Here is a 144,179-nt window from a genome sequence, read left to right as displayed (position 1 = left end):
AATCATATTTGTAGAATGCATTTTTTATTTTTTACTGCTGCTCACTTGCTTTAAGTCTAATTATGTATGAAAATTGTTATCAGTTGACATGTTATATGGCTGTCAAGAGATTCATCACCACTTTCCCCCAGAAGCAGCTGGTTTTAGGTTCAAGTGAGGGCTCTGTACAGTATAGATTTTGCCTTTACAAATGTCATAAAAAATGTCTGTGAGGTGTGGAGAAAACTTCTGAGGGTGATCCGCATATTTTTCTTTGCCTTTTTCTAGAGGGCTTTACAGATTGTATAGATCAGACATTCATTTACTGAAAGAGGCCTTGGTTGTGCTAGTTAGATAGTTTACAAGGCACCTTTGAAAATGTTGGCTTCTTTGATCCTCAAAACAACTCTTCTTGGTAGATATCATCACTGACTATTTCACAGATGAGCAAAATGAAAATTGGATAAAGAAGATATGGCACATATATTCAGTGGAATAGTACTCAACCATAAAAATGAAATTGTGCCATTTGTGGAGATGTGAATAGACTTAGAGTCTATCATACAGAGTGAAGTAAATCAGAAAGAGAAAAATAAATACTGTATATTAGCATATATGTATGTAATCTAGAAAAATGGTATAGATGAACTTATCTGCAAAGCAGAAATAGAGATACAGACCTAGAGAACAAAAGTATGGACACTAGGAGGGAAGGAGGGGTGTGATGAACGGGAAATTGGGACTGACATATATACAACACTATGCATAAAGTAAGTAACTAATGAGAACCTACTTATAGCACAGGGAACTCTACTCAGTGCTCTGTGTTGTATAAATAGGAAGGAAATCCAAAAAAGACAGGATATATGTATACATAAAGCTGATTCACTTTGCCGTATAGCAGAAACTGACACAGCATTGTAAAGCAACAATACTACAATAAAATAGAAAAAAAAAAAAGAAGATTGGAGGTGGGGAAGCGACTCACTCAGTGGCAGATGATTCTGGTCTTGTGAGGCTGAGTTGGTGTTCTTTGCTGTTCTTACAAAAATACTCATTCATTTTATCATTTGACAACTTAATGAAAGGAGTTAATAAAATATTACACTGAATCACATCCATGTTCTGCCAACTTAGACTTGCACCTTGCAAACCTGAACTCTGTCAAAATTCTGGACTCATTTCCAACTGTCAACTCAACACCTCCATTGGATATCTGATAGATTTCTCCAACTTCATGAAGTCAAAACAGATCTTTTGAGTTTTACCACAAACTCTGCTACTCCCATAATCTTTCTCTGATCTATAAATTTGTCCCAGCATTTAGCCACTGGTCAAAGCCAAGATCTCATCCATTGGAAATCCCATAGAAAACTATAACAAAATCAGTCCACTTCTTTCTTCTCTGCTGCTACCCTAATTCTGTCTCTCACAGGATTACAACATTAGTCTCTTTTTTACTCATTTTATTACTCTTGTCCTCAAATCTCTTCTCTATTTTCCGTACACAAATCAGATACGCAACTCTTTATTCAAAGTTCTTCAATGGATGTTAGATTAAAATTCAAACTCCTACAAGGTTTCCTTACCTGACTCTCAGTTCACCACAATCTCCCATCACCTATGAAGCTCCAGCTACCCTGGTATCCTCTCTGTTTCTTAAACTCACCTACGGGCTTCTGTGGACTTCCCCGGTGGCTCAGATGGTAAAGAATCTGCCCGCAATGTGGGAGATGCAAGTTTGATCCTTGGGTAAGAAAGAGTCTCTGGAGAAGGGAATGGCTACCCATTTCAGTGTTGTTGTCTGGAGAATTCCATGGACAGAGAAGCCTGGCAGGCTACAGTCCATGGGCTCATAAAGAGCTAGAGCTCTTACAACCAAGATAATTTCATTTTCACTCTTCAAGGGCTCCTATATCTCCCTTTTGCCCCTGATTTTTACATATTTTCCTCCTGCTATGCAGATCTTGACTTAAATGTCACTTCTTCAGAGAGGTCTCACCTGATCACTCAACTTGAAGAGACCACTCATTTTCTATTACATCACTCTTTCTTCATTTTTCTTTATAATATGTTTTACTATATGGTTGTATTCATATATTTATGCTATATGGTTATATTCACATAACTTACATATTTATCTCCCACCATAGAATGTAGATCTGGACTGATCTTTCTTGTTCATCTGACACCCAGAATAGTTGTTCTCAACATCTAGAGTAATGCCTGGCATATAACAGACACATCATAAATATTTGTTGATTGAATGAATGAATGTTTTTGTGAGTAGCATCAAAGGATGGTTTCCACTGGAAGATCTTTCTGTGTGTCGTCTGGGACCCAGACCTCAAAGGGAGAGATGAATAATGTTTTGTGTTATCCATGTCCAGATAAAGAGATGACAATCCCAGAGATCAGTGCTACATCCAAGAACATTAGTCTAGTCAATGCTAGAACTAAAACCAGACCAAAGTTCTCTTTTCACGAGACTACTATCATGTTTCTAATCTCATTCTGACTCTACAGTGTCATAGGCTCGCTTCGTGAATAGTGAAGACTTCTTAACTGTCATCAAATATAGGTATCAATTTATTTATTCTTAATTTATTTACTTTGCTATGCATTCATGAAAAATATATACTTATTACTGAGTCCAAACTTGCTCTGTTTGCCACATGACAGGCCAGTAAAGTTGGAGACAAAGTGTGGAGGCAAGCAATACTACTTTATTTAGAAAGCCAGCTGACCGAGAAGATGGTAGACTATTGTCTCAAAATAGCCATCTTATCTGGGTCTGAATTCCAGGTTCTTTTATAGGACAGAGAAGGAGAGGAGGTGAAGAAGTAGAATCAAAAGGCCATTTATCTTGCAAAGTAGGAGTGGATGTGTTAGTTTCTTCTTTTCTGCAGCCTTTCGCAGGTGGGCTGGGTCAGATTGTCTCTAACAAAGGCAGTTTAGTTTAACAATCAAGCATAGGGACAGGATTCCCTGAGGCAGGCCATTATGTATGATTACAATAACAAAAGCAACAAAAAGCAAAGGTTAAAGTCAAAGAAACAGATCCAATGTGGAGTCAGAATTGGCTCTTCCGGGCAACATACTCAGTGTTCAGTATTTGCAAGCACTTTGCTATGATGGTGGAAGAGGGTCTATATTTATGGTATAAGCTTTCTGAGGGAAAAAAAAGCCATTGGTTGTACCTTCTGGGAGGTTTCTGACCAATCAGAAGGTACACTTGACCAAAGAGGTGAATCAGCCCCAATGAGACTAAGAATTGACCTATGGGAAGGATGCTCCAAGACCCCACTGTCTCACAATATCTCCTTCAGTGTAATTATCCCCAACAGTTATGTGGGTACTACTGCGTGTATATCCCCATGGGACTCAAAGCAAGGGACTCAGCCCCCATGGATCTGAACCTTGACAATCTGGCGTCTAGTTGTGACTCTGCAGTTGTTTACAGATGAAGGCAAATGGAATAGCCCAGGGAAGACCTACAGTGGAGCTGGATTGGACTGATGTGTTTAGTCACCTGTTTAGTACTTTTCCCAAGTGTCCTACCCTCCCCCATGTTATATACCCTAAAACAAATAAACTGAACAATATATTTAGAGTAATGTCACATACGGGAAACCTTTGCTGACTACTGAATTATACTTGTAGCTTGGCTCCCCACTCTGGCACTCCCCATCCTCTATCCCCAATCTGCTTTATTCCATAGCATTTATTATTCTCTGACATAATAGATGATATACTTCTTTCCTTATTGAAGCCTCCCACTAGTAGAATGCAAGCTCCTCCAGAAGAACAGATCATTTTTGTCTGTTTTGCTCACTGCTGTATCCCCAGTACCTTTAAGAGTGTATGGGCCTTATAGCTGCTTGGCAACTATTTGTTGACCGAATGGATGAATCAATTAATCAGACACTTTGACATATGCAGTACTTTTTGACTCAGAAATTATGTCTAGTAATCTATTTTTCACATATTGGCTTGGATGATGGAAAAATGTATCAACCAAGAGGGCTCATTCCCTCATTATTTATAAGCATGAAAAAAAAAAAGGGGAAATAGTCCTTTAGCAATAAGGGATTATTTAAATTGTGGTATATCTATACAATAGAATGCCATGAAACCACTAAATTTCACCTCTTAGAAGAATATTTAATAACATGGGAATATGTTAAGAATGTTGTGTTAAATGAAATGGTATTATATAATTTGATTGTAAATTTAACATGACTATGTTGAAAAAACAGTGGAAAGGTAACAGTATCTGTGGGAGATAGGATTATCTGTGGTTATTGGTGGTAGGAAGGATTAAAGATTATTTGAATTTTCCTTTTATGTGTTTTCTTGTGTCAAAATTTTCTAAGGAGAGAGGGGGAGACTGGTGGTAGTGGTATTGGGATATCTCCATGGAGCTTCAGGGTTTGGAAGAAATGGCCTCTTAATTAATTAAGCCTTCAGATAGATCTCTCCCAACTGACTCTGGGTTAGGTCATGTGACTTGCTTTGGCCACTGGGAGTTTAGACCTCACTTGCCTGTCTCAGTTGGGATGGCTGTAATGGCTGGATGGCCAGAATTTCTCTGCATTGCCTCTCATCCTCCAGGAGACCAGTCCAGATTTGTCTGCGTGATAAAGGAAGAGTTTCTGTCAGCAAGAGAATCTCAGTGCATGAGTGAGGTCATTCTAGGCCTGCACGGTCCTATACAGTGGCTTGAACCCTTGAAATATGGCTGGTATGAATTGAGATGCATTATAAGTGTAAAATGCACACTGGATTTTGAAGATTTGTCCAAAAGAATGTAAACTATTTCTTTAATAGTTTTCATATCAATTACATATTGAAATAATAATATTTTGGTTATACTGGGTTAACTTAAAATATATAGTTAAAGTGAACTTCACCTGTTGAAGTTTTTAAAATGTGGCTACTGGAAAATTTCAAATTACAGACATGGTTAGTATTATATTTCTATTGGACAGCTCTATTCTAGACCATCTAGCCACAGACAAGCGATCCCAGACCAGAAGAACCACCCAGCTGACCCACAGAATTGGAGCAAATAAAATGATTGTTGCTTTAAGTCACTAAATTTTGCCATGTTTTGCTATGAAGCAAAGCCCATTTCTTGCCAGAAGCATACTGTGATTTACAGATCCTACCAACTCAGCTCCTTGACCTTTATAGGAATGAGCCAGAGTCTCAGAGAAGTTTGGAAAAAAAGCAGGATATGACGGAGAACAATGACCAGTGACCTGGTGCTGGGACTGGGGACACTGGTGAGAAGGTTGCAGAGTTTGGAGGGGGAGGGGATGTTGAGAGACCTTCACCTTCTGAGAGTCCCAGCCTGCAAGCCTGGAGGACAGGGGCTTGGGAAACCCTAGACAAGCCCTTCTTTTTCATTCCCCCTTCCTACTGCCACTCTTCTTTCCTGTGTTCTGTGTGTGCTCTGCTGTCCTATCCCACAGAGCTCTGTGGGAAAAACACTACATCAACAACAACAAGATAATAAAGGGCATGTCAATGAGAGAACAGGAGGAGGGAGGGGGGGAAGGGTGATTTTGGCAGCAATACCTCATCATTTCGGGCCTCTGTGCCTCCCTCAACTCCCTCCTCCTTGAGCCAGATGGGATTGGACTCAGAGCTAGAAGCAGCCTTAGAGATTGTCCAGCCTGGTCCCTCTCTGTCACATATGAGGAAACTAAAGCCCACAGATGTTAAGTGACCTGCCTAGGGTCATACTAGAAACTAGTGGTGGTCAATCTAGAATTCAGTTTTCAGATTCTCAGTCTAGTGTTCTTTCTGCAGCTCCCCATGGTACCAGCTCATTGGTATCAGTCATGCTATGCTCGGCCTGGGCTTTTGGAGGCTCATTCACGCCTAAGAGCGGCGTGAGTGCAAGGGCTTCTCTGCCTGAGCACCGTGTCTCCCTGTGAACTCCTCCCTCCTCTGCCTCTAGACTATTTGCTATTGAATGTTTGCTCTCGGACACGAGAGCTTCAGAGGACGTTTACTTGGGGGCCTCTCTCCTCACTGTAGTGCTGTCTTTGGGGGAGTAATGCTCCTGTTCCCACTCACTTTGTGCTGAATGTCAGTTGAACAAAGCTATGGGCTCTGGAATGACTGGCTCTGGTCTTTGTGTAGCTGGCACACAGAGGCAGTCCTGAAGCATAGGGGCGAGGATTGAGAGCTTTGCCAGAATCTCTTGGGTGGCAGGAGACAGGAGTGGGGTGGGTTGGAAATAAAGGGGAAGAAGGTGAGGAAATCCTCCAGGGACCACTTCTCTTCCTATGGATGCCCAGACTATGACATTGGCTAGCATGATCCTCACATCTCCTCTGCTTCTAGGCCACCATTCCACCATCCCCTGAGCCATAGCTCCTCTTTGGAAGCCCAGCTCTCCCATACTACCTCTTTTACTGATTTGATGTTTTCTTCATTTGACATCTTGTGGGTAATTTTGGCTGTTTTCCATGAATTGAGCATAGGTTGGTATGTGATGATTATCCCAGGGACTTTGGCCTCCATGTGAAGGCATCTCTGCCCTCCCAGCTCCGTTCCTTGATGGAATCAGTTCCAATGACCTTTATCTCTGTTCTCTTTAGTTTTATCAACCATATCTTGTGACTGATTGCTACATGGTGGCTGAACTCAGAATTGCTTATCTTTAAGATTTCAAAATCTGTGACCCACTGCCCCCTCCTCTCCCCATCGCCGTCCCCAAACCTGTACATTGTCTCCCTACCTTGCTTCTGTGAAGTATTCTCCTAGGTCTCCTTTGTTCTGACTCACTCCCTTGCCAGGATGAAGGCTCTTCGTTCTTCCTTATAGAAGCTTGCCATCCTTTCTTGGAACAGAAGAATGGTCACCTGGAAGGCTGCTTATTGTTGGCAAAGCAGTATGCAAAGAGACATTGAAACCAACAACCCCAAAGGATTCTGAGTTAAAAAAAAACAACAAAAAACTTTTTTTGTTACATGTCTGGAACCTTGTTGCCATGATGATTTTCTGAAAAGATTTTCTACTTTTCACCCAGATGTCTAAAGTCAGGAGGATGCATACAGTATCATGGTACTACAAAGCTGCTTCCTCTCTCAGGAGGCAAATAATGAGAATGTGGCCAAATCCAGGGAAATTGGCCATGGCAGATAATGGCCATTGGAGGGCTAAGGAGTTGGACTTTGGGTTATTTCTGGTCCACATGACAAGTTTTCAAGGTGAGTGTCAGTCTGTTATGACTGCAATAACAACATACCACTGGGACTGGGAAGCTTGTACACAACAGAAATTTATTTTCACAGTTCTGGATGATGTTAGTCCAAACTTAGGGTGCCAGCATGGGCAAGTACTGGTGAAGGCCCTCTTCCAGATTGCAGACTGCTAACTTCTTGCTGTGCCTTCACATGTTGGGAGGTACAAGTGTTGTCTCTGCGGCCTCTTGACCTAGCCACCTCCCATTCACCTTAGTGATGATGATTTCAATGTATGAAGCTTGGGTGGGGACACAAACATTCAGACCATAGTGGTGAGGATGAGCAGAAAAGCTGCGTGAGGTGATGTGAAAGTTGAAAAGAGAAACATGTGATGCTATCCAGGAAAACCATCTAAGGGAAAAACTCTAGCGAGGCAGATTGAGAATTTTAAAACAACACTCTCCCACCCAACTGCCCCATGACATCTGTTAACACAAGAGGCAGAGCTATTTCCTGGAAAGGCTCCTTGTGTTTACAAGGGTGAGACCCTCTTGATGTTTTTGCAACTTTAATTAAAGAGCTGAGGGATGGATTCATATCCCCAGCGGTTCCCATGAGGGAACACACGGCCTGGTTGTACACAATGCTGCACAGTCAAATGAAAAGAGAAAAAAAGTCAGTCAAGTACCCAGATGTTTTGGAATTTTACATCAATGAAGCCACAGTGTGGGTTTGATTCTTGATAATAAGGTATTATTCTTGCATAATGGTGGAGAAAGTGTTCTTGCAAAGAAGATGAGAGTGTTTTCCTAATACCCTTTTATTCTTTCTTCTTTTTGAGTTTATATTTAACAAAATCGAGCCCAATAGAGAATGGAGACTGAGGACAGAGATTAGAAAAAGAAAAAGAAAAGCAAGCGTAGGATAGGCCTCCCCCTCCAAATTGCAGTGGGTGCACCTGGTTAGGGCAGAATAGCCTTAGGGTGGAGAGTAAGGTGGGGAACAGTACTTTAGCAGCCTGGCTATTCTGGGATGTACAGACTACAGCATAGATGTGTACTCAGAAAACTTTAATGGCATTTAAGATAAGAGTTTCTCAAATTGTCTAAAATTCCACCATTAGAAATCTACTTCTTTGACTTAAGAAAATGGTTTCCAGACATTAGTATGTATATGAACCATCCTAGTAATGAATTAAATTGCAGATTTCTGATCACCACTCTCAGATTCAAATTCAACAGGTCTGGGGTGGTGGCCAGGAATCTGGATTATGAACAAATACCCCCAGTGGTTCTAGTATGTCTCTGCCTTGTGAAACAATTAAGGCATTTCCTATTCCAGCTGTTCTCTTTCAAAAGGAGACACGCAGGCTGAAAATACAACTGTCCAGCCATGCGTGGGAACCAGGTTCTGGAACATTAGGATCTAGTCCCAACTTCCGTCCTTCTTACTCTGTGACTTTGGGCCAGACATTTCAACTCTAAGGATCTCAGTTTCCTCATCCATTAAACAGAGACAAAAGTTTCAGTCCTATGTAACCAATGGGCCAATGTTAGAAACATTATCATATGAAGTGATTTAATGGAAAAGGCTTGAAAACTGTTCAGTGCTGTGAGCAGTATTTTATTCCATACCTATGTAAAGTGTTACTGTTATTTTCCATTATCAACCAGAAACACATCTGTTTAAATTAGTTTGATAAATTAAGAGATGAAGGAAGGGGTGAACTTGCAGCTTAGGCAACTGCAGGAAGTGGGTGACCAGTCCATGGACTGTCCCATGCCCTCGGCTTCCAGGAAGGCCCAGGATGGTACCAGGATGATGAGAGAAGCAAGCAAAGTGTGTGTGCCTGTTGGGGGCAGGAGAAGTGTCGAATGCTGGAGAAAAACTGAACTTACTCTACAATTTTGTTTCCACTTTCTGATTATTGGGCACTAATAACATGCCTGGAGGGACATCTGTGTTTTTTATCCTCAAAAATTTTTAATAAGCCTTGAGAGGCACAAATAGGAGAGTATAGGAGGATAGTTTTTCATGGAAAAATAAAGAAAAGGAACATTACGGAAATCGTATGGGAAAAGAATCAACTTCAATGTAAAACTTAAAGAATGTCTTCAAACCAGCCACAGATGTCCTCTCACCTTCTGGATGTTCTCTCTTTCTTTTTGGACAACAGGAATGGTCAGCTATCTTCATATCCCTCAGGCTGGTTCAAAATAGCCACTTCCCTTGGGAATTCAAACCAAAAAAGAATGCTGCCTTCCAGGGAGGAGAACGGAGCTGTGTGTATATGCATTTGTCTCCCACAAACGTGGCAGGCGACATCTCCATCTCCCTGCTGTTTGTGATTAGCAGATGTGGGAACAGGGGGATAATGCGTGTCCCTTTCTCAGCACAGAACATCAGAGACTCAAAGATATGATTCTTAAGGGGGAGGAGAAAGTACAAGGGTAGAGGTGGGAAGAGAGAGTTGCATGAAGGGCCCCTCTTCCGAGAGGTCAGAACGCATCAACCTCTGAACGTGGTGGAATTGTATCTGGACGGTGAGACAGCACTCCGAGTGGAGACTGTGTTGTCGGCTCAGTATCCCGACTGGAGTTTGTGTAGTCACTTAGCATGGGTCCCTGGGTCCCTGCGGGGAATCCATCCCCGAGGGTGGGCTGTTTAAAAATTAGTGGGGACAGTGAAACAGGACATGAAGAGCAACACATCTCTCACTTAAAACTTGATGGAGCAGGGAAACAGACAGAGATGGGATTATTAGCTTGGAATTGGGCCGGGAACAGTAGAGTCTGGAATGTGGAAGGGATGTGGTCCAAACTGTCTGCAGAACAAAATGCCAGGGAGGCCTTCTGTGGTCAGGGGGCGTCGGCCCGGAGGCCTGGGTTGACGGGCTGGATGGAACCCTGCTTCACTAGAGAGGCCTCAGGGACAAGTCTCTGGTCCATCTGGAGGTCAGAGAACGGAAGGCGCCATGCAGATTGGGAGCCGGCTTCTCATCCCTAACACATCCCAGATTTGTGCTGCTGAGGGTAGGGTCCAGCTATGTGAAATTCCCGCTGCTTTCCCATTTCTAAAAAGAGCCACAGGATGAGATGTCAGACATGTTTCTTTAAACAGGATGATAAAATGTGCCCCAGTGCAGTTGACCCTAGGGGAACAGTAAGGTGGATAATCTCCAGCTCTGGAAAAACCCCAAATCACCTGTAATTAGCTTTGGAATGTGTGTGTGTGTATGTGTGTGTGTGTGTGTGTGTGTGGTGTGTGATGTGTATGTGTAGAGCAAGCAGGGATAGAGGAGGGAAAGAGAATGGCAGGTTTAACTGAGTATTATGCTTGATTTAGCTGATATTAAAATACAGAAACATTCCCTGGATCTTCACAGACTAAGGACAGGTGCTAGGACACAATGCGGCATTTTGGGGCACAGGGGTGGTGTCACATTGTGATGGCAAATGAGGTACAAAATTTGTAAAATAATGAAGTTACCCATGTGTAATGAATGAAGTGCTTACTGCACTTGAGGCTTCTTTTAAAATTGAACCTAAAGTAAACTCATGGTTAAGCTTCTGTTCCTCTGAGTTCTCCAGGTGATCTAGGAAGGGAAGGGGCTTTCTTCTGTATATAAAGAAGAGTCCTCGAGGATAAGCCCTGTCCAGGAGGTGGCTGGTGATTAGCATGATTAATGTATGGATGTATTCCTGGGAAGGGAACCTTCCAGTAGGAGAAGTGCAGATGAACTTCTGAGAACTCTGGCAGAAGTCCCCAAAGGAGCACATATTTTATGAGCCCTGACTTGAGAACAGGGCCGTCATACCCCCGGGACCACATGCTTGCTTCTTGCTACCAGCATCAGCATATATACACTGTCATGTATAAAACTGGAGAAGGAAATGGCAACCCACTCCAGTATTCTTGCCTGGAGAATCCCATGGACAGAGGAGCCTGGCAGGTTACAGTTCATGGGGTCACAAGAGTCAGATACAACTTAGCGACTAAACCATCACCACCAACCAAGATACCCAAGGTGGCGCAGTGATAAAGATCTCATTTGCCAATGCAGAAGATGCAGGCGTGGGTTTGATCCCCGGGTTGGGAAGATCTTCTGGAGGAGGGTATGCAACCCACCCCAGTATTCGCGCCTGGAGAATCCCATAGACAGAGGAGCCTGGCAGGCTAAAGTCTGTAGGGTCACAAAGTGCTGGACATGACTGAGTGACTGGGCATGCATGTATAAAATGGATAGCTGGTGAGGAGTTTCTGTATAACACAGGGAGCCCGGCTTGATGCTCTGTGATGGCCTAGAGGGGTGGGGTGGGGGAGGCGAGGGAGGCTGAAGAAGGAGGGGATATATGTATAATTATGGCTAATTCTTCTATGGCAGAAACCAATACAGTGTTGGGGAAAAAAAAAAAAAAGACATTTTCCAGTACTGCAATTTGGGAGACTCCTGAAGGAGAAAGATCCTCTTCCTCTTACATTGTTTATTTTTTATATTGTTTTAAATAGTAGTAACTGTATCCCAACTTGGTCGACTGTGGGATTGAATTCTCCAGCCTGTTAAAGTGGTCTGTACCTGGCTTACTTAGACTCTTTTTAGTGTAGTTTTGTGCCCTCCAGTTTCTTATTTTACAGTTGGTTTTTTTTTTTTTTTTTTTGGACTATCTGGAATGATAAGCTGGAGTCTCTCCTAAACTCTCCTACAGCCCCATCACTCAACCGATCCACCCACCCACCCACTGGGCTGGTTGTGTTTATGGAGATATCTGCTTTACATTCTCTGTGGACAAGGCAGACGTGAAGCATGCACTATGGGCTCTGCTTACCCAGAGATTATAATCCCATGAAGAGGATGATATATTTTGAAGAAATACAAATAATTGCTTCTCCAAAAATGGCCATAATATGCTGTAGTCCAAGGTGGAAAGTTAATAAATTTTGGATTTCCCCAGAACATGAGTGAGTTTTCTCACTCACATAGGAAGTTTTCATAGTAGACTGATGTAGTTACCATGACTTCTGGATATTCCACAGTCAACAGCATATAGATTTGGGTGAGTTTTAAAGACTTGGCCCTGGTATTAGCAACAGAGTAGAAGTCACTGGGATTCTCGTGATATTGGGAAGGTTATTAGACTTTCCAGAGTCCCCTGATGGAATTCTTTCTCTCCTAATTGTGGAATGGAAGGTGGCACTGCAAAGGTCTGAATCCTTACTCCATTATTTTTATTTAGATGATCCTAGCCTTACTGAGGGTCTTCGCCAATGGATCAGCAGTAAAGAATCTGCCTGCCAATGCAGAAGACATGGGTTCAATCCCTGGGCTGGGAAGATCCCCTGGAGGAGGAAATGGCAACCCACTCCAGTGTTCTTGTCTAAGAAATTCCATGGACAGAGGAGCCTGGTGCGGTACAGTCCATTGGGTTGCAAAGAGTCAGACACAACTGAGCATGCAGAGGAGGAGACTTACTGATTTATAAGATGAGGACAATACCACCTACTTGCAGGGTTGCTGTGAGAATTCGAGTTAGTAATTGTCCAAACACATGGCTCATAGTAGAGCCTCAGTTGATAGCAACTATTACAATAATTATTCAATTTTAGACTCTTGAGACAGGTAAATTCTCTGCAACGTGTCACAGGAATCAGCTAGAAAAGGTAATGGGGAATTGCTGCAGTAGAAATGAATGGTGCAATTTTATCACTTAATAACTCTGGGACTCAGAAAAATATATAACCTCTCCAAATCCAAACCTCTCATCTATATTACCTGATTTATAAGGCTGTTGGAAGGATTGAAACAGCCATCATGAAATTGTTTCCACTTTAAATGTAAAATCTCTGGATACAATTTGACTCAAATGTGCTCTGGTAGGGATGTTCGTTAGTGAAGATGAGGGAATCTGAGGTGTGCCTTCATAGTTCTGAAAGCAGTTCCTAGGCTAGGAAGGAAATGGTTTTTGCAATTCTTTCTTAGATAAATAGAAAAACTGAGACTTAGAGAAGTTGTGACATGCCCAAGGCTGTGACAAAGTCAAATAGTAACTTGGTTCTCCGATCTGGCAGTTTCTGTCAAACAACTTTAAAAGCAGGAGATGGCCCAATGTCACTGCCAGAGCGCTTCCCACCCCCTGACTCCCCAAGTTTCCACGAATGAGGCTAGTGGAGCCTACAACACCACTTTTGCGAGAATTTGTCAAATGGCTCTCCTGTCTCAGAAGGTTTACAGTAAGTAAAATTTCAAGCAATCCCAGGGATTGATTGTAGTCTCAGGTACTGTAAAGAAAATAGTTTTAAGCTTCTTTTAAAAATAAAATTCCTCCAAGGAGATGTTTGGCCTGTGGCTAATGTGTTTGAAACATATTTTCTGTAAAACTCAACCTCATCAATCTACTTGCAAATCCAGAAAGACAGCTTTTATCACACACATCAGGGCTTGTCCCAAACTCTCCCCATTCACAGTGGGGGATAAAGGGAAATGAACCGCAGGCTCAAGGTGTCTCCATCCCATTTTCCCCCAGTAGTTCAGCAACTGAGGATGTGGGTCTAGTGTCACACCCAGCCTCAGCTCTGGGAGCCAGTGCTTGAGACCCAGACACCAATAGAGAGACCATTTTCTTATCCCTTGGTTTAGCATTTCTCACTCCCTATGCCGTAGATGGAGCTTGGAAGGGGCTGAAAGCTGTCACCCTCTTACGCATTAGTAGAGTCCTTCCTCTCCAAGAAAGGCTTTCTCCGCACTCTGAGTCCTGGTTATGTCTATGGCTCCTGAAGAGTCAGCCTGTGATGGTTCAACTATTCATTCATCAGAACTGTCAGACCTTGTGCATCTCTTCTCCCTTCTTCTGGCTGCCTCACTCTAAAACACTCATCCTCCACAAATTTTGAAATCACTGAGGAAAGGAAACAACGTAAAAACTCAATTCCAGCTAACACTTTTTAATTTATTGCTGTATAGCTGGAGGAGTTGCCATTTAATAAATGGAGGTGACTCTCTCAAAAGGGAGTGAAGTAAGTCAGAAAGAGAAAAACAGATTTCGTATATTAACACATGTATATGGAATCTAGAAAAAATGGTACTGATGAACGTATGTGCAGGGCAGGAGAGGAAATGCAGACATAGAGAACAGGCTTTGGCCACAGCGGGAAAAGGAGAGGGTGGAATGAATTGAGAGAGTAGCATTGAAACATTCACGTAAAATAGATAGCTAGTGGGAAGTTGCCGTGTAACACAGGGAGTTCAAGCTGGTGCTCTGTAACAACCTAGAGGGGTGGGATGGGGTGCGGAGGTGGGATAGGGTGTGGGGATGGGAGGGAGGTTCAAGAGGGAGGGGATATATGTATACCAATGGTTGATTCACGTTGTTACATGGCAGAAGGCAACACAATATTGTGAAGTAATAATCCTTCAATTAAAAATAAATTTAAAAAAAAATGAACGAAGTAGTCATGTCCTTAAGGACCATTGCCAGAGTGCTCACCGCCTCCCCCATTTTTTCTTAGTTTACGAGATTGCTGGTCCAGGGATGGAGGGGAGCATTCTCAGGATACAAATGGGTGTTGTGGGCCTCAGCAAAGTCCCGGATGTGTCCTGAGTGAACCAGGGTTGAGTCCCATGTTGGACAGACTTCTTTAGCTTTCATCAGCTTTCCTCAAGACAGTCTCTTTTAATATCGTGCCTTGAACTGATGTAATTTCTTGCAATAAAAGGATTAAGGTCTGTCCTTCTTCATCTGCATATTCCACAGACCTATTCAGAGGGCTGTCTTAGGAGCAGCAGTTTTACATTGGGAAATCTGAGCCTGGATTCTGTGTCAGGGGAGCTTTATGAGGCATTCCACTATGTCTAGATTTTAATTTTGCTTTTATTTCGTTGTGACAAGATGTGTTGGACTGAGATGCCTTTGGGCTCTAGCCCTGGAATTTATGAATAGAGAATGCTGCAGGGTTATGGCATGGGTGAGGCTGGAAGATGTCACCTCCACACACGGGTTCATCACAATAACATATGCTAGAAGAATAAACTAACCTTGTAAAAGTAAACACACACACACACACACTCCTACGCATACACATATGATACACGGCAAGGCCACTGTCAAGGTCTGGGCAGCTCTGTTTGGTTCTCAAGGCTGCCTTTTCCTCTTAGTCTTGTGAAAGCTAGGGAGCAGCTTCATGGATATTCTTTTTGTCTCCCTCTCGGGCACTGGAATGTGAGAGGACAGGAGTCAGAAGTCACATGTCTGGGCCCTTCTCAGCCATTCTTCATGTCCACTTATTCCTGGAAGTAATTCATCCTACTCTGTCCCCTGTCTAATCTCTCTCTGGAGCCTTCCCCTGAGCTGCCTCCAAGGTGGCAGGTGACAGGCTGGCCTGGCCGAGAACAAAGACAGTTATCCTTGGCTGCCACCTGTCTCCTTCTGCATGCCTGCCCTGTCTTGTCGTGCTCCCTCCACGTGTCTAATAGACACCGCAAGGCCTCTGGGCAGGGGCTTTTTTGATTTTTTTTTTCCTTTAAAAAAAATTCTCTGCTTTCTTCTGTGGTTAGATGGCTTATGTTTGATGTTTAACTTCTCTACACCCCCCATTTCTCTTCATTCTTAAAAAAATGCCAACAGAAAAACCTTTAAAATGAACACATTGGTTGCTGTTCTGTAAACCGGGGAAAAAAAAAGGTAAAATGAGGCAAGGAAGGTGCCACGGTCTGAATGTTTGTGTCCCTCAGAAATTCATATGTAGAGATCCTGACACCCACCCCCAAGTGGTGTTAGAAGGTGGAGCCTTTGAGAGGTGGTTAGGTCATGAGAGTAGAGCCCTCCTGAATGGGATTGTGTGAGCTTAGTCACACCTGACTCTTTGCGACCCTTTGGATTTTCACCTGCCAGGCTACTCTGTCTGTGGGATTTTTCAGGCAAGTATACTGGAGTGGGTTGCCATTTGCTTCCCCAGAGGATCTTCTCAAACCCATATTTCCTGTGTCTCCTGCATTGCAGGCAGATTCTTTATTCACTGAGTCATCGGGGAAGCCCCGATGTGAATGAGATTAGTGAATGAGATTAGTGTCCTTATAAAAGTGATTCTACAGACCTCCCTAGCCCCTCCCACCATGTGCGGACACAAGGAGAACACAACTATCTATGAATTAGGAAGAATGTTCTCCCCAGACATGGAGTCTGCTGATGCCTTGACCTTGGATTTCCCAGTCTCAGAATTGTAAGAAATACATTTCTGTTGTTTATAAGCCAGCCAGTCTATGATATTTTGTTATAGCAGCTTGACTAACTAAGACAGGAGGATTTTGATGGCCGCTGACAGGTTCCTGAGAGCAGCTGGGGATTGCCAGGGAGAAGAGAGATTAGTCAAGGAGGGGTCTGCCTGGTCTTACTGAGGGTGGAGACCAGAACACAGACCAGGCTCAGGTCAAGGTCCTCTGGTTGCTATGCTTAGAACAGAATAGAGTTTATGATTTGGACCTTGAGGTTGGCAGTTTCCTATAGTAGAAAAACTGACTGGCCTCATGGCCAGAGAAAGATACCTTTCTTAAGTACTTTTATTAGTACTGTGCTTAAGATTCTTGTAGTAAATATAGGAATTTGGGGTTAGAAAAGGTCCAGAGCTTGGTGGAAATCACTATTTATTTCTCTAACCCACCCACCCACCCACCCATCCATCCATCCATCCATCCATCCATCCATCCATCCATTCTTTCATCTATTTATTCATCTACCCAGACTGATTAAACACAGTGAAATGGAAGAAAGTTTTAGAAGATAAACAGAGATAACATGCCCTAAACTTCATCTACCTGCACTTGAGTCACTGCAATGTGACTAGAAGATTAGAGGGCTAAAGGCGAAAGGAGAAAGACAATGACCTGGGTGAGGAGGGGTCAACTTGGGAAATTCTCCTAGAGGATTAATTGATTGAGATAAAAGAAAAGCCATGTGGAAGAGGAAAAGCATTCTAGATTGGGAGAAAGATGTACAGAATGCTTGAAGATGGGGATGAAGGGACTAGTGGACATGGTCCAGGGCCTGTAATGGGCTTTCCACTGGTTGGGCACTCAGTAATGACAGCAGCAAAGACAGCTGGGGGAGAGCTAGTAGAATAGATAAAGATGGTGGGAACTTCCAGGCTGCTGTTGAGACTCCAATGAAGAAGTCATGTATTGCCGGCTTATTTAGGGAAGTGCAAGAAGCAGAGGGATGGTCTTCAGTACAAGCCAGGATGAGCATTCCATATCAGTCTGTCTGTCCTACAGCTGATCTGTGTCTATGTGGAGGATATGGTCTGGTTGAGATAGTGACAATGTGTGATGTGTTCACGCCCAAAAGGCCAGAGGCCACTTCAGTGGCACCATGAAGGTAATGAGAGTCAACAGTCCCAGTGACTAGGCGCTCTAACTAGATGCCAAGGCCTAGAGAAACAAGAGCTGAGTGCTTGCCATCAAGGTGCAGAGAGCTGTGGTCTCAGCCCTCAGAAACAGCATCAAAAGGAGTTGTTCAGAGCAAAATGCATTCCATGTGTTGGCCCTGCCCATATGTTTCTTGTCAACGAGGCTGATCTTCCTGGATTCGGAAGGATTTCTGTTTGAAATTTTATGAGTCTTGGCTGGGAAGCAGCACTTACCCCCGAGTTGTGGGAGTTAATGGCCTTTTCTGGCGGCATGACTCTAGGGGCCTGGGGGAGTTCCCAAATGCCAGGCAAGGAAAAACCTGTAGCCCATATTTCAACTTAAAATTGTACTTCATAGGTAGCCAGGGACCAAAGACTCTTCAGAGCCCTTCTTCAGCATCACCTCAGAATCTGATGTGGTGTATCTGCCCTCACAGGCGCTTCCTTGGGCTAACACTTGGAGCACAGGCTAGCATTCTTATGAGGAATGTGCCCTAGTGAGGGGCCCCTCACTCCCCTGTGCCAAATAGAGACATCAGCCTACACCCGGGGCAGGAGCTGCATTTGTGCCTTAGTCTTCCTAATATTACGTAAGTAGAGAAGTACTCAAATAGAGAAGTCAACACGAGCCCTCGACACACTGACGCCTGCTTGATTGACTTCAAACAACATTTAGGGGGCAGAGACTGGGAGTCATTCATTCTATTGGGCACCGTGATAAATGCAAAGGGACAAGAATGGGATGGCAATCCAGAGGATCTTAGTTCAAGCCCTGCCCAACCATAATCCATCAAGTTATACCACGATTGCAAATCATCACCCTCTCTGGGCTTCTGTCTTGTCATTTGTAAAACAAGGAGCTTGGACCAGTTAGTGCAAGTGCTGAAGAAATTCAAAGTAATGGAGAGATTCTTAAAATATTAGTCTAAGGAGGGTAAATGAAAGAAGATCTTGGAGTTCATTCAAATAATTGGTGTTTTGTATGAGTGTCACTTAACTTCCTGTTGTCTATGGTAGAGTATCTACTTGGGATAACCTAAGAAAGACTCCTTACTGCTTTTCAGCCTGGTCGTCTGAGACCCCTTGTGAAAGTGTTGGTCACTCTGTCACTCTGACTCTTTGTGACCCAGTAGACTGTAGCCCATCAGACATCTCTGTCCATGGATTTCTCCAGGCAAGAATACTGGACTGGGTAGCCATTCCTTTCTCCAGGGGATCTTCCCAACCCAGGGATCAAACCCAGGTCTCTTGCATTGCAGGCAGATTTTTTATCTTTGCCACCCCATCTATGCCAGCCAGATATCTCATATGCTAGTTCCCTACAGATGAACTGCTATTTACAGCAATGATCCTAGGCCGGGTCCCTGACCTGTTTCCATTCTAGTGTTCTTTCTGCCTGGGCCTGACTCTTGGCCCTGGCTGCTGTTTACTGTCTCCTGTCCTTGGATGTGGGGTTGTTCTTTGTTCTTCTTGGCTTGACTCTTAGTTTCCCGTCAAGGTCTTGGCTGGGACCCACTCATGGACTCAACTCTTTTCAAACTATCTCAGGTAGGATTTGAGTGCCCCATTTGATCCTTCATGACTTAATTCTTGTTGTTGGGCAGAAAAGAATGGAAAGCAAGGGAACTTGAAACTCTTGAATACTCCTAGCTGGGCAATAAATATTGTACTAGAATTTTAGCCAAAGGGAGTATGTGTACAGGACACTGTATAAGATGAGCTAAAATATGGCTCTCTGAGGGCTCCGACCATCAGTCCTAGTTTTCCCTTTTGAGGTCACACATGAACAGGTTTAATTCCTTTCTTATCAGATGACTCTTCACATATTTAATTACAATTATCAAGCTCTCAACCTTCTGTTATCATCTTATACCCCTGCCAAGTCAGCTCTTCCTCAGGCAAAACATGTCAGATTTTCCAACATTCCTCAGATATTATGGTTTTGAATATTTGTGCCAACCCAACTGCTCTTCCTAATCCTGTCCAACTGACTGTATTCCTCTTCCTTTGAGGTGCCCAGCGCTGTACACCACACATTAGATTTGGCTCTGGTCAGCCCAGGGAGCTGGATTCCTTTGCTGTAAGTCATACTTCCCAAAGTGAGTTCCATTCATCCTGGCTCCTGGGACATGCTCTGGGGTCAGGGATGGGAGTTAGTTAGTTTCAGTCAAATATATTTGGGAAATCCTGCAGATTATCCTCCCCTCTTGGAGATTTCAAAATGCACATGAGAGTACTAAAAGATCTAAGTAGTCCTGTTTACCTTTACCTAACCTAGGGTTTCCCAGTTTTATTTGACCACAGAGCTATTTGCAAAAGTATCACACATAAGCCTCCCTGGTGTGCCTGAAGATCTGGGAAGCACTGCTCAACTTCTGTTTTGATATCATTTTTTCCCTCTTCTTTCTCTTCCCCTCTTCTTCCTTTCACACCTACTTCTTTCTTCCTTCGTCTATCCTTCTATAATGCCACGTTAAGTGTGTGCGTGTGTGTGTGTGCACTCAGTGGTGTCCTACTCTTTGCGACCCCTTGGACTGTAGCCCTCCAGGCTCCTCTGTCCATGGTTTTCCAGGCAAGAATAGTGGAGTGGGTTGCCATATCTTCTCCGGGGACCTTCCCAACCCAGGGCAATACCCCACATCTCCTGCATTGGTAGGCAAATTCTTTACCACTAGTGCCACCTGGGAAGCCCTTTGAATATGATGATACAATTAATTGTAATTGTCCTCATTATATTATCCAGCCTATATCCTGGTGTCCAGGCTTTGTTTCTCTATTCTTGTTCATGAGGCTGTCTTGAAATGCTCATCAAATGCTTTGCTGCCATCATATTCATTACCAGGTCAGATTCCCTAATATGCCTGTGTAGAATAATCCTGTCCTAGAAGAAGATGAAATTGATATGACAGGACTTTGCATTTCAGAATCCCATGCAGAAGTTTAGATATAGAGGTGAACCTTGAAGGGCAGGTAGGATATAAATAAGCAGAGAGGATCGGAAAGAGTAGGGGTAAGTGTGAGTAATGTATTTTTCAGAGTTAACTGTTGTAAGGCTCTAGGCAGGGAGCTGCAAGGAAGGGGATTGTGTAAGCTGGATAAATAGCTAATAATTTAGCTTTATATTTACTACTTAAAGGATGAAATGTGATAAGCATTAAATAAAAGGAATGAACAAAGTACCATAGAACTTTTATTACCAGGAGAACTGGGGAAAGCTTCACAGAGGAAGTGGGCCCTGAGCTAGTCTCCAGCAGGTAGGGATGGAGGGCCTCAAATTCAACACTTTGGTGATGAAGCAGATCCCCCTGATCATTAATTCAGTGTAATTAAGGAGAGAAAAGACTTGGTAGGGATGGAGAGTCACGGACATGCATGGCAGCATGGCATGAGAGAAGACCCCATTCTGCAGACAGTGTAGGAGGGAAGACACGGGTGGCAGGAGGGTTGTAAGACAGATGCAGGGGGATGAAGGCCTGGGCTGGGGATGTAGCCACATAGATGAAAATCAACATAAAATCAACATAAACATTCTTCAAAGGAAAAAATAGTAGGATATGATGTTGTTGGGATCAGGAATAAAGAGTAAAAAATGCTTGTGAAGCTTTCCATCTATGAGGCCAGAATGGGGACCATGGGAGGGGATGTCACGAGAAGGGGAAAGAGGGTGACAAATTCAGTCACAAGGAGGGGGCTTCGGCTGGCAAATACCATTGCTACCCACAAGTGGGTGAAAAGCCTGGGATTAAACATTCTGAGTGATTAGAGCTGGTCCAGGGCCAACTCTGATTTTTATTTTGTTTCAAACATTTCTGGATGTGGTGAGGTTAACTCATGTCATTTATATGAGCCAGATTCACAGAACAAAACACATTTTTGTTGGACAGGGGGCGGTGCAGGAAGTAATTCTGGCGTATGTTGCCCTGGAGCCAAATGGCACAACAGGGTCTTTTCATTGGGGGTTTTCCACTGTGGGACTTTTCAAATGTTCAAACACTATGACCTCCTGTTCTGGGACTGCAGTGGGTCTAAGACCAACCCATATAGATCCCTGGAACCTCCACACTGGTTCTCTCTTGCTCTTCTCCTTTGCTGGTTGAAGCAAACCAGCTGGAATAATTTCAATTCATTGATTCGTTGATTGACTGCCTCTTTCATTTCAAAGATGCGTGTGTGTGTTAGTTGCTCAGTCGTGTCTGACTCTTTGCAACCCCACGAACTGTAGCCTTCGAGGCTTCTCTGTCCATGGAATTCTCCAGGCAAGAATACTGGAGTGGATTGCCATTCCCTCCTCCAAAGGATCTTCCACACCCAGGGATCGAACCCTGGTCTCCTGCATTGCAGGCAGATTCTTTACCGTTTAAGCTACAGGTTCTACTTTCCAATTTCTTGGTCCTTGTGGGAAAGAACAGCTCTTACTTCCTCCAGGTCAGTCCTTGCTCTCACCTTGCCCAGAGTCTCGCGTCATATTTTGTGTCTGCTTCCCCGTTTGTTTCCATTTTCTGCATGAGGGCTGTCTAAGCGGAAGCTACAGAGCGGTTATAGACCATCCCCTGTCACCTGTCTTTCCATCCTGTCACGTGCTTATCACCTCTCCACACCGAAGTATGCTTCAGGGTCTTTCAGGACCATCAGGGTGAGAGAGGGCAGTAAGGGAAAAAGAGGTATCTGTGTGGCTCCCTCTATTCCTCATGTCTCATGAGATGTGTCCACAGCAGCGCTTCACTCAGTAGCAGCACCAAGGGGCCAGGGAACCAAGGGACATTGCCCGAGGGCAGCAGACCCCTCAATCGTGGTCACAGTGATTGTTCTTTAGTAGAAAGACACCCTAGTTCAATGCTCTCTGTTCTGGGGCACTGGTCTTTGTATATCCAACCTGTCCCACTTTAGCCCTTCTCCCCTTGGGGTCCCTGCCCCTAGTCCTGCTCCTCGGACAAGGAAGTGCTGTTGAAGTCACTCTCTGAGGACTCAGAGGGATTCTGTGTCATCCATTACTTTTAAACAGTAACAGTGCTTCTCCCATATGCCTACTGCACCCATTTCAAAGAAAGCAAGTTTTCCTCTGGTGGGAAATTGTTTGGTCTCAAGATTTATTTAAGAAAACTTTACATAAACTAAGCTGAATTTATCAAACAAAAAAATATAGGCTTTGCAGCAGGACTCGTCACGTGTCCTCCAAACAATCATAGTTATAATCTAATAGTACTTACTACTTGAAAAGACCTTTGCACTATTTCATTTAATTCTTGCCATTAATTCTTAATTACAAGAATTATGTGACAAGTGATTAGCTCCATTTTACACATCAGAAAAGATCAAAGACACGGGAAGAGATCGAATAGCTTTCCAGTGGTGAATGAAGGAGCTGGTTAGTTAAGGAGCCCAGATGCAAATCACAAATAAGCCAATTCAAAACTGCGTTAGCCTCCACACTGGGAGAGCCCCTGGAAACCTAGAATGTTCATGTCTGTCTTCCCAGGAACCCATTCTTGAGGTGAATCCCTTACTTGGAGAGAACTCCTGTCTCCCCTTTCCCCTAGGGTTCCCTGTGGTGTTGGAGCAGTGAACACCTCCCAGCTCCGTTTCCCACACCCAGGTCTGAGTCGCTGGTGGAGCCTTCCCAGGTGATTACTGGCAGCACTGAGCTGTCTGTCTCTCTCCCCAGACTCCTGACCGTTTGCTACTCCTGGGGGAAGGTTTTGAATTAGTTCAGAGCATCATGGAGAAAACTGGAAGCTACAGTACCTTCTCTGAGGTTCTCAAGGTGAGCGGGGTTCTGCAGGAACTGCTCTCCAGGGAGCCCTGGGCTCTATCTGTGGCCCCTGCTGGCTCACTCTCCCAGGTGGGGTTGGAGTTGGAGAGGAGGTGAGCGAAAGGGCCACACGCAACTCTAGGCCGAACACCAGATGATGCCTTGCTCAGCCCCAGAACATTTAAGGATGTGAGGATTCCTCATGCCTTCAGGGCATGAATTGTTAATAATGGAATCTCAGAGGAAATAAATAGCAATTACTCTGATTTAATGTTACCCTGGGGACGTTATTAAATTCAGCACTGGCCACTTGATTGTTGTTGAATGTACCTCTTAGAGCAGAGGGAGTGGGCATTTCTCCCAGAGCGGATGGAACCTTGTGTGTAGGGTGGGAGAGGAAGGGCAAGCTGAAGAAACGCTCTTGGGAAAAAAGCTGTGCAGATTGATTTGGGAAGTGCTGATGTGGTGGGGAAGGGGTGCCTCATGGATCCAACCTCTGGGCAGCAGTTCTCTGCCTGTGTGCTAGGCCCTGGGCATACACCAGATCACACTCCTAGAATGCAGAGACAACTTGTAGGTGCAGCGAGGCCGGTGTCTCCTTTTATCCATGAGGAGTCTCTGGCCCCTGGAAGTCTTTCCCAAGGTCACCCAGCTAGTAAGCAGCAGAATGATAGCTAGAATCCAGCATTCCAGACTTCCAGATTCATGATCTCTTTCTTGGACCTGGGCCCTGTGGAACCTTAGACAGAAGTGGGTTTTACAGTCACACACACCTGTGGTGAATCAGTCACCAGCACTGTAACCTTGGTCTTTGCACCCCAGTCTTTTTATCTGTAAAATGAAGCTAGTAGTACTACAGTGTGGTGAGGATTGCATAAATATTGTAGGTAAATTTTCTACCTACTGGAGGTGCTTAATGAACCTTCCTCCTCCCCACACCGTTTGGCCTCATCATTGTGTGTGGGCTCTGTGGGAAAGAGCTGGGAGCTGCTAAAGGAAGATTTCCCCTCAGCACTGACCCAGAGCAGAAAGATCCAGGCTCAGAACTCCTTCTCCAGCTTCACCCTGATGAGGTTGCATTCCTGTGTCCGGGCAGGAGGGGCAGCCTCGGGGCCAAGCGCACTGGCACCTCTTCGCCATAGACCACAATATCAATGCCTGCCTTCTGCTCCTGCACCTTCCCCTGGGGGCTGGCCCTGGCTCCACCCCTGCCAAGTCCAGTGATCATTGGGTGCTGGAAGGGAGGCTTTTTCTCATTTTCCTTAAAAAACTGTATATATGTATATATAATATATACATATATGTACATTTGTAAATATAATACACACACGTACATATATAAATATAATACATACATATATGTATATATAAATATAATACGTAATATATATATGTGTGTGTTTGTGAAAGTGTTAGTTGCTCAGCTGTGTCCGACTCTTTGCAATCCCATGAAGTGTATTCTACCAGGCTCCTCTGTCCATGGGATTTCCCAGGCAAGAATACTGGAGTGGGTAGCCATTGCATTCTTTAGGGGATCTTCCCAACCCAGGGATCAAACCAGGGTCTCCTGCATTGTAGGTGGTTTCTTTACTGTCTGAGCTACCTTGGAAGCCCTTGTGTGTGTGAATATTTTTTTTAATGTAAATAAATATATAGCAGAAAAATGAATGCACTTTACTCACTCCCCTACAAAAATCTCTTCCAACCACTCCAATGAAGGAAGGACAGTCAAGGCTCTGATCTATTGACCCAAAGATCCTGGACCCAAACTTCCTTAGATCTTTCACTTCATTCATCTCTGACTGGTTTTTTGGCATATTAAGCCTGTAATAATAGTCGGTAATAGTTGTTACAGCAGTAATAGCAATGGCTAGCAATTTGTGTTTTGTGCAGGGCTCTATGTTGGTGTGAGGTCGGGATTATTACTATCCTCCTGTTACAGAAGAGGAAACAGAGGCTTAAACAAGTTCAGTAATTTTTTCACAATTGCACAACCAGCAAGTGGCTGAGCTTGGATTTGAATTTAGACTTGACTGATTCTGGAGGGAGCCCCTTTTGGTCATGGTGGTTTATACAACACACAATATATAGGGGAAAGTCTACTGTGATCCTGCCACCTTAGATCAGGCCCATCCTTCCCTACCCCAAGCCACTGCCCCCTGCCCCTGCCCGCCCTCCCCACCACCCCCAACAACTAGCCTCTGGACTCAGATCTGAGGCAGTTGAGCAGGCCTGGCAGAGTCAGCTGCCAGGAAGGACTTGTCTTCATTACCTTCACAGAGACTGTGACAGAAGCAAGTAAAACATGAAGAGAAAGCTTCCCCCAAGTGGTTCCTCCAACCACTTGCCCTCCCTGAGTGGTTAGGCTGGCTGTTTTAAATCCTTCGGTCACAGCATGCAGGTCATAAAATGGGAAGGCTGCAATTTCCTCCCTTCCACACCAGCTCTGGCAGCATAAGGAATTGATGGAGGATGGGGATGTTGTAGCAGGTCTTGACTCCTCACTCAGCAGGCCTGGCAGGCTTCATAGGCTGTGCTGTAGTTGGGACTGAAAGGGCATTTCCATCTCTGAGTTCAGAAAGTTGGGAAATGGTGCCTAAAAGAAAATCACCACCATCACTAGCATTTTGTAGAGTTTTGTCATTTCAGAGCATTTATGCTTTTTATCTTGTACCTCTGTCTCCTGTTTATTGTCCAAGTTTCCTGAACCACAGTTTGTGAGTCTGCCTGACCTTAAGTATTGAAGCTTTCAGTAAAGGTTAAAGAGTGTATCAAGAAAGTTGTTAAATTATTTTGACCCTTTTGCCCTTGAAGGAGCACTGGATTTGATTTTGAGCCTTAATTAGGAGTCAGAAGAATTAGACTTTGAGCCTTTATTTTTTTCATCTGTAAAAGGAAGATAACACTGACTTTGCCTGTTGTACATAGATAGTATGAGTATCAAATGAAATGCATGTAAATAGGTACTGGAAATTATGTATTTCCAATACCAAAATCCAATTCCAAAAATAGGTATTGGTATCTGTAAAAGGGAGATAACACTGACTTTGCCTGTTGTACATGGATAGTGTGAGTATCAAATGAAATGCATGTAAATAGGTATTGGAAATTAGGTATTTCCAATACCAAAAATAGGTATTGGTATCCTAAAACTATATAAAATAAATGGAAGTTACCACTACTTATAATGCATGTGTTTAGCTTCATAGTCATGCAATATACATTTCTCACTGTCTGACCCTGAAATCCATCTCTCCTTATTTTTCAATGTATTCAATTAACTTTTATTCATTGTTTAGTACATAAGTCTTTCTTTAAAAACTTATGTATTTAGGGCAATTTTACATTTACAAAAAAATTGAGAGGAATGTCCATGTACTTTTCACCCTGACACATATATTGCTTCTCACATTATCATCACTCATCAGAATGGTATATATATATATATATATATAGTTGTGCCAAGGATTAACCTGTGTTGATACATCATAATAATTTAGAATCCATAGTTTACCTTAGAGTTCACTATTGGTTTTATACATTCAGTGGTTTTGGACAAATGTATGATGACATAAAGCCATCATTATTAATCAAACAGTGTTTTCACTGCCCTAAAAATCCTTTGCTCTGCCTTGCTATCTCTCCTTGCTCTCCTGAACCCCTGCCAACCAATGATATTTTTATTGTCTCCATAGTTTTGCCTTTTCCAGACTGTCATATAGTTAAAATCATACAGTGTGTAACTTTTTCAGGTTGGTTTCTTTCATTTAGCTATATGCATTTAAGCTTCCTCCATGTCTACTTATGGTTTGATAGTTTATATCTTTTTTGCACTGAATGATATTTCATTGACTGGATGTACCACAGTTTGTTTATCCATTCATCTACTGAAGGAATCTTGATTGTTTCCAGGCTTTGGCCATTATGAATTAAGCTGCTGTAAACATCCATGTGAAGCTTTGTTTTGTGTGTGTGTGTGAACATGAGTTTTTAACTCCTTTGTAAACACCAGGAAGTGTGGATTGCTAGATTGTATAGTAAGAGTATGTTTACTTTTGTAAGAAACTGTCCATCATTCTTATAAAGTAGCGGTACCATTTTGCATTCTCACCAGCGATTCCTATTACTCGATATCCTCACCAGCATTTGGTGTTGTCAGTTCTGGATTTTGGCATTCTCATAGGTGCATACTGGTATCTCCTTGTTGTTTTAACTTGCATTTCTTTGATGACGTGAATGTGGAGCATTTTTTCATATGCTTCTTTGCCATCTGTACATCGTCTTTGACAAGGTATCTGTTAAAGGTATTTTGCCCACTTTAAATCAAGTTGTTTTCTTATCATTGAATGATAAGAGTTTTTTGTATATTTTGGATAACAGTCCTTTATCATGTATGTCTTTGGGAAACATTTTCTCCCAGTGTGGGGCTTGTCTTATCATTCTGTTGATACTGTATTTTGCAAAGCGGAAGTTTTTAATTTTAATGAAGTCTAGCTTATTGTTTCTTTCAAGGATTCTGTCTTTTGTGTTATATCTAAGTTGTCGACATATCCAAGGTTATTTAGGTTTTAGCCTATGTTATCTTATAGTAGTTTTAGAGTTTTGTGTTTTACATTAAGGTCTATGATCCATTTAAACTAATTAATTTTGCTGAAAGGTATAAGATCTGTGTCTATATTCAGTTTGTGCATGTGGATGTCCAGTTGTTCCAATATCAGTTGTTGAAGAGACTTATTTTCACTCCTATATTATCTTTGCTCCTTTGTCAAATATCAATTAACTATATTTATGTAGGACTATTTCAGGGCTCTCTATTCTATTTTATTGATCTATTTCTTTATCCTTTCACCACTAACATGCTGTCTTGTTTACTGCAGATTTACAGTAAATTCTGAGGTTGGGGTAGTTGTTGTTCTCAGTATTATATTGGCTAATCTGGGTCTTTTGTCTCTCCATATAAATTTGTTGGTATCCATAAAATAACTTGTTGGGATTATGATTGGGACTTCATTGAATCTATAGATCAACTAGGAATAACTAATATCTCAACTATGTTGTTTTTCTATCCATGAACATGGGATATCTCTCCATTTATTTAATTCTTTTCTTATTTCTTTATTCCATTTCTGATATCCTATAGCAATAATGTCCAGTTAGCAATAAATCATATATTGTTTCATGATATCTTAAATATTATTTTTAGCTCTTATTATTCATCATTTTATGTAACAATAATGTATCCTTTTCAAATTATATTATAAATGTCATCCGGGTAGAAAATTAAAAGGTTCAGTATTCTGTTTAGTGGCACATGTGGCTCACCCACGTAAGAATTATTTAAGAGTGGCAGTTTTGCTGAGCTTTCTTCTCTTGGCACTACTGTCTTCACTGCAAATGTCAGTGGGGTCAATTTCAGATATTTCTTTACTTCATTTTTTAAAAATTTATTTATTTTAATTGGAGGCCAATTACTTTACAATATTGTGGTGGTTTTTGCCATACATTGACATGAAGACAGCAAAAGAGACACAGATGTAGAGAACAGACTTTTGGACTCTGTGGGAGAAGGCAAGGGTGGGATGATTTGAGAGAATAGCATTGAAACATGTATATTACCATATGTGAAACAGATTGCCAGTCCACATTTGATGCATGAAACAGGGTACTCAAAGCTGGTGCACTGGGACAACCCAGAGGGATGGGATGGGGAGGAAGGTGAGACGGGGATTTGGAACAGGGCCCCAGTGTTCATTGTAGCACTATTTACAATAGCTTGGACATGGAAGCAACCTAGATGTCCATTGGCAGATGAATGGATAAGGAAGTTGTGGTACATACATACAATGGAATATTACTTAGCTATAAAAAAAGAATGCATTTGAATCAATTTTAATGAGGTGGATGAAACTGGAGCCTATTATACAGAGTGAAGTAAGTCAGAAAGAAAAACACCAATACAGTATATTAACACGTATATGGAATTTATAAAGATGGTAACAATGACCTTGTATGCAAGACAGCAATTTCAGATATTCCTTAACATCATCTCTTCAAGCTCTTTTATACTGACTTCAAAGTTATAAGAAGATGAGTTGATAGGAGCTGAGCTTGCATTACAGAATGAACCATGTAGAATATATTAAGAAGTAAATTTAAGAACATGGTGAATGTACATGTTGTGTATCCCCAAACACACAATTATTAAATTAAAAAAAAAGAGTGGTATGTTTCTGGTTCTGATATTTACTACAATCCCCCACCCCACCCCCGTGCTCTGTAGAGTACTACTGAAATCCTGAGCCAGGAGTGATTAATAAGTAATTTTCCGGTGGATTCCAGTATGGGGCCTCTATCTCTGTTCTCTTTTGGGTGTCATATTGATCCATGTAACCACAATGGTGTGATCACTCACCTAGAGCCAGACATCTTGGAGTGCAAAGTCAAGTGGGCCTTAGGAAGCATCACTATGAACAAAGCTGGTGGAGGTGATGGAATTCCAGTTGAGCTATTTCAAATCTTAAAAGATGATGGTGTTAAAGTACTGCACTCAGTATGCCAGCAAATTTGGAAAAGTCAGCAGTGGCCACAGGACTGCAAAAGGTCAGTTTTCATTCCAATCCCAAAGAAAGGCAATGACAAAGAATGCTCAAACTACCGCACAATTGTACTCATCTCGCACACTAGCAAAGTACTTCTCAAAATTCTCCAAGCTAGGCTTCAACAGTTTGTGAACTAAGAATTTCCAGATGTGATACATATTCATATATCCACTCTTTTACATTCTCTTCCCGTATAGGTCATTATAGAGTACTGAAGTGTTCTCTGTGCTATACAGTGGGTTCTTCCTAGTTGTCTGCTTTATATATGTGTATATGTCAGTGTGTATATGTCAGTCCCAGTTTCTCAGTTTATTCCCCTCACCCCTTTTCCCCTTGGTAACTGTAAATTTGTTTTCTATGTCTGTGACTCTGTTTCTATATTGTAAATGTGTTTATTTGTAGGACTTTGCTTCTTAAGAAGAGAATGAATTCAGGAATGATGCTACCTTCATTTTCTCCCATTTCTTATGTTTTTTTTTTTCTCTGTGCCATCGTCTCTCCTCTTCACCCACTGAAGTTGGCTGAGTGTTTGTTGTTCAATGACCTCATTTTCACTGTACATTTTGCATATAAAACTTCCTTCATAAATGTTGTCAATGTGGTTCTTAGCTTAATGACTTCTATTTCATGGTGTGTCCGTACAGAACTGACACTGGGAAAACTATAAAGGCCATTACATTGGTCCTTGTGCCCTTCTACCTTCCCTTTCTCTGTCCTTTACCTTGGAAGGCGGGGGGGTGGGAGGCGGGACACACTTCCGGGTGTCCAGTGACCTCCTGCTGCCTTCCCAGGTAATAGTTCGGGATTTAGGACCATTTTCCTTGTAAGTCTGTTCTCAGCTAGCTGTCACAGAGGGGTCATCCTCACTAATGTGGGCTCTATGTAAAACCATGTGACTTGTAGGAGAAAAGGGCAAAGGACCAGAGTAATGCATCATTATGTCCCAACTTACTGAAAAGAAGAAATGACTTCTGTACTCTTACAAGAGATAGGATGGAAGGAACAAAGCAAGATCAAAGTCAGAAGGGAATATATTCTGAGAAGGAAGACAGGGATCAAAATGAGTGTTAAGGATCACACGAATGAGACAGAAGATCCTTCTATCTCCCTCCTCCCTCCCAACATGAGGAGAAGGAGGGAGATAGAAGCAGTTCTTTTGGAGCTATGTATACATGCAACTTTGGACTATATACCCCAAAAGGTGATGCTGAAATATCTGAAAAAGTAGAGACTGATCAATTCCAGTATTACTTTATGAGGTAAAATGAGGTAAAAGGTCATTTTGGACTTCATTTTTTTTTTTAATGTGTTGTTTTATTTTTAGAAAAAGTATGAGAAAACACCAAGAATCATCTAACAAAAATTCTGGCTAACCTCAGAATTAAGAAGTATTACTGTTTTGAGATATTTGCTCTAGACATTTATTGGAGAAGTAAACTTTCCTTAGATCAAGTAAAACTCCTTTTAAATCGCCCACCTCAGTTGTGTCCCCCGCTTTCTCCACAGAGACTACCATGGTTTTGAATTTGGGAGAGTTCTTCCAATCTCTAGACTCCAAGGTGATCAATAAAAAACAGCTGATCTTGAAGACAAGAAAATAACAGAAAACTCTGTGTGTGTTGGCGGGTATAGTCTTAGAAGTAGCCAAGGATGGGAATCCTGGTACCATCCCTAGATCTAGGGAAACAAAGGTCATAGAAAATCAGATGTAAATCCAGGGCTCTGAAGCACTGATTTAAAAAACTGGGAGAATCCAAAAACTATAATTGTGAAGATTCAACTACAAATGAACCCAGTAAGGAAGAAAATGGGAAACAAACTTTAGAAATAATGTGGTTGTCATAGTAGCTCTCTTTGTGTTCAGTTTTCCAAGGGCACATCAAGAGACGTGCAAGGATGTGATCTACCCAATGTTAGCAGACTTGTAACAAGAACGTCACAATTCCAAACTGCTGAAAGAAATGAAGTTTTCAGATAGTGCTGAGAACAAGAAGAAAAAAAACAAACAAACCTGCTTTTAAAACTATGATCAGAAGAAAAGGAAGATCAAATGAGCCACAGGCCCACTTCTTGGGACAGCTGGTGAAATGTTAATAAACTATAGAAGGAACCCAGATTACTCAGTTTCTATTTTTGTTCATTTTCTATGTTAAGGAGGGTTATCTTCTACATAGAAAACATGTAGATCAATCACAGTTACAGCAGAGTCTGAGGTTTATAGGCAGCATCTCCTAATGAATCCCATAGGCAGCTGAAACATGGCCTGGGGATGGATACGATTGCAGATGTAATTGTAGCTTCCTTAGTGCTTCACAACTTGAAATGGGCAGATGTCCTAAGTTTCAAAATGGTGGGAAAAGTATATTTAGGAGACCGGACAACTTGCTTTCTTTCTTAAACAAAGTATTGGTGTGGTGTGGAGAGAAGCCCGTTGGGGCAGAAATTTGCTCAGGTTTTCTCCACTTGAGGCCCATCAATTCCTCATGGCAAGGAAACTAGAACTATCATCCTGAGGGGACAGCCCTCCCTCCAGAGGGGAAAGTTCAGGGTCTGGCTCCGGGAACACAGGGAGTTCACACAGACCTTGGCTGCCCATTCCTTAGGGATTTGTCACCTCTGCACCTCTTTCTGGAAGAGTTTCCAGAAATCTTTTGTCAGCCCCTGAATTTGGCAGACATGGAAGCTTGGATGCCTGGGTTGGTTGGTTTCCAAAAAGAGGAAGCAACCTGTTCAAATTGACACGACTATTAATGGCTGAGCTGGGATGAGAGCCAAGTGAGCTGATTCACCACCTGGGGTTCTGCCCCTTTATGCCACACTTACACTGCCTGGCATGCACTTTTCATTTATTCCTACGTATCTTCTATATTCCCAATAAGACTGCATTCATTTCACACTCATTGAGCATTTATTGCAAGGCAGGAATTATGCTAGCTGCTCTGTGGCTCTAAAGATGATTAAAATATGGTTCTTGGATTTTATGAACTTCTAGTGCAGTGAGGGACATTAGAAGAAATGCATTTTAGTGTGAGACTTGATGGGAAGAGGTCAAGTGCTATTGGTACGATGGTAGAAGGTAGAGAGGGAGGTGGGAGGGGGGATCAGGATGGGGAATACATGTAAATCCATGGCTGATTCATGTCAATGTATGACAAAAACCACTACAATACTGTAAGGTAATTAGCCTCCAACTAATAAAAATAAATGGAAAAAAAAAAAAGAAGGTGATACTGTGATCTGGAGAGTTCGAGAAGGCTCTGCCATGAGGCTCAAGCCTTATGGGCAGGACAACCGCCTTTTACAACTTTGTATTCTTTACAGAGAATGCTGTGTGGTAGGAGCTGGGAGAGCTGCACTGGTACCATCACTGGAGAACTTGCAGAGCTTCTTATTTTAGAATTTAGAGAACTATTGCCACCTGCTCTTGACCTCTACTTTGAAGGATTCTGGAGACCAAGACAGTTCTCTTTCTCCTTCCTCTCTTATTACTACTTTTTGTCTTTCTCATGCCGAAATGTCTTTCTCTGGGCTCTTCTTTAAAGATGTGATGAAGATTAAAAATGTATTTTTGCGCCAGGATGTGTCACTAACTAGGAAATGAGAGGCCAGTGAATCATAGCAAGAGGCCACACGAGTTTCTTGCTTGCCCTGGGTCCTTGGCTGGACTGCTCCCAGGACTGCCTGCAGGAACAAGAGGAAGTTATGGGGCAGGAAGCATTGCATCTTGGAGCCTTCTCTCTGAGGCAGATTGGAAGCATCTACAGCCCAGTCAGGAAGTTCAGAGAAAGGAATGGAATTGACGACATGGACATTAGGAATACATTCTTTCCCATTGAGCCCTGCTCCCTGGGGTGCAGGCCTGTGGAGTGGTTGGAACAGAGACAGCTCACTGGCTGCCTGAACTGGAAAGGACTAAAATTTAGCCTGGGGCTCCATCTGGTTTCAGAGGCCAGTGGTGAATAATACCAGGACACTAGGAGGGTAGTCTCTCAGGGTCTCTGCCCTCAAGGCCAGGCACCCACTAACCTGTACTGGGTGTCCACAGCAGGAACCTGATCTAAACTAGGTGGAAGGGGTTGAGGAGGGCAGAGTGTTAGAATCATTAGGTTTTAAAAGTCAACTCCATTCTTCTCTCAGTGGGTTGACCTTCAGACCAAATGCACGTACTTAATTCCTCAAGGCTAAGGACTTCATGCTGCTGCTGTGTGGTTGGAATCAAGAACCTCTAGAGTTCCTTCCAGCTCAGAAACTTTTTGATTCCATAAAAGGACTTTGAGAAAGCCAACGTATCCTCTTTTCTCTCTTTGTCACTATGTTGTAATCCTCACTTTGTTGTTGTTTAGTTGCTAAGTCATGTCCAAGTCTGTTGTGATCCATGGACTGTAGCCCGCCAGGCTCCTCTGTCCATCGGACTTCCCAGGCAAGAATGTTGGAGTGGGTTGCCATTTTCTTCTCCGGGATTGAATCCTCGTCTCCTGCATTGGCAGGCAGGTTCTTTACCACTGAGCCACCTGGGAAGCCTCACTTACTCGCTGAGTAACCTAGGGCTCTTACTTTATCTAAGTGTCAGTATCTTTATTTGTAAAATGGGTGTAATACTTTCTGTTGTCCTCGGTTGTCACAAGGACTAAACGAAAATAATATATGTGAAGGTGCACGATTACGCTTCATAGGATAAGATTTCCTCCCTTCCTTTGCTTCCTCTCTCCAATCTTGCTAAGATACTGATGCATTCAAGCATGCAAACTGAAGCCAGTCTTATATAATGATGATATTGCCTAGGTAAAAAAGCACTAAGAATACCCTCCTTGCCCTACCCCAGACAAAAATTTTATCTCATTATACCCTGTGATAATGATGGTGATAATGCATGGTGTGGTGTCATTAGTCATTGTTTCTGTCATCTGGTATCATACTATATATATTAGTCATTAAAATCTTAATGGGAAATAATTTTAAAAACATAGCTTCTTAAGACTGGAGGTCATTTAATCCAATGATCACACCCCCCCAATTATTTCGTGGGGTCATCCAGACTCTTCTCAAATAATTCTAACAATAAAAAGCTCACAATTTTATCAAGGTAACCCATTCCATTGTGGTGCATCTGAAATTGATTTTACGTCCTTTTACAAGTTGAAGTAAGTCTAACTCCCCAAAACTTTGTTTCATCGGCCCAAGTTTTGTGAAATAGAACAGACGGAGGTAAATCTGCTCCTTCTTTCATTTGTCAGTACTTTAAATATTGAAAGAGAGAGATCTTCTCTTTTCCAACCATTCCTTTCTCCGGGGGATCTTCCTGACCCAGGGATCCAACCCGGGTCTTTGCGGATTGGATATCGGTGGATTCTTTACTGTCTGAGCCACCAGGGAAACCCTTTCAAACCTCTATGGTTCATCTGATTGTTTCTCCTGTAACAATTTCTTGATCATTCACAACCCAGGTGCTCTTCTCTGAGGATATTCACATTTTCCAGTGTTTTCCAAATGCATCATGTGGATGCTACCCCTGGAAGGTTCTAATAGTGTGGAGGTCAGTCAGAAGGTTAAAATCTCCCTTTGTCTGGATTTAGGCTGATAGCGTTATAGATTTTTTTTAAAAAAAAATCAGATTACATAAGTGATTAATATTTAGTTTCTGAGAAATTAAAACTTTAAGACATTTTCACAGAAACTGCTATCAATTAGGCCTTTCCTGGATTAACTATTATATCAAGCAATTAAATATTTTAGTCTAAATGCAAATCAATTTATTATTAGTTTAAAATCTCTCTCCTCCTTTTGTTTGTTTCGGCCATTGTTCTTGTTTCTTCACTGAGCCATAGTTTGTCAATCCACAAATAAGTGACTCTTTCTAGTTTTGAATCATCTGAAAGTTTGAATAAGCAGGTCCAATGACAGAACCCTTTAGCCCAACACTGAAGACTTTTCTAAAACTGGCATCTATACAGTCATCCCTAACTTAGTTTGCTAAACTAAAATTATTTAGTTTTGTCATTTAGCATACAATCTTGAGAGCGCCCATGCCTGGCTGCTTCCATAGTTATTTATTTAGTAAGGAAAAGTTCATTTGTTAATAATCTGAGTGGGGTACTTAAAATGCATGAGCTTGGCAGACAATCATTATGAGGATTCTGGATGCCTATAATGCTATCTATCTGGGTGGACTGATGCAGGAATCATTGCTCTGGCCTGGAGGCAATACACTCATTCACTGAGCAGTAGAAACATTGTGAGATGCACATGAGAAATCTTGACTTGCCTTGTTGTCTCAGAAAATTGAAGAAGAGCTGACTGGACTTAATTCTGACGGCAAAAGGAAATCTGACCCACCCAAAGGCTATGCTCAGTCTTCAAGGGCTTCTCTGTTTTTGCTCTGTCCCATAGTCCAGCAATTGTATGAGAGATTTCTGAAACTATGAAAAACTGGTAAGAAATTCAAGGACTTCGACAATAGGGGAAGGAGAAGGAATAGTCATTGGGAGGAAACCTAATACAAAGGGAGTTTTGAACACTGGGATCCATGTTGAGGGAAGTGGACCAGGGGTTGAGGGCAGAGGGAGAAGGGGGTTGTTCAGTCAGTTCAGTTCAGTTCAGTTGCTCAGTCGTGTCCAACTCTTTGCAACCCCTTGGACTGCAGCATGACAGGCCTCCTTGTCCATCACCAACTCCCGCAGTTTACTCAAACTCATGTCCACTGAGTCGGTGATGCCATCCAACCATCTCATCCTCTGTCATCCTCTTTTCCTCCTGCCTTTAATCTTTCCCAGCATCAGGGCCTTTTCAAATAGTCAGCTCTTTAGATCAGGTGGCCAAGGTATTGGAGTTTCAGCTTCAACATCAATCCTTCCAATGAACCTTCAAGACTGATTTCCTTTAGGATGGACTGGTTGGATCTCCTTGCTGTCCAAGGGACTCTCAAGAGTCTTCTCCAACACCACAGTTCAAAAGCATCAATTCTTCAGCGTTCAGCTGTCTTTATAGTCCAACTCTCACATCCATACATGACTACTGGAAAAACCATAGCCTTGACTAGACAGACCTTTGTTGACAAAGTAATGTCTCTGTTTTTCAATATGCTGTCTAGGTTGGTCATAACTTTTCTCCCAAAGAGTAAGAGTTTTTTAATTTCATGGCTGCAGTCACCATCTGCAGTGATTTTGGAGCCCCCAAAAATAAAGTCTGACACTGTTTCCACTGTTTCTCCTTCTATTTGCCATGAAGTGATGGGACCGGATGCCATGATCTTTGTTTTCTGAATGTTGAGCTTTAAGCCAACTTTTTCACTCTCCTCTTTCACTTTCATCAAGAGGCTCTTTAGTTCTTCTTCACTTTCTGCCATAAGGGTGGTGTCATCTGCATATCTGAATATTTTCTCAAGACCACAGACTTAGCTTGGACAGTTGAGCTGATTCTTTTCCCCTTCAACTGGTATGCATTATTGCAAGAGACCAGGGCAAAGCAGTTACCACTCTCAAATCTGACTCCAAATATTTGGACTCCTTCAGCGTACTAGGGAAGCCAGTTACAGGGGTCCTAACCTCCTTTGGAAATACTTGCCAACCTACTAGAAGTATGGAAGATGGGAACTTTGAGTGTAAGGATCATATTTTCAGCTAATTTGTAAAAGCCAAGGAAGAGCACTTCTTGTCGAAAATGTGTACATGTCCCAGTACAGCTTTTCAAGGTATGCCAATGACATAAATACCACTGGAACACCAGGAAAAGTACCCCAACTAAACTAAAACTAAAAATGATGGATAACCTGAACCGACTCTAAGAAGAATCCTTAAGTATCAGGGAAATGGAACAAAATTGGAGGAATGAATCCTGTGTAGTTTTCTTTTCACAGCATACAGGTTTCATTTAACTTCATGAAATAGAGCAGCACCTGCAGAAAAAGTCACATTGTAATCCCTTGATCAATCAGAGGCTGAGAGTTTTCATAAATCAGAAAATAGGAAAACATTCTTTTAGTAATATACTTTGAGATTTCCTAAGAAAACTTCTAAATTCAACCATCTTCCTCTATTCATAGAAAGGCAGATATAGTTTCATCAGTTATGAAAATGATATCTGTGAGTATATTGGGGAAAGCTACTAAACCCCTAAAAAAGTTATAATGACAAAAATGTACAAGAAAGGAGGATGAGAATAAAGGGGAGATTTGGGAAAATCGGTGGTAGAATATACATTTAAACAGGTGTTCTCATAAGTAAATTAGGTATACTCAGAAAGGAAAAAACATGTTGAAAACAGTACATGCCAGAAGAAAATGTTGAAAACAGTACATGCCAGAAAAACTATAGATTTTCTTGAACCATATTTGTTTAAAGTATTAGAGCCTTGGACAGTGATTATAGATGAAAATGCCACTGAAGCTGAACTAGATGAAAGTCTGTTAAAAATTGTAGCAACTTGAACTGTGATTATCAACCTCCTCTTCAGCTATAAAACTGATTAGAGGAGTCATCCGTTAGTCTGGGGGTCAGAGTATAGCCAGACAATTCATACAACCTGTTGTTTACAAAGTTTCAGAATATGTATCTCCTGCATTATATAAGAATGAGTGAAGGAGAAGTTGTCCAAGGAGATTTTCTAAAAAAAATACTAGAGAACAGAGAAAATTTAACACAACTGTGGAAATTCAAGATAGAGGACTTCTGTTTCCCATGACATGACAGAGATTGGAGATAATCTCCAAGTTTAGAATGCCTAAAGATGCTGAATAATTTATTTAAATGCTTTGCTGAGTTAGTAGGAAAGTAAAAGAAATAATAAAAACCTAGAAATGACAAGAAAGTTCTGGACAGCATTTTACACAGGCATATGTGTATCCCTAGTTGTCTAAGAGCTGAGACTTTCACTGAACAGAAGACTGAGCCCATTTAAGTTGGGAGGCAAGTCAGATCTGAAACTCCTGTACAAACCAAGCATTGCTGAAGAACAACATTCTGAGTGATAAATTAAGGGAAAAAAACCACCACAGGGGATCCTTTCATGTCTTGGCTTTGATTCTGAGTATATGGCATAAGTCTTCTGCAGGAATTCCTAACCCCAAGCTTACCTTCACATGTATCTGGGACCAAAATTAGCAACAACTGTAAGATGTGAAAACTAATCTCCAGGTTGAAAACCTATTCTAAAGCTGTCTCAAGATTAGTTGTTCAATTAGGTCCCTGAAAGAATCAAATGAAAATCTTCTCTATGGGATTTTATTAAAAATTTCAGAACTCAAAAATTACTGTAGATAAATCCCAAGGAATATGAACTTTTAAACACTTACACACACGCACACAAAGAAACCAGCATGTGCTAGTATCAGAAGACACAAGAACCATAAAACAGAGGTTAAAGCTTGAGTATAATGGCATTGTCAAAAACAGAATGTAAACATTTTTTCAGTAATTGATAGTCAAGCCAACAAAAATTAAGTAAGAATATGAAATATTTGATTAACAATTAGCAGTACACTCTAGAACTACAGAGTGGTTATTTATTTTCAACTTTCGTGACACATTTGAAAGTTTGATGACATACAGCAAGACTCAAAAAGGATAAAAGGATCAACATCCTAGAGAACACAATCTAAGAACAAAATGATTTAGAAATCAATAACTAATATTGTTTATTTGGGGGAAAAGGACCCATGGACCAAAGATAAAGAGGACATTAAAAGTTACTTAGAACTGAATAATATTGAACTAACACACATTAAAATGTGTGGGTCGAGGGGATTTATGGGAATTAGTGGCTGTAGAGTTTTAGGATACTGAACACTCGCATAAAAGAGCAGAGAGAGAAACTGAAGAGTAAAACCAAAAGCCCAAGGATAATGTTTGTAACCAGGCTAAACGATATTTCCCCAAATCCTGAAGTACAATTACAAGTACCGCCACTCCAAACACAAGATGAGGATGGTATCTGTGGCTATCTAAAAAGAAGAAAAAAACTCACGAAGTTTTGCTAAGGTCTGAAAGAGACGGAGCAGAACTTTCAAAATAGACCTGGAAGAATTCCTTTTAAGGCAGGCCCCACGCTCAGGAGGAACTGCTAGGATTGCAATCAAAACTGAGCAGGATAAGGGCAATGGAGATGAAAGAAAGAGAAGGCTCAGACAAGAGCAGGGGAGACAAATGGATCCAGAAAATCTCTCAGAGCAAGTTACCATATTTTTAACCACAACATGAAAATAATAAAAGAGGAAGCTCTTTAAAATTAGAAAATCTGCCCTGAACCATTTCTTCTGAAAGTAAACAACAGAAATGCACTGAGGTTTAATTCCAGAATATAAAAACGAGCAACAGGAAAGTAATGAGCTCAAAATTCACAGAAAGTTATTATATGAAGATATAGAAAATAGAACAGAATAGCAAACCTACAGGCCCTGAATGCACACTAGAGTGATGTGCCCATGAATAAAACCAAAACTATAACCTACTATGAGCTAATGTACTATGAGCTAATGTATCAACTTTAATTTCCTGAGTTTGATGGTTATACTGTGGTTATGTTAAACAAAGTTCTTTTTAAAAGGAAGTAAAATTTAATGAATTAAGGCATGCTGAAGAATCAGGTTGGCAACTTATTACCAAATTGCTTTGGAGAAAAAAATCTTTGTACAGTACACACAACCATTTTGTAAGTTCAGAACTATCTAAAAAAAAGAAAGAAGAGGAAAAGAATTTTGTGACAAATATTGAAGCTGCACAAAGAAGATACAACATATTAATAATAGCAGTCCCTTAAGGAGAAACCCAAATCATGGATGCAAATAAATATTAAAAACTGTAAATCAAGGAAATTTTTCTGAAAAATAAATTGAAAATATATATGAGAAGAGTAAACCATGTTTTGAGAATATTAACCTAGAATAACCAATGCTGCTGCTGCTGCTGCTAAGTCACTTCAGTCGTGTCCGACTCTGTGCGACCCCATAGACGGCAGCCTGCCAGGCTCTCCCATCCCTGGGATTCTCCAGGCAAGAATACTGGAGTGGGTTGCCATTTCCTTCTCCAAAACCAATGCTGAGACATATACAAATACAATCATTGTACTTTAAAGAAAAATCTTTTAGGTATCCAGACAAAAACAGCCTATGATTTATAATGAAAATTAGAGTATCATCAGAATTTTTGACAGCAAATCTTAAGTTGAAAAAAGAATAACATTTAAGATACCATTTAGTTTCATAGGGAGGAAAATACGAAGGAAAGTCTTATATCCAGCAAAACTGACTTTCAAGTAAAAATATCAAAAAAGTGTTATAAACAGATAAGAATTCAGAGAATATTGTTCTTATGAGCTCTTCCTGAAGAGTCTTCTAGAGGAAAATCTAAATGATTAGAGAAACACTGATAGAAGTGCTGCCACGTGGCCTCTATTACATGAAGGTCCTATCATCTTCATTGCCATCATCAAGCTCAGCTCCATAAGAACCTCTTTTACTATCAGTCCTGGCCTCAGAGAAGAGCCTCCAATGAACTTTGTGTCTATGCTGGTGCATTTTTCACAAGTGTATTCCCTATGGCCTTTGTCAAAAATATATAAATTATGTTTCAGTGGAACATAATCATCTAGCAGGCCTTCTAGTTGTTCAAAGTGTATCCATTCCAGCATGCCTGATTCCTTGAGACTTCTAATTTCTTTGTCTGCCATCTGTCATGAGATGTTTTGTCTGCATTTCAGCAGCTCAGCTGGTGAAGAATCCTGCAGGAGACCCTGGTTCAATTCCTGGGTTGGGAAGATCCGCTGGAGAAGGGATAGGCTACCCATTGGTATTCTTGGGCTTCCCTTGTGGCTCAGCTGGTAAAGAATCCGCCTGCAATGTGGGAGACCTGGGTTTGATCCTTGGGTTGGGAAGATCTCCTGGAGAATGGAAAGGCCACACCAGTATTCTGGCCTGGAGAATTCCATGGTCTATATAGCATAGTCCATAGGGTCACAAAGAGAAGGACATGACTGAGCAATTTTCACTTTCATGTGAACTACTGCTTTTTCAGTGCTTCTAGAAGCCCTTCTGGGTTTCCCTCGTGGCTTGGTGGTAAAGAATCCATCTACCAAAGCAGGAGACATGGGTTCAGTCTCTGGGTTAGGAAGAGCACTTGAAGAAGGAAATGGCTACCCACTCTAGTGTTCTTGCCTGGGAGATCCCATGGACAGAGAGGAACCTGGCTGACTACAGGCCATGGGGTTTCAAAAGAGTCAGACATGCCTTGGTGACTAAACAACAACAACAGAAGCCCTCTTAGTAAGGAGTGTGGAACACCTCCCGAGGTCCTTGCCAGTATATTTAAGTCCTGTGTCTCAGTAGAATGCTTCCGAATCATCGAATCATTCCTTATTCAATTTTATATTCTAGACTCCTGAAAATACTCTCAGAATCCAATCCCACGTAAGCTTCTTCTAGAATACTCTGGCTAGATCTTGAAGTTTCCCTTCTTCCCTTACCAGGCCTAGCACATCTAACCCCTCCTGGGTTTTGCTTGGTGGCTTAGGCAGTAAAGAATTCACCTGTAACGCAGGAGACCTGGGTTCAATTCCTGGGTTGGGAAGATCCCCTGGAGAAAGAAATGACAACCCACTCCAGTGTTTCTTGCCTGGGAAATCCTATGGACAAAGGAGCCTGGCGGGCTACAGTCCATGGGATCTCAAAGAGTCGGACAATGACTGAGCAACTAACACTAACAGTCCTAGTTCTAGGCATAGTGAATGGCTAGCAGAGGAGACAGGGCAGCTACTGAGAGGCGTGTGTGTTGCTTCACAGATAAGGGCTCTTTACCCTCTTCCAGCAAGGGGGTGGGGAAGAAGCTAAGGGCACCATGCTGACTTTTAATATGAAGGAGTGGTCTATATTTGCAAGCTCAGAAACTTCAGAGGAGACTTGAGTCAAAATCTTTAGACCCACCCAGTAACTCAGATGTCCCTACCTCATGTTTCAAGCCCCAGATTTTCCTAAATATGGCCTTAATTTTGTCATAATAGATCTTCCTGGTTATGTATTTAACTATCTTTGAAATTCAGCATCTCTGACTGTTAAGTGATAAGAAGAGATGAGAACTTTGTAAGTGTCCAAAGAGGCCTTCTCACTTTTATGATTGATTTTCAAGTGTCTGTTATCCTCAGCTGTTCCTTATTGTCCATGGACCATTAATGCTGTAATCCAATCCTATAATGCTATCCAATCCTGTAATCTTATAGCTACTAATTTCTCCATAGATCTCAAACAACTGATACATTATTAGTCTAGTGCATTCTCTTTCCTCGGTGCATGCGTGTGTGCTAAGTTACTTTTCATGTCTGACTCTTTACAACTGTAAGGACTGTAGCCCGCCAGGCTCCTCTGTTCATGAGATTCTCCAGGCAAGAATCCTGGAGTGAGTTGCCATGCCCTCCTCTACGGATCTTTCCAACCTAGGGATCAAACCTGTGTCTCCTTACTGGCAGGTGGGTTCCTTAAGACTAGGGCACCTGGGAAGCCCCCATTTCCTCAGTACATTTTCCCAATTCATCACAATTGAAAATTCTTAACAAATGGATTATCACCTGTGTCAGGGGCTGTTGGTATAAAACCTACCATCAGTGATGGGATCTTCATTGCCAGATGAACAGTGAGTGATTCAACTTTAGAATATCATTTTCTTGCATGCTTTTTCTGATCACTTCTAATACTAACTTTTGTAGGTTGGGTTCTTCAGAAGCATAAGCAGACACTGAGATAGAGACTGGGGTACTAAGTACTTGTTAGGGATCAACACCTGTGAAAGGAAGTGACAGAAAGCAGAATTGGGCATAGGAAAAAGTCTAAATATGCAAGCCCAGCAAAGTCTTGCTCAACTTGGCAGGAAATTCTGGTGGTAGGAAATTCTGGAGCTAGTCCTGACCATTACAGTGTCTGCCATTAGGTCAAAGAGGCCAGGGCTTTGTATCCAACCTCGTTTAATGCAGGTTGAGCCTGCATTTGTTTTTGTTGTTGTGTTGGCAGGCAGATTCTTTACCACTGAGCCACCAAGGAAGGCCCAAGCCTGCATTAGGAAGGACATAACTTCAGGAAAGCAGCTCTCTGCAGCTGAGGTAGATCCAGCTGTAGGCTGTCTACAATCGAGGTACCTGCAGCTGGGCAGCAAGTCCTTCCTTGAAGGGAATCTGAGTCATAGATCTCTGTGACTATACAACTATGTAATGACTATCAGTTCAGTTCAGTTCAGTCACTCAGTCGTGTCTGACTCTTTGCGACCCCATGAACCGCAGCAGGCCGGGCTTCCCTGTCCATCACCAACTCCTGGGAGTCCACCCAAACCCATGTCCATCGAGTCGATGATGCCATCCAACCATCTCATCCTCTGTTGTCCCCTTCTCCTCCCGCCCTCAATCTCTCCCAGCATCAGGGTCTTTTCCAGTGAGTCAGCTCTTCACATCAGGTGGCCAAAGTATTGGAGTTTCAGCTTCAACATCAGTCTTTCCAATGAACACCCAGGACTGATCTCCTTCAGGATGGACTGGTTGGATCTCCTTGCAGTCCAAGGGACTCTCAAGAGTCTTCTTCAACACCACAGTTCAAAAGCATCAATTCTTCGGCACTCAGTTTTCTTTATAGTCCAACTCTCACATCCATACATGACCACTGGAAAAACCATAGCCTTGACTAGACAGACCTTTGTTGACAGAGTAATGTCTCTGCTTTTTAATATGCTATCTAGGTTGGTCATAATTTTCCTTCCAAGGAGTGTCTTTTAATTTCATTGCAGCAATCACCTTCTGCAATGATTTTGGAGCCCAAAAAATAAAGTCAGCTACTGTTTCCACTGTTTCCCCATCTATCTGCCATGAAGTGATGGGACCAGATGCCATGATCTTAGTTTTCTGAATGTTGAGCTTTAAGCCAACTTTTTCACTCTCCTCTTTCACTTTCATCAAGAGGCTTTTTAGTTCTTCTTCACTTTCTGCCATAAGGGTGGTGTCATCTGCATATCTGAGGTTATTGATATTTCTCCTGGCAATCTTGATTCCAGCTTGTGCTTCCTCCAGCCCAGAGTTTCTCATGATGTACTCTGCATGTAAGTTAAATAAGCAGGGTGACGATATACAGCCTTGATGTACTCCTTTTCCTATTTGGAACCAGTCCGTTGTTCCATGTCCAGTTCTAACTGTTACTTCCTGACCTATTACCTTTGACAATCGATATTTAGGATGACCACAACAATTGTGTTAGAATGATGATAGCATTGTTGTTGTTCAGTCACTCACTTGTGTCCAACCCTTTGGGACCCCATGGACTTCCCTGTCCTTCACTATCTTCTGGAACTTGCTCAAACTCATGTCCATTGAGTTGGTGATGCCATCCAACCATTTCATCCTCTGCTGTCCCCTTCTCCTCCTGCCTTCAATCTTTCCCAGGATCAGGGTCTTTTCTAATGAGTCAGCTTTCCACATCATGTGGTCAAAGTATTGGAACTTCAGCTTCAGCATCAGTCCTTCCAATGAATATTCAGGGTCGATGATAGCATATGAAAATATATTTTAAAATCATAATTGCTGGTGGTAGTAATATTTTTATTCTGAGGCAAGTATGTGTGAAATATGAGATAAATCAAATGAGCAGTAATGGGATGTTGTAATTATATTACTCTCTGTATCCTTTTCAAAAAAAAAGTTATTTATTTTAATTGGAGGCTAATTACTTTACAATATTGTAGTGATTTTTGCCATACATTGACATGAATCAGCCATGGGTGTACATGTGTTCCACATCCTGACCCTCCCTCCCACCTGCCTCCCCATCCCATCCCTCAGGGTCATCCCAGTGCATCAGCCCTAAGTGTCCTGTCTCATGCAACAAACCTGGACTGGTGATCTATTTCACATATGGTAATATACATGTTTCAATGCTGTTCTCTCAAATCATCCCACCCACCCCCCCGCCTTCTTCCACAGAGTCCAAAAGTCTGTTCTTTACATCTGTGTCTCTTTTGTTGTTTTGCATATAGGGTCATCGTTACCATCTTCCTAAATTCCATATATACGCATTAGTATACTGTATTGGTGTTTTTCTTTCTGACTTACTTCACTCTGTATAATAGACTCCAGTTTCATCCACCTCATGAGAACTGATTCAAATGCATTCTTTTTAATAGCTGAGTAATATTCCATTGTGTATATGTACCACAGCTTTCTTACACATTCATCTGCCGATGTACGTCTAGGTTGCTTCCATGTCCTGGCTATTGCAAACAGTGCTGTGATGAACACTGGGGTACACGTGTCTCTTTCAATTCTGGTTTCCTTGGTGTGTATGCCCAGCAGTGGGATTGCTGGGTCATATGGCAGTTCTATTTCCAGTTTTTTAAGGAACTTCCACACTGTTCTCCTTGGTGACTGTACTAGTTTGTATTCCCAGCAACAGTGTAAGAGGGTTCCCTTTTCTCCACACCCTCTCTAGCATTTATTGTTTGTAGACTTTTTGATAGCAGCCATTCTGACCAGTGTGAGATGGTACCTCATTGTGGTTTTGATTTGCATTTCTCTAATAATGAGTGATGTTGAGCATCTTTTCATGTGTTTGTTAGCCATCTGTATGTCTTTTTTGGAGAAATGTCTGTTTAGTTCTTTGGCCCATTTTTTGATTGGGTCATTTATTTTTCTGGAATTGAGCTATTACTCTCTGTATCCTTGAGGAGAAAAACAATTCATAATATATGTATATATTATGATGACTGGAACTGAAATTATTGCAATTAGAAATTAAGAGAGTAAATCAATAAAGCTTAAGCTTAGTCACTGTAAAGAATTATAATATTTAAAAATCTCTGACAAGACTGATCAAGAGAAAAGGAAAGATGATATATCTAAGTAATAACATAAAAAGTGAAAGTACAATGAAAAATGTTTCTAATAAAATCTGAAAACTTATGTGAGTGGGAGAAAGTTCTGGACTCAATGTGAAAACTTACCAAAACTGATCCAAGAAAAAAACAGAAAATATGAATGTTCCTATAACCATTTAAGGAATTAAGGTTAGAGGGTTTTCCTAAAAACACCACATTCAGACTATTTTATAAGCAAGTCCTCTAAAGTTGCCTCTATCATCACTTCTTTTCAATATTTTGCCAATGCCTAGCCTGTAAATGGGCTTCCCAGGTGGCTCAGTGGTAAAGAATCTGCCTGCTAAGCAGGAGATGCAGGTTTGATCCCTGGGTTGGGAAGATCCCCTGGAGGAGGAAATGGCAACCTACTCCAGTATTCTTGGCCTGGGCAATCCCATGCACAGAGGAGTTTGGTGGGCTGCAGTCCATGGGGTTGTGAAGAGTTGGAGACAACTTAGCGACTGAACAGCAGCAGCAGCAGCCAGTAAATAAGACATTAATTATAAATGAAACTTACAAGGTTTAGAAAGGAGCATGTGAAACTACTTTCAGATGATAATATTATCAATATAGAAAACCAAAATATATAATCTACAGGAAAAATATTGAAATTAATAAAAATTTATGAAGTTTGCCTAATATGTAAATGTCTGTTGTGTGTCTATACAATGGCAATGCCATTGCAGGCAGATTCTTTACCAGCTGAGCTACCAGGGAAGCAATATCTAGTTAGGGAATGCATTGAAGTTTGAAGGGAGACCAATTCATTGCACCTTTCTTCCCAACCTAGTTCTGAACCAGGCAAAAAGAGTAGGCAGATAAATGCTGAAACACTATTGTTAAAAATGTTGATTGTGGAAAATATGGTTTATATCTGTGTATATGGAGAGATTCATAACCCTGAATTCCAGAATTAGACAGCCTTATCCAGTTAGTCACTAATAGCATAGCAACTCCAAAGGCCTCTTCTATATGAGAAGAGTTATTTCTGTTAAGCTTTATGCATGGCTTAAGGTAATCAAGACCACATGTTCTCATAGATAGAGCAGCTCCCAGGAGCAAGAGAAGGGACTGGGAAAAACAAGCTAAGTTTATCTTTCCAAATCATTAATCAGATTATGTTGCTTCTTCTCCCTCAGGGCCAGTATGAGTGAGGAGTGGAGACAGGCCAGGATTATTTCACAGGTGAAGTTCCCTTCTCATAGAAATTCTCAGAGCAAGAAAGGAGTTGCTCCTTCCTCCCCACAAAAATGATTTTATATTACCCTTCCTGCATACACCAAAAAAATTTCAGCCCCTAGGAGATTTAGTGAAAGATATGCAAAATCTTTATGCAGAGATATATAAAAATTTGCTGAAAGACATTGAGGAATACTTGAATAATTGTCCATATTTATTTGACATGAGACATATCATGGTCACAGACAAGAAGACTCAACATTATAAAGTTGCTAATTTCCTTAAAAATGAATCCACAGGTTCAATGTAGTTGTAATGAAACTATGAACAGGGGTTTGAGGAATTTGAAAAGATATTTCTAAAATTAATGTGGATAAACTAAAAGTCATAAATAGTGAATACACTTCTGAAAAAAAAAAAGAACTTGTTCTACCAGACCAAGTCTTATTTCAAACTATGAGATGAGCTCCTGAGACAGAATGGTTTGGATAAAGGGATGGGGAAATAGCCCAAATGGAACAGAAAAGAGACTCCAGGAAAGTAAAGTAAAGTAAAAGTCACTCAGTTGTGTCTGACTCTTCGCGACCCCATGGACTATACAGTCCATGGAATTCTCCAGGCCAGGATACTGGAGTGGGTAGACCTTCCCTTCTCCAGAGCATGTTCCCAACCCAGGGATCAAATGCAGGTCTCCTGCATTGCAGGTGGACTCTTTCCCAGTCGAGCTAGGAGGAAAGCCCAGACAAACGTTTACGTATCTGATTAAAAAAATAAACCATTATATGACAAGTCGGCATTGAAGATCAACTGGGAAAAGATTAACCATTTAAGAGATATCACTGAGACAACTGTTATTTATGTGGAAAAACAACTGAAGCTTATCACATATACACAGATGCAAGACTACAAAGGAAAACTAAAATTGTTAGAGAAAAATATATAAAAATGTTTTTTGACTTTGGGAACAGCAAAGTATTTCTTAAAGGAGATTCAGAGAAGCAGACTTTATAAAAATTAGATTGATCAGTTGGACTGCATTATAACAAAAAACTTTTTCTTTCACAAGAAAGTTAAAAAGTTATAAATTGTTAGAAAATAGTTGCAACTTATCAACCAATAAAGAATTAGTATGTAGCTTATATCATAAACCAGAGAAGGGAATGGCAACCCACTCCAGTATTCTTGCCTGGAAAATTGCATGGATGGGGAAGCTTGGTGGGCTGCAGTCCATGGAATTGTGGAGAGTCTGACACGACTGAGTGACTAACACACACACTTATATAATAGTTCAGGTCAATCTCTCAGTTGTGTCCAACTCTTTGCGACCCCATGAATCACAAAACGCCAGGCCTCCCTTTCCATCACAAACTCCCAGAGTTTACTCAAACTCATGCCCATCGAGTCGGTGATGCCATCCAGCCATCTCATCCTCTGTAGTCCCCTTCTCCTCCTACCCCCAATCCCTCCCAGCATCAGGGTCTTTTCCAATGAGTCAACTCTTCGCATGAGATGGCCAAAGTATTGGAGTTTCAGCTTCAGCATCAGTCCTGTCAATGAACACCCAGGACTTATCTCCTTCAGGATGGACTGGTTGGATCTCGTTGCAGTCCGAGGGACTCTCAAGAATCTTCTCCAACACCACAGTTCAAAGGCATCAATTTTTCGGTGCTCAGCTTTCATCACAGTCCAACTCTCACATCCATACATGACCACTGGAAAAACCATAGCCTTGACCAGATGACCTTTGTTGGTAAAGTAATGTCTCTGCTTTTTAATATGCTATCTAGGTTGGTCATAACTTTCCTTCCAAGGAGTAAGCGTCTTTTAATTTCATGGCAGCAGTCACCATCTGCAGTGATTTTGGAGCCCCAAAAAATAAAGTCTGACACTGTTTCCACTGTCTCCCCATCTATTTCCCATGAGGTGATGGGACCAGATGCCATGATCTTAGTTTTCTGAATGTTGTGCTTTAAGCCAACTTTTTCACTCTCCTCTTTCACTTTCATCAAGAGGCTTTTTAGTTCTTCTTCACTTTCTGCCATAAGGGTGGTATCATCTGCATATCTGAGGTCTTTGATATTTCTCCCAGCAATCTTAATTCCAGCTTGTGCTTCTTCCAGCCCAGCATTTCTCATGATGTACTCTGCATAAAAGTTAAATAAGCAGGGTGACAATATACAGCCTTGACGCACTCCTTTTCCTATTTGGATCCAGTCTGTTGTTCCATGTCCAGTTCTAACTGTTGCTTCCTGACCTGCATACAGGTTTCTCAAGAGGCAGGTCAGGTGGTCTGGTATTCCAATCTCCTCAGAATTTTCCACAGTTTATTGTGATCCACATAGTCGAAGGCTTTGGCATAGTCAATAAAGCAGAAATAGATGTTTTTCTGGAACTCTCTTGCTTTTTCGATGATCCAGCGGATATTGGCAATTTGATCTCTGGTTCCTCTGCCTTTTCTAAAACCAGCTTGACATCTGGAAGTTCATGGTTCACGTGTTGCTGAAGCCTGGCTTGGAGAATTTTGAGCATTACTTTCCTAGCGTGTGAGATGAGTGCAATTGTGCAGTAGTTTGAGCATTCTTTGGGATTGCCTTTCTTAGGGATTAGAATGAAAACTGACCTTTTCCAGTCCTGTGGCCACTGCTGAGTTTTCCAAATTTGCTGGCATATTGAGTGCAGCACTTTCACAGCATCATCTTTCAGGATTTGAAATAGCTCAACTGGAATTCCATCACATCCACTAGCTTTGTTCGTAGTGATGCTTTCTAAGTCCCACTTGACTTCACATTCCAGGATGTCTGGCTCTAGGTGAGTGATCACACCATTGTGATGATCTGGGTCATGAAGATCTTTTTTGTACAGTTCTTCTGTGTATTCTTGCCACCTCTTCTTAATATCTTCTGCTTCTGTTAGGTCCATACCATTTCTGTCCTTTATTGAGCCCATTTTTGCCTGAAATGTTCCCTTGGTATCTCTCATTTTCTTGAAGAGATCTCTAGTGTTTCCCATTCTGTTGTTTTCCTCTATTTCTTTGCATTGATTGCTGAGGAAGGCTTTCTTATCTCTTCTGGCTATTCTTTGGAACTCTGCATTCAAATGGGAATCTCTTTCCTTTTCTCCTTTGCTTTTAGCTTCTCTTCGTTTCACAGCTATTTGTAAGGCCTCTTCAGACAACCATTTTGCCTTTTTGCATTTCTTTTCCATGGGGATGGTCTTGATTCCTGTCTCCTGTACAATGTCATGAACCTCTGTCCATAGTTCATCAGGCTCTCTATCAGATCTAGTCCCTTAAATCTATTTCTCACTTCCACTGTATACTCATAAGGGATTTGATTTAGGTCTTACCTGAATGGTCTAGTGGTTATCCTTACTCTCTTCAGTTTAAGTCTGAATTTGGCAATAAGGAGTTCATGATCTGAGCCACAGTCAGCTCCTGGTCTTGTTTTTGCTGACTGTATAGAGCTTCTCCATCTTTGGCTGCAAAGAATATAATCAATCTGATTTTGGTGTTGACCATCTGGTGATGTCCATGTGTAGAGTCTTCTCTTGTGTTGTTGGAAGAGGGTGTTTGCTATGACCAGTGCATTCTCTTGGCAAAACTCTATTAGCCTTTGCCCTGCTTCATTCTGTACTCCAATGCCAAATTTGCCTGTTACTCCAGGTGTTTCTTTACTTCCTACTTTTGCATTCCAGTCCCTTATAATGAAAAAGACATCTTTTTTGGGTGTTAGTTCTAAAAGGTCTTGTAGGTCTTCATAGAACCATTCAGCTTCGGCTTCTTCAGCATTACTGGTTGGGGCATAGGCTTGGATTACCGTGATGCTGAATGGTTTGCGTTGGAAATGAACAGAGATCATTCTGTCGTTTTTGAGATTGCATCCAAGTACTGCATTTCGGACTCTCTTGTTGACTATGATGGCTACTCCTTTTCTTCTAAGGGATTCCTGCCCACAATAGTAGATATAATGGTCATCTGAGTTAAATTCACCCATTCCAGTCCATTTTAGTTCGCTGATTCCTAGAATGTCCACGTTCACTCTTGCCATCTCCTGTTTGACCACTTCCAATTTGCCTTGATTCATGGAACTAACATTCCAGGTTCCTATGCAATATTGCTCTTTACAGCATCAGACCTTGCTTCTCTCACCAGTCCCATCCACAACTGAGTATTGTTTTTGCTTTGGCTCCATCCCTTCATTCTTATTTCTCCACTGATCAGTTATTTCTCCACTGATCTCCAGTAGCATATTGGGTACCTACTGACCTGGGGAGTTTCTCTTTCAGTATCCTATCATTTTGCCTTCTCATACTGTTCATTGGGTTCTCAAGGCAAGAATATTGAAGTGGTTTGCCATTCCCTTCTCCAGTGGACCACATTCTGTCAGACCTCTCCACCGTGACCTGTCCATCTTGGGTGGCCCCACACGGCATGGCTTAGTTTCACTGAATTAGACAAGACTGTGGTCCTGTGATCAATTTGTCTCGTTTTCTGTGATTATGGTTTTAGTGTGTCTGCCCTCTGATGCCCTCTCGCAACACCTACCGTCTTACTTGGGTTTCTCATACCTTGGACTTGGGGTATCTCTTCACAGCTGCTCCAGCAAGGCGCAGCTGCTGCTCCTTACCTTGGACGAGGGGTATCTTCTCACCGCCGCCCCTCCTGACCTTGAAGGTGGAGTAGCTCCTCTAGGCCCTCCTGCGCCACGCAGCAGCCGCTCCTTGGAGGTGGGGTAGCTCCTCTCTGGCGGGGCTCCTGACCTCCAGGGTGGGGTACTTCCTCTCAGCCGCTGCCCCTGACCTCGGGCTTGGGGAAGCTCCTCTTGGCCGCCGCTCCTGCGCTGTCGCAGCCTGGCGCTCTCGGTCGCTACCCCTGACCTTGGGCGAGGGGTAGCTCCTCACTGCCGCGCTTCTGCGCGGTCCGTCGCAGCCAGCGCGCTTCTAAACACCTGTGAATTAATAAAAAAGGTAAATATCACATTAGAAAAAATGCATGGAGGACATGAACAAGCATTTCATGTTACAGAAATAACACTAGTCAACTAGCTCAACTTCATAAGAAATGTCACAATTAGGAAGCACTATCACCCAGATTGATAAAATTAATAAATATTCCAGTACTAAGTACTATCAAGGATATGGAAGATTGGAAACATTCAGACACTGCTAGTTCTAGTATAAATTGATGCAACTTCCTTGGAAAACTCTTTGGCATTCCTTGGTATGACGACATGAATATGTTGTGATGTAAGAATTTCACATCAGTATATATTTCCTCTAGAACTTGCACAAGTGCACCAGAAACCATGAGAAAGATTATAGCCTTATTTGTAACAGTAAAGACCAGAAACAATGCAAAGTCCCTCAACACTAGAATGGATGAATAAATTGTTATACATTCGTGTACTGAAATACTATACCAAAGTAAAAATGAGTGAACCAAAACTATATGCACTACATAAATTTCATGTTGAGTTAAAATTAAAAGTCATCAGTTCAGTTCAGTTCAATCACTCAGTTGTGTCTGCCTCTTTGCAACCCCATGGCCTGCAGCACGCTAGGCTTCTCTGCCCATCACCAATGCCCTGAGCTTGCTCAAACTCATGTCCACTGAGTCAAGGATGCCATCCAACCGTCTCATCCTCTGTCATCCTCTTTTCCTCCTGCCTTCAATCTTTCCCAGCATCAGGGTCTTTTCCAGTGAGTCAGTTCTTCGCATCAGGTGGCCAAAGTATTGGAGTTTCAGCTTCAGTGTCAGTCCTTCCAATGAATATATTCAGGACTGAAACCAGGATTGACTGGTTTGATCTCTTTGCAGTCCAAGGGACTCTGAAGAGTCATTTTCAACACCACAGTTCAAAAGTATCAATTCTTCAGCACTCACCTGTCTTTATATTCCAACTCTCATATCCATATATGACTACTGGAAAAGTCATAAAAGTCATGAAAGAGTACAAATACTTTGATTTAGTCTTCATAAAGATAAAAAGACCCAAGACTCTAGGTTGCCTTTAGTCCTGGTAAAAAAATTCCATGTACCAATTGGATAAGCTGGGGTTCCACATTGGGGTTTGAGGCCAAAGCTTCAGAGAAGAAATGCACATTCCTTCCTTCATTTATTACTGAGTTCCTACTCTGGGTCAGGCACTGGGGGGAAAAGTGACAAAGTAGATTAGATGTTTGTCCTATGGATCAATAGGAAAGACAAAATTAAATGATTATACAAACACATATATAACGACAAAATGTGCTTAGTGCTGTGAAAGGAAAGGAAAACAAACAATGGGAGTGTAATGAGAGCCCTTCATGGACGTTTCATATAAACTACTTCAGTTGAATGTTACTAACACAGTGCCTGCCACATGGAAAGCACCTAATGTAAGTTTTTCTACTACTTCTGCCTTCTCTGTTCATTCAACAATATGTATCAAGGATATTCTCTGTGCTAGGTATTATTACAGGTCCTAGAGACACAGCAGCATCTCCTTGTAGAGATATGGCCATAAAACAAAGCAAGTAAGTAACTTACATACTACATTGAAAGGCATTGAGATCTACTGAGAATGGTAATGCAGGAAAGGAGGAGTAGAGAGTATTGGGAGGTGTTGGAATTTAGAACAAGGGATTCAACAAAAGTTTTGTCTCCTTAAGAATGTGACATTTGAATGAGGTTCAAAGGTGGTATGAAAGTGAAAAGTGAAGTGAAAGTGCAAGTTGCCCAGTCGTATCTGACTCTTTGTGACCCCATGAACTATACAGTCCATGGAATTCTCTAGGCCAGAATACTGGAGTCAGTAACCTTTCCCTTCTTCGGGGGATCTTCCCAACCCAGGGATCAAACCCAGGTCTCCCACATTGCAGGCAGATTCTTTACAGCTGAGCCATGAGGGAAGCCCAAGAATACTGGAGGGGGTAACCTATCTCTTCTCCAGCAGATCTTCCTGACCCAGGAATTGAACCAGGGTCCCCTGCACTGAGGAGGATTCTTTACCAACTGAGCTATCAGGGAAGCTCAAAGGTGGTATAGGAGCCACAAAAAAAAAAAAAAAAAAAAAAATAAGATGTATCAGTCTACAAAGGAAAGTGCAGATACAGTTAAGGGGAAATTGAGCCCAATTTAGTTAAGAAGAAGTAGTTACTTTCAGTTCAAATTTCCAAGCCTAGAGAACATTCATCCTAGAATGTATATAGAATCACTCACACTGAAACAGAAACATATAAATATCTGTCTCTTAAAAAATAGGAAATAGATTCTGGCTTTGACCAACTGTTGAAATTTCTCTGTGTCCTTGGTGGAATTTTAGAATGCATAACAAACAGGTCAATGAGGTGGAAGTATATGTTTTTCTGGAATTCTGTTGCTTTTTCTATGATCCAACAGATATTGGCAATTTGATCTCTGGTTCCTCTGTCTTTTCTAAATCCAGTTTGAACATCTAGAAGTTCTCAGTTCACATACTTTTGAAACCTTGCTTGGAGAAGTTTCAGCATTACTTTGCTAGCGTGTAAGATGAGTGCAAGTGTGTGGTAGTTTGAACATTATTTGCATTAGGCAATTTCTTTGCAATTAGAATGAAAACTGACCTTTTCCAGTCCTGTGGCCACTGCTGAGTTTTCCAAATTTGCTGACATATTGAGTGCAGCACTTTAATAGCATCATCTTTTAGGATTTGAAATTGCTCAGCTGGAATTCCATCACCTCCATGAGCTTTGTTCATAGTGATGCTTCCTAAGGCCCACTTGACTTCTCATTTCAGTATGTCTGGCTCCAGGTGAGTGATCACACCATCATGGTTATCTGGGTCATGAAGATCCTTTTTGTACAGTTCTTCTGTGTATTCTTGCCACCTCTTCTTAATATCATCTGCTTCAGGTAGGTCCATACAGTTTTTGTCCTTTATTGTGCCCATCTTTGCATGAAATGTTCCCTTGGTATCTCTCATTTTCTTGAAGAGATCTCTAATCTTTCCCATTCTATTGTTCTCCTCTATTTCTTTGCATTGATCACTTAGGAAAAGGTCAGTTTTCATTCCAATCCCAAAGAAAGTCAATGCCAAAGAAAGGTCAAACTACCACATAATTGCACTTATTTCACACCCTACCAAATTAATGCTCAAAATTCTCCAAGCCAGGCTTCAACATTACAAGAACTGAGAACTTCCAAATGTTCAAGCTTGATTTAGAAAAGGCAGAGGAACCAGAGATTAAATGACCAATATCCATTGGATCATAGAAAAAGTAACAGAATTGCAGAAAAACATCTACTTCTGCTTCATTGACTATGCTAAAGCCTTTGACTGTGTGGATCCCAAAAAACTGGAAAATTCTTAAAGAGATGGGAGTATCAGACCACCTTAACTGTCTCCTGAGAAATCTGTATGCAGGTCAAGAAGCAACAGTTAAAACCAGACATGGAACAATGAACTGGTTCAAAACTGGGGAAGGAGTTCATCAAGGCTGTATATTGTCACACTGCTTATTTAACTTATATGCAGAGTACATCATGTGAACTGCCAGGCTAGATGAAGCACAAGCTGGAATCCAGATAGATGGGAAGAATATCAATAATCTCAGATATGTTGATGATGCCATCCTTATGGCAGAAAGCGAAGAGGACCCAAAGAGCCTTTTGATGAAGTGGAAAGAGGAGAGTGAAAAAGCTGGCTTAAAGCTCAACATTTGAAAAATTAAAATCATCACCTCACACCAGTCAGAATGGCCATCATCAAAAACCCTACAAACTATAAATGCTGGAGAGGGTGTGGAGCAAAGGGAACCCTGTTGATGGGACTGTAAATTGATACAGTTACTGTGGAATACAGTATGGAGATTCCTTTAAAAACTAGCAATAAAATCACCATATGACCCAGCAATCCCACTCCTAGGCATATACCCTGAGGGAACAAAAACTGAAAAAACACACATGAACCCCAATGTTCATTGCAGTACTATTTACAATAGCTAGAACATGGAAGCAACCTAGATGACAGATGAATGGATAAAGAAGTTGCGGTGTATACACACAATGGAATATTACTCAGCCATGGAAAGGAATGCATCTGAGTCAGTTCTAATGAGGTGCATGAACCTAGAGCCATTATACAGAGTGAAGTAAGTCAGAAAGAGAAAGATAAATATCATATACTAATGGATATATATGGAATCTAGAAAGATGGTACTGAAGAATTTATTTGCAGGGCAGCAGTGAAGAAACCGACATAGAGAACAGACTCATGGACGTGGGGAGAGGGGAGGAGAGGGTGAGACGTATGGAGATAGTAACGTGGAAATTTACATTACCATATGTAAAATAGATAGCCAATGGGAATTTGCTATCTGCCTCAGGGAACTCAAACAGGGACTCTATATCAACCTAGAAGTGTGGGATGGGGAGGGTTATGGGAGGGAGGCTCAAGAGGGAGGGGACATAAAGTATACCTATGGCTGATTCATGTTGAAGTTTGACAGAAAACAACAAAATTCTGTAATGCAATTATTCTTCAATTAAAAAAAAATAAATAAAAAGAAAATAAAGATCGTGGCATCTGCTCCCCTCACTTCATGTCAAATAGATGGGGAAACAATGGAAGCAGTGGAAACAGAGACAGACTTTATTTTCTTGGGCTCCAAAATCACTACATATGATGACTGCAGCCATGAAATGCCTGCTCCTTGGAAGAAAAGCTATGATAAATCTTGACAGAATATTAAAAAGCAGAGACATTACTATGCCAACAAAGGTCCATCTAGTCAAAGCTATGGTTTTTCCAGTAATCATGTGTGGATGTGAGAGTGGGACTATAAAGAAAGCTGAGCGCTGAAGAATTGATGCTTTTGAATTATGGTGTTGGAGAAGACTCCTGAGAGTCCATTGGACTGCAAGGAGACCAAACCAGTCAATCCTAAAGGAAATCAATCCTGAATATTCATTGGAAGAACTGATGCTGAAGCTGAAACTCCAATACTCTGGCCATCTGATGCAATGAGTCGAATCATTGGAAAAGACCCTGATGCTGGCCAAGATTGAAGACAAAAGAAGGGGGTGAGAGGATGAGTTGGTTGGATAGCACCACCGAATTGAGTGAGTGACTGCTCACTCAGTTGTGTCTGACTCTGTGTGAGCCCATGGACTGCAGTCCACCAGGTTCCTCTGTCTATGGGATTCTTCAGGCAAGCAAACTGGAGTGGGTTTCAATACCCTCCTCCAGGGGATCTTCCTGACCCAGGGATTGAACCTGCTACCTGTCCTCTGCCATTTGTTAATTGAGTGACCTTGGGCAAGTTGCTTAACCTCTCTATGCCTCAGTTTTCTCATCAATAAAGTGGGAATGCTAATCTTGCTTGTATATTAGATAGATGTGAAGCTTATATATATTAACTCATGGATAGTGTTTTGAACAGAGCCTGGCACATGCTAAACACTCAATAAACATTGTTAACTGTTGTATATTCTATCCTGGACTGTATGTATATATACATTTTAATCTGGGGCTCTGATTAATATGCAGAAGTCACTTTCCTCATAAAGCCTGGAGAAACAGATGATATGTTAAAGGACAAAGTCAAGATTCAAAAAGATTTCAATAGGTTAAATGAAGTCTTGAAACTGTGAAGATAAAAATTTCAGAGGTAAATGTCTAGATCAGGTCTATGCTTCAAAGAATCATTAAAGTCCAGGATGAGGTAAAGTGACTTAGAAGCCAATTAGTGTACACACACACACACACACACAAAGATTATACCATAAAATTCTATGATTGTCCCATTTTTTAAGGAACAAAGGATACAAGAGGTAATGATTCCAGTGTCCTCTGTACTCCACAGATCACATCCAGAGGATTTTATTCCTATCTGAGAACTCCCTGCCTGCCTGCAAGACATCTTCAAGCAGAAGCATGTCCACTGGGGCTGCTTGAATGGGGAAGAGCTTCCCAATTCCACTGGGTATGGGCCAGGTTCAGGAAACTGGGACTGTTTAGCCCAAAGAAAGGCCTGACAACTGTCTGAACATATTTCATTGTCTGCCGTGGAAAAGAGAGATTTGGTTTATCCTTTAAGGCTTCACAGGTCTGATGGTTTGAGTTACAGGGAAGCAGTTTGGGGGTAGTATGTGAGAGAGAATTAATAAATAAGAGGTGGCAAGTGCCTGTCATTGAAAGACCCCCCCACCCCCACCCCACCCTCCCACACGCACACATAGAGGAGAGAGAGTTCCTCCCCCCACCCCCACCCCCAACCTAGAGGGCCTGGTGATGGAGGAAATTCCTACACGAGGAGGAATATCTTGCTAGGTGGCCTCTAAGGTCCCTGCTGACTCTGAGATTTGCCATTCTGGAAATAGGGTCTGGTGGGTTTGGGAGAATTTTCTATGAAGAAAAACATCTTATAAGTTTCTGTCTGGAGGGAAAAGCATGGGGACATGGGAAAAGCTTGTCTGTTGGTTCCTGGAAAGATGGCCATAAAAGAAGCCACTGCCTGCCTTTACATCCCAGCCTGCTCACTGGGAGTCCATCTCTTTTCACATCGGGGGGAATGCCTTGGAGACAAAGCCATTTTTGGAAATAATAAAATAAAAAAGAAGTGAGGCTAGTGTGTGTGCTGTAGAAAGGGATCGCTTGTTGGAAAGTTTGTTTTATTCTTCTCCTGTGGTTGTTTTCTGAATAGCCTGCCAGCAGACCTACTGGAGACGGCTTCTATGCTCTCAATTGAAAGTTTCCTAGCGCTATAGGCACAGATGTTTTGGAAATCTAAACAGGCTGTCTGAAGCTGCTTTTTAAAGTGAAGAACTGTTTTTAAGTAATGTGGCAATCCATTTGAATGGAATATTTTAAAACAGTCCATGTTTGTATAAAGAACAGTTCTAGCTCTGTGGCCTGAACATGATGTCTTTGTGAAGATGATCAGAGCTTCTGCACCATTGAAATTTGGGGCCACAGAGAACTGATTTTACAACAAAGCAGGACTGGCTCACAGCAACCCTTTGTTTCCACTCTGGAGGATTTTTCTCCTGCCTTCTCTTGTTTCTGGGTGGATTTAATTAGGCGTCTACATTCCTGATCCTGAGTGATAATATAGTTAAACCAAAAAAAAAATGGGGCCTAGGTCTTCACCAAGCTTAAAATTCAAATTGGGAAATAGTTTTAACCCACCTGAAGTGGCTTGAGAATAATTGTAAAGCAATTAACGGATGAGCAGGGACTTCCCTGGTGGTTCAGTGGTTAAGAATCTGCCTTGCAATGCAGGAGAAACTGGTTTGATCCCTGGTTGGGGAACTAAAATCCCACATGCCACGGGGCAACTAAGCCTGTGTGCAACAAATTAGTGCGGTATGGAAAGATCTGCATGATGCAGCTGAGACCTGAGGCAGTCAAATAAATAAATTTAAAAAAACCAAACAGATGAGCAGTTCTTACTATGGCCAGGATAGAGGTAAGCCATCTGCACACGCCAGTGCAATGCAATTTTTTTTTGGTAAGGCAACTAATATTATGGCAGCTTCTTAGGAAACACAGTTACAGAGAGGGGTGGTTCCAAAGTCTGTTACTTAAATCTCGAAATGCCATAGCTAACACAACTGCTCTACTTGGCCTCTGTCCTTCAAGAGGCAAATTAGAAGGGAATATCAAGGAGGAACTTGGTATGAACTTGCTGGCAGGAGATTGTGTGTATCTTCTACTTGGCTTTGAGCAGAGATGGAAAGTAAGAATAGTTCAGACAACTGCATTCAATAATCCTGGTTTATTCATGCTCTTCAGATGAGTTGATACACAGTCATTCAAGATTTAATTTTTTGAATCTCTATCATTTATAGACCTACCATCTGCTAAGTGTGTTCTACCTGATTGCAAAAGGGATCTTATTCCTGTGGAGGAGACAGATTTTTGAACCAAAATTCCAATATGCTAGATGTATGGAATTAACCAAGGCATCCTATTTTCCAAAGGACAAAAGGAATTCTCCAGGACTGCTTTGCTTGTCAGGTGTTCCAAATGGAATCTTAAAAATGCCTTTATTTTTTCTGGTACATGGTGATTTTTTTTTAAAGGACAAAAAGAGGGAAAAAATGATAGGAAGTGATGGACACTTTTTAGAAAGAAAATATCTCTTCTTTTTCCAGTAATAATTACCCATACGAAGGGACTATGTCATTATTTGCCCAATCGTTAGAAACCTTGCTACTGACAATGCTTTCAACACAGTGAAAATTATGTAATGGTGTGTGTATTGGGGGAAATTGGATATTAAGACTCACCCCCTTAACTCTATAAAGGCTTCCCTGCTGTGTCCACTGCTTAAAAGACAGGGTTTGCAGAAAGGAGGTTGGGTTTGCATGTGTAACCGTTTTATTTTGTTATTAAAGATCGCAACATTGTGCTGCTTGCTGCTATTGTTCCTTCTCTGTCAGGATTTTACCCCCATGACTTTCATTCTTCAGAAGGTGTTGGGACCATAGTCCCTGGTTTCAGGCTGGCCCCACATCCTTCTCTCAGAGCCTGCTGATTTCGAGGCGGCTGAGCTTGCATAATATCAACAACATTCAACATTTACAGATCTTTCATTCTCTGGGTTTGACTCTTGGCTGTGATGTTTACCAACTGGGTGATCTTGGAGAACATGCATAGTTTTTAACCCTCAGGTTTCTCGTCCAGTGTTGTAAGGAATACAGGCAATAACATGCCTGACTGATCCATTTTGTTGGTCTTCTGTAAATGTTGGATGTTGTTGTTATTATGCCAGCTCAGCCACCTCCTGAAATTCCTTCATTATAAACAGCTAATACAGGAAAGGAGCCAGTGGCTCCATCTGTGGCAGACAGGAGGACTGTGTCTGAGAAAGAAGGTGGACTACCCACTGGCGATGTCATGACATAACTGAGAAGAATCTGGTGGGCAATACCAGTTCATTCCTGCATTGGGTCCTATTGTGGCTGGTATGCCTGGGGAAGCACAAATATACTTCAGGGTATGGCCATTCTCTGAATCACCTGAGGATATCGGGCCACCTGTCTCCCTTTCTTCCCTTGCCACCTCCACCTCCACTTACAGTGTATTTCCCACCTTTACATTTTGTCCTTCTGTTTCTGCTGTGAAACAGCAGATTCTGCCTGTATTACAGTATAACTTTTACTTTCTAAAATTTTGTTAGTTCCTAGAAGACAGGGAATGTTTAACTAGTATTTATGCCTCCTGCAATATTACAGGAGTAAGTGATCCAAAAGTCTGTCATATATACTTAAACTGAACATCAGTGAGTCCCCATTGACTGTCTTTTCAAATTTAATTCCAAACTCAGCTCATAGTCAAATCCTCCATGAAGATCATCTTTCACTATTCTCCAGGGCTGCTTTAGACAATTTTTCTTCCCTTCCCATTTTTCTTTGTTCTTCTCATCTCTTCTGAAGATGCTGTTTTCCTCTCTTTACTGCATACTTACTCACTTACTTCACTTTTAACGCTGTGTTCATGTCCTACTTGTGACACCAAATCTTTTCTTATTATCCAACTCACTTAGATTTTTCATTCATTTGCTCATTAATAGGTCATTTAGCACTTTGCTCATTTAGTCTTTATTGTGATACATACTGTCTTATATTGTTGTCTGGTTGTTGCATGCATTTGTGACATGATGGACATCAGTCCTGCTCAGCAGTATTTCTGGTTCTCTTCCTCCTGGGCCCTACAGTAGGATTGCACTTCCCTACCTCTTGTTAGTCACACCATGTGACTTGCTTTAGCCAATCCGGTCAAGCAGAAATGGCGTGTGTCATGTACAGACAGAAGCTAAAGAGTCAGTGCATGACTCCCTCTCTTTCTCTTCCTGCTGTTGTAGTGACCCTGACACTCCACACAGTCGACCTTCTGTCAGCCTGGATCCCTGAGGAAGACATGGAGCAGAGTCCCACCTCCATGACTTATGAAAGACATGTACCATATAGGAGAAGGTAAGCATTGATCACTTCAAGTTTCTGGAATTAGTGTAACTAGGTGATCCTAACTGACACCAGCGTCTTGTCTCCTGAGCACAAGGCTAGGCACAAGGACTGGGTTTTCACTTGTTTCTGTATGTCTCGTGAGACCTTAAAGAGCATGCCTACCAGCCTCTAAGTGTTAACAGTGAACATGTTTTAATCCCACCACAACACCTTTCACTGGAAAGGGATAATTAATGTCTTCTAATACATTCATTTGTTTGAATCTCTTCTATAACTTTTCTGCCTGGTGTTTAGTCTGTTTAAACAATTCCAGGGACAGTAGACTTACTCCATCCAAGGCCATTTAATTTTTTTGGAAAATTATGCCAGAAAGCTCAGCCTTATAATGATTCAAAATTGATCTCAGCGTAGCATCCTGACCTGGTCTGAACTACCTCTCAAGATGTAAGGAAAACATTGGCCTGAGTCCTGCTCCTTACTGTGTTGGTGCAGATCTTACCTGGGAGAATTCACAGCAGTGAATTCTGTTTCCCAGACTGAATTTTCCTCCCTATTCAAGAAAAGCCTCAAAAGCCCCCAGGTCACTTGCAGAACAGCTTTTAAACATATTCCATCATATGAAGGAAGATCTTTTCTTTGGCCACCCTCAAGTTGCACAACACATTGGCGGGGGTTGGAGGAAAATTAGGAGCGCTCTGTGATCATGAATTGTGAGGACAAGTAGTCACTATGTGGGATTCCACTGATATTTCCCTCAGACATGATAAAGCAACCCCAACTGTTGACCACAAAACCATTCAGAGACGTTCATCTCACCGACCCTGACCTCAGCTGCGTTGTGTCTGGCCACAGACCCTATGCTTTCTTTCGGGAAAGTTCCATGATTAAAGAGTCATAGAAGGGTCCACTTGCAAGGATGCCACTGGAAGGATCTGAATATAAACCTGGGGGATAGTGGTTTATTTACCTGAGATGCACATCCAGGCTCTGCAGCCATTGGTGGGCTATGCAGAGGAGCGAGGGGTTACTGGTCCCCTCGGCCCCCAACAAGAGCACTCCCAGCCCTGGAGCTATTCCAGCCTCAGAGGGGTTTAGAAAGTTGAAAGCTCAGCAGAGGAAATAATATCACAAATGAAATAGTTTTGAACCATAACAAAATGAGTTTTCCTTGGAAACGGTTCTGTTTCTTTAAATAAAAAACAAAACCTCTCAGACTGCAGAAAAACATCACCCAGAGACTGAGGCAATTTGGAGAGCTTACGCACGCCTTCCCACCCGGCCCTGGGCTGTTCTCTCCGTGTGTGGACATTTGTGAGAAGCAACTTACTTGACAACCAGACCATTCCCAGAAGAGCCTGTGAATTTCTAAGGCCAAGAGATTGAGTTTTCTTCAAGAGGATAGAAAGAAAGGACTAGAAACATGTGATAAATGCATTCAGTTCCTCCTCCAAACAACTTTTCAGCCAGTCTGCTTTCCAGGCACTGGAGTTGTGAGGAGGAATAAAACTCAGTCCCTATCTTCCAGGTGGGGGAAATACCCATTCAATAAATAATTGTAAATTTTGAAATTGTATATTGCACTGCCCATTCAATAAATATAAAATGTGAGATTGCATATTACACACACATAAAAAATATAAACAACCTAATATGTATAAAACAGCTTTCTAAGGAATAATTAACATTTGTTGAGTGCTGCTGTATGGGAAGATTTCAGTATTTTTTCACTAAAATCCGATGGAGGTAGAGGTGCCATCACTGTTCTCTCTTTATAGATGGAGGAATTGAGGCATATAGTGTATAAGTAACACGTTCAAGGTCACACAACAAGTAAGAGGTGACACCATGGTCGGTACCAGATATGTTTCTATCACCTGTGGCTTTATCCTTAGAGTTATGTACACACGCTTTATGTCATTTACCCCTCTCCACAGACCTGGTAGGTATGAATAAACATCCTTGCTTTACTAAATGAAGACATGGAGACAGAGAGATTAAGTAATATCTTGCCTGTGGTTTCACCCTGTGTAATCACAGACATTCTTGTGAGTGGCACAGCCAGGGCTTGACCCTGGTTTCTTTCCAGCTGTGAGCTCCGGAGGACAGTCTTAGGGAGCTGGTTAAGACAGACCCAGAGCCAGTTGTAGAAAAGGCTTTCCATATCAACTAACACCCAGCATGGTGGATGGCACTTACTGTCTGTAGGGGTGTGTTGAATAAAATTTAACTTAAGCTCTACACCAACACTCTCATAAATGAAGAAACTGAGGCTCAGAGGGGTAAGTGATTTGGTTGAATTTGCATAGCTAGTAAATGCAATGAACAAACCTGGAATATAAGAAGGCTTTTCCAAGAAGACAAGAGCCTGGTTTTATAACTGAAGCATGGCAGTATATCGTATCTATCAAGACAGGCTAAGTTATATTGTGTGTGTGTTTCTATGTATCACCAAATCTCAGTGGCTGAAAGTTTTCATAAAACAAAGGTTTATTTCTTGTTTATCCTTCAACCCTGAAGGTTGATGGGGGACTCACTGAAGCAACTTAGCATGCATGCATGCAACTCTACCTGGCCACTCAGGATCTAGGCAGACAAGAGTTTTGTCCTCCTACGATTTCACCATCTCAACAGAAAGCTTTGAAGTTCACTGTTGCATGGGAGGAGAGCATGGATAACTGCACACTGGTGCTTAAATGTTTCCACCAGAACATGAGCCCCATCACTTCCACTCACTCTGAAGCAAGTTAGGTGACCTCTCTTAACTTTAAAAGGGGTGAGCAGAGAATTGGGGGGAGCAAAGGACTGGGGATTTTTGTGAGTATTAATGATGTCTTCTTCAGTAGCAAATGGTTAGGTGCTTAGGCTCTGGAGTAGGACGGTTAGATCTTTGAACTCCATCTAAGACACTTACTGGCTATGTGATCTTGACTTAGCCTCCCTCGACTGCGGATATCTCTTCTGTTAAGTGGGAATGGTAATAGTAACGTGGTAAGCACCTAGCCTAGGGTCTGGCACCATGTAAGCCCTCAGTAAGTCTCAGCTACATCTCTGCGGTCACAACCACTTGGGACGTATTAGAGCAAAGTTTGTTTTAAATAGTACAGGCTGAACCTATTTGCAGGGCAGCAATGGAGACGCAGACATAGAGAACAGGCTTGTGGACACCGTCGGGAAAGGAGTTCAGTTCAGTTCAGTCAGGGTGGGGCAAATTGAGAGAGTAGCATTGGAACATGTACATTACCATATGTAAAACAGATAGCTGGTGGGATTTTGATATATGATGAGGGGAGCTCAACCTGGTACTCTGTGACAACCTAGAGGGGTGAGGTGGGGTGGGAGGGGGTTTCAAGAGGGCGGGGATATATGTATACCTATGGTTGATTCATGTTGATGTATGGCAGAGACCAATGCAATATGGAAAGCAATTATCCTCCAATTAAAAATAAATTTATTTTAAAAATTAAAAATGAATTCTACAAGAGAAAAATAGTATAGGCTGGGAGGGAGAGGAAAGCAGGTATGAGGGCCACGAGACTGGACACCGATACATGAGTGAGGAATTGACTGCAGTATTCCAGGCAGGAAATGATTATGGTCTACAACAGGGCTGTGGTTTCAGGGAGAAAGAGGACAGATCTGAGAAAACCAGGAGCTAAAACTGGCAGAATGAACAGTGACTCTGAGCTGTATCTTAAGGCTGCTTATATTCTTCCCATGGTCATGAGAAGGAGCAAGCATCATGGCCAAGGCCTAAATGGGGAGAGACTCATAGGAGATGAGCAATGATGGGAGCCTGAGGCCACTCCCTGTCCATTCCCACCTTCACCTGGGATACAGGGGGAATGGGAGAAGGAGAAACCTGGAGAAGGTTGGGGGTGGAGATGGTGCCTCAGGAAGTGTCAGACTTCAGCTTAGGCCAGCAGGGCAGAGTACAAAGGAACGAGGTTTCTGAGGATGCAAAGGGATAAGAGAAAGGCACCGTGCTGGTAGGAACCCAGGATGAATAAGACAATGGCACTAATATTTGCCAGTGGATTGGCTTGGAGCCTGTGCCCTCTAGGAGAGGCTCTAGACTCCTCCTAGGAGAGCCAGAGCCTGCGGGCCTGAGGGCTGAGTGCTGGCAGTGCTGTGACCGCAGGATCTTACCTGATTTCTCCTAGTGCTCCCAGAATCTTACACACACACACACACAGAGTCCCTGGTTAGTGTTTGTTAAGTTGGAAGGGAGACCACCTTTACAGAAGAGAGAGGGCCTGAAGAGCCCTCTTCCTAGCCAGACCGGAGATTGTCCTGTCACTAATGTTAGACCAAGGAGTACTTGCAAGTCTATTCTTGTGAAATCCTCTTCAGACATTAAGTACCATTACTTCCGTCACTATCTTTGAGCAGGACAAGGAGTGTCCCTGAGCTGAGGATTCTTTGCACAGTCTCCCTGACACGGAACTGATAGAGTTTCTGTGGATAAAACCTTGCATGTGAGCATATGGAAGGCTCTGCCGTTCACTGGGCTCCAGGACACCTCTATTCAGACCCTGCCCACATGCATGGGTCAGGGGAGGAGAGAGACAGCAAAAATGAGTGTCAGTCAGCCTTGGAGGCAGTGCAAAGACAGCCCAGGCTTTCCACCCATTGGTGGCCCGATTCTGGTCCATTGGCTCTGCAGATCACGTGTGGCCAGTGGTTACCCATAGCCCTCTCTGAGTTCCGAGTACTGAGTACTGAGTGCTGAGTACACCTTGCAGCACTCCTTCTCTTGTGTTGAATGGATAAGGTAAACATAAGGTAAACCACAAAACCGTGCATCTCATAAGATGCTCTGAGCTACCCATCTCCGTGCATGGAGAAAGGCCTAGAGCTTTCTGTTTCATTCATTTCTTGATCCCAACTTTCTACACTGTCTCTGTATTTTCTTGGGACCTCATCTCTTCTTGGATCTTCTCTTCAGGCCTAGGCTTGATGTCAAACTCAGATTCTTTATCTTGATACTCAAGCGTTCTTCTGTGGTCATTGTTTCATACTCATATCCTAGATCTCTGCTCATTTTTGACTCTGGCCATGCCTTTTTATGATTTAGGCTGGCTCCTTGAACCTCCTCCTTATCTTGATCAGCCTGGCTGGTACCACTTACCTCACCTGACTCCTTTTCCAGGGGAAAGTTACATAGCATCACAGTCCAGTTCTTGAATTACAAATTAATTTCTCCCTGCTGCCTGGCTGAAACTGCATTCATCCTCCTACTAGCAGCTGAGTGCTCAGAGAGTACCACTGTCAGCCCATTTTAGCACAAGTCCAAAGGAAACATCACAAAAAGAGAAGCAAGTGATTATGTCTGTGTCTGTACCTACCTGTTATTTATTTTCTTTGATGTTTCTTGAAGAAACGCAGAAGCACTTTCTTTGCTTTATCTCATTTGGGTTACCTATAAGGTAACTCTACTCCCTACGAGTAGTATCCTAAATATAATTGGCAGATATTTCCCCCTCTACTTAACACCTACTAACACCCCATTGGACTAGTGTTCTATAGAAAACATTTTGGGAGAAACAGCTCACTCCAGCTGTCTTTCCAGAGATCTTGTGATTGTCAGTAAGGTTTAGATTTTTCTGCCAAAGAAATCAAGATAACATCATCTGTAAATCACCAAATGTATATGGACCAACTAGTCATTGATGTCAGATATGTTAAAATTTTCTTGGACTCTTCATGATTCCAAATTATCCTTCATGTGACTGTCCCAGTGATCTTTCTGAAAGTGAAAATTGGAGCTTTACAGGCTTACCATTGCCTGTGCAACAATATCTAAATTCTGGAGAACAACGTTCAAAGCTCATCATGAATGACTCCTACCTGCTTTTCCAGTCTTCTCTCTCTCCTGACTCCTATGGACATCATGGACTCTGTCCAAACCACTTTCTTATGGTTACACACTATTCCATTCTTTCCTTTACCACTGTGCCTTTGCAAATGCTGTTTTTCTCTGCTTGGAATTTCCATTTGTCCTTGAATGGTTCTCCAAGCCTCAGCTCAATGCTCCTCCTGCAAAAGTGCCGCCCACCCTGCCTGCAACTTGCCTCTGTAGGCAGAGCTAAGAGCTTTGTCTCACCTCACATTATCATTTATCATATTCATATCTATTCCATTACTTATTCAATAATTGGATCATGCCTGGTTTTTCCACTTGACTGTGAGCAAATACTCTTGTCTTATTCATATTTTTTTGTCTTCAGTGTCTAGCACATAGTAAAAAGTTAGTATGTGTCTATTGAAAGAATGATGATTAGATGAAAGAACAATAAAAGTAAAGGATGTTACCACTTGGTTACAGATTTGTAGCCAGTGTTAAATAGTACTGGAATGAAAGGGAAATGGGCTTAAAATTGCATGGTCACCAGTTGATTTCTTACCAGTAAGGAAAAACATTGAACAAATGAAAAGCATTGCTGAATGATGTGATCCTTAGGGAATGGTGAAACTCATGTAGAGAAAGATGTCAGGGAGGTACCTAGTGTTTTCTCACAAAGGACTTTTGTTTTTCATCCACATCGAATCTTCTCTAGCACCCACAGTTTCTTCTTCTTGCTTCCTTATGCTTTTCAGTAGATTCAAAACCTCCATGTTAAACAAGAAAATCAAACAAAAACCATCTATTAGGCTTGAAGTTCTATCTCGAAGATCCATGATAGACCCAATCAGAGTCATTGCACATGATGCATTTTGATTTCCTCAAGACATTGACAGTGTACCTCATGAAAGCCTTGCAGGCAGGATGGGGAGAGGTGGATTAAGAGTTATCTGACAAGCAAGTTTAAAGAAAACTGGCTGTAGACTGGACTTAATCTGGAGGCAGGTCTTGGTGAGAGGCCAAGAGACTCTATCCCATTACCTCACCTTCCTCCCAGCTCCCTCTCCTGGGTTCTATTCTAGCCACACTGGCCTCTTGTCAACTACCAGGACCTTCTGGGCTCTCCTCCACCAGACCTTTCTCATAAGGCCATTGTCTCTGCCTGGAAGTTTCCTCACTTTTACCCTCACCTGGTTGATCCCACTCATCCCTCACCTCACAGGTGACTTTCTTCTCCCCAGCTAGATCAAATCCCTCTGTGGGGGTGCTCATGGTCCCACAAACTTCTATTTGTAACTGTCATCATGAATGCAGTTTCATTTATATGTGGGCTATCTTGCTTCTTCACTAGACCATAATGTAGTTTTTCTTTTTCCATATCTGATGTTTTTCCCCACTGTATTCACAGCTTCTATGCAGCTGTTGGCTTAGGTGAACAACTTTATGAATAACAAAGTTAAGGTCCAAGTTAAGCAAATGCAGGTATTTGCATTTGCTTAACTTGCAAGTCTGTGGAAGTCTGCCTGGGGTCCAAAGCTAACAGGAGCCAGCAAATAAACCAGGTGAGGGAATCAGTGCTCAGACCAAGAGAGTTTGCAATTACTTCTTTGGACTAAGGTCTCATTTGTTGGTGTTTCTTTAAAAGTTCCAGATTGGCCTTATCCTTCCTCATAGATAAGAGGATCAGTATGTTGCATTATGAAATTAAGATTCATAAAGAACACAAATGATCAGTGATCAGCCGAGTTATTGAGCGTCTCTTATTAGTCTTATGCTCTAACCTCTAGGGGGAGCTCAAGGCTTCCCCCTCCTCTCACAAAATGGAAGGGGTGGGGCTCTTAGTGAGAGGAATAATGCAATTATAAGTGGAACTAGACTGAGCAATTGCTGTTTTATTCACCCCTTTCCAGTTTGCGCTCATGTTCTTTTCTTTTTTGTCCCTGCTCTGCTTGTCATCATATGTGCTTGTTTCAATGAGTTCATAAAAGTTCTACAAAGATCAGAGGTGCTCCTATTCAGGTTGCTGGAGTGGGAGACATTATACGGATTTGGGAGCCAATGTATAACTAGAAGTAGAGATCAAGCTTATGCCTGGTGCATTCTTGGTGCCTTTATTCCTTGGGCTGTCATCATAGTGGGAAGCAGCTGGCAGAAGGTATAGCTAACACATCACTGAGCCAGGCACTGTGATAGGCTCTGAAATTCCATCATGAGTTAGACACAGCTCCTGCCCACAAAGACTTTAAGTCTCACCATTCAGTAAACCACATGTCTGTGTTTAAGCTAAATAATCACTGGCAAAAATGGGAGATGGAGAAGTCCTGGTTTAATAATAGTAAGAAAACAACAAAACAAAACAAAAAAAACCCCAAGCAGTTGTAATTTACCATAAACTCAAAAGGAAAATTTAGAGTGATGTGGCAACTGAAAAAGGTTATGTAATTTTAGACGCCATTAATAGACATATGCCATGTGGATCAAAGGAGTTAATAGTCCCATTGTAATTAGTGCTGGTCAGTCCACATCTGGAGTATTGTGTTTCCTTCTGGACACCACATTTGAAGAGGAACATGGATAAATTAGAGTGTGTCCAGAGAGGGCTGGCCAGGATGGTAAAGGGGCTGAAAACCCTTTCATACAGAGTTGATTGAAGGACCTGGGAATGTTTAGCCTGGGAAATAAAAGACTTAGGTGGGGGGACATAATAGCTATTTTCAAAGATTTGTCATATGGAAAAGAGCATGTGCCAATTCTATGTGTTGTTCCAGAGAACACTTCCTAGGGACAATACTTGGGTGAATGGGTATAAATGTTGGGGAAATATTTTTAGTTCAATATGAGGAGAAACTTTCTAACATCTAGGCTGTCCAACAGTGGAATGAGAATCCTCTTTTCTTAGCACTTGACTTTCTTGACTCCTTTTCTGCCTCTCCTTCTCAAGGTCAGAACTGGTTTACAGGTTCCTGTTTCTTCTCTAAGAGTCTCAAATCTCTGATCCTTTTTGGTCACTCTAATGGAATGAAGTCCCAGAATTCACTTCTATGTGAGTGAAACTAGCTCTTGACAACTGACAGTATGCTAAGCACTCTACAGAGGTGATAATGCTTACTGAAAAGGCACGAGGTAGATAAAATTATCAATTATATATAATTGTCTATTTTAAAAGCAGAGAAATAGCTTAAACGGATGAATGGTGTGCCCACAGGGCTACCCTGGGGGTTCAGTCAGTAAAGAATCTGCCTGCAATGCAGGAAGCCTGGGTTTAATCCCTGGGTTGGGAAGATTCCCTGGAGAAGAAAATGGCAACCCACTCCAGTATTCTTGCCTGGGGAATCCCGTGGACAGAAAAGCCTGGTGGGCTACAGTCCATGGGGTCAAAAGAGTAGGACATGACTTAGCAACCAAACCACTGCCAACAACAATCAAAATTTAGATGTTCAAGCCCTAACCCACAATGTGACTGTATTCAGAAATGGGGTCTTCAAGGAAGCAATTAAAATTAAATGAGGTCATAAGGGTGGGGCCCTTACCCAACAGGATTAGTGTCCTTATGAGAGCTCTTCCTCACTGTCTTTCTCTTTCCCACCATGTGAGGACACAGTGAGAAGGCAGTCATATATAAGCCAGTAAGAGAGCCTTTGGCTGGAACTTTGATCTTGGACTTCCTGGCCTACAGAACTGTGAGAAAATACCTTTCTGTTGTTAAAGCCAATCTATGGTTATTTTGTTTAGCAGTCTGAATTGGCTAATACAGCCAGTCAGTGGGAAAGTCAGTATTTGAGCCCAGTAATTCTACTTCCATAGCCTACTCTAACTACCCTGCTATGCCTGCCTCTTCCCTACCAAAAAATAAATTCTTAAAAAATATAAATAAAAGAATTTTGGTGGATTAGGAGTTTAGACCAATGTGGACTATTGGAGCAAGGTTGTTGTTTTTGTGTGGTTTTTTATGGTGGATAAGGGGCAAAGATAAGCATGTAACTTGAATGGTTGCGACAAGAGCAGAGATGTTCAGTGTGTTCCCCTGGACTTATCATTATTTGCTGCTTGAGCTATGCACAGTGTCTTTGTTAAAAGGAAGTAGTACTTAGATCCACTCCATCGCCCAGATGGTCTGCACATGTCACCAGGCTGAGAGCCCTCTTCATTCAGTGGCACAGTCAGGATTCTGATTTAAACATTGCTGTTCTTTTTTTGACACTCTCCCCTCATTCCACTGAGATCTGGGTATTCCATTTTCATTGCATATTTATTGCTTCACATAAGACAAAGCCTTTTGTAATGAATAAGAAAATTGAAATGCCTTTTTTCCTCCTAAAAGCCTCTATGACTCACCCAATACACACAAACCACAACCCAATAAAGCCATGATTAAAGTCTGTGTAGAATAAATCTCTGAATGAGTAGAGTTTCGAGTTGTTACCACAAGTCATCCAAACCCTTTGATGTATGTTGGGCCCTCTTGCTCATAGACCTCTGTCCCTATCATCACTTTCCCCAGCCATGAATCTTAAGCCCGTGTGATTTCTCAGTGGATAAGAGTCTTGTTTAACAGGAGGCACATAGGGAGGGCTTCCTGGAACACATGGAGAAAAGTCAGGAAAATGCCCCAAGTGAAAGGTAAATCCAGAAGAAAAGAATCAGCAGCAAACAGATAGCTTTCCCAGCTGTAATCCTTGCCTGTACTGAATCCAGAGGCTGCCAGAATAAGTGAGCAAGACTGATTTAGAGAAAATATTGCCCACATTTTCATCTTCTGGCTCTTGTTCTGTGTAGAAAATTTTTGTTTAAAAAAAACACAACAACACAGCTCAAACAATCTCTGAAACAAAATATTTTCCAGATTAATTTATATTTATCACCTAGAGCTACAAATCTCTGGCACTGAATGATGCCAACCAAAGAACTTCCTTGAGTTATATAAATATATGATTTCTGATATATGAACACAACATTCATTTGGTTTTATTGCTTCCATCAAATATTAATTCAGAGACAACTAGGTGGCCATCTGTTCTGATAAACTTTAAGTAGTTTAAATTCTTCACAATTGCTTCCAGCAAAGAATCTCTTAGGGCAACTGAAAGCCACACTCTTTTGTGTGTGTCCATGATATTTTGCTCAAAATAGCGATATTTTTACTTAATGGATAAAAGAGAGATTATAATGGCAGCAGCAACTGTTGTAGATATAGAAGGGAGCTGACTAAATAGAGAAGAAATTGAACTGGTTGTTATTTTTAAATGACATTCTTCAAATATAATAAACCGTAAATAAACTATATATCACCCTTTAAGGATGAGAGCCAGACGTGGAAACCCTACATATGGCCACCAAGGGATCTAGTTTGAGATTTTCAAGTGCTTCAGTGACTCCTGATGTGGTTTGGCTATGCAATTCATCTACTTGAAGCTGATGGGTGACAAACTCTGAGATGGAAAAGGGCTACTTGTTTTACACATTTAATTATGACATTTTTCATTTTTACAGCCATTGCCAATAGTTATATCAAGTGTTATGTAAACTGTCCTGGGTGCAGTAAGAAACAACCCCTCTGGGAAGTTTTAGGACAGTTCAGTGTCTAAGGCTGATGAAAATGATTTTTCATCCCTCTGTTATCCAGACAAGGAAACTACAGGTCAGAGAGGAAAGGGAGCTATGGTGTTTGCTTGTCACTAACTTTTTTACAACTAGGATGAGCCTGGTGTTGTGTGACTGGTGCCTTTCTTTCTTTCTGTCTCAACAGCAAATATACCTTCGAGGCCTGACACTTGCAACCCTGCCTCTGCCCCGGGTTTCTCTTTGCACTAAGTTTCTGCCTCCTCGAGACTTGGTTGTAGCTCCCATTGCATTCTTCCCAGCATGATGTAAATTGGGTCTGCCCTTTCTGACTTCTCCCTTCTCAAGGGAGGATAGCAGCACTGATCTTGTGGGACAGCAACTCAGGAGCGTAAGACAGAGGTTGAATTCCCAGTGACTGGAGCAGGATCAGCACTGTTGTACCCAAAGCCAATTTGGACTCTGAGAACTAGAGATGAGTCTGATTAGAGTTCCCAAGGGAGAACTGAGGTCTAGACCAAGGGGAGGCCATGTGTAGTCTATGACCTTGCTACTCAAGTGTGTGGTCCCCAGAGTAGCCTCATGGACAACATCTAGGCACTTGTTAGAAATTCAGGATCTCAGCCTCCTACCCACTACATGTTGAATCAGATCCCCAGGTGACTCAGGTGAACATTGAAGTTTGAGAAACACTTCCCTGAAAAACTCAGGTCAGGATCAGGGTCAAGGGCACGAGGTCAAGGGTTTAGAACTCAGTGAGGATGAGATAGGAGTGAGAGGAAGTCAGGAACAAGCAAGTGGAGGCCAAGGTGAGGGGGAGGGGTGATTGCTGCCAATACCAGGGGGTATTTGATGTGCTATGGGTGTGTGGCTGTAGATATGTTTGGACTAAAAGTTGAAAGAAAGATCAAACTTCTGTGTCTAGCCTCCAATTCAGACATAGAGTCCTGGAGGACAGGGAACCCCACTTATCCTCTGTCGGCTTAGGGCCCAGCATGGCTCCTCATGTCCTTGTGCAGTTGGTCTCTGCTCATCCGATTAAGTCCCCTCAGCCTCTCCTGGCAGTTTTACAGCTTGGGTGATTAAATGGAGAGTTACCACAGGGGTTGGAGATACAGAGATTCTGTATCTGGCAGGAGTTTTCTGATAAGATTAAGACATTTTGGTATATTTTGTAGCAAAAATCACCCTGATAAATCAGAAAGGAAGCAGCATCATATCCCTTGAGAATCCAGGCAGTGCCCCCAGAAGACCCAGGCTCCCACTGGGGTGTTGGCCCATCAATGTGCCATTTCTGCAAAGAGGAGAATGGGGCTGCCGGTTCTTGCTATTACTGTTGAAAAGTTCCTGCCTAGATGCCAAATCTGGAGCCTCGTTGCATACCTGGGAATTGTTATTGCCAGCCTCTGCAGAGCCTTTGGAATGAGCTCGGCTTGCAGCAGCCTTCTCCTGGCAAGAGTTAACGCTAAGGTGCAGCTGAAGGAATGTGAAGGCTGGAAAGCCAGCTTGGGGGATTGCTATTGCAATCAGAAGACGGCCCAAGTCCGAGTTCCAAAGTCCTTTGAAGGGATGCCAGCTCGGACACATGTTTCCAATTATCATATGCAATCTCGAGACAGTGTGCAAGTTGCACTTTCATTATGTCAAAGTGAAAGGAATGGTGAGGGTGAGATAAAGGGGGAGAGGCCGCCAGGCTGGAGACTGCACTTAGCCCTGGCACCGAGTGTCAGCCAGGGCGTCGAAGCTGGCCTCCCACCCAAGTCCACCCCTGGAGCCAGGGGACCACGGTGCCCACTCTGAGGGCCGCTCTTCTTCCTATTTACTTTGAGCATCAAGGAAACCAGCTGATAAGGCTGGAGGAAGTCCCATATTCAGAAGCTATTAGACTAGACCTTCGGCATTTGATTGACTACAAAGACTGGGTGGACCGCATACAGGGACCTTGGTTCACCAGTAGGATTTCACACTCTTATTATCTGAGTTTGCTCATGGTCTGTGTTTACAGGTGAAGCTGGTTCCTTTACCAGTTTGTACTGGGTTGGCCAATAAGTTCGAGTTTTTCCATAAGATGAGATGGAAAACCCAAACGAATTTATTGGCTGATCCAATCATTCAGACCGAGGTGAGAGAACAGGGGCAGCTGTTCTCTCTGTCATCTAGAGCTGGGCAACTTCGTATTTGGGTTTTACCTTGTTTCTGAATCTGGAAGAAGTTCCAGCACAGGCGATAATTTTACTCAACTTTTTCTAAACACAGTTCATAAACTGTTTCCTTCAGGAAGTCTTCCTGGGTTTACTATTTCCATCTGATTGCTTCTTATCACTGTGGCCATCATTCAGAATCACTGTGGCATCATTGCAGTGATTTGTCTGTTGTTCTGTGATTTTAAGTCAGTGTGTGGGTGCGTATAAGCGTCAATGTACACTTCCTGGCTGCTTCATAGCTCGCAGAGACTCTCTCTGTGAGTGTATCTGTGTGTGCTCCTTCACGTCTGATGCTTTGCAGCCTCATGGACTGTAGCCCACCAGGTTCCTCTGTCCATGGAATTTTCCAGGCAAGAATATTGGAGCAGGTTGCCATTTCCTACTCTTGGGGATCTTCCCAACCCCAGGATCAAACCTTGGACTCTTACATCTCCTGCACTGGCAGGTGGATTCTTTACCACTAGCGCCATCCGGGATGCCCCCAGTGTATCTGTATATTGTGTCTTTAAATGGGCATCTAGGAATATATAGATGTGTGTGTCTTTACATATGGTTTATACATAATAATTTACTATGTGCCAAGCACTGGACTAAGTGCCTTTCAACTCAACAAAGTAGGTGCTATTGTCATCATCCATATTTTCCATATAAGAAAACTGATGTGCAGAGAATAAAGGTAACTTGTCTGATATCACTCGGCCCAGCTAGTGGTGAGGCCAGGGTTTAACAGTGGTGGTCTGATCGTGCTCTTCATTAGATACCAACCTCGGAAAGCTGCTTGGATGATTCCCAGGCAGTGGCTTCTGGAATGACCTTCAGTGCAGACCATTAACCCATTTCCTGCTGATACGGTGCAGACACAGAGGGGGTGGAGATGGTGGTGGTGGTGATGGTGTTGGAGAAAAAGATGGGCATTAACGTCTGTCTTAATTACCTTAAGACACTGGTGGAGTGCCTGCCACATGCGAGGTTGGGCCAGGTGCTGAGAGGACACAGATGGAGCACTTCCTTCATTTTAAGAAACAGCCCTGGGTTGGAGGGATTCTCCTCAGGCAGCTGCTGCAGGAGGACCTTCCCAACTTCATCTTGGACCCAAGGCCCCTGAATCATTTCCACAAACCCAGGTGAACTTTGAGAAGGTCAGAGCTTTCCAGTTGCAGACCCAAGTGAATTGGAACAAAACAGAGCCCACGTGCTTGACACGTGGAAACTCTCAAAGCCAGTGGTTTATAAACTTGCCAAGGGATGGGGAAGTAAACACATCCCAGATAGCCAAGGAGCAGTTCTCTGGCAGGAATGCATAAAACAGAAAGCACAGCCTTCTGGTGTTCTCCTTAAGGTGGCCTTGGTTTTACAGCCCATAGACTTGCTCGGAGCTGACTGGAATGAACTACTAAATGCTGTGCGCATGTAGAACGAGCTCTTAGTAAATGCTGATGGTCACTATCAGCATTGCTTGTCACAAAAGGGACCTGTGATACATCCTGCAGAGCTGTCTGTTCATGAACCTCCTTTGCCTTCTTGAAAGTGGTCCACTCCATTCTGACAAACTTTTAAAGTTTCTCTACCAATTCTACTTTTCAACACTAAAATTTATTATACACTTCTTAGGCACACACACACACACACACACACACACACACACATACACACACATGCTCAGTTGTGTCCAATTCTTTGCAACCATATGGACAGTAGCCCGACAGGCTCCTCTGTCCATGGGATTTTTCCGGCAAGAATACTGGAGTGGTTTGCCATTTCCTCCTCCATGGGATCTTCCCGACCCAGGGATCTAGTCCATGTGTCCTGCATTGCAGGTAGATTCTTTACCGCTGAGCCACCAGAGAAGTATTGTTATCCCCATTTCACAGATGAAAAGTTGAAACTCAGAGAAGTGAAACAACCTGCCTAGGGTCACATAGCCTATGCAAAAGCAACTTGCTTGTCTGATTCCAAAGCCCATGCTCTTAACTGTGACACTAGAATCTCCAGAATCTAGGTGGCCTCTCTGAGCCCAGATTCAAGAAGAATCTGAGCTGAAGAACTGCTGTTTTTGCTCTTACCCTTTGGAGCCTGGCTGTGCCGCACCTGTATTCCACGATGTCCACTAGCCAGATTCCCTTCACCCGATCTATGTATCTGACAACAAACAGATATCTACTGAGTGCCAGCGTTATTGTCACTCTCCTACAATTAACACAGAAGTTATTACGTTCAGAACAAATTACTTTGCCTTGCACTTGTATAGAACATGACTGTTTACTTTCAAATACTTGGTTTGGCTTCATGCTCACAACTTTGGGATATAGGAATGATTATTTTCATTTCACAGCTGCAGGAACTGAGGTCAAAAAGGAGCTTGCCAAAGTTGCACAGATAGGAATGGGGGAGCTGGGCCTAGAAGCTAGCTCTGCCGACACCAAGCCCAGTGTTATGACCGTCACACTGGCTGCTTCCTCAGCACCAGGGCACCGGGGCGCCCACAGCTCCAGTCAGGCCTGTGAAAGAAAGACCGAGCTTACCACTGAGGGGGACCCTGTGGTCTCGATCGCCCACACTTCTACTCAGGTCTGCTGAACATCTGTGTCCCTGTTGTAGGTTTTCTGTTAGGAGGGAATGCAGATCCAGGGGAGGCTGGTGCTGTGCTTGAGGGAGGGGGAAGTCACGGGGACAGACTTGAAATATAAACTAGAATCGGGTACCACGTGGCTGTTGTCTCCCAGAACTGGGAATTTTGCCTCAAGCTGAGGAGAGCACGAGCCTCACCAGCAGGGCTGGGCCGTGTCAGCCTGTGGGCAAGCCAGGCTCTGCACTCATTTTGGGGGCAGGTGTGCTGGAGGGGAGAGGGATCTGGGCTTTTGTGGACCCCACTTAAGAAGACCTCAGTGAGGCAAATGAAGGGGAAGTTTGCAGGATTTGCAGATGCTGCGCTTGGGCAGAATGTAATGGAAAGTTTTGAGCTGTTTTTTCAACATATTCAAGTGTCTGGGGCTCTGGTGACCCAGCAAGCCCCTGGGGGTCAGCCTGGGTGGGTCTGGAAGCCAGAGCTCCCCGCTGTGTAGTTGTTGAGGGTGGGGGGCGGGTACAAACTATAGAAGCCACCAGGCTCTGGGTTGTTTTTGGACCTTTCTGAGTCTTTTCAGCCAAACTCATATCCCCTCTTATTGTGTGAAAACTTTGGCTCCCACGCTGGGACTCCAGAACTCAGCCTAGAGCAAATGTTGCCTTTGGGGGAGGCCGTAGTGTTAGTGGAGAGGGGGCACCTTCTCTTACCTGGCTGTCAGCCTCTGTCTTTCCTCAGGGTTAGAGGCTGCCTTCCTTCCAGGCAGGCAGTGGGGTCCCAGTCACCCCCAGGGTCCTGCAGGGCTGGTGGTGGCTCTCCAGACTTTCCACAAGGTGCGGCTGCTCACAAACATAGCCTTGCTTCCCTGTGGAAGCTTCCTGAATGCCTCCCTCTCTCCCCACATTCAGGACCCAGGAGGCCTGTCTGGCCCTCAGAGGAAGGGTGCCCCCCCCCCCCGAACTGTTTGTAGGAGGGGCCAGGAAGGCCAAGGCCACTGGCTTTGGAGCCCAGGAAAAAGCCACAGTCATAGGTCAGCGGGAGGGCTGCCTCCCTGCAGCCTTTATCTGAGCAAGTATCTCAGCACAGAATGTTCTGGTTGGTGTTTCTTGTACATAAATCTTTATTCCAATTGCAGTAGCTTTGATAGGAAAAATAGGGCCCATTTCATTATGCTTTCACCCTAATCAAATGTCTCTCATGCCAAAGCTCCCTATGTTTCTAATTTGCCCTGTTTGGATTGGGTTGAGGATGGTGGGCGGGCAGGGAACAGGGAGAGTTACAGATAAATGGATACCACCATTTACTTTCTTTTTTTTTTTCAATCAGAGGGGCAGTTTGGGCCTGTTACAAAAACTAGATCGGCATTTTACCCTGGGGGAAAGGGGAAGGGTAGAAAAGCAAAATTTTCAACCCTATGTAAGTGTCTAAGCCAAAAAATTTTGTGCCTTTGGGGAAAAAACAAAACACATAACAGACAAAAATGTTGCAGGGGAAAGTGGCACCTTGAGGATGGACAGAGCCCTGCTGTAGACTATACCTGGAGTCCCTGTCATCTCCAACTATCTCTAAGACTCTCCTGATACAGCCAGTGTGTATGAGCACACCCCCAGCTTAAACACACACACACACACACATACAAAAAACCAAAACAACCCAGGAAACTACCCAGGATGTTGGATTTCTTAGAGGCCCAGGGGTCCTGATGCTGGTAAAGGTGACACACCTTCCTCCTTTGCTTGTGCTTCCCATCATCAGACCCCTTGATCCCCTGTCTTTCTCTTGTCTAGTGTCCTCTGTCAGGGAGGAGCAGAGTCCTTGCTCCTTCTGGCTTGGCCCACCCCTCCTCTGCCCCTTACCCCGTGGTTTGTATTGGTTTTCACTCATCTTTGTCATCTTCTATGTAGGTCCCATGACCTCATCCACCTTTGGTCACTTGTGGAAGTCACCCAGGTAGGAATTAAAAAGTTCTTTTTGGTCTGGTCTCTGGCTCCTGTGATTCTGGACTGATGCTGGGGCCACTGGAACTTGCTGTGGGGCCGTGAATGGGTGGCAGGAGTGTTAGAGGTTATCATATTTTCTGGGGGAATGGAGTCTTTCTGCAGGAAGCCACCGGGGGATAAATTGAGGGCCAGCCATTAGAACTAAAGCAATCTTAACATGTAATCAGATCTACCGTGACAGGCCTCCTGAGATTATTTTGTTACAACTCTTCGAGAGAGTTTTTCAGCAAAAAAAAAAAAAAGATCTTCCTCTCAAAAAAAGGAGCCTGCCTCATTAGTCTTTGGTGCAAATCTCCTCCTATCAATCTAGTGAGTCCTTCCAGGACCCAGCCTGGGCCCCTCTGAGGTGGGAGGTAGCTCTGTGCCCGGCAGAGATCTGCCTTCTGATGAGGCTCCATGAATTTCCCCAAATGAAGCAATCAAGGCTCAAGAATCTGGGCTGTGGGGCAGGTAATCCAAGGATTAGGTATCTCTGGCTCTGGAATGCAGAACAAAGTTGCAATCCAACAGACGTCCCTTCCTAATCATGCTCGGCTTAGGCTAATATCTGAACCCAGTTAGCTTTCACTGAAGTGGCATGGCTGGCTGGGAGTGACGGGTGGGTGAGGGTTACAGATGTGTCTGAGAGAAAGAGGATGGTGTCCCAGGTGGCGCAGTGGTAAAGATCTGCCTGCGATGGAGGCAATACAGGAGACGGGGTTTCAATTCCTGGGTGGGGAAGATCCCCTCGAGGAGGGCATAGCCACTCACTCCAGTATTCCTGCCTGGGAAATCCCATGGACAGAGGATCCTGGTGGGCTACAGTCCATGGGGTCACAAAGAGTCAGACACGACTGAGCACACACACTGAGAGAAAGCCAGGGGGTACTGCGGACCCTCTTTCCTGCAGCCTCTGAACCACGACTTGCGGGTGATCACCCTGGGCAGAATGACTGGAGGGCCAGCACACAAGCTGCTTCCAAAAATTTAATAAATAATGATTTTTTAAAACTGTATAAACTATAAATTACCATGCAGTCCTTATAATTTAAAATAATTTACAGGTTGAGGTAGGGCGGGGCGCAGGAGAGTGTAGAGGGGAGCAGGGAGGGGTTGGGGGCTGCTGCAGATCAGGCTCTCCGCCCAGTCTTCCTGCTGAGCACGCACACGCAGGCCGTGTCGATCCGGATGAACCGCCAGGCGGCCTGCTTGTCGTCCATGGTCAGCGCCTTGACGAAGGTGTGGGTCGTGGTACAGTACGAGTTCCAGTGCTTCGCGTCGATGCCTCGGCACCCGCCGTCCACGGGGTTGGGGTCCCGGCACTTGGTCTCAAAAAAGTACTGTTTGAACACACTGTTGTTGATGTTCACCTCTCCCAGCACCATCACCTCCTTGCCCTTGATGTCCGTGGCGGTTGTCTTGTCCCCCACCCACACGCTGACGCTGTCGCACACCGAGAACTCCCCCCGGTGAAAGACGGGGTGGGATGACGACCGCTTGCTCCTGTGAGTCCTGTTGAAGGAGGCGGCCCCGCCCGCTTCCAAGTCCAGATCCTGAGTGTCTGCGGCCACAGGTGGGGGGTGCGCGCTGAACAGTACGCGAGGTGAACGCAGTCGCCGCTTCTTAAAAAGCTTGGGGTCCACAGTGATGTTGTGGGTCTGCCCTGCCACCCTGGCGGCTATCGGCCCAGCCGGGGCGCTGTGGGCTCTGCGGAGGACTGTGTCAAGGGAATGCTGAAGTTTAATCCAGTGGGCTTGAGGGATGGCGTGTCCAGCTGGGACATTGCTCTCCGTGTGCGGTGCTGCCTGTATGCCGATCAAAAGAGCTGTGATCAGAGTGTAGAACAACATGGACATTACGCTATGCACCTGGAATGAAACAGAAATGAGGATTATTCCATGGGGTGCTGAGTGTTGGATGAGGGTGGTTTCTGGATCCTTCAGGGTTGACCTCCCAAGAGGATGACAAGGAGGCTTCCCCTGGTAGCAAAGCGCAAGGTGACCCTGGCATTTCAAACTGGGACCCTTCTGAGAGTGAAAGGTGATGCTATAACTAGGATCCTGTTCCACTATGATGACAGGCTTAAACAGGGCTGGCTCAGACAACCTGGGTTTCTGGGTACCTCATCTAAAAGGGGTGGGCTTTTCCAGGAAGGGATGGACAGAGTCCCAGAAATTCTGCCTAGTGGTGTGGTATGAACTTGGTAGCGCTGCTTAAAGAATCGTTTGAGTTCTCCATCTGCCAGTGAGGCAGTCACCATGGGCAGGTGGTGTGTGTGTAGCAGAATGGCTTGGGGAGGGTGAGTCTGACACCTCTCCCAGCGCTGTGCCCTGCCCAATGGTTTGAATCCCCTGGGAAGGCAGTGGGAAGGGCTGCTGGGGATTTGTTTTGAAGCCTCAGCCTTGAACCCACCCTCTGCAGGCAGGAGCACCAGGTCAGCTCTGAGATTTGATGATTGAAAATCCACAAACATGCCAATCCATGTCTGGCAAAAAAAAAAAAAAAAGTATACAGCTCTGGGATGTCTGAGCCAGCCTGGTTATTCAGCCAGCGGTGCATGCCTGTAGACATGATATTGATAATGTTTTCTCTTTTCATGAGTGATGTTTTTCAGCTTTTCAAATGCATTCACTTCACGTTTCTTGTTAGCTTGTGACTTATGTTAGGATTTATCATCTCCCTTTCATATGCAAGGAAAGTGATCCACAGAAATGAACTAACAGGCTGACAGTTACAAAAACTGGACCAGAAATAGAATCCAAACCTGACCTCTTACTAAGCCAGTCTACCGTTCCATCCTTCCTTCCTCCTCTACTTTCTCTTTCATTCTTAAGTGTGTCTTTTCAAAAATTATTTAATTAAGTGAGAATAGACCAAATAGTGTAAATCATCTGTCCCCACTAGCGGTACAGGCCCCTCTTGAGCTCATGCCAGATGGGACCCTGCACTTAACTGTACAGACTTGCCTACCACTAACCACCCTCAGGGCAACCTGCTGTGAAACTAGCTCCGTTCTTGAGCTCACATTTGATGAGCTCCTACACACACTTGCAGATGTGTATCAGATGTCACCTCCTCTGGGAAGCTTCCCCAGATCTTCCTGGTAGGGTTAGAGGCACCCCCTAGACAGGGTATTAAACTTCCAATGCAGTCCCTCCCCATCTCTCTCCCCCAGGTCATTCTGCTCTCTGCCCACTCTTCTAGCCTGGTATGAATACCATCTCTTCCTTGAGACCTTCTCAGATCACCCAACCAATAGCCATCTCTCCCCATTCTCAACTTCAGAAGTGTGTGTCTTCTTTTCTACTAAATCAGTGTAATGAAAAGAACTCTGCACTGGATCTAGGGTTAGGAAAACTCATTTGGATTCCTAGTCCTGCTACTTGTTAGCAGAAGAAAGCCACTTAATCTTTTCTGAGCTCTGATTTCCTCAGTGATAAAAAGCAGGCAATAAACACTATTTCAGGGCTTTTCTAGTGGCTCAGCAGTAAAGAATCCACCCGCAGTGCAGGAAACATGGGTCCACGGGTTTGATATCTGGGTCAAGAAGATCCCCAGGAGGAGGAAATGGCAACCCACTCCAGTATTCTTGCCTGGAAAAATTCCACGGACAGAGGAGCCTGACGGGCTTACAGTCCATGGGGTCGCAAAGAGTTGGACACGATTTACCAACTAAACCACTACAAACACTATTTCACAGGGCTGTTGTTAGGATTAAATAGGTGCTCATAAACCTATTTAATTCTGAGTCATTCCAATGTTCTGTGATCAAGACTTTGTTTTCCTCAATTATATTGCTGCTAATTCATTCTTGGAGCACACTTCATCCACATCTTTTCATAGCACATAGTCTTACTTCTGTCAGGCTTCTTTTCAAGCCTAATGATTTGAGACTATCTCCCCATTAGCTGTGTGCAAGGTCCTGGAGGGCAGAGCCTGTCTCATCCACCTGCATGGCTAGTGGATGAGGTTTAATAGATATACTTTTTTGATGTCATGAGAGGCACTGAAAATGAGAAAAATACAATCACAGGGTGTTCTTGCTGGGGGGCTCCTCATCTGTTCTCTGTAATTGATTATTGTTAAACTAATTTTCAACTGTGTAAGTCTTAGAAAAATGATATAAATGTATGTGATTGTCTGGGGTGGGGGTGGGGGCGGTTATTGTCTGTTCATGATCGTCTCTGGCTGCTGACCAATTTTGTAGCATTTCAGCAAATTCATTTCAATGTTCTTAAGTGTTTACATTTACATGTCTGTTCTTTGAATTCTCCTTGGAATTGGTCATAACATCTTACTGGTTCTCTCACCAGTTAATTTAATTGAATAAAAGTTGATACTTGTTCATGAAAAAATAAACAAAAACGTTTTTTCTACCCCTTTTTGCTCTAGTGGTTTATGCTTAACCCTATTACCTCTCTTTGTGTTGTGAATCATGGTTTACTTGTCTGTTTCCCTCAGAGCACTTTGGAAGTGGTGCCATCTGAGTTTACTGGGGCCATGCGCAGTGCCTGGCATGTAGAAGGTCCTCAAACTCTACAAGGAGAGTGGGTGAGAGAGTGAATGGGGATGTCCGCAGCAGCTCACCATCTGCCTTCTTTCCACCATGACGCCTGTTTTCTTTTGGATGCTGTGCATATGACCACATGTTGCATTCCTAATCTGTTTTAAAGCAATGCATTCTTCTTCTCGGTAATGTGCTTCTCTTCAGCTGCTAGACAGCTCTTTGGTGAGATACCAAGAATAAAACCACCAAATTCTTTTCTCTTTGGTTACTTCAAAAAATGTTTGTGTTTTCTCCAGTTCTCCAGCCAGCCATGCAGAGGAGGTAGTGACACATCTGGCTTTTTGACCGTCACTGGTTCTGCAGGCTAATGGTCTTACAGACAAATATCCAGCTGATTAGTCAGTTAGCTGCTAATTCAAGGCTTTGGCTTTTGCTCCCTTTCTTGTTTCATTTCTTTCTGCTTCTCAGAAACATTATCTCTCATCAAGTAGATGAAGGGAGAAGAAATGAAATGGAAATTTATCCCTTTATATCCATATTAGTAACACTTAAGAGATAGGGAAATGAAAAGACTACAATATAGTCATCAAATGTATTTGATGTAATAAGGGACATACCGCTCCCTATTTCCCATTACCAGAGGCTCCCACCTCATTCTACAGTCTCCCCTTTGCTGAGCTCATCCTCTTCTACAGTCAACTGAGATATCTGTGCAGTTGATGCCCATGCCAGGATCTCTGGTCTAATTCCTCCCTTGAAAGCCAGTTCTGAACTTCCAGTTTCATGATAGGCAACTCCCCACAGGTGTCAACATTTTAAAAAACCAAGCTGTCCAAAACAAGAACCTTCATTCTCATAGTCCCCACTAGGACCACCATCCTCTCCTTTCTCCTCTTTATTCAGAAGCAGCTGCCCCATTTTGGGCCACTTGATGATTTATGAAAGTAGTTTCACAGATACTATCTCTTGTGAGCCTCTCTTCCCGTCCTCCTAAACACGTTTCTCTGCATCTCTATTTTCTATTCCTGGAACCACCATTTGCTTTGTTTGCCAGCTCCAAGCCTCAGCTCCTCACTGGACTCTGCTTTTTCCTCTCTGCCTTTCATGCAGCCCTTTTTGTCTGTTTTAGCGTCACCTTTTGAAACTGTGCTTTTTGTCCTCACCTCTATGTTTCTGGTTCAGGTCATGCAACAGTCTCCCAACTTATGTCCTGGTTGCCTACCATGCCTGGTTGCTCCATTTAACTTCCTAAAGCACTACTCTGATCACATCACCATGCTCAGAAGATCCAGAGGTGAGCAGTTGTCTAGGGAGCCACTAGGACTGCTCAGCCTGGCAGATAGACCCTGCCTTCCATCTACTCCCTCCACATAGTTAGCATTCCTGGCAAACAGATCTCCTCACAGGATGTGCTGGCTCGGTGCTTCCCCACCGCTGCCCTCAGTTCAGACTCTTCTGTGCCAGGCATGCTCCCCTTTACCCCTCCCCGCCACCAACCAGTGCCTTTTCTGCTCCCCACCTCTGCTGGTCAGAGTCCTTCCTGCTGGCTATAACAGTCAACTTAAATGCCACGTCCATTGAGGAGATTTTCCAGTTTTCAGAGGGATCAACTTTCTTCCTTCTCCATAAAGGAGAAGCCTTTCCTTAAAATTCTCTTACAGCATTGTATTCTACTCTTATCCTCCCTCCCAAAGGGCAAAATCCCTGGAGGCAGAAATGCGTCCTGTTCGTGTTTTCCTATGCAGGTGACCTAACCCTCACAAGGAGCTCCACCTCTTAAGAGTCTGAGTGTGAACAAGTCTCTTCCTTCTGTGTCCCTTAATTTCTCCATCTGTTTATGGTATCTTTCAACTCTGACCCTCTGAGTGTAAGCAATTATAAAGTTTTCTGCTCTGCCTAGAACGCTGCTGGTTCTACTCAACTGACTACACAGTTCTTAAAGTCTAACGCTGCTCCTCAATACACTGTCAAGGTAACCCATGGCTGTGGTGGTTTGTATCTGGTAAGTCATGTCCGACTCTTCTGCGACCCCATGGACTGTATCCTGCCGGGCTCCTGTGTCCATAAGATTTCCCAGGCAAGAATACTGGAGTGGGCTGGCCATTTCCTTCTATAGGGGATCTTCCCCACCCAGGGATCGAACTGCACCTTCTGCATTGGAAGGCGGATTCTTGACCATTCGGCCACCTGGGAAGCCCCTAACCTGTCTTCACTGAGGGTATTTGAACACAATGAAGATTTGCATCTTGAAGAGACTGCGTCATTGTTTCATTAAGATTTTAAAATGTCGCAAATATATCTCTCATTTGGGCCTTAGAGCAAAAGGATTTTTTTTTCCAAATTGACTTACTCCTAATAGTATGCCCCAATAATCTTCTTTAAAAAAAATGTTTTGTTTAAAAAATAATGAGTAGATAAGAAAGAAAAGAAAAAATCAGTACGTATTTTGTTCTAGTGATTTGAAGTACAAGGCGCAGTTCACAAAAGAATATTCTCTCCTTGGTTGATGTGAACCAGGGAGGAGTTTTATTTATTTACTTTTAAAAACAACCTTTGAAGCCTTACTTCTGAAGCAGTGACAGTCCTCACTGGGGTTTCACTAAGCAGAGACCTGTGAGTAGAATGATTACCTGGGGAAGATGCAATTAGGGGCTTGCAGGATGGAACATGTTCTGTTTAATGTGTGAATTTCTGTGTTTGTCCTGCTCCCATGAGAATGGAAGATAAATGACTAAGAGTGCAGGGACCTGCCGGGGGCCTTCTTCCATCTATTCAAGGGCCACCCAGCTTCCTTGCCCTCTCCTGGACTGGAGGTACATTCTGTGGTTTTCCAGTCATTCACATACTCCAGTAATAAGAGAAATTTCCTGCACCAGGTGAATGATTTCACATAGGTGTTCTCACCTGAGTAGTTGGTGAAGCGGCTGGGCAGAGCTAAGTAACTGGTCCATCTCTGTGGCCGGGACGACCAATGGCACTGGAAAGCCTGGTGAGCGTGCCTTTGGACATGCCTTGTAAGGGAGTGAGGGAATCCCTGTCTTGGCTGGAGGAGTGCTGAGAGGGAGCTGTTAGTGATTCTCAGACTAGCGATTATATTGGTGAACCAGGGTCACGGAATGCTAGCTGGAGAGGAAATCCCTGTGGCTGAGAAAATCGAGCCTCCTTCTCCATCTCATTCGCCACATTAGAGTGTGGGTCAGGAGTCATTTTGTGTTTTACACTTGGCCTCCACTCCAAATGTAAACTGACTGCTGTCTTCAGCTCTAAAGACTGGGACACAGTCGGTTGTTGGGGCCTGCGTGGAGTGAGAGAGGAATTCTAGGGCCCCTCAGCTTCCCAGGGAGAAATCCCTGAGGCTGCCGCAGTGAAAGGCACTGACAGTATAAAATCCAGCTCCTCTGCTAGCGTCTCCCAGGCTGAATTTATTATGGGGAAGCATGAACTGGAAGGCACGTCAGAGCTGATCAAGTCCAGAGGTTCAGTGCATTAGAATCTGTGTTGATTTTAGCCCCTGGAAGGCTTATTAAACTACAGACTGGAGGGCCCATCCCCAGAGTCTCTGATTCAGTAGGTTTGGTGTGGGGCCCCAAAACTTGCATTTCCCACAGTTTTTCTTGGAAGAAAAGCTATGACAAACCTAAACAGAATATTAAAAAGCAGAGGTATCACTTTGCTGACAGAGGTCCATATAGTCAAAGCTATGGTTTTTCCAGTATTCATGCATGGAGGTGAGAACTGGACCATAAAGAAGGCTGAGTACTGAATAATTGATGCTTATGAATTGTGGTGCTGGAGAAGAATCTTGAGAGTCCCTTGGACACAAAGAGATCAAACCAGTCAATTCTAAAGGAAATCGACCCTGAATATTTATTGGAAGGACTGTTGCTAAAGCTAAAACTCCAATACTTTGGCCACCTGATGCAAAGAGCTGACTCATTGGAAAAGACTCTGATGCTGGGGAAGATTGAGGGGAAGAGGAGAAGGGATGGCAGAGGATGAGATGGTTAAATGGTATCAATGATTCAACGGACATGAGTTTGAGCAAACTCCTGGAGATAGTGAAGGACAAGGAAGCCTGGCATGCTACAGTTCATGGGGTTGCAAAGAGTTGGACACGACTTAGTGACTTAACAACAACATCCTGTCCAATCCTTGAATCTTAGGGAGGAGAGAAATGGACCTCGGAGAGGCACGGTGACCTGGGGTTATGCAGCTAGTGAGTGGCAGGCTCTGCATGTGGGCACTTGGCACTGCTCTGCCTCAGCTGTTCTGGAGGTGAGAGGGCTGAGGCTGCACACACACTAACTGATGGGTCCTGGGCTGCATTTATTCAGCCTCCAAAATAAAAATGAAAATTCCGTTCAGCAGGTTGTAAGTTTTACCTTCCTGAAGCCATAAATCCAGATACCAGGGAGGAATTAGATGCTTAGTTATTTTATCTGGTTTATCAGGTTTTCTCAACATCATGCAGGCTTCATCCAAAAGCACTTAAAATGCCCATAACAGAAGTTTGCAGTCAGAAGCCACTAGCAGGTACGGGCACCTGTGGATTTGTCGTCTACTTCAGGGCAGAATGGAAACAGAATCTACTTGTCTGAATGCTTAAAGACATCTTAAAATGAATGAGAACAGATCATAATTACATCTTATCAGGTTATTGGGCATAATTGTCTCATTACCCAGCACGACAAATCTGGCAAGTGGGTCTTATTCTTCCCATTTTATAGAGAAGGAAGCTGAGACACAGTAAGAGTAAATAACTTGACCACAGGCAGAAGCCTGGTGGAAGTGGACCTTACCCTTGTTTCCAGACTTGGAGCTCTCCCTACCCTCCACTCCACAGGCAAGGGCATGAAGAGTGATCAGGGACCTTCAGTCTCTTAAGATCACTTGTTCAGACAGATCAAGAGCTGTGTGGAGGGTCTGACTGGTGCTGTCTGTCTACTGGAGGTCCTCTGTTCTGATTCTGTAGACAAGGGTGGCTCACTCTCTAATCATATCCCTGAAAACTGTGGGACCAGCCTGAAAGCAAGAGTGACATCCTCTCCAGACAAGCTAGGAGGGCCACATGTGGGGCATCACTAGGAGCCACCCGGGCTCCTTCTGATTGACAGCTGGCACCAAAGTCCCATCCTCAGCCACAGGCCTTTTTCCAGCTAGCCCGGCATTTCTAGAACTAGCAACCTTGGTGAGGCAGATGCCCTGCGGGTACTTACCTTAGTGTGGCCAGGACAGAAAGCTGCTCCCTTGGAAAAGCCGTTATTGGGCCCAGACGCTGAGCTGAGCTTGGGTCCAGCATGCCATCCAGCCCCTTGGACTGCACGACCCCGGGCCAGGACTCTGTGGGAGGAGAGAGCTGGCATTAGATGGGTGCTTCAGTGCATTGTCTAGCAGATGGGTAGCTGTGCCTCAAGCAAGAGGAGAAACCTCATTTTCCTGAGTGCTGGGACTCTGCCAGCATCAGAGCCAAAGAAGCCAGAGCTCAGCTACTGAAATTACCAGGGGCCTGACCTTGCCCAGACTTGGGGCAGCACCCACGTCTCAGTCTGGTGCCAGAGCTCTTGGTATCTCCCTGGACACAGTCTATGGTTGATCTTATGCCCCATGTAGGTGCTTCTAGTCCCACATCAGAGTCCGGCTCTACCAGGTCCCTAACCCAGCATCAAAATGGAATCCTTCTGTACATTATACACACAGATATAGCATACCCAACTCTGGACCAGTATACCTAAGGTAAATTATTCAGAAGATAAAGGCCTGACAATGAAGAACAAACTGGTGCCTTGATGAAACTCCAGACCAAGTCATGGTGGAAAGCAAGACAACCTGACCACTTGACAGATAACAGAGAGCTCTTACAGAACAAGGAGGACAATCTCAGAGATCAAACTTTAGCAAAGACACATTTTAGGAATCAGGAGCTAGGGAGTTGCTACAATGAGAGAAAAAGTTCTACTCAGTTTTAGGTTGTAGTTCGTAGAAGCAATGGTAGGTTTCTATTCCCCCTTTACCTTTATAAACCTTGTATAAGTAGGCACTGCATTCATTCATTCAACACTATTTCCTGAGCACATACTTCTGCTATGTACAAAATACTGTCCTAGGTGCTAGGGACCCAGCAGTGAATAAGATCAACAAGGTCTATACTCCATGGAGTTTACAGTCTTATATAAATAAACATAACATCTTATATTCTCTACATGCCCTGCAGGTAAGCAGGATATGATGATAGAGGGTGATGGCAGGGTGTAGTGAGGGGCCACTGAAGACACGATGCTCAGTGGAAGTGGTCTCCCATCTCTGAAGAAATGATCTTCAAGTTGAGATCTGAAAGATGAGAAGGAATGGGGGAGACAGCATTTCAGGCAGAATGAATAGTAAGTGCAAAGGTCCTGGGGGGTAGAAACAAGTCAAAGATGCTAAGCATGTAGAAAGAGACCTAAGAAATGAATGGAGAGAGAGAAGAATGTAGTGAGCAACTGTGTGTGCAGGCGTGTAGTGAACAACTACAGTTTCACCCTATAGGCAATGGGAAGGGAGCAGAAGGCTTTGAGCTGGAGGGTGACATGAGAGTTTTTACAAATGAGTGAGTCAACTGTTAATGTCTACTGTAGAATTTTATTGTAGGTGGGGATACCTCCCCCCCAAAGAAGGTCCGAAATGACACCTATATCTTTCCTATCTAGATTATCTTTTCAAGTCCTCAACCCCTCTTTCCCAGCATGCCTTTTCCCAGTGTGGATCCCCTCCTCAGTCTTCCTGCAACACCCACTCTCAGCTTGTACTACCGAAGCAAAGGTCAGTGAAACCACCATGGCCCCCAAATCCCTGATCATGCAGAGGAGCTGGATGACAAGGTGGTAGAAAGGGCCTGGAGTGATTTTCCTGCTGCTGGAAATTGTGAAATTAAGGACTGGGATATTATCTTTTCTCTTTCTTACCCACTCTACTTAAAATATCCTTTTTCTTCAGAAGTACCAGAAATAGCTTCCAAACCTCAATTGGGGTTCAGGCCTAGAGATAAGCACTTACTCAAACACTAAAAAAAAGTTAGATTTTGTAGTAAAGACCTTGTTTACCCTGAATCAGGGTTGAACTGAGCACAGGACGGGGAGGACAGCAGGTCCTCCAGGAAGGAGGTGCGCATTCCGGGATCTGGTTCCATCGCTCATGGGAACAGGATCTGATGGATCAGGTCCACAAACCCTTCAACTGGGTGTTTGGCCAAATCTCACTCATCGCCAGACTGGAAACTGCAGAACTTTGTCCTGGCCCAAGTCGCCAAGTATCTTTAGGCATCTCTGATCTTTCTCCACAGATGAGGAACCAATAGGGATGCTAGCTAAGGTCCCTTCCAGCTCTGATCACCCATGATTCTATGGGCACTAATATTTCCAGCCTGCATCCATACTGAGCATCTAAGGAATGCTTTCCTTCCTGTCCATACACTGGGACTCATTTATTTCATTGATTAGACACTAAACTTGCAGGCACGGCACCAGCCACTGTGCTAGGTACTAGGGACACAAAGAAGAATGAGACATAAGCACAACGTCCAAGAGCAAAGAAGCTAGAGGTGAGGAAAGCAAATACCTGAACAGCATTTAAACACAATGTGCTAAGTATGATAGATAATTCTGACATGATGTGGGAAACATAGCAGAAGGAAGAATTAGTTTTATCTGGCCAGGTCATAGGGGAAGTAACATCTGAGCAGGGTTCTTAAGGATAAATAGGGGTGCAAAGGGAAGAAAGGAAGGAAAGCTATCGCAGAGCCCCAGAAGTTCCACATGGCTTAGGCGGGGGTGTTGGGGAGGGTGAGAAGAGTATGTGGTGGTCTTATGCAGCAATAGCAGGAACTTATGAGCTTGCAGAACTCACTGCTGTGGCCTATCTGCTGACTGTACCTTCCAATGTGACACAGCCCCTACTTTAATCTAGGGAACCATCCGGGAAGTAACAGTGACTCTCTCTGAAAACATTCTATGTATTCCACTATATGCCAGGGTGGCCTCCAATCAGGCTGATTTGAAGGGGAGGGATGGTCGATCTAAATCAAACATTCCACAGCTCCTAGGCAGAACCACCTTCTTGGGGCATGGGCTGTAGATCAACCACAATAGCCCCCTTTGCATGCCAGGGTTCCCTGCCAACCACATCTAGATGTCTGATTGCTATATTTGAGACCCTGTCTTGTATCTCCTTTGGTCTTGTCTTGTTCAGTGTAGGTACAGGTAGCTTGCTACTGGAGACAACAATTTCCTGCCCAGAATACTGAAATACTAAGTGATTGTCATAGATATTATTGTCATTGTTCTTAGTCTCATGCTAGTGAAGGTTGGGGCTCTAAAATTAAATCTGATTTAAATATTACCAATTTCTAATGCAATGATATTAGGAACAAACAGCCCCAAATGCGTATCTATTTTTAAAACCTTGTCTTTTCTCCTGCAGTAATCACTTAATCAGAGAGATTTTTCACTTTTATAAATGCATGGAAATAAATCCCAGCTCATCTCAGGACCAAGTTCTATTCCTTCTTCAGGGCATGAAGGAATACTACTGTAATCTGGTATTCCTTCTAGACCAGGACAATGCTGGGTCTCAGATATTTCTTCTAGACCAGGATAAGGCTGGGTCTCAGGCTTTAAAGCAGTGTTTCTCAAAGTGAGGTCTACCATAATACTAGCAATATCTCAGAATTTCTTAGAAATGTATATGCTTAGGCTCTACTATAGGCCTAGCCATGCTTAGTGAAACCCAGCAAATCTGAATTTTAACCCCTACTGCTGATACTGATGCATACCTAAGTTTGAGAAGCACTGTTTTGGAGGGTTCCACTCTGGACCCCCTCCAACTGCAACCTCCCCCTGGGGTGAGAGAGCCAGGGCTGAGAGTGACAACTCAGAATCAGAGTACTTCTGCAGGCTGCCTGCTTGACCATAACTTTCCACATCACAGTTCACATTATGTCTAGATCATGCCTCAGAACCCAAGATCAACCAGCCTTGAGTCAGCTGGAGCTAAGGGTTCTTCTGAAGACCCCCTGAAGTTGAGCATGTTTGTATGGCCCTCTCTGTTTACACTTGTCTCAGCCTCCCTTTCACTCTCATTAGGTCTCAATGACATTTTGGTCAGTTTTGAAATACAAGCTATATTTTGTAAAGCTTCCGTGGTGACCCCAAGGAAAAGTCAGGGCTGAGAATCATGGCTGCACAGGATGAATGGGAAACTTGACACTGGCTTTGATGAGCTAGCAATGAAGGAAAATGATCAAGAAATGAATATGTCTCAGAAAATATGAAGTGCAGGTATGGTCACACCATTGGCAACAAGAATGTGTGAGCATATAGCTCGCAGACTCTTGAGGGGATGTTGTCCCTGTCTCCCCTTCCCACACTCCATCCCCAGAATTATCTAGGTATAATTGACATTTGTGAATTTTGAAAGTTTTTTTTTTTTTAACTCTTTGCACACCACTTAAAATGTTCTTTGGTTTTGGAGCTATGATTAGCTTATTATCAAGTCCAAGGACTATTTGCTGACATTTTTAATTCCAAGCACTGGGGGATGCTTGACCGAAAAAACTTCTTAGACCATTCATCCCTCACAGGTGCTGGGACCCAATGGCTAGTCCTAAAACCAGCTTATATCACATCAAAATGCTAGAGTAGCTGGCGCGAGCTGCAGTCCCCCTCCCTCCTGGATTCCACCTGCTGGAGTTCTGTGAGCTGGGAAAACTCACCAGGGAGGCTGAGCAGCAAGAACATGTTGCTGAGGGCATAATAATAACTGTTGGTGCTCCTGCTGTGGTTTTCATTGCTGTAACTGTTCCCCCTAATGCTTCCCTCTCTCTATTAGTTCTCACTCTGAGTCTACACACAAAGAAAATCTGAAATCTTTTACATTGAAAGTCTCTTTTCCTAATTTTTAGCCTAATCAGACATTTTTTAGTATGGAATATGACTGTGAGGTTTGCTGACTGGGAGCTCTTTCTTTGGGGAAAAAAATTCAGTTTTGGCCGTTTTGAAATGATTTGACGTGTTTTAACTATTTAGTGGTTTTGGCACAACCAATAGGAAAATAGTGCATCTGGCAACAGGACTTAGGAAGATATTCAGGTTCAGCAAAACCGCTATTCTTTTTTTTGACTGAAAGTTTCAGTGCTGACAATTCTGAAGCGTCTTGCCACATTTCTCTAAAAGAGAAATAGTCCTATGGCTCTTTTGGAGATTCTCAGATAAATTATGAACTCTTCCTAGCAATTCCCCAGAGAGGCAGCTCAAGGAAGAAATCATCATGGTGCTGACCTTGGCGTTCAGAATCAATTAGCATTTGCTACAAATGTGTGTGGCCTTCTGGGGTGAGTGGTGGGACACAGTCATTGTATTTGGCCAACTGGATCTGTGAGCTGTGGATTCACAAACTATGCAATGTCAGTGCCATAGAGAGGTTTTCATAACCTGGGTAATCACAATGACACAAATGTGGTAGAAGGTAAGACATCTAAACACACAGCAGCCTTCCATAACAGGGCTGAAGCCAATACATTTTTGCAAGAATGTGCTACTAAATAACAGTCCTTGTAGTGGAGCCCATCAGCTTAGTAATACTAATGATATATCTATGATCTACATTTGAGTGCCAAAAACAATCCAATAGTTTTTCAGACTTTTCTGCAACCCTAAGAAAATATCTCCTCAATCCCAACTGGCTGATTCTTAAACCACACGAAAAAGATCCATTTCAGTTCTGTGCTGGGCTTTTCCTGGCTATTGTTTGCATACTTGGGACTAAGAGCAGACAGAAGTATTGGGGAAAAGGGGGAGCTCTAGGGTTGGTTGGAAACAAGGTTTACATCCAATAATATCAGTGCCTACCAAGGCCTCCAGCCTACTGTAGATCGAGATGACCTTCTGGGATGGAATACATGAATGAAAACAAAATGCTGCCAATGAGAGCTAACTGGGATCCAAGCGCTTTATTCCATTTGCTTTATCAGATTAAATATCCTCAGCTCTTCTTGAGCTGGCCTTTTCCTCTCAGTGTGTGGTACGTTTTCCAAGCAACAGGTCAAGCAATGGTACAATACGTAAGTGTATAATGCAGTTCAGATGTAACTTCAGAAATTAAGACCAGCTAAGCATCCACAGCCCTGAAAAAGACCTGGGAAAAATCTTGACTAAACAGACACACAGTGTTCCAGGGCTTTAAAAAAGGCAGACAATTCATCCTTCCCTGAACGAGGGATAAGGGACAAGCTGTGGGACTTGAATGTAAAAATCCCTGTAGAAGGCCACCCTTACTCGTTAGAGTCAATGAGATGTTGCTGTTGTTTAGTCGCTAAGTCATGTCTGACTCTTTTGTGACTCTATGGACTGTAGGCTGCCAGGCTCCTCTGTTCATGGGATTTCCCAGGCAAGAATACTTGAGTGGGTTTCCATTTCTTTATCCAGGGGATCTTTCTGACCCAGAAATTGAACCTGCATCTCCTGCGTTGGCAGAAGGGTTCTTTGCCATTGAGCCATCTGGCTATTTCTATTTGAGCAGCTGGACTTCAATTTCACTGCAAAAACTGTTGTGCCCCAAACACCCTGCTTCCAGGAAAACATGGATCACAGGCAGCCAGCACATTCTGGGGATACCGAGTCCCAGGGGCACATCAGATGCCATCCCACCCCATGCCCCCTCGAGGGAGTGAGTGACAGCTCCCTCGCTCTTCTGTGCTGACATTTCCTGGCTTGTCTGCTGACTTCACACTCAGAAAATCTGACTCAAGGCATGAAAGAGATAACGCAGCCCAGCTTTGCCCAGGCATGCAGCACATGCGAATCCTAGGTAACCTGAGGCTAAGATAAGAGCTGGAAATGAAAAATTTATTTCCATGTATGTGTTTGCCAGGAGGCTCTGGGCTGTTTTAGCTACTTCCTGTGTATGTCTTTAACAATCCCAGCCCCAACTGGGCACTTATTATACAGATCATATATGCTTGATGGGGACTGTCGGAATGTCAATGGGCTGGTTAACTATTGCTTGGTGGCTCAGCAGTGTTCAACTCTTTGCAACCCCGTGGGCTGTAGCCTGTGAGGCTCCTCTGTCCTTGAAATTTTCCAGGCAAGAATACTGGAGTGGGTTGCCATTTCTTTCTCCGAGGGATTTTCCCAACCCATGGATCAAACCCGTGTCTCCTGCACTGGTAAGATTCTTTACCATTAAGCCACCAGCGAATTCCTGGCTAACTGTAATAAGGGGCTGACAGGTATTAAAGCTCTCTTTAAGGAGTTTCATCTAGCTCCTTCATTTCCTCAGGAGGAAAGATCAGGGGAGATGAAAACTGCTGTCCCCCTAAAGTCACTTGATTCTAATACAATTATATTTCACAACACTCAGTCTTCTAGTGTTTTTTCTTTTAGGCCTTATTTGACCATGACATCATGAACAAAAGCAAAACCCTGCACTGAGGAAATTTACTCCAGAGCTAACAAGGGACCCACAGAGCGCATCGTCTCCAGGGCCCGGGGCACTGTGGGTAATTAGGAATTCCAAAGATGAAGGCAGACGGTTTTCCCTGTTCTATCACTGTGCACACACACACACACACACACACACACAGACCAGGCACTCAGTCACTCAAGAGACAAGTTTAGATGTTTAAGGTTCAGAGAAATAGAAACTATTTACTTTAGAATCTCAATTGTTATTTTACAGAATTATAAGCTGTTAGAGCTATAAAGGGGCTTCCCTGGTGGCTCAGAGGGTAAAGTGGCTGCCTGCAATGCGGGAGACCTGGGTTCAATCCCCGGGTCAGGAAGATCCTCTGGAGAAGGACATGGCAACCCACTCCGGTACTCTTGCGTGGAAAATCCCATGGATGGAGAAACCTGGTACATTCCACGGGGTCACAAAGAGTCGGACACGATTGAGCGACTTCACTTCAGAGCTGTAAAGAGAGTGACTCTGCACGCCCCTTGATGGCCGAATTAACCAAGGCCCTGAGTCCTCATCGCTTATCAGCTGTATGACCTTTAGCAAGTGACTTAACCTCTCTTTGCCTCAGTGTCTCCTCTCAAAGGTCAGAATTGAGTTATTGAGAGGCTTAAAAGAAATAAGCACTTAGCCCAGGACCTGGCACCTAGCTGGTGCTGCATAAATGCTAGCTCTTCTTATTAATACCATTAAAGACTTTCAGCTGTAATCTGGCAGGCTGGGTGCAGAATAGAAAGTGATGCCCCTCGTCCATCCCATGCCCTTGTCTGGCTGTCTCCAGCAGGAAGAAACCCTGTTTATGTTACAGTCGTTGTTTACATCCCAATCTTTTTGGAATGGCTGGCCAGGCACATGCTCAGTGGCCCCGTCTGAGCAAGTGCGGGAACACTGTCTGCAGCTGCAGGATGATTATCTGCAATCATTTGCTGACAAAGATGCTGAGTAACGAACTAAGACATTTGTTTTCGAAATGATCCATCTTCTTCAGCCTTGTCAAGTCAGAGGAAGGAAGCTACTCCAGCTATGACTAAAACTTGCCAGGCCCTGTAGAGTTCAGAGCGTCTTTGCCTATGGTGATTGCTGCCTTACAGGAAAAGTAGATCATAAGAAGAATATCAACGCAAAGGTATCTTCACGGTCAAATTTATGCTCACTTATCTAGGAACTGGGGATAGATTTTGGCATCGGCTGGATCATTAACTTCTTGAGGTCTTAGGTGTTTTTCTCTCCATGGGGCTGTCTCAGAGTAGGCCCTTGTATGTGTGTTAGTTGCTTAGTCGTGTCTGACTCTCTCTGACCCCATGGACTGTAGCCTGCCAGGCTCCTCTGTCCATGTGATTTTCCAGGCAAGAATAGTAGGGTGAGTAGCCATTCCCTTCTCCAGGGGATCTTCCCGATCCAGGGATCGAACCCAATGTCTCCTTCATTGCAGGCAAATTCTTTACCATCTGAGCCACCAGGGAAGCCCCAGGCCCTGAAAGAATGTTTATGGAACAGAATTGAAAATTCTTCCCACAGCTGCACCAGACTATTCAAAGTAAATCTTTTTAAAAATATTATATTGATTAATAACAAGAGGTCCCAATTTATATTCCTGGATTACTGGGTGAGCCCCCCGTCATGTTGACAATGTGATGTTTTATTTAGGAAGGAGAATGCCCCATGGCTGGGCTGACAGGTGCACTGCTAAGGAACCAACTGTCTTAGCTCTGAGCAAAGCCTCATTCCACCTTCATTACCAGCACTAAAAAGCACACAGGTGTCAGGCAAAACAAACTCATTTCCGGCTTGCTTATTTTTCTTGTCCAGAATTTCTTTGGAGAAAGCTATGCTCCAGTCCAGCCATTGGTCCTCTTGTGCAATCCACTGGGATAGCAATCACCTCATTGTTTAGTTACAACCCTTGAAAAGATGAAAAAAAGAAGAAAGAAAAAAGCAGAGCACCCACATACAGGATGAGGGTGGAGACCGCATGATGATAATGAAAACCATTTGTTAGTATTTCACTCCTTTCTTTGTGAATCAGCTGAGTTCCTGGCACCACGCCTCTGTCTGTGAAAGGCAGCTGCACCTCCAAGGCCTTCCAGGGACTCCTGCCACCACGTCTGGCCTAGAGTGTCACCCTTTATCCCCAACAGGTGCTTGACTGGTGGCCCCAGCTCCCTCTGGGCCACAGCCATCAAGCCTGGCGCTGGTCCTCACCTTCTATCCTGGGGCACCTCCCCATCCAGCGTGACTGTGCACGGCCTTGGTGACCTCTAAGCTCTGCCTGAACCAGATGTGGTCCACTTTGAGTACGAAGGGCTCTCCTCTTTACCTGCAGTATCCACCCATCTGTGTCCAGGATTGCAGCCTCTACTTTCTAATTATTTCTACTTTTCTTTCTCTCCACAGACCTGATTTCCCTATTCCTAAAATAAAGATTAAAACATTTTTAAGGATAAAAACCAAAAATAAATAAAAATGAAAAAAAAAATAAAACAAACAGAAAGCTTTCAATAAGCAAAACTTCCCAAAATTTACAGCCAGTAGAACAGAATATGTGCTTCCCTGGTGGCTCAGTGGTAAAGAATCCACCTGCCAATGCAGGAGACAGGAGTTCCATCCCTGGGCCAGGAAGAGCCCCTGAAGAAGGAAACTGCAAGCCACTCCAGTACTCTTGCCTGGGAAATCCTGTGGACAGAGGAGACTGGCGGGCTACAGTCCGTGGGGTACAAAGAGTCAGACATGACTTATTGACTAAACAACAACAACAGAACAGTGGTCTGCTTAAACATCTTTGTTTTCCTTGCATTGTCCCCAAGAAAGGAAGCATCTTGAACTACATACCTTGTAGTTACAGGCAGAACCCAGTACCAAATTCTCTGTGCATTTGTGCTCATGAAGGCCTAGTACCTAAGTGTCCCATGGCTCTCTGCCCACCTTTCAAATAGATCACAGCATTCATACAAGTCAGGTCTCTTATTCAGATCCACAGAGCACAGCAGCATCATTTCCAACCATTACCGCCACCTCCACCGCCATTACTGTCACTTCCACCACCATCGCCACCTGCATCACCATCACCACCAGGATCTTCTTCATCTCCATGACCACCACCATCCAGCCATCACTACCATCATTCCCTTAATGCTTCCTCACCACCACCAGCCTATCATTCACCCATCACCACCACCAGCACCACCACTGCCATCGTTTTACCATCACCATTATCACCCCCACGATCAATACCACCGTCACCATTACCACCACCATCACTAAAGGATTAAATAACTTTCTGGAGTCAGGCAGGGAAGTCTGACCAATGTTTCTCAAGGCTTCCTCTTGCTGAGCCAGAAGAGGGCCAAGCTGGGGGTCATTTAGTCCCTTGCAAGCAGTTAAGTGAGCTATTTATGTTCCATATAACTCCCAACTAAGTGAGCAGAGCTGGGTCTAGAAATCAATATTCCTGCTTTCCATCTATGTATTCCATCAGACTATTTCCCAGCACCCATTCTGGAAGTTGTTTTTTTTCTCTCCTGAGTTTTGTTATTGTTGTTAACTTTGTATTTCTAATAATGTTGATGACATTAGTTTAGACCTTGATAAAATTCTCTCAAAATAGGAGTATCTACAACTATCAAGGACGTTGTAAATAAACACATGTACACTTCCAAAGGTAAAGAAGGAATTATGTGCCTTGTCTTCCAGAATGAGGCCGGTTCTTCCATTTGCCTGTGCAGTGTTTGAGGATCAGTACACTACTGTTAGGAGAAGGAAATGGTAACCCACTCCAGGGTTCTTGCTTGGAGAATCCCAGGGATGGAGGAGCCTGGTGGACTGCCGTCTATGGGGTCGCACAGAGTTGGACACGACCGAAGTGACTTAGCAGCAGCAGCAGCAACAGTCTGAAGGCGAGTGGGCTTTGTGGTTAGGTCCCTGCAGGAGGGAGAGCTCTCCCTGACCCCTCCCCTCAGCCTCCAGGAGGTACTCCTCAGGCTAGTGTGACTCTATGCAGTGACTGGCTCCCACTTAAAAGATGGGGGGAGTTCCCTAGGGGTTAAAGGCCGGCCTGAGGTGGCTCTCTCGTGGCCCCTCTGCACCAGCCGGAGAAGGGCCACCAGTGTTCCAGAAGAGGACGGCTCCCTGGCACTCTTTTCCCTCCAGACATTTGTTTAGACTCCAGAAGTTTGAGTTTAGGCTTATGGGGAAAAGAGTGTCTGGTAGGATAGAACCCCTACCCCCCGCCAAAATCCCTAGGCATCTCCCTTAGGCTGCCTGAGAGGCACCGAAAAGGATGGAATTACCAATATTTTAGATGCAAGATTAAATGTAATGTAATATGATGCATTAAAATATAAGTCCTTCAGACTTCCCTGATGATCCAGTGGCTAAGACTCTACACTCCCAATGCAGGAGGCCTGGGTTCGATCCCTATTCAGGGAACTAGATCCTCCATGCCACAACTAAGAGTTTTCATGCTGCAACTGAAGATGCTGCAGGCCACAGCTAAACCCAGCAAAACCATAGATATATGTACGTTCCCAGCATAAACCTTGGGCTAAAAGTGAATACAACTACTACCACTAATAATAAGTAACATTTATTGTGCGTTATGTGCCAGACATTCTACTAACGGCTTTCTAGAGATTACCTTTTAAAGTACTTATTAACAATCTTCTGAGATCAATATTATCCCCGGTTTACAGATAACGAAACTTCCACTTGAAGTGGGGAAGTGCAGGTGCTTAGTGGGCGGCAGGAAGGATGAGAGCACAGGGCTCCCACTCTGTGGTCACTGCTCATCACCCTTCTCCAGATGCTCACAAACCGGGTGGTTCAGAGGAGCAACAGCTTCGCCCTCTGGGCTTTGTACTGAGAGCTGGTTTCTGTTTCTGTGATATGGATAATGTATAGGCGGGATCCTGCATATTCTCTGTTCTTGAATTTACCTAATCACTTTTAAAAATCGAATGGGGTGCACGTGTCTCTTTCAGATCTGGTTTCCCCAGTGTGTATGCCCAGACAAGTGGTATTGCTGGGTCATATGGCAGTTCTGACACGTGCACCCCAATGTTCATCGCAGTACTGTTTATAATAGCCAGGACATGGAAGCAACCTAGATGCCCATCAGCAGACGAATGGATAAGGAAGCTGTGGTACATATACACCATGGAATATTACTCAGCCATTAAAAAGAATTCATTTGAATCAGTTCTAATGAGATGGATGAAACTGGAGCCCATTATACAGAGTGAAGTAAGCCAGAAAGATAAAGAACATTACAGCATACTAACACATATATATGGAATTTAAAAAGATGGTAATGATAACCCTATATGCAAAACAGAAAAAGAGACACAGAAGTACAGAACAGACTTTTGGACTCTGTGGGAGAAGGTGAGGGTGGGATGTTTTGAAAGAACAGCATGTATATTATCTATAGTGAAACAGATCACCAGCCCAGGAGGGATGCATGAGACAAGTGCTCGGGCCTGGTGCACTGGGAAGACCCAGAGGAATCGGGTGGAGAGGGAGGTGGGAGGGGGGATAGGGAGGGGGAATACATGTAACTCCATGGCTGATTCATATCAATGTATGACAAAACCCACTGAAATGTTGTGAAGTAATTAGCCTCCAACTAATAAAAAAAAAAATTTAAAAAAAATAAATAAAAATAAATAAATAAATAAAAATCGAATGGGGACCTCCTGATTTATGGAGTGCCTTGACTTTGCCACTTCTCTGTCATGAGACTCTCCTTGTTTACTACCTTGAGGGAGACCAGAGACACTGAAATACCCTCCTCACTTAAATACTACCACCAAGAAATAGAGTCTGGATGGACCCGTTATTCTGACAGGAATGTAGGCATAGAAGACAGATGCTTAGTATGCTCAGGTGTTACTTACTGAGCAATTTATAGACAAGGGAATGTGTCTATTCCATGTACTCTCATATTTTGTGAATAAGACTTACTCTTAATTGTGAAACTGTGAAAAAAGCTGAAAAACCACAGCAAGACAGAAACTACTCACTCTGGGCTGGGATGTGATTCTCTGTTGGTTGGCTTTTTGGGTGTGAAGACCAAGCCAGAGCCTGATGGAGCCAAGTGGAGTCTGTTAATATTTCCATTCATGGACATGCAATAGAAAACCATCTCATACATTTACAGGAAAACATCACATATAATATCTTTGTTGTGCTTAATCAGAACCAGAGTAAAATTCCAGTCACCAAGAATAGAAACTTACACTAATGATTTCATTTTTACTCCAAGATATACAGTGTTTTCTCTGCCTGTTCTCTTTGTCACTTTCTAAAACAAGAAATTACCAAGCTATGACTTTGGTTTGAGGGATGGGTGAAAGCGGTTAACACTGAACAGAAAGTCAGAGAGATCGAATGTCAACGGTCCTTGGTGAATGAGCATCCAGAAGTGGATTCAGTTTGTGTATTGTTGACTTTATTTCCCAGAACCGTGTAAATTACTCAATCAGGGTTCAATTGTCCAGGATTCATGCTCTCAGCAGGGAGTACTTCATGTATATAATAGGAGGGAAGCAAAGGCAAAGAAGAGGGTGAGTCACCATCAGTGATTTTTTTTTTTTTAAAGAAGACTTGGTTGTTTTCATTATTAGCAAATTAAATGGTCTTTTCCAAGAAGAATGAGCATCTCATGCTATGAAAAACAGACAGGACACCTAGACAGAAGAGAAGCATTTCCTTCTGATTTGCCACATTGAATTATACTGAGTTGAGTAAATGGCTTGCCATTAGGGGTCAGGCTGCTATGTTGCAGCAGATTAATGGTTTTAATTTTAAGTTCTGGAGTGAAAATCTGGCAATTTCTTTGGCCCACCAGTCTACAGCCTTCAGAAACTCCCATTGAAGGAGACGGGCTTGCTGTCTTCTAACTTCTCAAGAATAGTGTGAGCAGGAAGAGTGCAAATCACAAGAAGGCTTTTCACCGGTGAGCAATAGCTGTCACCTACAGGCTGACAGTGACATTTTGGCAGACACAGCAGAAGCACACACACTGGCCACGAATTATGTGGCTTGGCCCCATCCCCACTGGGCACCATGGGGCATCTGAGTAATGCTGGCACTGACGATGGCTCTGGTGCTCAATCTGCTGCTTCCAATTAGGGGCCAGCCTGGGGCCGGGGCCAGGTCAGGGACAGAGGGAGAAACGCCTCTCTCATTTCCCATCAGCTTGGAGCTAGAAGAGTGTTTGTGGCATGAATGAATGAGTTCTGAACAGATGGAATCAGACCAGCCTAACACCTGCAGGCACTGGGACAAACTCAGTGAGCTGGGGTTCGCCCTGCCCTTAGGAAATCTGATGTCATCATAGAGGGAAACTGAAGACACGGAATGAGAACGACGGGACTATTATAAGAAGCACTTGAGAGAGGAGGAGAGTGGGAGGAAGTGCAAGAGCAGAAAAAGAGAGCAGAGAGAGAGAGGGCAGGAGAATGACCCGGGTGGGGGTTGGGGGGCAGTGGCCAAAGTGGAAAGAGGGGAAGGGGGACCCAGAGGGCAAAGAAGCAGTAGCAAGCAGAGGGGAACCAGAGGGAGAAAGAAATGAGAGAAAGACACACAGACTGAGAGGACTTTGAAGATGGCCTTGGCCGCAGCGCCAGTGAGGCGAAAGAAGCACTTGCACAAATCATAAACAGACATGCTCTTCATCCTGTGCTGACGAGATGTGATTCCTGGATTTCCCTGGAGAAACAGTCCAAGCAAAGGTAATCAGAGCCACTTATAATTAGCAGCTCCTTCCATCAAGAACCCAGATTTCACTGAATTGGCTTCTGGTGACCGTACAAAATAATCCTGATGATGTTTCAATTAACAGTCTATGAGAATACAATTTCTGCTGGAAAAATTCCAAATCTGAGCCCAAACCCAATGATAGCATTGCCTTGGCAGCCTGACAGAATGATTTCATTTCACAGGTTAGGGTAAGGCCATATCCCAGGGTACACCATGCCTTGAACACAAAAGTTCCTCATCACAGAGCCACCGTGCTGGGTGTGCCAGACTGACCCCTTAAAATAAATATGATCATGACCTCACCATTATCAGATGCAGAGAAAATGCCTTGGAAGAGAAATTGTGAGTAGAAAGGACAAGAGGACAACAGCAGGGGATTTGGGGCTTCCCCTTGATGGGTAGATCCAGCTGGAGTCAGTTAGAGTATAAACTTTGTTTAATCAAATCCTCATTAATCAACCCCCTAACCAAATCCAAACACAGATAAATGATGATGCACTTGGAATTCACATTGAGCTTGCATCACTGCTTCACCAGGTGCCATGCATAAATCTGGGGTGCAGGCTTCTGGGGCTGGAACTGCAGAGAGGTGGTCTTGGGGGTGCGCTCCCACTAGACTTGTGCCACTGCCATTTTCCGGTTACTGCGGCCCAGCCAGCCAGTGAAGGGGCTGAGGGCAACCACAGGCTCTGTGCAAGACCCACCATGCTTCTGTTCCCAGGGAGGCAAATGATAAAGGCAAACCAGGAAGGTAGGGCATCTGGAAACCATCCCATAATAAAAATGACTGGATGAATTAGAGGTGTCACAAATTTAGGAACACTTTCACAGGGAGGGGAGAAGAGCTGCTCTCCATTGTTCCAGGAGACACAACTAGGGGAAAAGCACAGAACTGGAAGAGAAGTGGGCCCTACCTCGACACGAGGTTGCCAATGATACCAAGCAAAGGGGAACTACTACCTGCTGCGGTAGAATTCCCTGTCATGAGTCATATTCAATTCAGGCTGAATAAAGATAACGGCCTCTCAGTACTTTCCTGGTGGTCCATGGCTGGGAGTCCGCCTTCCAATATAGGGGACACAGGTTTGATCCCTGGTCTGGGAACGAAGATCCCATATGTCTCAGAGCAACTTTGGAGCCCAAGTACCACAACGAGAGAAGCCTGCACCCCGAAGCAAAGAGCCCACATCCTGCAACTAAGACCTGATGCAGCCAAAGAGAAAATAAAATTAAAAATATTTAAAATATAATAGTCTCTCATTCTGGGGCTTCCTTGGTAGCTCAGACAGTAAAGAATCTATCTGCAATTCAATAGACCTAGGTTCAGTCCCTGGGCCAGAAGATCCCCTGGAGAAGTTTCTCATTCTAAGAGTATTAATCTTGTGTAAATTATCAACAATTAGAACAAATAAAAGGAGGGAGAGAGAGAGAAAAGGAAGGAGAGTAGGAAGGACGGCATGATAGAAGGAAAGGGGAGTAACGATGTAAATAGTGAGGGTGATTCTTCTTGTAGTCCTACCAAGCTAGCACAGGAGGTGGAGATACAATTCTTCCATCAGTGTCCCTTTCCATCGACCTCTCCTTCTGTGAGCCGGTGTGGATTTAGTATGTTTTAAACAATATGGCCCCTTTGAAGCCAACAACACCCAGTGCTCCACCCAAGAAAGAGCAATCTGTTCCCACACTGAAGGAAAATCCAGCTGGTTAAACTTATTGGGAGGCATTGTTATTCTTCAGCATGGGGCCTTCCTAAGGGGCTTTTGAAGGTAAAGTTGGCTTCACTTCACTGCTGTCTTGTACACTGACTTTAGAACACAGACCTGCTGAAGGGCAGATAGATGGTCTTAAACAGAAGGTGGATGATGTGGAGGTAGCTGCAGGTGTCCTATTGAGCTCATGGTAGCCGCTTCTTTGCACGTTCACAAGACCCCTTGCTATGCCGACTAGAATTACTCATCTGTCTTAGTTGAGGCTAACAAAGCATGGCCTAGGGACTGAATTTGAATTTCCTGCATTGGCAGGCAGATTCTTTACCAATGAGCCATCAGGGAAGCCCTTTATTCTTTACACTTTTTGGGTGGGTTTCCCTGGTGGCTCAGTTGTAAAGAATCCACTTGCAATGCAGGAGATGCAGTTTGGTTCCTGAGTCAGAAAGATCCCTCAAGTAGGAAATGGCAACCCGATCCAGTATTCTTGCTTGGGAAATCCCATGGACAGAGGAGCTACAGCCCATGGGGTTGCAAGAGTCAGACATGACTTAGCGACTAAATCACCACCATTTTCTAAACAGTTTTCAGTGAGACATGAAGAATTTCTTATAATCAGAATAATGTATTTTAAAACAATTTGACAGCTGTATACTTAAAACTGTGGAAATGTGCATAGGGTTCACCCACTAATCCCACTTTTGAGACTTTATCCCACAAAAATAATTCTGAGGAAAAATCTATACTTACGACTTTTTCCCCTAAATTATTTATAATTGTACAATCAAAAGCCAAGTGTCCTCAATAATGGGATAGGTCATATCTCATATCTCATATCATCATCCCATATCTCAATAATGGGATGGGTCATTAGTTACTTGGTGGAAATCTTTTTCTAGAACTTCTGTGAGTCATTAAATATGAAAATGGTAGAGACAGTAAGAACCTGGAGGAATGCCTATACTGTAGTGTGGGATGAGGGGTGGGGTGAGGTGGTGGCAGAAACAAATTAGGAAGGCTATGTATGACCTCTTTGCAGCCAAGGGAACTCACATGTGCATGGGGGCCAGGCCAGGAAGTAAATATCTAAAATAAAAACAGTTGTATTCAGTGTTAGAACTTAGGGTGATCTCTTTCCCTTCTTGCCCATTTTCCAAATGAATCATCATGTCACTGTAATTCCTTTATAATAAAAATAAGGTCCATAAACCTTCCCATGTGTTCTTTCTGGGATCTTGTCAGGTTTCAGGTGATACCAGTTTTGTTCCAGGTTTCATGCGATGCTAGTTTTTGTCTCTTTTAGTGTTCCCGTCAAGGAGCCTGGCCTGGGCTTCTGCACTCTGCAATGGAGCAGCTGATGTTACCAAGCCACCAGGTTTACCCTATGGCTTTGGGTGGCTGCAGATAGGGGACATGCTTAGTCTGTGAGCAGCCTCGCTATTTGCTCAAGTTACAGTTTTATTGCTTTGAACAGAGAATGAGAAACTGATGAATGGTTCCAGGGCCTATGGACACACTTTCCATACTTGGAAGTTCTTGGGCATGTAATGAGACTTGGATTCTCCTTCATCTATTGTTGACTTAGGCGATTCTGTTCCCCCAAAGCTCACATAAGGTTTGGATATAATGGCAGCTCCTGATTATCTGTCCTATGGAAGGAAAATATTGGAAACAAACCACCAAGCTATTTGTAGCACATATCTTTTGTTTGTGTTCACCCCAGGCTTTGGGGAAGGGTGTGGAGAGAAAGAGGGATAGGAGGAGTGGGAGGAGGAGAAGGAGGGCGGAACCACTGACATTTGAAACATGCCTGACCCTCTCCAGGAATAATTCTAGGGGCTTGCTAGTGTGTGGTTCACTTACACGTCCCAGACAGACAAGGGAATGGAGACTCAGAAGTTAGGTAACTTGTCCCAGACCACACAGGCTAGAAAAAAGGAATTATTTAGTTCCGAAGCACAGTAGGCCTTGATTTCTATGCTCTGTGCACACACAGATAATCCACAAAATGAAAAAAAAAAAAAGGCTAGAACTGACTTTAATCACCATAGGTTCTATTATAGTAAATGGCTCTCAAGCAAGGGTGATTTTGACCCCCAGCCCCACCCCAGGGGATATTAGGCAACATCTGGAGACATTTTTGGTGTCATAATGGGGTGGGGAGTGGCTACTTGCATCTCAAAGGTAAAGGCCATGAATGCTGCTAAATATCCTATGGTGTGTAGGTCCACCTACCACAATTAAGAATCATCTGGGCCAAAATATTAATAGTGTTGAGGCTGAGAAAACTTGCCATATCATAATAGAACCCAAAGTAACTTAACCCCCCTACATTCACTTCCTTGTTCACTTTTGAAATGAAGTTTCTCTGCTTCTGAACACTTCTCAAATATATAAAGCATCTTGAGATGCTGTCTGCTTACTGATCATATGATTAGGAACCACTCAGCATACATAAATCAAATAAACGTGCATAAAATCTAGATGACAATGCCAAGTTCAAACCTGAAATTTATTAAGGGAGTTTACAGTGAAATTGCTAGCAAGAAATTAACAGCTCCCCAAGTGTTACCAATTGTGGCTAACCTAATCTGTATTAAATTCTATAATGAACAGCTAAACGTTCTCTTGGGTCTCAGGATTCCCATAAGGAAAATCAAAGATTTGGCTGTTCTCTGACAGCAAGGTCAAATCACTAAGTTTTAACACTTAAGCTGTATCTATAAGCAGAGAAAATTACTTTGGTTTGCTATGGCTTGCCCATTTGGAGGGGCAGCATACATTAATTTTGTTACTTCAATAGCATTAATATAGCCCCTGGATAACTAGAGCTAATGAATTATTTAATGCTTTTGTGGTTCACCATAATTTTGCAGGTATTTGAGAAAAACTCTTAGAAACTCTGCAAAACTAAAAAGGACTCAGAGATCATCTAGCTTAGTCTTGAACTGATCAACTAGTTTTCTCTGGATGACCTACTATTTGTCCAATTCCATGCTCAGTATCAGAGAGAATACTAGACAAGCATAAAGCACAAGCTTAGCACCAAGTAATAAACAGTATCGGGGAGGAGATGAGACCAGTTTGCAGGAAATATTTAGTGAATAACAGGTTCTAAATTGTGTCATGCAGACTGTTAGCAATGAACAGGGTTCACATGAAATTGTTGATATTTGTCCACATGTTTACCTCTCCTGTTACACTGACAGTTACTTAGAGTACAGGGACCTTGACACTTTCTTTTTGAGTTTATCTTGATGTCTAGACAGAGCCTGGTCTACAGAAGCCAACAAATTAATGTCGATTTAATAAATGAATGAATGATCTCAATAGGAAGTGGGCCTTGAAATCACAGAAATGTCTAAATCAGTGTTTCCTACCCCTTGGGGTGTCAAAAGAGATATGGTAAAACAAGGGTTCCATGGTAAGATACATTTGGGAATTGTTGGCTTAAGAACAGTTTTCTTTAATCAGAGCTTTCTATATGCCTGTATGCATTGGGAATCTCTAGAAGGACTCACTTTTTCGAGGTCAAAGTTATTTGACCATGGAAACATTTTTTTTACTGAAGATTTGGTAACATAAATTTGAATCAATACACTTAGAAATTTGAGAATAAATTATCCAAAGAAAATGGTTTCTTGAATTGATCAATGCTTCAAAAACTATATAATGGAGCCATAAAATTATGATTTGGGGAATCTTGAGAGAGAGGAGAAAAGAAGTCCTGTCCTTCTAAACCATGCTGTGTGAAGGGAAGACCAGAATAATTTTTATGCTGCCCTTGAGGAACTCTCATAAGTGGCCTCTCTGCATCTCTGGTTTACAGAGTTCAGTTTTGGCCTACTATGATGGCTTAAGCCTTGGATGGACATTCTTTAAAAATTTGGATGAGTCTTTTCTTAATATTCCCAGTGGGCTTGTACTTTTATTTTTTTTAATGTCTTTTGCCCTGAACTGCTCAACTGGGCTTGATAAATTCTCAGCAGACTGCTGGCCCCAGAGCCCTAGAAGATCTGGGACAGCTGCTGTTTGTTTTCCTGTAAATCTGTACTTGCTTTGATTTTGGTGGGTTTCCTTACATAGTTTCCAATTATAAGGATCACTTATGGGCACCAGTCTACAAAAAGGTAAAAGCAAAAATACCTATTAAATTTATTTACCTTATTAAAAGCTTCTTTTATCTAACTTTAATATAGCTTTCAAATGTAGAATTGTTTTCCCTTTTCTAATTAACTTTTGAAACAAGTCTTCCAGATCCCAAAGGGTTTTTTATTAAAAGACAGAGCAGTTTCAAAATAATTGATGGTGAACTGGGGAGTTGAGTAACATTCTATTGCCATTGGGAGAAAACACAAGCAGACAAGTGACACATTCTGTGAATTATTTCTATTTAAACATTTGAGCCTGAGGATACAGTTGAAGGCAGTGCTAAATCCATTTCTGCAAGTAGCTTTGCATTTAAGACAAATTTGTAAAATGATTCTTAGTGCATTGTGTCATGTGCTAGCCCAACATATAGCCCGGAATTTTGTACTTGGACTTTGTAAAGGAGTGAGTTATTGGGAATGGGCCTTGTTATAGCTCATCCTCATCTATACCAGGGCCTGGGGGCACAGGTCCTGCGGATGACACCGCAGAAAGACCCCCAAGCCACGTGTGGTTTCCAGGTGGCACAGTGGTAAAGAATCTGCCTGCCAATGCAGGAGGTGCAGGAGACTCGGGTTCAATCTCTGGGCTGGGAAGATCCCCTGGTGGAGGAAATGGCAGCCCACTCCAGTATTTTTGCTTGGTGAATCCCACGGACAGAGGAGCCTGGCAGTCTACAGTCCTTGGGGCTGCAGAATTGGACATGACTTAGTGACTGAGCATACTGCAAACAAATGGATGCAGCGCCTAAGTTGAGGGACAAAGTTGTCAGGTCCTATAGCAGTGTAGCAGAATGGGACAGGAGCAAAAATCCTGGCATGTCCAACTCACCAAGGTTTGACTGCATGGTGCTGTGGAGGACGTATGGTACACCCTTCCCCCCAAGACAAACCCTTGACCCTGGTGGCCCACGGCCAGTCAGCCCTCTGGTCACACTTGCTTCTGCTGCTTCCCTCAGAGCTTGGCTCGGGATGCTGGCTCTGCTGTGACTGCACCTCTGTTTTCTCCAGCACACAAAGCTCCGTTTGTGCTACTCCTTCTCCCCAGAATGGCTGCCTAAGTTCTAATAAAATACTGGGACCATCTCTCAGAAACATGAACAAACCGTCTGGGCACAGTGCCCCTTATAGATGATATGAACTGAATTTGAGTCACACAATTTGTGGCTAGCACTGAGCAACTGTTCAATTTAATTCAACATCCATGTGATGAGCACCTGTTCCGTGCAGGTGCACCATGCTAGGAATTGTAGGAATTACAAAGAGGAACAGGACTGGTCTAGTTGGGGTAATAAGTACACAAACAGCTAATCTGAAACGCAGAATGAAAGCATATTGTTAATTCAGTCATTTAGCAAATATACGTTGAGTACCTACTACCTGCCAAGGCATGATTCACGATATAGGGAATCAGTAGTGGACAGGGTGCAAAAGTTCCCTGCATTAAAGGATCTTAAATTGAAGGGATATGGACAGAAAATAAAGGACAAATAGGGACTTCCCTGGCGGTCCAGTGTTTATAAGAATCCACCTTCCAATGCAGGGGACATGGTTTAGATCCCTGGTTGGTAACTAAGATCCCGCGTGTTGTGGGGCAACTAAGCCTGCAAACCCCAACTACAGAAGCCCATGCACTGCGGCAAAGAGCCCCTGTGCCACAGTGAGACCCAGGGCAGCCAAATTAAAAAATTTTAATAAAAAAATAAAAAGTTAGAAGTTTAAAGAAAGAAAAAGAAAGGACAAATAACCAACAAAATGTCAATTGATGATGACTGCTGGATAAAACAAAGATGGGAAGGATTTGGGAATCACAAATTGGGGAAGTGCTACTTTGTAACAGGAAAGTCCCATGAGGTGATGTTTACAGAGATCTGATGAAGTGTGGCAGAGAGTTATGCAGAAATGTGGGAGAAACATTCTAGGCAGAGAGGATGGCCAGTGTGAAGGTCCTGAGGCAGGAATGTGTTTGGCTGAAAAGAGTAAACATTCCCCTGCAGCTGGGGCAGACAGATCCCTGCGGAGGGCAGCAGAAGAGGAGATGTCAGAGGCAATGGAGACAGTCCTTGCAGGACATTCTGAACCATAGTGAGGGCTTCAGACTTTATTTTTAAGGACAGGGGGAGCCATGACAAAGCTTTGAACAGGAAAGTGATCTGATGTGATATATTCTGAAAGGAGCACTCTGACTGAACCTGCACAAGGCGGACCAAGAATAGAAGCAGGAAGATCGGTGAGGCAGCTCCTGTGATGACCTGGCAAGGGGCAGTGATGATCAAGACTAGCATGGCAGTGGGAGGACACTGTAAGAGGGAGGTGCTGAAAGAACAGGGTGAACAGGATTCTCTCATGGACTCTGATGTGGGAAAAGTGAGGAAGAGGAGAATCAAGAATGATTCCGAGGTCTTAGCATCCAGCAGGTGCTGCTGCTAAGTCATGTCAGTTGTGTCCAACTCTGTGCAACCCCATAGACAGCAGCCCACCAGGCTCCTCTGTCCCTAGGATTCTCCAGGCAAGAACACTGGAGTGGGTTGCCATTTCCTTCTCCAATGCATGAAAGTGAAAAGTGAAAGTGAAGTCGCTCAGTCATGTCCGACTCTTAGCGACCCCATGGACTATAGCCTACTAGGCTCCTCTGTCCATGGGATTCTCCAGGCAAGAATACTGGAGTGGGGTGCCATTGCCTTCTCCAGCATCCAGCACGAGGGAGCTATAACTCACTGAGGTGGGAGAACACCAGGGAAGGAGCAGGTTTCAAGGGCAGAATCAAGAGTTTAGGTATGGACATGGTAAATTGTGATCCCTATTGGATGAGAGTTGGAGTAGGCAGTTGATTCCAAAATTTGGAGTTAAGGGGCGAGGTCAAGAACTGTAAGTATGAATTTTGGAAATATTGGGATTTGAAAATGTCTAAGATAAGGAGTCTGGTGAGCTAACTCACTGAGGTTTATTATGTGATTCAATTTCTGACCTTCATTCTTCTGTAGATGAAATTAAGTCTTCCTGCTCTGAGACTCCTTTGTCCCCTTTCTGTGCCTTCCCTGGTCAATCTCTGGAAGCTTCTTGAAATCAGAGACTGCCTTATTTAGCTTCCTATTCCGTATGCTGCCCAGCATGCGCCTGGCATGTCAGAGGCTGCAAACCCTTGTTGAGTTGGGCTGAGCAAACCATTTATCAAATACCTGCATACACCCAGGGCTGTGCTGTGTGATATTGTGAGTAGTATAGGACACCAGTTGGGAGTCAGTATCATTATATATCAACCGGGAAAGAAACCAAGAGGCCATCTGTAAGACTGAAAGGAGATGCACAAATAGTCGGAAAGTGGTCAGGAACCTAAAGTCTGGTTTGGTCTTTGTTACTCTCTGACATTGGCTAAGTCATCACACACTAAATATTGCATTTGTAAAATGATCTGGACTGATTACCTCTAAGAGTCCTTCTAGTCCTAAATTTCTGCCTCACCAAATTATGCACTATTTATAGGAGTAACTAGGAAGAGATCTAAGACCTGATGGTTGTTGCTTAGTTGCTAAGTTATGTCCGACTCTTTGGACAGTAGCCTGCCAGGTTCCTCTGTCCATGGGATTTCCCAGGCAAGAATATTGAAGTGGGTTATCATTTCCTTCTCCAGAGGATCTTCCTGACCCAGGGATCTCCTTCATTGGCAGATCAGTCTTTACCACTCAGCCACCAGGGGAGCCCTCCAAGACATGAAGAAGGTTAGAAAATTCAAGTTGGGCTCTAGATGTTTTTTCACACTCATGTATCTCAGGTAAGTTCAAAAAAGAAGACACTTGATATATTCTCATTGCCTACATATTGTTTTTGCAGAGCTTGGGTGTCATCTTAAAAGAAAATTAAATATATGTATATAATGATAGCTGTGTTTTATCAAATATCTCATATGTGCCAGGTATTATTGAAAATATTTTATTTATTTATTTGGCTGCACCAGGTCTTAATTGCAGCACATGAGTCTTTAGTTGTGGCGTGTGGGATCTAGTTCCCCTACATTGGGAGAATAGAGTGTTAGCCAGTGGATCACCAGGGAAGACCTTGCTGGAAATACTCTACATGGATTATCTCACTTAATGCTCAGAATAGGTCTATGAGTAGAGTTGTTTTGTACAGAGGAGGAAACCAGAGCCACATACACACACACACACAGATAAATCTCAAAAACCAATCAACCAACTCACTCTAACCATGTTTTACTCAGATTATAGAATTTTAACCTAAAAACCTCAAAGAGAGTCAATATAAGTTTGATTTAACTTGTAAATCTTAGAGCAATTGAAAGAGTTTATTAACTAACTAGCCTTTTAAGACATATTTTCCCCAAATGATACTGCATATTAAAAACAAAGATTTCCCCATAACCTCAAGAATTGTTTACAAGTGGAATATTATGTGTAGATTGAGTCTAATTTTCTTGAACAGGCATACACAATTCCAGATAGGCCTCCGTGCTTTCTATTGCAATCCCACTACTCAGAGATAACTAATGTCAACATTGTGCGTACACCATGTTGACATCATGTGGACAAGGAATTGTCTTTGGTATTCAAATTTTCATACCAATTTCATTTCTAGAAGTACTGAATTGTGACACAGGCCTGGCCCCTTGGAGTGTGTGGAGAAAGGAGGGGTTTCGTCTTGCCCGGTTGGTAAAAATGGAGCCTTGCACAGGGGTGAGGCAAAGGAGTCATGGGTTCTGTAATTTTCCAACGTGATGGCACTTGCATGGAGCCACCATCTGTTAGCAGGGCAGCTCTGATGACTGGGCATCTGATTTCAATAAGCCCAGAGAGTGGCTCCATCCCACAGCGCATTAGCAGGCACATCTGCTCTGTCTCCACACTCCACAAGCCAGTGGAAAGTTGGTCTTGTGGAGCCTGTGGTCCTGCTTGACAACAGAAGACAGTAGTTGCTGTTGGAGCCTGTCCAATCGTTATGGAGGTCAAGTTTTGACCCAGAGCCTTTCAGGGCTTAGAAGCCCGGCTGGTATTGTTCTTTATCATTAGTTGTGTTGTCTCAATTAGAAAAAAAAAAATCTATGAAGTCTGGATGCAGAAATCTCAAGTCTGGAATTCCTCCCACATATGGAAAGTAAGACTCACTCAAACAATGCCACTGTGTTTGTCACCCACATACTTTGGGATCTGACCACAGAGAATAATTTGCACTTTATCCAAGCTCTCTTCACCTGGGGCTGATAAAGAGCTTCCACCAAGCAGAGCCACAGTCTGGGGACTGCAGTCAGGGGACCCCCGTCAAGTGACTCATGTGGCAGCAAAGTAAGTACTGGGTGCTCGCTCTTACTGGTAAGCCACCCCTGCACGGGCAAGAGTCCTGTGTCACTGAAATGTTTGGGTCATTATTGGCATTAAGCCATTTTATTTAACAATATTTAGACAATGCACGTAATAACATAAACTAGTTAATTGTTTCGATGTTAATAAGGAAAACACCCCTTGATCTTCAGATCATGTGGGTTTCAGTAGAGCAGATAGTCTGTGCTTCTCCAGGAGATGCTAAGTGGACAACATGAGTCTTCACCCTCTCAAAGGCTGCCTCTCCCCTGGCCCCTGTACACAACTTTCCCCTTCTCTGGGTTTCCCATCCTCTCTCTGGCCTCTCTTCTAGGACCCAAGGGGGCTTCCCAGGAGCAGGTTGCACCCTGTTCATGTGGAGCCTTTGTGTGAATTAGTGACTACAAGGAGATCCAACCAGTCCACCCTAAAGGAGATCAGCCCTGGGTGTTCATTGGAAGGACTGATGTGGAAGCTGAGACTCTAATACTTTGGCCACCTGATGGGAAGAGCTGACTCATTTGAAAAGACCCTGATGCTGGGAAAGATTGAGGGCAGGAGGAGAAGGGGACGACAGAGGATGAGATGGCTGGGTGGCATCACCGACTCAGTGGACGTGGGTTTGGGTAAACTCCGGGAGTTGGTGATGGACAGGGAGGCCTGGCATGCTGCGGTTCATGAGGTCGCAAAGAGTCAGACATGACTGAGTGACTGAACTGAACTGAACTAAACTGAGTCCCCACTCATCACCTCAGCTGGATGCCCGATACAGCAGGGGTCCCCAACCTCCAGGATCTAATGCCTGATGATCTGAGGTGGAGCTGATGTAATAATAATAGAAATACAGTACACAATAAATTCAATGCACTTGAATCATCCCAAAACCATCCACTCTCACTAAGTCCATGGGAAAACTGTCTTCCACGAAACCACTTCCTGGTGCCCCAAGGGTTGGGGACCGCTGTGATATAGGACGCAACCTGCATGCCTGCAGCCCCTCTACTGATGGGTGGACAGGACTTCCCTCTGGACCTCCTCACTGACTCACAAGATCTGGGCCAGGACCCTGGAATTACTGCACATTGCCAGAAGGGTCAGTAGGCACCCTTGGCCTCCAGGGCAGTGGCAGGAGAGGGACGGGGAGGGGATGTAGCTCCTTTGCATGGCAGCCAAGAGCTGTCTTCACATCCACCTGCCTCTTGTCTGCATCACTGTGGGCAGCTCACCCTGTGCCAACCTCCTTTGGCACATCTTCTTTGACCTCTAGCCACCCTCTCTCCTTCATCCTCTCCTCCCTGCTCTAAATACAGAGCACCTACAGACAGGCACCGCTCCAGCATCACCATGTCTCTGCCACCCTGGTGGTTCACCTGCTGGTCTGCCAGCCTCATCCCTTCTGGGGAGCCTCCATCCCTCAGCACAGCCCCTGCCATCCTGTGTGTACAGTTTGCTAATCAGATAATCAAATTCAACACTGGGTGTCAGTAATGCTGCCCTGATCACTTTGGGTTTTGCTTTTAAGGGAAGCCTGCTGGAGACTCACAGTCCACTAAGTGCTGAAACCCACAATGGGCTATGGGAAGTTAATGTTGAATGGCTTCACAGGACCCCATAAGTTGGTCCTTGCACATTCATGCCTGGCTCTGGGTAGAATCCTGGCCAGACTCGCTGGTTGGTGTCACCCAGCTTTTACATCTGACTAGAGATTAAGCTAGTACAATGTTTGAGTTTCCACAACACAGAGGGTGCCTTCTCCAGCATAAGCCAAGTGTGATCATCACGGGCTCCCATCCAGGAGCTGGGAGATGATCAGAGGGACTCAAGTAGAGTGTCCAGCTTCTTTTCCCAACCAGACCCTATGGCCAGTATTTTCCTTCAAGATTCTCCATCTCACAGCCCTGCTCAACCTCCTCCTTTGCACCTGCACCACCATCCACAGCCACTGTTTGTTCCCCTGTATTCTGTATGCACAGCAGACACCACACACACACACACACACACACACACACACACACACACAGGTGCACACATGCCTTGGGAACAAAGGTACTTCCACTGCAAAACATCCCCTCTGTGATGTCCCACCTGCCTTGCTTCCTGCCAGTCTTTGTTAAGAACTCAAAGCTCACTTTTTCTTTTGGCAAATCCCTTTAGAAAACTGGGAGGACATTGGAGGGTACAAGGATGGGAGAATAGATTGACTCTTTAAAACTTCACCAAATCATATATACTGCGAACTCTGACCTGCACTCACTTGGTGTTTCCTGCACCTACAAGCAGACTGGGGAAAACAGTAGTGGTGCCATCTCGTAACCTTGTGCCCTCAGCTGGGCTTTCAGCCCCGGGTTCTTGTGCCCCCAGCAGCCCAAGTTATATTAAGGAAGAACAATGTCAGCCTAGCAGCCTTAGCCAGGCTCCGAATTCCTGAGGGGTCACAGCCTGATAGAGATCTGCCTGCCAAGTGTCTCATACAGCACTAGGCAGGCGTGGGTGGTTGATAAATATCATTAGATGGCAAGGGGGTGACGAAGACCACAAGAACGGGCTCTTTCTTGGAAGCCAGATGGCCCAGGGTCTGATATAAACAGCCCCAAGGCCTAAGTCACTTGTTGACAGTGCCTTTCTGGGAACAGGCTCTTGGTAGAGACTCTGCAGGCAGGGGACAGGCATTTGGCTTAAAGGGCAGGGTTTGTGCTGCCCACAGCAGGAGGCAGGTGGAACGTAGAACCATCTTGGTAAAGACGGTTCTCCAAAGGAAAGGGACCTTGATTTGTAGCATCTCCTGCTTTCTGGGATGTAAATCCTCCCACCACAGCAAATAGCAAGATACTAGCGTGACTTCACTGAGCATGAGGTCGGGAAGAGAAGTTTGCGGTGGAGCAGGTACGAGCCTGCTTGAGCCCAACTCCAGCATACCACTTTCAAAAATATGCTTCCCGGATGAGGTAGGAAGACTTCCCTTCATCTTGGGAACATCTCTCCTTCTCTTTCTCCTGCCTGCCTTTCAGATCTCAAATGAATCATGTCTTTCTCCAGGAACCTCCCCTGCCTTCCTAGGACCTCCCTCTATGATGGCACATGGATCTTTCACATAAGAACTCAGAGTGGACACTGCTCATTCCTTTCTGCTTCTTGCCGCTGTCTTCCTGTCTGGTCTGTAGCCCTAGGAGGGAGGAACTTCGTACAGTTTTCGTCCACTTTGTATCACAGGTGCCTCGCACAAAGTTGGTGCTTATGAAATAGCTGATGAAAGAGTGAGAAAAAGAAATGCGCTAAGACCTGAGCTGGACTTGCCTACTAACCTTGATTTTGGACAAGGCAATTCACCTGCTAGCTTTCTGGCTTTTTTTCCCCCTCCTTAAGAAAATTTGTATCTATATATAAAGACTGCATGATTTTGCATGATTCTTCAATGCTAGGAGTTTATGGATATTTGAGTCAGAAACAGTGCAGTTTTTGAATGTTTGCGGCTGCTTCAGCAATGTCTCCACTTTTGTGTGTGTGTGTGTGTGTGTGGCGGGGAGTGGTTACAAGTGCCTGTGTATGTGTGTCTATGTGTGTGTATGTGTGGTGTGGAGGGTAGACAGGGGCAGACAACGGAAGCCTGAGAAAAGGGAGAAGAAAATCTCATAATAAAATGTTTCCATTTCCTTTTCATGTCCAAGGCCACTGGGTCATAGAAGAATCCATATGATAGCCAGCCCTGTGGTATTAGACTTATCCCAGTGATTCTTTCTCCCAAAGGCTGAAGGCTTCCTTGGAATTAAAATGAAGTAAGAACTTCCAATCAGTTCCTAAGTCCTTTGTAGGCAGGTCCAAGTCTTAAACATGCTTATATCCCGCTAAAGCCCTGAACAGTGCAGAGAGAACCCAGTGACACCTGCTGAATAGTTAGCTTTAAGCAGACCTCACCTTGGCAGTTAAGAGTTAGTCCTAATCACCAAGTTTGTTGGGACCAAAATGTTCCTCCATTTTTATAGGTTTGCTCAGGAACACACGGGCAGAAACATCCTCAGGACATTTTATAAATTTTGGTAGCTTTGATCATGAATAGAGGCAGCTTAAAATTTACTTCCCCTCGAGTCCAAGAAAGCTAAAGGACCCTCGTCTTTGGGATTTCTTTTCTGTCCCAGTCTAGCACTTTCTGGCAAGAAGAAAGACAAAAGCTAAATTCTGGGCCCTGGGCTTCCCTGGTGGTTCAGCAATAAAGAATCCTCCTGCCAACGCAGGAGACACGGATTCGATCCCTCATCCGGGAAGATCCCACATGCTGTGGAGCAGCTAAGCTCGTGTGCCACAACTACCGAGTCTGTGCCCTAGAGCCTGGGAGCTGCAACTCCTGAGCCCACATGCCACAACGACTGCAGCCCCCACACCTAAAGCCCGTGCTCCACAAGGAGAGAAGCCACCTCAATGAGAACCCTGCATACCACAACTAGAGAGGCGCCCCCACTTGCCCAAAGTAGAGAAAAGCCTGTGCAGCAGCAAAGACCCAGCACGGTCATAAATAAATAAATAGATAAATAAATTAAAATTATTTAAAAAAAAAACTCTGGGCCCTTTTCCTGATTGTTGCAGAAATTCATTTCAAGGGCCACAGGCCCCTCGCTTTTGTGACCATCCCAGAGATGAACGGTGAGAGCCAGGTGGCACCACCTCCAAAGTCCTGTAAGAAGGGAAAGGAGCTGCCCCCTGTCTATGCAGAGCATGGCATCACCTTTCCTAATGATGAAGCCAGATGGTGGCAGGGAGGAGAAGATCCCAGAAATCTGTGGAAGTGACTTTCAGCTGGCTGTAAATGCCCTGTGACAGGGACAGATCCTTGCACATGGGGGAAAGCTGCTCCAGCCTAAATCCTGGGATAGTGCTTTGGTTGCACGTGTCTATATATAAGCTTGACCTGAGTAAAGAGTTGAGAGAGGACCTGGCATGTAAAAGACAGGCTGTGATAACAAAAACCATGACAACAAGAAGGGTAAACCTTTTGAGCCTCAAGTGCATGGTGCTATGTTAACCATCTATAAGCATTATTGCATTTAATCATCACCACAACTTTATTACTCCCATTTGACAGATGGCTTAACTGAGGCTTACCTCCACAACTGAACAGTAGCCACAGTGACACCACGATGTTGAACTTCTGCCTTATTTTCTCCCAGTGTTTTAAACTCCATTCCTTCTCCCCTCACTTCACAAAGACCTTAAGCTTCAAAATATTTCCATGAGTCATTGACTGAAGTCTGAAATTTTACTTTCCAAGATTTTAATAACATAATGTGAGTAGTTGCCATTTGTTGAACAGCTTTTAGGTGCCAAGTACTGTGCTAACTGTTACCTATAACGCTCTCATTTAGCTACTGCTTTATAAAGGAGATATTGTTATTATTCCAATTTTACAGTTCTGCCAGGCTCCTCTGTCCATGGAATTCTCCAGGCAAGAATACTGGAGTGGGTTGCCATTCCCTTCTCCAGGGGATCTTCCTGACCCAGATATTGAAGCCGGGGCTCCAGATTCCCTACCGCGTGAACCACCAGGGAAGACCTTACAAAGGAAGTATTGTCATTATTCCAATTTTACAGTTCAGGAAGCCGAGAATCAAAGAGTTTCTGTAATGTATGTGAAGTCACACAATCAGCAGGAAAGAAGGGCCAGGGCTCTCCTTTTGCTTGCTCTGCTGTCTGTGAGTGGTTCACTGCCTTCTGACCAAGGGAATCTGATGGCCGCTGAGAGCATCTGCCCCTGGGATAAGCATCCGTCTGAGTCTTTGTCAGCTCTGTATCTCTAGTGTGAGTGAAGGGTCAGAGACCACCTTTTGATGGAGTAGAAGTTTGAGAGCATCAAACTTCTGTATACCAAGGAGACCTAATGATGGAAGGGAGCTCCAGTGACAAGCTGACAGAAAGATTGTGTGACCAAAAAGTCAAAGTTGAGTGTCAGCGGCTCTCTGAAGAAGCAGGGGAGAGACGGTCAGCTCAGGGGTATTTTATGACTTCTGAGGCTGTGTGACAGACAAGCTCATCACCTTAGCTCCACGAGGCACATGGGACCCAGGAGGCTATGAGACTACGTCTGCGGGAAATCCGTATTTCTATGGACTGAGTCAGGGCTAAATTCGTTAGGGCAATGCAACACATCTGAATTTCATCACCATTAAATCACTCTTTAGACCTTGTAAATGTTCCTAATGATATTTTTGGTAGGTTGGAGTAAGCTGTCTACATCTGAGGTGTGTTACTTTAAACCTACATTAACAGACTCATAAAATAAGGTGTTGGCTGGCTAATCCCCTGTAGTCATACCCTCAGAAGTATCCAGGAAGCAGAATGAACCAGAGTTATGAGTAAGTGTCCTGAGGTAGCCCCGAGGGCACAGACCCTGACCATACAGGTCACTTGGATTCCCCTCCTCAAAGGCTCTATAAATCTATAAACCCTGGAATCCTGAGACCCTGGAAAACCAATCCACGATCTGAACCCACCCCTCTCAAGAACTGGACATGAACATCCTTATTGTGAGGCATCATGGGGAGGCCAACCTGGGGCAAGGGGCACCCACTCATCACCTGAATGTGCTGCACACAGATTGTACATCATCTCGTGTGGCCTTGTGGGATTTGCTGTTTTTAACTGAAGCACAAGAACAATGTTTGGCAATGGGTCAGAATGTTGGAAACTAAGACTGTCCTGGAGCCACGATTTTCATAATTATCTCATGTAGTATCAGCTGGATACTACATTGGGCAGTACAATGTTTATTCAGGGCACAGTCTCTGCCTGCGAAATCTGATTCTACCCTTTACTGGCCTTTCTAGCTTCTCAGGCCCAACTCAACAGTTGCCTCACTTGGCTCCTGGAAAACTGATAGCAGAAGAACTTCCAGTTTCTTCTCCAGAAACTATTAATACAATCAGCCCTTCGGGATGAGTTACTTAGAGACTTTCCCCTGAAGATGACCTTTCTTCCCCTTTCCCCCACCCCCACCCCCTCCCTCCCTCTATACTGACCTCTGTTCCTGATCTGAACCAACTTGAGCCTAGATTTCTCCTCCCTGCTCCTGCCTTCCTCCCATTTGCCTCTCTTTTCTAGTTCCTCTCTTCAATCGTTCATCTAAGACCCCTGAGCTCTCCAACTTTGCTCTCTATCCTATTGAATATTAAAGTCCATAGCTGGCTCTAATCTATAAGAGGTGCTCCCAGGTATATTCATGCTTCAGAGGAGGCCAAGCTTCCAATGCCCTGCTCCATTTTGGGCCAGCTTAGCTGAACAGGTGGGGACTCCACAAACTTGCAAAACAGCCCTTCAGGAAGCCATCCCCCACAAGCCGATTCCCACTGATGGTCTCCTTTCCTAACCTTCTGCAGTAATCGCTGTCTGTGACATACGCATCAACCATTCATTCATTCATTCAATGAATACTTCTTGAGCTTCTATATGTGATGAAGCCCTTGATGAACACAACAAAGTCCCTGTCCCCATTCTTACATTCCTGTGGAGGAGTCAAATAATAAACAAACAAACAAAAAACAAATAATAAAACTAAGTAGTATGACACAAATAGGGCGGGGCAAGGGGGGAGAGTCTAACATGGCAGGGTTTGGTTGAGTGGGGATAGATGTATTAAGTTATAGTGCTCAAGAGGTGTAACACCCAAGCAGACCTAAATGATGATCAAAAGCTAACTATGTGAAGAAGATCTGGGCTAAGAACCACTGAAATAAGGCCATGGCAAGAGTATGGATTTTATTCTATGTTTAATTGGAGGGTTAAGAGCTAGGACATAATGTGACATGATTTACATCTTTCAAAGGGCTCTCTGCTGTTAGGTTAAAAGGTTGTAGGGGAACACGCGTGGAGGCAGGGCATCCGGGAGGAAGTCTCTGCAGTAATCTGGCTAAGAGATGGTAATTTGGACTGAGAGGCAGTAGTGGGATGCGAGAAGTGCCCAGGTTGGGTATTTAGTTGGGAAACCAAGAAGACTTGCTGGTGGATTGAATAGAAAAGGTGATGAGCTACTACGTGTAAAATAGATAATTAAGGAGAACCTACTATGCGGCACAGGGAACTCTACTTGGTGCTCTGTGGTGATCTAAATGGGAAGGAAATCCAAAAAAGAGGGATAAATGTGTCCGTGTGGATGATTCACTTTGCTGTGCAGAGGAAACTGACACGGCAGTGTAAAGCAACTAAACTCCAGTTTGAAAAAGCACTAGGTTGTTTGGATGGGCTTCCCTGGTGGCTCAGGCAGTAAAGAATCTGCCTGCAACGTGGGAGACCTGAGTTTGATCCCTGGATTGGGAAGATCCCCTGGAGAAGGGAACAGCTACCCACTATAGTATCCCGGCCTGGAGAATTTCACGGACAGAAGAACTTGGCAGGCTACAGTCCATAGGGTTGCGAAGAGTCAGACAAAACTGAGACTTTCACTTTCAGGTTGTTTGGCTAAATAGGCCAAGAACTATAGAGAATATAATATTAGTAGGCTTAAGAGTAAGCTTATCCAAGGGAGAAACCATACACTGTTTCTAGTTGTGTCCCTACAAACTAGCAGAAAGAACATTGGAGAATGTTTGTTGAATTAATAAACATGAATAAGAGAGTGAGAAAAATTAAAGGTGATGAGGAAGGTCTAATCAAGGATAATTTCCTGATTTGGGGTCTGAGCAACTGGGAATAATGACATCATTGTCTAAAATAGGGAAGACTAAAATTAGACTTGGAGAAGAGTAGTTCAGGGGTCAACAACTCTAAATCTGAGATGTCCATTAGATGTCCAAGTAGACATGACAGTAGAACCTGAGAGCCTGGAGCCCGGGGGAGAGGACCAGCTTGGAAATAGACATCCAGAAGTTGTAGAACCTATTTAATGCCTGGAGAGGCTGAGATAGACCATCTAGGAAGAGAGGAGTACAAAGAAGAAAGGACCCTGGGCTGAGCTCCAGGCACTCTATATTTAGAGGTCAGGAGAAGGAAAAGCTGGCAGAGGAGACAGAGGGGACATTAGGAGGGCTTCACGTCTTGGAAGCATCCTGTAACCACATCTGCCTTGGACTGTCCTCAGCCAGGTCACCAGCTAAGCAGAGAGCCCCTCAAGTACTCATCCATGATTAGTGCCAAGGACCACTACAAAGCCAAATTTTGGACAAGCCAAGGACTTGGCAGGAGTCATGTTGTCTAATCTTTACACTAAGAAGTAAGTGCTACTAGCCCCATTTCACAGCTGAGGAAACCAGAAATTGGAAAGCTGCTGGAACTTGCCCTGGTCACATGTGTTTTCAGCCCCACTCCTAGGCCTGCAGCTTTGGAGAGTCTGATTCTACATTCACGCTTTTTCCACTGTGCCCTTGGCCTCCGCCTCGCAGGGGCCCGCTCAGTGCCTGGCACAGGCCTCTGTTCCCACCACGGCAGGAGCAGCTCGTTTCTTCCCAGGATCATGTGAAGTGCTTTCACATCTGCTCCTGCGTTTGAGACGGGCAGGTGGGAACTGGGATGGCATACACCGAGCAAGTGATGGTCAAAGTCCCTCACCTAACTCAGGGCAGAGACAACACTGGTGCCTGGAGTCTCCAAGTTCTTTTCCAGGGTTCTCACATCTCACCTCTTATACCTACAGTCAAGGTGTCTCCCCAGCTGGCAACCGTATTCAAGGCAGAAGGTCGTTCCAGTATCCAGGGGCAAACTTATTATTCTCATTTTACAGATTAAGAAGCAGAGGCTCAGAGAGGCTCTGTGATTTGTCCAAGTCACACAGCTAAGAAGAAGCTGACCCAGAAATAAATCCCCATTCTCCTAGCTCTCAGTATGACAGAGCTGAAATAAATTATCTATATCTGATAACCATTTTTCTTTCTTACATAATAACTTTCCCAATCCATAAAAGAAATAAGCTTCAGACAGGTTTCTGGAATTTTCACGAGTATGAGTGTTGCCAGTCATAATTCTGGTTCATAATCATTAAAGAAGTGAAAATGAGTAGAATGTGGATATTCTGTGTACTGTGCCAACTTAAAGTTACTTTTGTTATGCTTAATCATAAAGGTGATTTAAAAATAGCCTACAACAAATAATATTTGTTGCTTTATTAAGCCCTCTAGTTTTTGACACATCCCACTCTTTTTTAAGAAAAATTCAAAACAATACTTAAAAGTTCCACTCCCAGAATATTTTCTTTCATTTCCAAGATACAGAGGTGCTGACACATGGGTGTGAAATCTGGAGTCAGGTTTTGGTGTCTGATCTCCTCGAAAAAGAAAATGAAAACATTTCTAAATGTTCACACTTTCCCCGCAAAAGGACAGATGCAATACCCTTGAACCCAGATGAAAAGAAAGGTAATTCATTTCATGCATAGAAACATTCTTGGTGGTGTGTCATGTTCTGGGACAGTTGATTCCATTTGTCATTGCAAGTTTCAGAAAGGGTGGAAATATGCTTTTTTTCCTCCCCTTTTGGGCACAGAAAATGTAAGTCAGCATCTGCTTTTTCCTAAAACAACAACAAAAAAAACAAAACAACAACTCAGGTGCAAAAGTGATGGATTTAAACAGCCTCTTAGCTGCTTTGTTTATGATCCAGTCAAGATCCCGATGCTTCGGTCAATATAACCCACCTGCTTAAGGAGGAAGGGGCTGTATATGATGTGACAAATGTCTCTCTTCTGCTATAAATGTTATTATTTTTTTAAAGATTTTTTGATGTGGACCATTTTTAAAGTCTTTATTGAATTTGCTACCATATTGTTTCTGTTTTCTCTTTTGGTTCTTTGGCCACGAGGCATGTGGGATCTCAGCTTCCCAACCATTTTCCCATGGAAAATGCAGCCCCTGCATTAGAAGGCGAAGTCTTAACCACTGGACCGCCAGGGAAATCCCTATAAATGTTCTTTAACATGTGCAACTGGCTTGATGGCATGAATTTTACAGGGAATGGTGGGATGAGTTGTGGTAAAGAAGACTCTTACAGAGATGAAAATTATAACATGCCCACTTTCTCCCCATAAGCCCCCCTGCCCTGCAACCTCAAATAGAGATGTCTTAACTGCCTAGAAACAACTGCCTTGGAAGGAGCATTAAATCTTTGGTCTGGACAGGAATTCAGCATTTGGGATGTCACTAATAATCCTCTTTGAATCTGAGTGGTGAAAATGGGGCCCTGGTGGGGGTGGGGAGTTGCATTTTACAGAGAGAGCACTGGAATGAGCCCCAGGGGAGCACTGGGAACACAAGAGGGAGAAGGTGAAGCTTCCGCCTGAACAAAGAGGCAGCAGTTTGTCATCGCTGATCTGTCCTCAGGGGACTGCATTAGCCAGGCTCTCAAGAAAATTGGGACATGTCACCTTTGTGGCCCCTGGTATGGGTCATTCTTCCATGTACCCTCAGCTGGAGAGGGGAGGTCTAGGGTCAGTGACAGACAGTGGGCCAGGCTGAGGGCTGCAGTCAGGATTAGGGTTTGGCTTACCTGAAGCCGTCAGCTCCAAGGCCAACACTAGGAGCCTGTAAGCTGTTTATAGCAGGAGAGAAATTGAAATCCTCCGCACTGGGGCAGCCTGGAGCCTCACTCACAAGAAAATGTTAGGCTCCCTGCTCTGGGCAGGGACTTCTTAAGAATTTGACAATGTCAACATTTTAATAGTATCTTAGCCCTGTTGTCCTTATAAAAATATACTGAGAAGAAAAGGATGTGATTTGTGGGAACAGAAGCTCCTTCCAGAGTCACTGTACCACCACATTAAGACCAAAGAATTTGTCCCGGTCACAAGGCTGGGGAAGGCTGTGATGCTGTGATACCCCGCTGATGCTTCTCAGTGACAGGGAGGGGGATGTCTTGGGCCCTTGGGACAATTACTGTCATGATGATGTCCAGGGAACAATATCACAGAAAGATGCCTCTGCCAACATGAAATAGAAGAAAGAGGGTAGAAAGGTAGGGATACAGACAACATACCATGCTATTGTTTCTTTGCTAGGCTGGCCAGAGATCTCAGGGACAAAAACATTTAGGGAGGTCGTCATTCTAACGAGGTTGAGTAGTCTCAACGAAGAAGATAAAGAAGATAAAGTAGGCAGAAGAGGAAAGGAGAAGACCACTGATGACAGTGGCTCTTGCTTACTGAGATCTCCTTAACGGCAGACCCAGTACCAAGCACTTCATACATCTTTGTCATTTAATCTACACAATAGCCTTAAGAGGAGGCAATTAGCCTGACCTTGCAAATGAGGAAACCGATGCTTAGAGAACTTAAATCCCCTAAGATCACACAGCTAGGAATCACAGAACTGGGACTTAACCCCAAGCTTGTCTGGCTTCAGAGCAATGCCCTTTTCTAAACCATGCTGTTGTCTGTGCCAAGAGCTTTTCAACTTTTTTAACCATGACTCATAGTGAAAAAATACATTTTCCTTCATGATCCAGTTTGCACACATATTGTGTAAACTTATATACAATTAAAACAAAGTTTTCACACATATTTCCCCTTGTTCCATGCAACACATGTTGATTTTTAAAAAATTTACTCTACTTCTTTCTTTAAAAAAAAAAGTTGTACTACTTAATTGATTTCTCATCTCTCTAATAGGTCCCAACCTGTAGTTAAAAAACCATTTTCCCTTACTTTATTCTATGACAGTGGGTTTGAAATTTTTTCAACTTCTTGCTTGATCCCTTTGGATGCTAGGCTGTATCTCTGCTTCTGAAGCAAGCTGCTAATCATGTACCCTGGACCATCCCTCTGGTGAGGGGACATCATTAATCAAATATTTCAGAAATTACAAATATCCGACAAAGCCGTTTGCTTGGAAAAGAGTCAGTCCAGGAAACCATCCAGAAAACATAATCGCTGATCTCAGGCACCAACTAGTAATATTTTAAGCAATTGATGCATGCTTTTGCAAAAGAAACTATTTTCTCTGCTTTCAGAACTTACAAGACACATTTGCTCTGACGGGGCCATGCACAGTCACCATCTAACAATAAGTGCCCAAGGAAAAGAACAATGCAAGGGTCTGTGAAGACTGTCAGTCCATCATCAAGAGTAGTGTTGTCTTTCTCAGTTTTGGGTGAGTACACCCAGGATCTGAAATTTGATTGCTTTGCAGTGGAGTGCATATGTCTCCACCCTGGTTTAGAATTTAGGGTGATTTTATTTCAGCAGCTAGGGGCAGGGACAGGGTTGATCAAATCAGATTTCGATCATGGAAAGTAAGGTCCTGATCAGGTGGCTTCAGCACAAGTCAGCCCTGAGGAGCCACAGACTCAGTGACTTCACTCCAAACAATGTGCATGCTAATTGAGAAAACATGTTCCTGTGATGGCCTCGTGCAAAAATCCAGATTTACAATTTTTTTTTTTAAATTCCTAAGAATTCCTTGAATATTTGCCATGCGTGTCTATACAGCCTCCAGGAGTACTTTTCCTTCTTATGGAGTAGAGTTCTGTTTTTCTGCTGTTGGCCCAGGTCAGGTTTTCAAAGTGTGGGATTCTGATAGACCAAGTGGGAACGCAGTCTCAGGCCTTGGGGAAAAGCAGGAAGAGGGCAGGAGGGGAGAAAAACAGCCTACAAACGCTGTTCTTTTCTGGGGACAGGAAAAGCAATTGAATCTCAATCCTCGGAAAGCCACTGTTCACAAAGCTCAGTGAACGGCCCTTCTTGGTGTTTCTGGTCCTTCGTGCCCTCTGGACTGGCTAAACCCCACCTGCCCAGCATTAGGACAGAACTCAGGCTCACTGGGCACTGACAATGCTCCAGGCTCTGGGCTAAGTAAGGGCTCTCCAGCCCTCCTTTCTTTCACCCTCACAACTGTCCCCGGAGATGCGCATTATAAGTCCTTTTTACAGATGAGGAAACTGAGGCTTCGAGTCATTATGTGGTTATAGAGCCAATAAGAGACAGAGACTGGGTCTGAAGCTGGTTCTGTTTTATGCCAGGGCTGTTTTTATACAATCCTACCTGCCTGCAAGGCATTCCCTTCCTCTAGGAATCCTTCCTAGAGGACACTGGTCATCCAGGCCTCTCTGAGAGTTGATGGGAACTTCTTCAATTAGTTTCCATTTCGATACTGCTCTCAATTTCTCCAAGTGTGTCCATCTGGATAATAAGATGAAACTGCAGGCAGGTTTTGTTGATCTGCATGGATGTTTTGAAGAGTGAAGGATCTGTACACTCAAACACAAAGTTTGGATTCTTGGAAAAGTTGGAAGATCTGGCCACATTGGGTCTACAAACCTGCAAAGCAACATGATTGCCTGTCTTCTTCCAATGGGGCATACCCTCTCTAGTTCTCTGCAGCCCCCACCAGCCTAAGTCTTACCTCATTTACATTATCTGATGAACCTCTGAAGCCATTTAAATTTTGACTTGAGAGCAAGCTCCTTGGGCAGGATTTATATTTATTATGACTCTCCACAGGGCCCAGGCCCCTGGTTAGCATATTAATCAAGATGCTCACTGGGAGAAGGCAGATCCATCCATGGCCTGATGTTGCCTTCCCAGGGTGGGGACTGTTCCCTCTTTAACCACAGATTATGTGCTATTTAGCAACAGCTGCCCAGCCACTGACCCTTGGGGTGGGAGAGCAGGAATGCCCGGCTGACATAAAAAATTTCACTTCCTCTTCTTCCTTCTCTTGTGAACTTGATAAGACACATAAAATCCTAAGGAAACCAGTTGTTGGAGGGAGGAGAAGTTGTTACGTGGGGTAAGGAACTGAAACATTCTTAAAGCTGCCAGTACAAATGGCCATTCTCAAGAAATGCCTTATTTAAAGAGCATTACATAACATCTCTGAGATACAAGTCTGAGAAGTTTGCCTCTGAAAGAAAATCACAGAAGAATATCTCTGAGTTTCCTTTCCCTCTGATATTATGAGGCCAAGGTAGTTCAGAAGATGAAATGTTTGGTTACAATTCTATCCCAATGAGAATGTTAATTACAGAAAGTCAAAATGAAGGTGGGTAAATTCCTAGGGAAGATTCGATGCTTCCAGAAAGATTTCTTCTCCCAGGGCAGCAAAGCTTTACACATACAGAGGCATAAGAAAATGCAAAGATGATGTTGCTCAATCTGAAGCGAAAAGCGTACCCCAGATCAGTACCACGGAAAGAGAGGATGGCAGAAAAGAACTCGTGTCTGTTGAGTGCCTGCTCAGCTGTGTGCCAGGCCTGTGCTGGTGGCCCACCAATATCACCCTGCTTGAGGTGCCCGGCCCAGCAGAGCAGGTCCTACTGTTACCTCTGTTTCACAGAAGAGGAGCACCAGGTACAAGAGACGCCCTCTTGCATTTCTGCTTTCCTGGTGCTCATCTCCCTCCTCCCTGCTTACTTAGTCCAGCAGCCTTCAGGAGCATGACTGCTCTTCCCTTTGAAATCACAGTCCAAAGGGAGTCTGCCTCTCTGAGCATCTCCCACTCAGCACGGGCGCTCAGAACCTGGTTGTTGACAAGGATGAGACGGCACCTCCAAGCCAAGCCTGTGCTGTGCTTAGTCGCTCAGTCATGTCTGACTCTTTGAGACCCCGAGGACTGTAGCCTGCCAGGCTCCTCTGCCCATGGGGATTCTCCAGGCACGAATACTAGAATGGGTTGCCCTGCGCTTCTCCAGGGGATCTTCCCAAGTCAGGTCTGCTCGGGTCCAAACACGGGATGGCGTTTGGACAAGTGAGAAATGCAAGTCACTTTAACCCCGCCTCAGATCCACAGTGACTAGGGGCTTGGACAGTACCTCCTTCTCTGGACCCGGGCTGAGCCCTCATGGTTTCCAGCAGGCAGCCCTCCCTGGGCTCACTTGGGAATGTGTGTGGTGTTCAGACAGATGATATATTCCACCAACCTGGCTACTGAGCGGACAGCCAAAGGAAATGGGAAAATCGGCCCATCTGTGTACCAAGTAGCACATACTTTGTGGTTACTGGGAGCCTGTTCTGCGGCAGTGGATTTAAACTGCCCTGAGTGTGGGACAGCTTCTGGGGGAAGCGTGGGCCGCTCATCCTCACCGACTTCAGAGCCAGATCATTCCACTTGCAGAGCTCTCCACCTGCAGAGGCCACCGCAGGCAGTGCCAAAACCTCTCCATCTGCTTACCCCAGTGGGGAATTTTCAGGGAAACCCTGACTGTCTGACTGACTAATACTACTACTAATAAAAAGATTTTCCGCATGTGAAAGAGGTTGGCCAAACTTGGGCAATTCAAAAAGCATTGTTGCTAGTCCTACTTGACAGATTGCATCACCAGACCCATCTCAGTCTCATCTGGGAATCTCCTTCCATCTCTGATGTCCATTTTTTTTTTTTTTTTGGCCTCATTAGGAATCAACTACAAACCCTGCCAGTCCTACTCCTTTGATAGTTTTCTCTCTTCTGCAACTTGGGGGTGTTGTTGTTCTTTACTCACAAAGTTGTGTCCAATTCTTTTGCAACCCTATGGACCGTAGCCTACCAGGTTCCTCTGTCCATGGGATTTCCCAGGACAAGAATACTGGAATGGGTTGCCATTCCCTACTCCAGGGGTTTGGGAGTGGGTAGCAAGCAATAAACTCCTCCAAAGAAATTATTCATTTTAGCCCTTTACACTATGAATAACCCAAATGGCTCTATTTCTGGTCATCCAGTGAGACCTTGTGGCAGAGGTAAGGATAAGTGAGAATAAACCCAGTGCTATATGCACCATCCCTCCAGTGTACATTGCTAGCCTATTTTTTCAATTAAATGTCACATTATTGATTCCCATTTACTCTCACAGCTTGGGCACGGCTGTATTAATTCGATGTCAACATGTGCCCATGTTGTATTAAGTGTTGTCAGTGCTGGGGAGGGCTCTGCTTCCTCGTTCGCTCATTCAGAGAAGGGGCCTCCTGGTGCTACAGTGTGATCCATTTAGTAAAGGAGAGCAGGATTTCCTCCCAGTGCTGTGGACACCCGGGGCAGGCAGTCTGCCGGTATTTTTAATAGCATATGGCAGAGAAGGAAGCCGCCATGCTCTGATACCTCTGGTCCCTTCCCCCCAACTCTTTCTGGTTTTCTTTTCATGTGGGCTATTTGTAGTCACACTCCACTGACAAAAGCAAAGGATGATGCCCAGCAGGACCACAGCACTGAGTTTCCTGAAGCCTGATACACTGGCTTTTGGAGGATGAAGCCCAGGGCTGGATCTCTGAAGCCCCAATTCAGTGATTAAGTAGAAGATGGCCCGACCATAAGGCCTGAAAGAAAGGTCCTTATTGGAAATTGCCAAGGGAATTCTCAACTGGGAGCCGTATTACCCTTTAAATAAGCATTTGGCCTTCCATGGGGGGGAGGGGATTTTGGGTTGTCACCATTTCTGTCATTTTGGTAGATAAGGCAAGAATACTCAACTTCCAGCATTACAGAAATAAGGCACCCTTAACCAAGAATCTTCCACAAATGCCAAGAGCCCCATTGAGAAACACTATTAATACACTACCGTTCTCCCATAGATTGGGAAAGTGAAGGCTGCGAAGTTTAGTGCCTCGCTCAAGATCACAAAGCTATTTTACCTTCTGTCTTACAACTCATAAACTACCACAAGAAGTTTACTCAAAATACAGGAGAGAAATATTAAGAGATCATTTCAGTGTAATTCCTCTTGAGGCAAACAACCTCTAGGAATTCCTGCAAAACATGTAAGACATTAACCCATAGAAGAGTAATAAAAAAAATCATGAAGCATAAGATCTTTTTTTATTATGTGATTTCACTGTTCTGGTCTTGGTTAAATTTCGTGGCTCAAGGTCTATCATCTCTGCTTAAATAGGACAATTCCATCCCTATGCATAACCAGCCTAAAGGTCAATGACCACAAAGCCTCAGCTTCTCCAGCTGTGTTTCTGCCTCAGGGCCATCTCGATTTTGCTACTATTTGGAGACTGGATGTTAACCGTCTCCCCACTATCAGAAAGCAAGGTCCCTGGCAATGGGTTGGGCAAGGGTCTTTTCCTCTTCCTTTATTTGCTAGAGGCCACCGAATGCTGTTCTGTGAAACTGGCCCATCACAGAGTTGATTTCTCAGGACTGGCTGAGCCTAGGAGCTGACAGTTTAGTTGATGGTTTGCAAGTTCAGAGGTGCCAGTCAAAGAAAGAAACCCTCTGGGAACATGGGTTGTTTGCTCAGAGATATCCAGACTTTATATGAGTCCTCAGCAAGCCTTCCACCGCCTGTTGAGGGCAGAGTGTCATTTTTCTGTGGCTCCAGTGCAACTGCCACTGAAATAAGGCACTCCATGAATGTGCAGCCGAAGTGCTCAGCACTCATTTAAAAGGAAAGTTGTGTGATTTTCTCATCAGTTTAATCTCAGCAATGATGAGAAACTTCCCTCGGGCTCCAGCCCTGCCCTGCCATGCCCTACCCTCCCTGCTGATGTCGGCAGCTGGGGCCCCCTTCCTGGCCACTGCACAGATTTTTCTCTGGAAGAGGAGAGTGTGAAGCCTCATTCTCTGCGCCTTCTGCCCCTCCAGGTTGAGGAGATCTGCGGTGGGAGGTAGGAGAAGGTGAGAACCCCACCCGTGGACAAAGGTTAAGGATATGGAAAGTCCCTAGTACTAGGATGGCTGCCCCAAGTGGAGACATTTTTCCAATTCTCTAGTGGGCCTGGGGAGCTTGAGGGTGAGATGGCTGTCCAGGGATGGCGTGGCACCAGCGGCTGCCAGAAAATCCTCTGAGATACTCCTACAGTCCTATCAATACATGTGTCCCCAGTCCCCAAGACCTTGGTCCCCCATTTCCCTTGGTACCTCCTAACATTTTTCCCTTCAAAGTTGCCCTTTTCCCCACTGCACAAAAACGTTGGCAAAAGCCTGGGGGAGGATTTTGGTGGCATGTGATGTTAATCCCAACCCCCTTCAAGGACCAGAGTCTGAGGAACATTCATTTCCTCTCTGAGTCAACACCAGCAGGGCCAGCCTGAGACCCCAGACCACTGTCACTCACCCCCCAACCCCAGTCCTCTATTACCTCAAGGTCCGGGAACACTGACCATGGTGGATTGACAGTCGGGTTGCCCAGGCTGACCTATGACTTCTCCACAAAAGAGACCCTTCCAGATCTAATGGAGTCTTTCTTCAGTGGGTCTTCAGAAGGGGAAAGTTTCAGACATTGGATAGGAAATTGTAAACACCACGCAAGAAGAGCTGGCAGGGCCCAACGGCTGTTGTCCTTCTGCATCACGTTGAGAAGGAGAGACAGTCCCCTTCAGAAGACTTAAGTGACAGCTTCAAGAGTCTGAAGACCCTGGAGAGAAGATGCTGGTGGGCCTGCCACTGCCCTTTCTGAATTTAAGAATGCAGCTGGCCATGCATGTGTGGGGAAGGAGGGGGTTGGCACTGCAGTGGGTGTACCCAGAGGATGGAGCCAGGACAATTAATCAAGTGCCTTTTCTCCAGGATTTTCATTGGCCTCAGATGACAGAGGGGGCAGAGATACCCAGGAGAGTCCTATTTTGGTTTCCAGCTGGGAACGTGCACTAAGTTTTCCTTAATACCCATAGCACCCAAAGGCTTTGCAGTAATACACTTTAATGCATGAAACACCCATAAATTATCCGACAAACTGTTACAACTTCCAACCTGGAACAACTTGGAAAAACCAGCCTAGCAAGCACGCTCTTTTTTAATCTCTCAAGTCACTAGAGAAGAGAAAGTTCAAGCAGAAAACACCTTCCATGAGAATCTCTGATTTTTTTTTTTTTTTCGGTAAAGCAAAAGGAGAGTTGTGATCAGAGTGAAGCCGCTTGTTTATGACTGCTCAAAGATGCCGCTCCTTGACCCCAAGTCCTGTCTCTCCCTCCTCTGGGTCTCTGCCGCCCGGACCTAAGGCGCTGCCCGCCCCACCCCTTCATGCCAGCTTCTCCTACACCTGGAAGCAGACAGCTGGAGGTGAGGCGTGTGACCCATGTAGCAGGACCTTCTATGGAGTCCCTTGACCAGCAGGCTTCCTCTATCAACCCCTGGGGCCATTACTCTGGACTCCCAGCCCTCCAGCGACCCGCAGAGGAGCCCAGAGACCCTGGCTCCACTCGCTGCACCAGGTCCAGACCCCCCTGCCCGGCTCGTCCCCAAACCTGGGAGCAGCGTCCCGGGGGCAGCGTAGCACACGCGAGACTGGGCGCACACCGCGCATTCGCCCTCCGCGGTGCAGACCACCACTCTTGCTGCCCCGCGCGCTCACAGCCCGCGCATCCCTCTCGCCCGGCTCCTGTACTCTCCCTCACTTGCGCGCTGTCCCCCTTCTAACCCTCGAGCTAGTCTTTGGCACCGCGGTGCCGCGACTGCAGGCGCCAGGGTTGCCTCCCGGACTTCCGACCGTCCATCGGGAGATCGGGAACTCCACGACCTGATAGAGCGCTGCTCCCCACGACTCGCCCGCCAGCAGAGGCTCCCGCGCTCCCGCATCCACTCGGGACGCTCCTCTCACCGCCGCACTTCAGCCCGCGGGACCTCGGGGACCGTGGTGCCCGGAGATCTCTCCAGACCGCGATCCCTGCATACTCTCCCCCCGGGAGCCTTAGCCACGCCGGCCCGCGCCCGTGTCCGCGCTGCACCCCTCTCGGGCTGAGCTCGGGGCAGCCTGACTCACCGCGGCGCTCCCCTCCGGCTCCCAGCGCTCTCTGCTGTGCCCGAGCGCCGAGCTGCTCCACACAGGCTGCTTGAATTCTTAGCCCCTCCTCCCTGAGTCACCCACTCCAGATCCTTTCCCCCGCTCCAACCCTCCCCGGCCCCAGCCCCGCACCTGCGCTGGCCAGGCGGAGGTGCCCGCCAGCGGGGGCTCCTGGGGACGGGAGAGGTTGGTCGATCTTGCCCCGGGAAGGCTGACTGGACCCGGCCTGGGAGGGGTTCAACCCTCCAGAGGTCAAAAGGAAGCGCACGCGGTTGGAGGGGCCGCGCGCAGAACCCGGTTGGCTCGGGATTTTCTGAGACACCAGGCCGGGATACTGGTTGCCGACGCCCACGGGCCGACAGGCTCGGGGTGGGCGGATTTGCTCGGCTGACCACGCACCCCCCACCTCCCCCACGCTTTCCTCCGGCATTGCCTGCAGCCAGCGCCTGGAGCCCGGCGGGAGTGTCCGCCGGACGTCACCTTCCCTGCCCTAGACTTCTGCTCCTCCTGCTTCTGGCAGCCAAAAGACACAAGTCCAGAGACCCCTTTCTCCTGGGACGCCTCCTGTCACCCTGGGAGAAAAAGAGCAGCCAGGGGAGCTCTGCAAGATGAAGGGGCAGAGGCTTCTCTGACACAAGGCCCTGAGAACCGTGGTCCTGAGAACCGTATCCCCCTAGAAAACCCTAGGGGCAAGGGCAAGTCCTCTGTAGAGAAAAGGCGCAGAGCACTTCGGCATGAGGACCTAGAATCAGAGCCTTCACTTAAGGCCCTGACTCAGGAAGCTTCCTTCCTGGAGTCCCTGATCCTTCTGGAGTTGTAGGCATGTTTGTCTGTGTGTGATGCCTGCGTTTTTCTGGATAGAGGGTGTGCAGCTTTCATCAATGTTGCAAGAGTTCTGTGACTCTAAACAGACCTAGGAAGACCGCCTTCCACCCCAGCCCAAGCCTTACCCAAATTCTTCTTTTCCTCCACCATCTGTGCTTTCTGTTGGATGGGATCTCCTGGATTACCCTCCAAGATTTCTTGGGTTCTGTGGAGTCAGAGCTTGACGGGGGAAGCGTGTCTGACCCATGGCCCATACTAGCAAGGCAGAAATACCCCCAAAGTCAGATTTCCACTAAATGTGCATCATTAATTGTAATAGTGTTCTGGGGGACTCATATGTCTTTGGAAATTCATTCCACCAACCCCTCTGGTGTTGAGCTTATAGACGTGTTTCTTCAGTTCTTGCTTGAGCAAATTGAATGCTGAATCCCTACTCTGTGCCTGATACCACAAGGGAGGAAGGCATGTGAGGAGAGAGACAGAGAGAGGGAGAGACAGAGTCTCCCTTTATGGCTGAAGCCATGCCACCCCAATCAATGTGAAGGTCACCCACAGGTGCCAGACTTAGTGAGGCATGGGGATTCCTGCTCTCAGACCAGAGGTGGCCCTTGTTCCCCAGTGGAGGGCACTTGAACAAGGTGAGGCTCTGCTTTGGCCCTTGACATAGACTGATGCTGAGGTTACCACGTCTCTCTGTTTTTGTCTTTGCCAAATACCTAGGTTTACCCGTTTACCTGAGAAGCATGATGTAGGAAGAAAGCCTCAGACTTGGAAGGGAGCTTCAGCTTTGATATGACCTCGTTATTTCCCAGCAAAGGCTTATCTGCTTGAGTTGTTCAGATACAAACTGCTGGAGGAACACACCTAGGAGGTGAGTGTAAATGACCAGAGCCACCGTGAATGGCCCTTTATATAGACGTGGCATTGGAGTAGGGCGATCCATTAGGTAATGTATCAGTCAGTCACACAAAGGAATTTCCAGACAATAGGACAAATTCATTCATCAATCATGTCAGGTATAAACTTGTTTGAAAGCGCCAGCCCTAAGCCTTACATAATCGCTGCCCAAGAATTCAGGGATGAAGTTGAAATTTTTAGAATAACAGAGTATTTGGTTGTTGAATGCAGACCTTTTGTATGTGTCCTTGTGTTATCACCCAGAAGGATAAAAGGTTTGGGGGCACTTGTGGTTCTTTTTTATGTAGAATGTAAGAGGGAGATTTAAAAGTGGTGTAAACAGGATACAAGCCTGGATACCCCATTCCCCAAATTGTTGATCTTATTCTGATGGCACATGTTGGTTTAATAAGCACTCCTTTCCATTCCTGAATGTCCATGAGTTTTAAGGGTCTTGAGTAAATTATAACATGTAAATAACAAACACACATTCCAGAGATTGATTATTGAGCACCTACCATGTGCCAGGGGCTTCCCAGGTAGCTCAGTAGTAAAAAATTTGCCTGCCAAGTAGGAGATTCAGGTTCGATCCCTGAGTCAGGAAGATCCCCTGGAGGAGGAAATGGCAACCCACTCTGGTATTCTTGCCTGGGAAGTCCCATGGACAGAGGAGACTGGCAGACTACAGGCCATGGGGGTCACAAAAGAGTCAGACACAATTTAGCGGCTGAACAACAACTGTGTGTGAGTCTGTGAGATGACCATGGTACCTGATCAAAGAGCTCGTGTGTCGGGAGCCTCCAGGACGTGCCTGGGCCGTGACAAGGTCACAGGACGAGAAAGGAACCTGCAAGGCAGCTCTCCCCCTCGAGGTTGTCTCAGGGGCCCAGTATGTCCCTCTCCTCCTTTTGTCTTACTCTCGTTGGGCTTTCTATTACTTTTTGGAAATATAATATATAGTAATAAGGCCTCCCTGGAAAAGTCTAAGCCTTTTTGGAGATGCTCATGATTGCTCTGGCTCAGGACATGACCATAAACATCAAGTCAGAAAAGAAAAGGCCACAGGTATAGTTTGGCTGCTTGCTTAAAAGATTATAATGTTCTAGAAAAGAGTAGAGGCATTTAGATTTAGAAGTAGATGTACTGCTTCAGATTACTTACTCCTTGGTTGAGAGGATTTTCATTATTGCTATTTCCTTGCTGCTATTTGTTCATTGTTTTTCTTTAAACAACAGGAGATTATGGGTATTTTTGTAGAGTTAGGAAATGGGGTACATAGGATTTCATTAGAAGATTTCTATTAACCAGCTTCACTGCCAATATCTCACTATTAATAGAGGTGTTTTGCTGCTTTAGAGGTGTTTTTGCTGTTTAATAGTTAATCATTGTAAATTGAGATTTTGTGGTTTCAGGTAAAGAAAAATATCAGGGTTTTCTCATGGTACTATTCTCAGGAATGTCAAACATGTTACTGTGACCCTTCCCATGTATTGTTTTATTACCCAAAGAATTTATACTATATCTGGAATCTATGGAACATTGTTTTTGTTCGAGTGAAAATGTTAGGCCATTGAGGCAAGAAGACTATGTACATTTAAGAAAAAACTCTGTTATCGGGAACGTTCTAGATGAATGCATAGGGGAAAAACATGGGGAAAAAAGTATTGACGGAAGCACAAACCAATATCTGATGTAATATGTGGTGACTTAAGTGGGGGGGGGGGCGGGTAACGTTCATTCTATAAAATCTGAGCTATCCTTAAAAAAAAAAAAAAAGCTACCTCTTCTACACAACCTTCTGTGTGTGTGTGTGTGTGTCTGTCTTCTTCCTCGCCGACGCCACTCATCTCTTGGGTATTCCTGGTCTCGCCGGGGCTGGACCGCGACACTCGTGTTCTTGTGGGGGCTGGTTATTAGATCCTGGCTGTGTTCATCACCATCTCTCCTGGTCCTGGCACCAGGCCTGGCACACAGTAGGTGTTCAGTGAATGCTTTTTGAAGCCTGCAATGCTCATAGCCATTTGCGGCTGTCAGTGCATCCATACTGCATTGGTTCCCAGCAGATTCCAGGTCAGACTGGCCTTGGCACCCAGACACATAACCAGATGTCTCTTCTCTTGCTTCTTCCACTTTCATGAGGATCCAAACAGAAACAACTTCCTCCTGGCCACTGAGACGAGGACCTTGAAGCCTGGACCAGCTACATTTATAGGAATGCAAACAGCTGAGAGGGCAGCAGGCAGAAGGAATGGTGCAGACAAGCAGAGGATAAGAATGTTTTCTGTACTAGATTTTCTCGAAAGCTTTTTATCCAGGGTATCAAAATAACCAGCAGCTGATGCATTTGCTGCCTCGGAGGACAGATTGTGGCGTGCGCAGTAATTGTTGTTATTTCTGAGGATGCAGAAGCCTGCAGCCATTGAGTGCCTTGTCAACAGCAACACTCAGCCTAGCACAAAGCTCCTGTCTCTCCCTTGCTTCATTCCAGAAGGCCAGGACCAAGTGCCTATGCTATTTAAAACACCAGGAGGCTCAGAAGTGATCTACAGCACTGATGGAATCACTGGATCTGCTCACAATACGTGTGAAACAGAAATATTATCCCAACTGCTGGAGGAAGTGATAGCTTCAGTTCAAAGATTTTTTTTCTCCCCCTTCCTGCTGATCAGAGTGGAGAAACACTTCAGAAGAGGAAACATCTTATAATGCTGAGTGAGATGACACAGTTACAGAATCACGGAGATGATCGCTCCAGCCACCTCGTTTATGCAGGAGGAGGACACGTTTCAGAAGAACAAGGGTGTAGACCAAGTACAGACAACCAGGGGCAGGATCAGAACTCAGGTCTTTTGACTTCTAGGCAAGTCTTCTTGATTTCACACTTTCTGGCTGAGGAAAAGACCTCCCGACCCTGCGTGGAGTGGGGAGGCTGATAAAGGAGCAGAGAACACTGCAGCTGGGGGGGGGGGGGGGGCTCCCTTATCTCCTCTGGAGGACTATGTCTACCTCTTCTTTGATATCTCCTTTCTTCCTCTCTGATCTCTTCACTTTCTCCATCTCCAAGGTCTCTTCACTTTTGCTTGTGAGCACTCACTTGCCTTTTCTCTTTTAAAGAAACAACTGGCCCTTCTGCAGCAGAATCACTGGATTTCTCAACTTTCTTTTACTACCAAATTCCTCAGTGACGTCATCGACACTCACCATTTCCTTGGCTCCCCTTAACTGCCTGCAGTCTGGTTCCCGTCTTCTTCCCTTTCCCTTCCCCCTACTGAACTGATATTGTCTTCTTCAAGGTCACAGTTGCAATAACCACCCCACCACCAATATCATGATGGCAGCATTGATTGAGCGCATCTGTGTTTCAGGCCTGAACCCAGGCGGGATCAGTAACCATCTTCCATTTGTAGATAAGGAAGCTGAAGACCTAGGAGGTACTTCTTTTGCTCGGCCTAAGTCAATAGCTGAGCAGAGATGTGACCCAAGCCTGTGGTGCTCTTGCTGGTAAACACCATGCCTCTTCCACCTTTTGGCCAGGTTCAGCAGACTATGCCAGTCCTTAGCTTCTTCTCCAATGACCTCCGGCATCTAACATTTTCTTTTCCAGGCTCTTGTGACTACATCCTGGCTTGCCATCTAGCTCTCTGATTTCTCTGTCTGCCGGCAAAATGCAACTTGCCTCCCAAGGCTTAGTCCATGACTTTACTTTCTTTCCCACACTCATTCTTGCAGGTGTCCCCTCCTCGTTTAATGATTCTACCCCCTTCTTCAACTCTGACCTCTCACGCACGCCCTTCAGTCACTGACATTGAGTGTCCCTATGTGCCAGGTGCTCCCCGGGTTCTTGTTTTAGACCATATATACTGACACTGGCAAGGGCTCTGCTGCCATCCCACCGTCCCCCTCAGCACGTCCATCCAAAGTCTTTGTTCTTAACTCAAGCTGCAGCAACCCCATGGATCTCATCCTTGGAACCAGTCAGAGAGCCTAGCTGGGCTCAGAGCAGTTCAGCTCTTCTCCATTGGGGGCACCGCAGCCCAGGAAAGCCACCAGCTTGCAACTAGGAAGGTTTCATTTCTCTAAGGTGGCGTGACCTTGGGAGAAAGATCTATCCTCTTTGAGCCATAAGTATAATAACTTGTAGTTATAGAGTTAAACATATTAAATAAGTAATTTCTGAACACCTACAATGGGCCAGTCTTGTTTTAGGGGCCAGAGATTAAACAAGTAAACAAAATAGCCTCTAATTGTGTGGAACTTAAATGCTAATAAGTTGCTTCACCCACTTTTGTTGTTGTTGTTTAGTCATGTCTAAGTCCTGTCTGACTCTTTGAGACACCACGGACTGCAGCCCCGCCCCCAGGCTCCTCTGTCCATGAAATTTCCCAGGCAAGAATGCTTGAGTGGGTTGCCATTTCCTTCTCTAGGGGATCTTCTCAATCCAGGGATCAAATCCACATCTCCTACATTGGCAGGCGGATTCTTTACCCCTGAGCCACTAGGGAAGCCCTTATTAAATAGTTATTTAATATATATTATATTCCAGGCTCATAAAAATAAAATTGTGACTTGGTTGAGCCTGATTTGGAAAGGAGCGTGAGACAGACACAGAAATCAGCCACGATGAAACAGGCAGTGACCTCTTTAGGTGCAGGTCGAGTGAGTCTCCTAGGGAACTGGAGTCTCCCTTCTGCTCTTCTGATGCAAACAGCTGTGAGACTCCAACTTCCCAGAATGGTCCAGCTCTGTCCCCAGAAGGGCTTTCAATGACCTGATGGCCGCCACGCAGACCACCCAGATCTCATCCTCGTGGGTGTTGTGTTCAGAGCCCTCTGAGGCTCTCCTGCTCCCCACCCACCGGGGTGAGTCCTCAGTGCCCCTCAGGAGCCCCCACACGTCTACTG

At 44.0% G+C, this 144,179-nt stretch overlaps 1 protein-coding gene across 5 annotated transcripts; it reads right to left on the bottom strand.

The window, feature by feature from the left end:
• Positions 1 to 82,015: 82,015 nt before the first annotated feature.
• NGF (nerve growth factor) lies at positions 82,016 to 137,973 on the bottom strand. 5 transcript variants are annotated; one of them, XM_043459928.1, is made up of 3 exons: positions 137,689 to 137,973; positions 90,765 to 90,888; positions 82,016 to 82,909 (listed from the first exon to the last, which is right to left on the bottom strand). In XM_043459928.1, exon 3 carries the CDS (start codon positions 82,895 to 82,897, stop codon positions 82,172 to 82,174), a length of 726 nt encoding a protein of 241 aa, XP_043315863.1. In that variant the 5' UTR covers positions 82,898 to 82,909; positions 90,765 to 90,888; positions 137,689 to 137,973; the 3' UTR covers positions 82,016 to 82,171. The 5 variants fall into 5 exon arrangements, with proteins under 5 accessions (XP_043315863.1, XP_043315874.1, XP_043315867.1 ...); XM_043459939.1 differs by lacking the exon at positions 137,689 to 137,973 and adding an exon at positions 137,536 to 137,613; XM_043459932.1 differs by lacking the exon at positions 137,689 to 137,973 and adding an exon at positions 137,374 to 137,395.
• Between the last annotated feature and the right edge of the window lie 6,206 nt (positions 137,974 to 144,179).

Source organism: Cervus canadensis, chromosome 2 (assembly GCF_019320065.1).
Source record: "Cervus canadensis isolate Bull #8, Minnesota chromosome 2, ASM1932006v1, whole genome shotgun sequence".
In the NCBI taxonomy this organism is placed as follows: domain Eukaryota; kingdom Metazoa; phylum Chordata; class Mammalia; order Artiodactyla; family Cervidae; genus Cervus; species Cervus canadensis.
Note: the sequence above shows the minus strand (reverse complement) of the source record. Positions and strands in the feature narration are given on the sequence as shown.

What these genes read in the sequence shown, in the direction of transcription:
- NGF (XM_043459915.1), bottom strand. Translation starts at nt 137,351, where the DNA reads ATGCGGGAGCGCGGGAGCCTCTGCTGGCGGGCGAGTCGTGGGGAGCAG. An exon ending in GGGGAGCAGCGCTCTATCAG is followed by an intron (nt 90,889 to 137,292) that starts GTCGTGGAGTTC and finishes CTCCTCCCACAG; the next exon opens with AGTCCTGGCCCGGGGTCGTG. An exon ending in TCTGTCCTGGCCACACTAAG is followed by an intron (nt 82,910 to 90,764) that starts GTAAGTACCCGC and finishes GTTTCATTCCAG; the next exon opens with GTGCATAGCGTAATGTCCAT.